Source organism: Diplotaxodon limnothrissa, linkage group LG11 (assembly GCF_057381915.1).
Source record: "Diplotaxodon limnothrissa isolate DT_005_m linkage group LG11, D_limnothrissa_male_GT1.1, whole genome shotgun sequence".
Classification (NCBI taxonomy): domain Eukaryota; kingdom Metazoa; phylum Chordata; class Actinopteri; order Cichliformes; family Cichlidae; genus Diplotaxodon; species Diplotaxodon limnothrissa.
Genome location: NC_140606.1, coordinates 32924462 through 33068640, shown reverse-complemented (window position 1 = coordinate 33068640; position 144179 = coordinate 32924462). Strand labels below are relative to the sequence as shown.

General features: G+C 38.3%; 6 protein-coding genes across 6 annotated transcripts; 3 read left to right on the top strand and 3 right to left on the bottom strand.

Annotated features, from left to right (window-relative positions):
* Window positions 1-36297: 36297 nt before the first annotated feature.
* On the bottom strand, window positions 36298-39277 carry LOC146623298 (uncharacterized). The gene is made up of 6 exons (XM_085365862.1): window positions 38519-39277; window positions 38069-38216; window positions 37577-37720; window positions 37359-37463; window positions 36984-37248; window positions 36298-36629 (listed from the first exon to the last, which is right to left on the bottom strand). Exons 1-6 carry the CDS (start codon window positions 38658-38660, stop codon window positions 36420-36422), a joined length of 1014 nt encoding a protein of 337 aa, XP_085221988.1. The 5' UTR covers window positions 38661-39277; the 3' UTR covers window positions 36298-36419.
* A 19302-nt stretch (window positions 39278-58579) lies between these two features.
* Window positions 58580-73810, top strand: LOC146623297 (soluble guanylate cyclase 88E-like). Its single transcript, XM_085364941.1, is given in 25 exon segments — window positions 58580-58624; window positions 60677-60723; window positions 60725-60825; window positions 61480-61574; window positions 62894-63050; window positions 66257-66316; window positions 66319-66338; window positions 66462-66606; window positions 67093-67120; window positions 67122-67213; window positions 67456-67570; window positions 67866-67983; window positions 68555-68616; window positions 68618-68675; window positions 69098-69231; window positions 69542-69630; window positions 69633-69659; window positions 69662-69685; window positions 70745-70854; window positions 70857-70914; window positions 71822-71931; window positions 72392-72502; window positions 72810-72901; window positions 73470-73652; window positions 73654-73810. Coding segments are annotated over 25 exon segments (2238 nt in total).
* Window positions 73811-76911: 3101 nt separating this feature from the next.
* tnfaip8l2b (tumor necrosis factor, alpha-induced protein 8-like 2b) lies at window positions 76912-82896 on the top strand. The gene is made up of 3 exons (XM_085365861.1): window positions 76912-77079; window positions 81454-81777; window positions 82417-82896. Exons 2-3 carry the CDS (start codon window positions 81460-81462, stop codon window positions 82657-82659), a joined length of 561 nt encoding a protein of 186 aa, XP_085221987.1. The 5' UTR covers window positions 76912-77079; window positions 81454-81459; the 3' UTR covers window positions 82660-82896.
* A 789-nt stretch (window positions 82897-83685) lies between these two features.
* Window positions 83686-86235, bottom strand: lysmd1 (LysM, putative peptidoglycan-binding, domain containing 1). Its single transcript, XM_085365860.1, has 3 exons — window positions 85659-86235; window positions 84933-85231; window positions 83686-84278 (listed from the first exon to the last, which is right to left on the bottom strand). Exons 1-3 carry the CDS (start codon window positions 85887-85889, stop codon window positions 84104-84106), a joined length of 705 nt encoding a protein of 234 aa, XP_085221986.1. The 5' UTR covers window positions 85890-86235; the 3' UTR covers window positions 83686-84103.
* Window positions 86236-86519: 284 nt separating this feature from the next.
* On the top strand, window positions 86520-90535 carry scnm1 (sodium channel modifier 1). Its single transcript, XM_085365859.1, has 8 exons — window positions 86520-86647; window positions 86825-86895; window positions 86987-87075; window positions 88439-88533; window positions 88870-88970; window positions 89061-89185; window positions 89272-89392; window positions 89527-90535. Exons 1-8 carry the CDS (start codon window positions 86597-86599, stop codon window positions 89636-89638), a joined length of 765 nt encoding a protein of 254 aa, XP_085221985.1. The 5' UTR covers window positions 86520-86596; the 3' UTR covers window positions 89639-90535.
* Window positions 90536-93008: 2473 nt separating this feature from the next.
* On the bottom strand, window positions 93009-107898 carry tmod4 (tropomodulin 4 (muscle)). The gene is made up of 10 exons (XM_085366648.1): window positions 107814-107898; window positions 101598-101774; window positions 100739-100895; window positions 100096-100215; window positions 96003-96095; window positions 95718-95848; window positions 95344-95451; window positions 94723-94866; window positions 93866-94010; window positions 93009-93741 (listed from the first exon to the last, which is right to left on the bottom strand). The coding sequence occupies exons 2-10, from the start codon at window positions 101697-101699 to the stop codon at window positions 93719-93721; spliced, it is 1023 nt and encodes a 340-aa protein (XP_085222774.1). The 5' UTR covers window positions 101700-101774; window positions 107814-107898; the 3' UTR covers window positions 93009-93718.
* Window positions 107899-144179: the final 36281 nt, after the last annotated feature.

Genomic DNA, 144179 nt, shown 5'->3' with positions numbered 1-144179 from the left:
GCATTTCTTAATGCCCGCCAGCTTCTCTCACCGTACCGTTAAACTGCCATTTCTCCTTGTACTAATTGAACGCTCCCCCCGTTCTCTACCCACACCATCATGTATTGCTCATCTATCATTGTTTGTTGGGAGCCAGTGTGGTTGTCCTTTCCACTGACTTTGAGAGAGCACTTCATCTTATTTGTTTGTTCCCTGACATGGGCATGATGCACTCGACCAGGCTGGCCATTTAAAAGCTGGGAACCATTCAAGAACAGCCTCCTTTACCACATTGTGTTACTCAGTGCATTGGCTTTGTGAAGGGCCTCTAAACTGAGATCGTTTGTCATTGGTAAAACTATTTACCACTGACATCTAATTTACTTAATAGATATGCTGCACAAACAGAGCTCAGAGTGGCACAGAGCTGCAATACATAAAGGACTAGAAATAGCTGCATTTCTCTCCAGTGATTTGTATTTTTGGGACGCTAAGAACATAGACTAATTCATCTACAGGAGATGTCAGTGAAAGCTTTCTTAGTTAAAAGTGAATCAGATGACTGATGGAAGGTGGCATTTAAAGGTTATTTCACCTTGATAGTAATCCAATCAGTTGTTTTGTATGTTCCCCTTAAGTACAATAAGTATATTAATAATGTGAGTCATAGCCACACTACAACTAATAGGAGAAAAAAGTTTAAAATTATATTTAGAGATATTTTTTACGTGCTTTACAGGATAGATAAAAAAGAGGGATGATCACAGAAGTCCAAAGACAAAGATAAGTGTTGAAGGCTATGCTGCAAAATAAAGCATTTAAATCTATCCCACAAATCCTTGTCAGGACCCGAGTAGACACAGGCAATTAGCTTTAGCATAGCAGTTTACTTAACGGCCACAGAAACATTTTGTTTAGGTTATTTCTGAATACTGTGAACTCGGATTTGTTTTTGTCAGCATTTAGCCAAGACCACAGTGTTTCCCAACTTTAAACCAGCAATGTATACATGCTCACAGACAACACTTTTTTCATGCTGAAGGCCCCAATGACCTCATTTTTAGAGAACTTCTCTTAAGTGCTTGTTGTTGCTAGGTTACAAAAAACATCTACATTGATATTAGAGTGTGAATAATTGTCTTGTAATTGACATCTAGGATCACTTTCATGTCAATAGGTCCACCTTCTTCTTGATTTTCAGTTGTCAAGACAAATGACACTAACGAGTGCATTGGTCTAAAACTCTGAGATGAGTGCATTTTTTTAAGGACTCAAATGTGGTGAGAGCTGTACTCCATGGGACTGGTGTAGACAATACAGTTGTAGTCAGAATTATATTATACACTCATCATGGAAATGAATTTCATGGCAATTTGACTTTTAATTACTTATTTAAATTGTTCTTTTTCCAGGGTGGCATGATTATACAGCATGCATCTTTAATGACTTTGGAAATGAGAATTGGGTGGAAGTTTGAAACTATTTTGGATTTTCTCAAATACGCTGACCTAAGTCCTTTAATAAGTAGAGCATAATGTTCTACAATGCTTTTTAACTTGACAAGGGCAAGGCTCTGGTTTCTCTTTGCTAGCATAAAAAGGATTTCTTTGACAACAATTATTGGATTACTCAGAACAATCACAAAATACAAGGAACTCAGTGAAGCTCTAAGAAAGAGAACTTTAGATTTACACAAGTATGAAAGGTTTCTTTATACCATCTCTAAAGAACTCCAGGTTCCAAACTCATCATTTCAAACAATGTTACTGTTTCAGGTCATCAAGGGGACTCAAAAGCAAGACACTGGAAATGATTTCAGAAGATTTAATGAATAGAATCATGAATCTTTTGCCACAATAATCCAGCTAAGACAGGTAGAAACGGTACAGATGAAACACTCAAAACTGATTTTCGTCTAGAACTTCATCAGTCAGGGAGTGAAGGTAAGTTACTCAATCCATCCTCATATGTAAATGAGTCTTTTCCAAGGTTCTTTGAGGAATTAATTCAATAATAGTGTGTATTTGTTACATGGTCAGGGGTGTGTGCGTTTTTTCAGGTTTCTGCTTCTGCTTGCCCTCATTTTCCTAGGAACTCCTCAAAGTCTCTAAACCTCTACAGAAGTCTAATTTCCATTTATACTTCTGGGTAAGAGAGGGAGGCAGGCAGTTGTGCGGATCTTACAAAAGGCCCAACTGGATTCACTGAGGGGACAGAAAGATAGGTTAGTAGCTCTTGTAATTCTAGGAAACAACCAAACAAACGGAACTAGAGGCTGAATCACAAGTGGCCTCTACCACATAAAGTAGGTAACAATATAGCCACAAGTGGTGATAGCCTGGTTTGAGTATTTGCCACAGATTGCAGGATGTAAGACAGGTAAGGCTACTGAGACCTCGGTGAACCATGCCCACTCCTGAAAGGGCTTAGTTCCACCCATACACACACTGCCACGGATATAGGAGAGAAAGAGAGAGCAGAAGAAGGAGAGACAAAGAGAGGCAGTCCGCACATGAGGATGACATGACATCTACAAAAGTACAGTTATTATAAGTTATTCTGATGACTTAGAAGACCCAAATTGTCATGCTCAGATGCGAGGAAATAGCTTAGGATGTTCAAGCCTGCCATGAACAGGTAGCTGCAGGAACACTATTTTACAGTGAAGTTTATTTGGCATTGTCATGGACTGAAAGGGTGCCAAAAAAGAAGGAAGCGCCTGATCTAAAATTGAGACCTTCAAATTTACCTAAAACTTGCAGCCACCTAAAAAACAAAATGCTGTCTGGAGAGAAAAAAGACAAAGATTGAGCTATTTTTCACAATGACAAAAGGCATGTTTGGACAGCTAAAGGCTTTCAAACCTAAGAACTGTTAATCATGGCGATGGTAGCATCATGCTCTGGGGCTGTTTTCCTGCCAGTATACTGGTACATTACACTAAGTGGATGGCTTAATAAAGTAGTAGGACTATCTCCAAAACTTCAGTTTCACCTCCATTCAACAGCTAGATGGTTGAAACTTCAACACAATTAGGTATTCCAACATTTCAGTCATATTAAAACTGATGTTGGAATCGATAGAACAAGCTAACGTTAAGCTTCCAGATTGGGCTTCCCAAAGCACCAAACATTGATGTAAAAGATTTCGAGCCTGTGTGGACTAGAGAAAATTCAAAATGAATTCAAACTTATGCACCCAATGTAACCCAATTCTTGTTTTTTCGATAAAGTCATTAAAGCTGTACAATCATTTCACCCTGAAAAAAACACAACAGTTAAATCATTAAAAGCCTACCATGACATTCATGTTCATGGTGAGTGTATTTAAACTTCTGATCACAACTGTAGATACTCACAAAAAATCATTTCCTTTGTCACAAAGAAAGAAGGTCTTTTACTTCCTTTTTACTGAAAAATCTGATTGCGTGGCTGTTACACACTAAGTGCCTATTTGTTATTTGGTGCTAATAAGACAGTATATAGTGAGCGTGCAGACTTTTTATTGTTGTTTTTTGTTTTTTTGCTGAAAGCCACAGCCGAACAAAACTATCAGTTCAGTTGGAATATATCAGAAAGTAGAGTTACAGGACGGACAGCTAAATGATAAACCGTTGTTGTTAAGAAGGCTGCAACAATGTATATATAACTATTCTGTGGTTTCATTGCTCTGACAGATTATTTGTCACTGGACATTGTCATTATAAAAACACTATTTATATTAATTTTAAACAATCACTTTTAGTTGCTTAACCTCCTAGGACCTGGCATCCACATATGTGGACATCACATTTTGTTTCGTTTCAAATATCTTTTATTAGGAGCAAGTATCATGGTTGTTACAAATTGATAGAACTTATGCCCCTTTTTTCTCTAAGCTACATCACATTTTGGGTTGTCTAGACTAAAATACTTAATTTTGCTCTAAAAGGGCCTGATATCCACTTACGAGGACATTATACTGCCTCTGTTTTATCAACATTAAAACCGAATATCCTCATTTTTTTTAGGAACAAAAATCAGGTAAAAAAAAAATAAAAAAATTAATCTGGTGATTCTTTGTTTTTACATTCATCGGGTCCCAATATGCCCAAATATCAATGAGAAATTAAAAATGCATGCTATGGAAGAGTTCGAGTCTTAGGAGGTTAAGAATGGTTATGTTGCCATGGGTATAGTGATTATAAACATTTGAGACTGTCATCCACCAAAATGTTACCCTATATATATTTTGCACAAGCTGCTATTTGTGACAAAGTAGCATATATATATATATATATATATATATATATATATATATATATATAACACAATTTAATAAATGTCGCTGTTTTTGTTGCACTCTTTATGCCCCCCTCACAACGCTACACAGCTAAAAATAAAACTTCATGAAACTATCAAACAGATCTAACAAATGAAACATAGAACGAAAAAAGTGCACGTGAAATGGCATAAATAAAAAGAAATCATATCTCAGTGTAGTTTACAAGCCAATGAAAAAACTGGATTAAACTGGCTTAAAAGTGTCTAATGTGACACAGTCCCTGATGTGAAGAGGCGGTTTATTCCACAGTTTACAAGTAGTTACAAAGACTCTATGTATTGATCTGGACCTTGGAACGGTTAGGAACATTGGCTTTGCAAACCTCATTAAGGGTGCAAGGTGCCATGCAATGACAATCAATGGGATCTTAAAATGAATTCTAAAACTGACTGGTAGCCAATGTAAGGAAGCCAATAAGGGTGATACATCATCTCACTTGCCATGCCAGTAGTTTTAACCAACTGCAGTTGCCCAAGCAGTGACTGACCCTTGAATGAAGTCTATTGAAGATGTCATATTTAGCTGAAATGAGTACTAGGATAATCTTGGCCAACAGCATAGAAATGGTGTTGGCCAACATATTGGAGCCAACATTTGCCTTCTTCTTTCTGATTTAAAAGTAACAAACTATTAAGATTTCAAATCGTTTTTTAGACTCAAACCAAAAAATATTGCAAGGCACCAAGTGAAGATTATTACCTCTACAAACTGCAATTTGCTTGTTTTTCTTTTCTTTTTCTTTTTTTTTTTTAGCTGGCACCAGAACATGGCATTTGGAACTAGACCCGCAGCTTCAAATCTGCCCACCAGTGTCTACATATGAAGACCACTATTCTGATCGGTGATGGTTTCAAGGTTGCAGTGCAGAGAAAATTGAGTTGAGTTTATGTGTGATATTCACCGTTGTCCCTGTTGGAGAACTATGCTTTGTGCTGACAGTTTGCGCTCTTCCCTACAGGAAACATTATGGAGGAGGAGCCAGCACTAATCAAAACTGCAGGGCAGTGCTTCATAGGATCCAATGGTTTCTCTGAGGAACAGAAGCTTGGGATGGAGGTGAGGTGACCTCAGATAAAACTAGCTCAATCTCCAGCCACTGAGAGTTGCTCAGGGCAATGAAGACAGGCTGAGACAGTATGAAGGGAAAAGAAATTAATTTCAAGGACAACACAGATAAAGTAAAGACAGTTGAAAGGAATATTGTTGCAGGATTAAGCCTACACGTGGTCAAGTGTAATAGGCCTGTTGTTAAATATGTTTCATTTATGATTACTTTTTAATATCAGTGTTCTGTATTGAGTTAGAACAGGTTTTAACAAGTACTGGCTGTTATATCAACATAACATATGTGCAAACATGACACTGACATCCAGTGTGTAAACAACTGAATTTAGATAAAGCTGCCCTTTTTAAGTGTGGAAGTTTTAAGCTTGTAAGCCTATTTAAAGGTGGTCAAAGTCATCAGCATTTCCATTCTGCAGGAAGCTTTTTCCTGGAAAACATTTCCTTCATGATCCCCACATTCAATTTTCTTTTTAATACCAAAATGCTTCTGTGAGATTAAATAGTATAATTACTATGTGTGTTTCACAATGAGAAAATGCAATGTGAACAGTGACAGAAAGGAACAGTTGCACTGAAGTAATGCAGGTATTTACAGTGTTGAAGTTAAGGTCTTATTTGGATTAAGGTGTTTAAGATTTGGTAGCTCTGTTCCCATACAGTATGAGCACAGTATGGCAAACTATTCCAGTGTAGTATACACTGAGGATTGTCTTCAGACAAGAGTCTGATAGTAAAGCATTAGGAAACCAAGAGATAAGACATTTATAGAACAGTTAATAGCAGCAGTCACCTTAAAGTGCTTTGTATTGTAGGGAAATATCCTATAAAATTAGAAAGATAACCCTAACAATCAAATGACCCCTTATGAGGGAATGAAAATACTCACTTTTAACAGGAAGAAACGTCTTGCAAAGCCAGGCTCAGGGAAGCACAGCAATTTAAGAGGAGAAGGAGAAAATATATACTATACATTATCACTGGGGATGATTGTAGGTCAGGAGGTGAATGAATGTTTCTGACTGTTTAGATAAAGCACTTAAATGTGCTGAGTCAGAAGTAGAAAATCAGAGTTCATTAAATGGTCTTTAAGGCCTTCCTTTAGTTTAACTCATGTGTGTCATTTGAGATTCATAAAGCTGGGTGTCATTTGCATGACAGTTAAAATCTATGTGGAGTTTTCTAATAATATTGCCTAGGGGAAGCATGTATAATCTCAACTATGGATGTGCTTGACTAGTTGATTAGTCGACTAATCGTTGTTATTGTCACTAGTAGGTACAAGATGTACTGGTTGTTTAATGTAATTGTTTTACGTTTTAATTGATACCCAATGCCTGTAAATAGTTGTGTCCTAATGTTATGCAGCCATCTGCCACCAGATGGGGCATGTTTGGTGAGAAACACCATAAATCTGTTAATCTCACCCTAATCTTTTATTAACACATTATTGGTAGTTCTTTTAAAGGTGAAAAATGCAATAGCAAATACAAGCGGATGTAAATTACCTATCTTCCAAAGGTAGATGGGCTCTTTCTTAACCTGGGCATACACTATGAGATTTTTTCAGTCGCGTTATTCAGCTTCTCAAACTGCACGATTGACTCGCAGGGGTTAGAAGTTCGTCATGATGCAGGTTTTCACACTATATGGCCCGATGCTCTGACGCGACCTCAGTGCTCACACTGTGCATCCATAACATGAAGGTTATAACAGAAAATCTGTCACTCGCTCTCCCTCTCTGTTTTTCACTCACACAGACATGCACACCACCATCAGCTTTGCTAAATTGCTAAAGAAAACATTGATCGGGCAGCTGTGATTGAGCAGCAATGTCCATGCAAGTCTTTTCACGGTTGTTGCGGTCGTGATAATTTTGTAAGGCCACATGACAAGGCTCAGATGAGCTTGCCAAAGTTCTACAAATTGTGCCTCCATCGCTTGTGTTGCACGCTGCACTGCCGTACTGCCCTGTCTTTTCATGTTCATTTATGTTTTTGCGCGGTAAAACCCTCATGACGGCCGACAGGATTTCAAACAGGTTTGATTTTCTTACGATTTTCTTACGACCAAGCAATTGATGATCGGGAGCTGGTCTTGAGGTGTTAATCACTTCTCGTTACCCCACGTATACTACACGATGCACGACACACGATCACCAAAACGGTCGCACGACTGAAAAATCTGTTCAAAAATGAGACAAAAATCGCCCAATGTATGCCCAGCATTAGTTAGAGGATGAGGAGTTTAGTCATTTGGGAGGGGCTCAGAGTAGAGCTGCTGCTCCTCCACATCAAAAGGAGGCAGCTGAGGTGCACGCCTCATGTTCTACCAGGAAGAGGCACCTCAACAATTTCCCTGGATAAGCTGGGTGAGGTAGCTGGCAAGAGGGAGGCCTGGGATTCCCTGCTTAGGTTGCTGCGTCCACAACACAAGTTCAGAGACGCAGAAGAAAATGGATGGATGTTTTGTTTTGTTTTTTTTGTCATTTTAGATTTTCACTTGTATTGAATTGGATGTCATGAATTTTCAAACAGCATGTATCATTCATTATGCTCGGCACAATGCCTCACACTTTTCAGTCGCAATGTATTCATTTTTCAGATGGTAATTTATCACATTGTTATAAGATTGTAATTGTGAACATTTCATGTAGATAACATGTTTTCATATCATATTTAACATCGGTTTATGTGTTTTTCTTCTTCGTTACCTGGAGTATAACATGCAGCGTAGATGATGCACAATACGAGGTGCAGGACAGTTAAGTGGCATGATTCATTATTGTAGAATGTGATTAATGGTTTAAAAAGCCTTGGTTTACTGAGTTTGACATCAGACACTTCTTAAATTTAGCTTGACGTCTTTGTTTTTTAGTTTTAGAGTTGGCTTTTTTTCTAGGAAATTAGTCAACAGGAACATCCTTAATGTAAACAGTAGTGGTCTCAGCACAGAACCCTGTGTATGAAGAGGACTCCCCATTTACATTCACCATTTGAAATCTATACGCTAGATAGATTCCAATACCTGAATAGCAATAAATATTCAAAAACATTTTAACCAGATCACAAATTAAAAACTAAAAAGCAGGGGAGAAATGCACATGTATGTGTGATTCATGTCAAAATATAGTAAAATCAAACTCTCCCGAAAGAAAGAAATCATGTATGTTTACAAACAACCTGAACTAACCTTTTGCTTGCAGGGAGAAAACACTTAGAATAGTAATATAAAAATGTTTTCTCTCTTTTGTCGAGGTCTCATTAAATGTGCAAGTAGATTTCTCAGCAGGGGCTTAGTTTTAAATCAGAGCCATACACTGTCAAGTGCCTTGTCTCTGCACCACAGTAATATTAACATAAGAATTTGTGCAGCTGCACAGAGTATAAGAGGGTCTGTGCCTCCATGCAGATTCTTTTAAAATTATACTGTGCTCTACACTATATAATGCCAACATTATATGCTTCATAGCCCACCATTTGAGAGTGGCATCTCTGAAAACTGGAGTTGTATGATACTGTCAGGCTATAATATCACATGAAATGGTGCTTAATGTCTAATGTCAACATTCCAGTCCCTCAGGCACAAGGACACAACTCTCGTGGACTCCATGGAATCTGGTGACATTTCAATGGGTTGTTTATCCCAGAAATGCCTTTCCCATTGCAGGAAATAAGTGAGATGGGTCAACAGAATCTAGTGGGTGGGAAGTGTGATAAAGCTTGGTTTTTCATGGTGCGTTTGGTTGCTGTGAAAGAATAAGACAAATGGAGTGCAAAGCAAAAAAAGAATTATATATCAGACTCTGTTCGAGCCATGGGGGGTTGTCTCAGGAACATATTAACATATGAATCAGTATGGTATGAATGAGTCACCCCTGAATGAAATATGCGATGAACCATATGAAGTCTGCTAATGAGGTGGAAAGTTTGGAAAGAAGAAAACATGGCAGTACTGAAGAAACTATCCACAGCAACATAATTACATAAAGTACTTCCATCATTGTGTTTTCTTACATATGTTTCGCTTTACATTATATTGTACCAGTGGCTGCACTGCCAGAAAACAAAGAAACAAAGAAACAAAATAAGCTTAAAAACTCTTTAAACTTTATAGCAACAAGACGCTGCAATAATTAGATATCTGCTTCAATAAAGGGTATACGTTTGGATTTGTCACTAAGATAATGTGTAGAAGTACATATCCATTACAGCAGAGTAAATTAAAATGCATGCAAGAGAAGAAATCATCCTATACGACAGCCTATTTCCCCAAATCATTAATTTCATTATTCATTTTGCTCCCCGTTAATAGTTACTCGCCTCTTGCATTGAGCACTGCTTAGGGAAGTGTTCAGCCTCTTGTCATTAGTGTGATTATCAACAGGTGTGCAGATTCCAATTAGTGTTTACTGTGTCAGAACATACAAAGAAATAGTTTCCAGTTTGTCAACACAAATAAATAAGAATACGCTCTTGTGTTTTAGCACACAAATCAAAAATTACATCACACCTATGAAGTGATAATTTTTTTTCAGTTCTTCTTTTGAGCCATACTGTGTGTGTGTGTGTGGTGTCCTGGCTCAGAACTTTTCAAAAGTTATAAAACAAGCTAAAATGCTACCGGCAAGTGCCCACAGAAGGTCTCCAGGGGCCACTCAGTAAACTTTCTAGGAAACAAATGTTTTCTTCATCCTTTTTTAAAAATATACCTTCAGAAAACACCATCCCTTTGGGGAATTCAACATTATATATATAAAATAAGAAAACGTTTCTTTTGAGTGAGTGAAAGTGCTGCAGTGGAAGCATAAAAATCTTTGTGAAATTGACTTTTAAAATCTGAAAGGCTAAACATATGACTGATTCCATCAATTAAAATATTAATGATGCTGTTCTGAGTAACAACAGTACTGGTCACCCAAATGAAATCCATTGAGTCATGTCATTTATCCATGCATCCATCCACTCATCCTTTTCAGGGAGGTGTGGGTCTATGTCTATGCCAACACATAGACACAAACCATTCGCACTCACATTCACACCCATGGGCAATTTAGAGTTTGCAATTAACCTATCCCCACTAAGTGCATGTCTTTGGACTGTGGGAGGAAGCCGGAGCACCCGCAGAGAATCCATGCAAACACGGGGAGGACATGCAAACTCCACACAGAAAGACACCGTCCCACAGTGCTAACCATCATGCCACCAGGCCATCAAGCCAATTTCTCAAGTTTCCAATTGAAATATTAGATGTTTGGTCAAGAAAGACAATTGTAGAAAAGCATTCTGGTAGAGCTCTTTCAAAATCAATACCATATTCTAGAGTTGAGTTTACTGGAGTTTAATATACAGGGTGGGCCATTTATATGGATACACCGTAATAAAATGGGAATAGTTGGTGATATTAAAATCCTGTTTGTGGCACATTAGTATATGTGAGGGGGCAAACTCCTCAACTTTGACAGCATTGACAATCCAACACAATGGGCAGCACATTGAACACCTTTTATAAGTGGTCAGAAACTTGTAAATAACTCATGAAAGAATAAAGTTACGTTGAAACCAAGCACACCATTATTTTTTTGTGACATTACCAATAAGTTTGATGTGTCACATGGCCCTCTTCCTATTGAAAAAACAAAAGTTGTATCCAAGATGGCCGACTTCTAAATGGCCACCATGGTCACCACCCATCTTGAGGAGTTTGGCCCCTCACATATACTAATGTGCCACAAACAGGATTTTAATATCACCAACCATTCCCATTTTATTATGGTGTATCCATATAAATGGCCCACCCTGTACATTATGCAATAACACTTATTTAAATATAGATATTAATGCCACATCATTCTAAATATTTAGTTTGAAAACACACAGAGAGATAAGATAGATGTGCTGATCCTCTGATGGACTGTGTACCCCCCTGTAACACACATGGTTTATGCTCCAGACCCCCCTGCAGTGGATAAATGATCAAGAATGTTACTGGACTGATGGAAAAGACCAGCAAAGGATGATTAAATACTTGACATGTATTTTGTCAGCAACAGGGATCCAGTGCAGCAGAATCATACTCTTTTTTTCTTCTGCCAGTTGAGCAAAGCAAACCAGTGACGTCAAACTTACGGCAGTGGAGCGTTTGCATTGTTGAGTCACATAAAACCTTTTTTTAAACCCTTGCTTCCACACTGTGTTCAAACACTGACATGATAAAGGTTGAAACTGTAAACCTGCATCAGTGCAACCTTTTTTAGCCCCTTTTCCCCTCAGCTGAACACGAATCTGTTGAAATGGTAAAGAATCCGACTTCTTAGCAGAATAGATAACGGCACTAATATTGATAAAATGCATTGTTATTGATGACGTTTGCCAAAAAAGAAATCATATATTTGAGTATGTCCATTTCCTTTGAAGTTACTACAAGGGCAGCTAAAAGTATTCATTATTACACACAAATATTTATTCTAAGTTGCTACAGCTATGTATTTCATATACAAAACAGGTAGTAAGCTTGAATTGAATATATTAGGATATTACTATAGTTTTCACTGTTTTCCCCTCTGGGATATTTAGAATAGAATAGAATAGAATAGAATAGAATAGAATAGAATAGAATTCAACTTTATTGTCATTGCACATGCACAGGTACAGGGCAACGAAATGCAGTTTGCATCCATCCAGAAGTGCTTTAGTGATATAGATATATTACAATATATATTAGCAATAATATAGATATGTGAGTATATTACAGAAATGGGTCTATTATGGTATGTTATAATGTACACGGTATGAAGTATGTTGTGAATATTCTATAACTATAAGTATGTACAGGCTGTAGTGAGTACAAGCTATGTACAGGATATGAACAGGATATAAATATGAAAAACTATACAGAATATGAAATAAATAACTTTACAGAATCTGGGATATACAGCTATACAGAAATGGGAACTATGCAAGTTGTAAACAGTTGTAGGATTAAAAATTATTGAATGTACAGAATGATTATTTACACAGAGCTATACAGTAGTGCAGTTAAGATAAGTGAGGGTGTAGATAGTTTCTACAGAGGCTATATAAAGTGCTAGTGGTTGTGAGTGGTGGTTCAGTCCATGTTATTATTGTGTTTGAGGGTACAGTTGTCCATTGTGGGTGTGTGTATGTTCAGTCCATGAGTTTAACGTGGGTCAGATGTCAGGAGGCAGAGTTCAGGAGTCTGACAGCTGTGGGGAAGAAGCTGTTCCGGTACCTGGTGGTCTTAGTCCGGAGGCTCCTGTGGCGCCTCCCAGAGGGCAGGAGGGTGAAGAGTCCATGTGATGGGTGACTGGGGTCTTTGATGATTTTCCCAGCCCTTTTCAGACACCGCTTCCTGTAGATGTCTTTTATGGCAGGAAGTGGTGCTCCGGCGATGCGCTGGGCAGTTTTCACAACCCTCTGCAACGCCTTCCGGTCCGAGGCAGAGCAGTTCCCGTACCAGACTGTTATACAGTTGGTCAGGATGCTCTCGATGGTGCAGCGATAGAAGTTCACCAGGATGTCTGAGGACAGGTGGTTCTTCCTCAGAGTCCTTTCACCCTCAAACAGCTCTGTTTGTGTGTGTGTGTAGGTGTACTGTGCCTAAGTGAGCCACGCTAGTACACTGCGTGCAGCTGCTGAAGCTTATGAGAGAAAAACAGAATTTGCACATTGCATTAAAGTGTTACTTTTCCAGTCAAAATCAAATGTGCAAGACACTTTGGTTTGAAGTTAGTTGTTAAATATATGACAGCAGAGTAGATACTCCAGAGGGGGCAGGAAAACTACAACTTCTACAGACGGTAACACAACACAGACTTTTCATGAGACTAGTTCCTTTTCCTGACATCCTAATTAAGGTTGTGTTTGCAGGCATCTTGAGTTCCTGAGGACAATTTGCATGACAAAGGCGGATATTCTTAACAACGTTTATTTAAAAAAAAAAAAGAAGTAAAAAAACAATAAAACAATGTTTAAGTGGTTTGGGCTTTAGTATCTTGGATTGCTAAATAATATCTGGTCTGTATGTGCCGGCATCTAAGTTAGATTTTAAAACAAATATTGCAGAAAGACAGAATTACACAGAATTAATAAAACAACCTGCTTGGGATTTCTTAGGCTAATGATATATGTCATCATGTTACAAATGAGTTCTATACAAGAACTTTACTTCAGTTGTAATTGTTAAGAAGAAGATGTTGATCATTTTGAGGTATATTCGTATTATCAAGTCTACATTTTTACATCACCAGTGAATGATTCTGAAAGGTATGTTTGCTGGTTGGTGCTGTACTTGGACCAGATTATTAAGATACTGGGTATGATCAGCGATGATGTTAACATCCCTTTTTTTCCCCCAAGGTGTTGCCGCAGCGGAAGGATCTAAATATTTGATTTCACACAGATTTTATGGCGATGCCTATTCTGATGAAACCCATTAATGCAAGCTTCTGAGAAGCGTTAGGAGTAAACTAGTTTCTTACTCTCTGTATCTCCCTTCATTGTCAAATCAAGGATCTTTCATGTTTAAGACAACTGTGTTAACAGATGAATTAATTATCAAAACTAAAATTATGACAACTATTATTGCTGTTAAAAAACAGTCAAATGTGTCCCATATTTTTGTGAACCTGTGAGTGGTCACTGTTGTTGTTATGCTAGCGACTGGCAGCTGTTCCAACTGTTACTCTGAAGAATGAAAGCACTTACAAATGGTATGATTCTTTTTGATCTAATCAAATCAAATCACTTTTATTGTCACACCACATGACTGGTACATTGGTGCAGCACATGTGAGTGAAATTCTTGTGTGCCAGCTTCACAAGCATGTGTGTGTATATATATATATATATATATATATATATATATATATATATATATATATATATATATATATATATATATATATATATATATATATATATACAGAAGTCAGCAGATGAATATTGTGCAAAAATGGCATTTATGTACAATATGGAGTGCATATGTGTCGGAGTTTAGATAAGTGACAGCGAAGTGTCTATAAAGTGTTACAATGAAGTGATGCACCCTACACATTAACAAGTCAAAAGTAAAATCCTCTTTTTTCAAATATAATAATATTATTTGTGGAAAACAGGAATGATTTCATATGAAGCGCCTTGAGGCGACTTTTGTTGTGATTTGGCGCTATATAAATAAAATTGAATTGAATTGAAAAATATTTAAAAACTGTAATTATTGTTCTCAATCTGGAAAAATTGGTACTAAATAAATTTCAAACAGTATAATAATTAATATATATTAATTAACTGAATATGACAGACAGACATTATTTCAAATATTTAAACAGAAATTCTATTATTTTTTTTAAAAAATCTGTTTTTTTCCCCTTTACTTTGAAGACTGCAACACATTTCAAAATTGTTGAGAAAGGGTAAAGTTTGCTACTTTTTGTATCACCTTTTTTCAATACTTTAAAACATTTAGGAAGTAGGAAAGCCAGTTATAGTTCTGAAAGCAAACTTTTTGGCTTGATGTACTGTTTCAGCTGCTCCTCGGTTCAGGCCTTCTTTTGTCTTTGGCCTTCTCCCACTTGTACAGAGATATCACTGGATTCTAACAGTCTTCTTGTTATATACTTTTAGATGCTAAAATTCAAAATCTTCTAAAATTTCCATATTTCAAAATACATACACACATATACACACATGTCTAATCTCCTGTTGTTCTCGTCTCATTTCAAATGTGTTGTTGAAATAAAATTGAGAATTTAAGACTACTTTCAGCTGCTACACTATTAAAATGGGATCACCCCCGCAAGTAGTGTCACATATTTTTTTATGCTGGATGCCCTCCCTAATGTCATCCCAAAGGGATTTGAAGGATTTGTGTTTCCTCCTGAGATCTTTCCCCTGCTGGTCTAATATGTAAATCATTGCACTATCCGGTCGTTACGTCTGACGTCACTAGCCGTGTCTGGGCCTAGACTCCACTCTTAAAGACCGGATACAGCCACTCAAACTGATCATATAGCTTTTGAAAAAAAATATTAGATTTAACACTGATATATTGTCTTTATATGATTTTTAATTCAGTGTTTGTTTGTTTTTCATGTTTATTTTAGTCAAAACTTTTAAGGTAACAGGATTGCATCACTCACTTATCATGTCTCCCATGATTCTGACAGCCTGGCCCTACAGCCATTTTCTCTTTCAGAGTAAGAAACCTCAGTAAGGAAACAAGTAGTGACAGGTGAAAGCCTCCCATTCACAACCTGCCATTCTCTCTCTATTTGCAGATGGGCAGCAGGGTGACCTTGACAACAAAGGCAAGCCATCGAGTTAGGGGGGAGAAGGGAAGGGACTAAGGAACTGACGGCAGTGCTCCACTGTGGTCTGTCAGACTGTTATCAATGCTGCTGAGCTGCATTTGTGGGCGCGACGGGGAGGGCATGACGGAAGGCAAAGATGGTGACAGAACAACCACAGAGAAGAGAAGAAGAAAGAACGGAAAGAGAAGGTAGGGGGAGTTGAGGATGGATGGCAGCAGGAAAGGTGTCTGCAGGACATGGCGAACATGCAGGGTCGAAGGATGCAGTTTGTTCCCCTTGCTGCCTGGCTGTCAGCCCAACAGTAATGAAGTTAAATGAGGGCACACACTCGACAAAGAGCATTCGGGAAATGGGTGATCACCTGTGGCCAGAGCAAAAAAGAGAAACAAAGAAAAAGGTCCACACGTGATTGACAGAGTGCAGGAGACGCAGCGCTGGCTCGGTCAATCAATAACTCTTTCCTCTTGGGCCAAAACCACCTCACCAGCCTCATCAGCGGCTCCCATCTCCGACCTGACAGGGGTCTCTTTCCATGTGTCATCACACTGAAAGGAAAAGTCACCTTCTTCCACAGTTTAATGGGATTCCTTAATAACAAGTGGATGTGGAAGCAACAAAAGAGACCTGCCTTTTCATTCTTTAATGGAGCTGCTTCTGGTTGATGTCACACAGCCGCCAAGACCTGGAGATCAGTGCTTTCATCTTTCATACTTTTCTCCAGCCTTGGGACAAGGTGATGGGGTGGAAAGGAAGTTATTACAAATTGTATTTTGTCCATCCAAATATTGAAAAAGAATACTAAATCAGTCGGGTTTGTCATGGTCAGTTCATAAAATAGAACAGTACTATATGCAGCCAACTTTCAGGGCATAAATATTACAGGATTAGCAAGCAATTACAGTGATTTCCTTTTATAAAATGAGCTTTCCAAATCTTATTCAGGCATGGGTATTATGTCAAGCAAATATGTGTCTGATGAATGACTTATCATTTACCAAGAATACAATTAAAACTTCCTCACAGGAGAATCTCAATTTGCATTGATTCTGCAATTTGAGGCTCCAAAAAGTAAAAGTAAGCCACAGTATAATCAACCAAGTAAGATTTGCACAATAGAAAATATTTTGTATTTTCACTCAAGTACAGCGATACTCATCATACCAAAGAAAGTCCGTTTTAGCTAATCACACGAGTGACGGAGTAAAAAAACTATCCATTAGGAACATGTCATTCAAACACAATCATACAGAAAAAAAGTTGTTAACATTAGCACTTTAGCATTTAGAGTGTGCACTGCACCCTACTAGACATCAAATTATGGATAAAGTGCCTTCTAATGATACAGTTCTTCTTAAAGTTTTGTTCTGTGCCCTTCCTAAATATTTGTTCTAAGATATCTTCTATGGACTTAAGTGCTTTGAATCAGATATTTCTTTTTCTTTTGTTTTTCATGTGGTCAGCGTCTTTGCTTCAGGGATATACCTGGACAGTTAAAATGGTACTTGCTCAAAGCCTTTGACTGAACTTCAGTCAGTTTGAAGCCAACATCAAAAACAGTTCCTTCTTCCTGAATTCCCAGCTTGGTCTCAGAAGTCAGAAGATCCACTGTTACTTGCTGTCTTTCCCTTTAATTGGTGTTATACAATATGAACTTGCAGTGGGGAAAACACTGTTGCTACCAAGGCTGTTTCCATAGATCAAAAACTCAGTCAACCTGATTTCATATAGTTGAAAATCCATATAGTTGGGACTGCACTAAAGATTAATTTTTGAAGATATGAATATACTTTTAAACAACTTGCATGCATGAAATTTAAGGTTTTTGCAATATTTTAATGGTAAACTCGGACAAATTTCTGACCAACTGCTAAAGTCATCCAGAAAATTAGAAATTAACGATGAAGACGGATCTTTGATATTTAATGTCATGATTCAACTATTTTTTGGGGAAGAACTTCTCTTAAATGAGATGAAAATCACTGTGCACATCACAAAAACAATCAAACCATGATTTCTGAGAGAATTCCAGACTGCACACCCTGCCTGAATTTTTTTTAATTACCTGTAAGCAAAGTAAGTTCAGTTGAGCCTGTCAAAATATACAACTCTTTCCATTAGCACTCTAATTACAATTTAATTGATAACAAGGTGTAATTTGCGCTAACAGCAAGGCAAAAAGGTTCTCTTAAGAAATTCCAGTGGCAGTTTGACAATGTACAGTACTGTTATGCATCAATGTACAGCCCATAGATTTTCTTCCAAGAACCTTAATAAGTTTCAGGACCCATTTTCTCAAGTCTGCCTTCTTTGTTTGTTCCCTTTATTATCCTTAATTTGCCATCCATCCAGTGGTGATGAGGAGTCTCACTTCAGTTGTTTCATTAACTTTATTGCTAATAATATATTTCATTATGGCCTGTTATTGGAAAGAATATTGCAATCTGCTCATGACAGCTCACGTCCAAAATTGTTAATTAAGTAAATTAATGGTGAGGCCAGATAAATAAATAAAGAACACAAATTTGCATACTGTAATTGAATGTCACTCTTGGTTATTCTGCTCTTTGAACTGATGGATAGGTACCATCCAAACCACTGACAATAATGAACAAAAAAATCCACAAAAACACAACAGACAGTCACACGGTGGTTATCTCCATGCATTAATCTACAATATTGACAAAAGCACTCAACATAGCAAATGGAATCTCCAGTCAAAAAGCTTGTATCTGTTGTGTTCTACATCCACTATCAGTCGTATCTCAACTGGACGCTGTGCTGCCAATCAATAAAACCTATGAACGATTTATTTGACAAGCCCAACGGTCACATAATAAGAGAAGAAACAAAGTAAAATAAAGCATAATCTGCTGTGTGTTTTCATCTTGACGTTTCACTTTTGATCATCAGTCAGTCTTTTATCTGGGTTATTTTAAGTGTAACTAGAAACCCTTATAACCAAAACTGTCATAGTTAAACAGGCAAGGAAGAATTTGGGAAACCAATTTTCTGCTTAGTATCAGAATGTGCCACAGTGGCAATGTGAACTTAAAATATCGTTCAAGACACTAATGTCATCTTAAATAGTTTACATTTTTAAACTGAAATCATTACAAAGGTTACTAAAATCATTTCATTGCCTGAAGCCTAAAGCTAGAATTTGCTGCCAGAGAGTTTTAAAAAACTTAAAAGAAGCTAAAGAAGAAGTTTTTATTAACGTGTTTGGAAACTTTGTGACTTTGTATCTTTTGGCTCTTTTTTGGTCTCCACCACATTAGTGGATAACTTTATTTTAACATCTATTATCTGTTTTTGATGGGATCTAAACACATAAGATAAGATAAGATAAGATAAGATAAGATAACCTTTATTAGTCCCACATGTGGGAATTTTTTTTGTCACAGCAGAAAGTGGACAGTGCAAAGTTATATAGCAAAAATTAGAGAACACTGGAATACAATAAGAATAAGATACTGTACACAACTGTACAGAATAAAATAAAATACTATATACAATAGGATAAAAATAGAATACAAATGCTATATACAAATACAACTTATACAACATATTTCCTCTTCAGCAGATAAAGCAATCTACACATCTTCATCTCATCTTCATCGACCCTTTCCTTTTTAAATTGCTAACAACAACCACATTTGCATAGGAATACAGTTTGAGAGGACACATCTAAAGCTGTGGCAGGTCAACCTTGCTACCCATTTTAACTAAAAAAATTGGAATTGACCTTCTAGGACATTTTTTTAAGTAACTAAAAAATAATAGCACTTAAATACAAAGAATCAGAATGGAAAACCATACTTATCTTATAGTAGAGTACAAATCCACAAGAAAAAGTGTCACACATCACAATTATTAGGCTGACTGGGTAGCAGAAACTCAATTCCGTGTCCTACATAATGCAACTTAAACATGATAAACGCCTCAATATTTCACCTTTTTTATGTTGCCAAACTCTTCTGTATCCAGATGGCTATGAGTACATAATGGCTAGACTAAATACTGACATTTTGAAATGAGAAAAGAATAACTAACCCTGCAGAATTTATAGGCATGTAAGAAACTGAAATGGGCTTTAAAATGGGAAATGATGCCTTGATTAGTAGCCATTTGTGCTGAAATTAAGTTGGCTCTGACTATGAATACCAAGCTGCAGGATTTGTGAGCACATTCATTTCTCCTCTTTTTTGCTAAAGTACTGTTTCAGTGCATCAGTATCGCCAGAGAAGATCATACCCTGTATGGCATTGAGCTCTATCATGACTCCCGCTGCCTGGCCTAGAGACAGATTTAAGAGACAAAGGCAGGCGGGTATGGCCGCAAGAAGGAGTTCTTTGCTAGCACCTAATGAGGATAAGAAAAAATATGAAGTCTTTTCTTTTCATTCTTAACTCCTTGAGATGCCTGTGCTGGGGTGATAAAAAGAAAAAATAGAGTTCATTTTACAGGGCTCACTGAGACAGAGACACAGGATTTGCTGTCGCCTGCACTGATGGACTGTCACGGTCTGGCTGGCAGATCGTGGGGAGATGGGGAAATAGGACCCAAACGCTGGACTTAATGGAATGAACAGTGGGTTTATTTACAGTGAGGTAATTGTACACCACACATTGAATCTCCAAAAGTGCTCCCTCGACTCCCGTGACGTGTCTTCTCCCAAGTGCTGGTATCCCGTGCTCTCTGCCCCTGTGCCTTCACACACCCCGTGTGTCTTGCAGTCCTGTGTTCCGCTGTCCTCCTGGGGAAAAAACACAGACACAGCCGTTATGGCACCAACTCCGGCAGGCATACACTTTAACAACACTAGAAACACTGACATGGAGTCTAACTCAACGATCCTGCGCCGGAGGAAGCTCCATCGCTCTGTTAAGTAGCTCCCCCGACGATCCTGATCAGAAGCAGGTGTGTGGTAAGCTAGGCGTGACCAGCAGCTGGCAGGGCCACACCCATCAGGCCTGCAGGTGGCTGTCCTTCATCCTCCAGCCTCACACACATACACACACCAGCATTGAACACAAGAACACAGTGCAGCAAACATACATCCAATACACTAATAACAATAAAGGTCCACACTGTTCACGAACCCCGAGTCCCCGGAACCGGGTCCGTGACATGGACACATGTGGTGAGACAGCCTTCAGCAGCTGTTCTGATGTTGCTGATTATGAACAATCTATTCTCCAAACTCATATTCGCCATCTTCCCTGTTCTTTCAAACCTGACTAAAGGTAAATCAACAGTGCAGGAATTCAACAAGCAAATATTTTACATTTAGAAGACATTTATTAAGATGATAAGTAGACGTAAAAAACAGCACTGATTGGATTTGATGCCTGCTGTTTGGGTTGAACATCACAAAGCTCTTACTCTTGCATACATAACTTATAAATGTGCTTGATATTACAGGTCTGAAACACCTACATTGATCCAAAAGTCTTGTTGGGACTGAGGTGTCATCAAACTGCATACCCATAGACACAGGTTTGTGCCATGTGTAACGTCAAGTACTGTGCAAATGTCTTGAGCCACCCCTGCTAGGAAGATGGGAAATGGGTGGAAAGACTTATTAAAAACATTAGGCAAAAACTGATATTTTTATACTTTTAACAAGAACGAAAATCACTATTTGGTGCAACGATGTTTTTTCTTATCACAAGACATGAAAATAATAAACATAGTTCTCACTTTCATAAACATCAGAAGCCAGAATAAGCCTGGATGTGGGGTATATTTTATACAGTACTGTGCAGTCTCAAGACCCATCCAACCCACATTTCTTTAAATTTGCTAGAAAATTCTAACAAGCTTGAAAGTCAATATTTGGCACAACTACCATTATTCATCAACACATTATGAACTCTCAAAGTCAAGTTCTCTAGTAATTTCTTTAAGTAATCTTAAGGAATAGTTCTCTGGATTTCTTAAAAAACATGGGAAGCTTTTCTTTGCTTGCTGCTTGCTTCATTTTGTTCTGTTCTCTGTCGAGATGATCCCACACTGGTTCAATAATGCTGTGGTCTGTGCTCTGGAGAGGTCAGTCCATGACTGATAGTGCTTCAGTGTGTTTTTCTGCCCAGGTTATGATTTTACTGCCATGGCAGTGCATATGAGATCATTGTCATGCTGAAAAATGAAGCCATAGCCAATTAGATGCTTTCCAGATGGCATTGCATGATAGATCAAAATCTGGTACTTTTCTGTGGAGCTGAAAGATAGCCCCAAATCATGACAGTCTCCACTGTGTCTTACAGACCTTTCTCCTGACCTCCTCCGTGCACACTGACCATAATTTGAACCAAAAATGTCAAATTTAGTTTCGTCACTCCATAAGACTTCTTGTCACTTATTTTAAATCCATTTCTTGTGTAATTTGGCATACATCAGCCTTTTCTCTCTGTTTTGATTCTTTAAGAATGACCTCTTGACAGCCATCTTTCCACCTGATAAGGCTTCAGTGAACAGTAGATGGATAAACTGAAGGGCCAGATGTGTCTCACACTTCCTGTGTCAGGTCTTTGATGGGTTTTTTTCCTATTTCTGAAAGACATGACAGTTCAGCTACCATTCATCTGCTGTAGATAGTTTTTAGGTCTGACATTGGTTCTTTTGTCTTCCACTTGTCCAATTTTGGCATGCTCACTATGCCAAGATATGCCAATTTCTCAGGTAATAGCTCATTGGGAATCACCTTGTTGGTCTAGAAATACTATGTTATGCCTTTAAAAACTGCGTTAGCTTTGACATTTTGTATAGAGTCTTCTAAAGAAATGTTACAAATGGTGTGGTTTTGTGACAAGCTGCTGGTAGCAAAGTGCTTTAAGATACAATTTAAAATTGGTTAATTGCTAAAGTGATCCATCTCTTGAGTTAGGTGCCTTTTTATGTTTGAACGACTCATAGGTCAAAAAACATTCCACAGATATAAAACAGGGACTGCTAAACCTAAAATCATAGAATAAGCAGCCACTCACCAAAGAGAAACTTAACAAACTTTAACATAATGTTAATGGAGCAACAAAACGGACCAGTGCAATATGGAGTACATTATTTGCAGTATTAATGTACAGTATTTTTATTTTTCATGACTATCTTAACCAAACCTTCAGTCATAAATAATACATTATATGCAATTTTGGGGTACACTCTGCAATGATTATCTCTATATATGTAACAAATTACAGTAGGACAGAGATAGATGAGAGACTTTTAGCTGCTATATTCTGAACTTCTGAGGTTCATTAATATCAACAGGAATAAAACAGCATGATAATTTAAACTATTCCTTTATTGCTCCACCTAAGGGATTCCATAAATCACCTCAGTGACGGGTGCAACAATATGTGTGCAAAACAACTATTGAAAAGGTGTCCAGCAGATTATTTCAAGTTCTCTTTTCCTACAGTCACCGCCTTACAGTTTCCTGGTAAATACTGTGGTGAGTAAGATACAGGTGCTGTCCTGTCACTTCCAATTAGATGCCAGCTATTCAAATGTAAAGCTCTGCTAACCAAGTGTCAGGACATCATTAGCGACGGGTCAAACTGCATTATGCTCACACATACAGGTCGTTATGGCCAAGGCATGGAGAAAACAAGTGTCAGTGGAAGGTAAACGAGACTTCATTCATATACAAAAGCCATTTTCTGAAGACCTACCTCTCAGTACTTTCTCCACAGACAACAGCTTTAATGCCCAGCTTCAACTACAGCAGCAAATGTTAAGCATATGTTCTGAAATATGTTTGATATCCTGCCAAAACTCAAGGATGTAAGGAGTGCTTCGCCAGCCTTATGAGTCTGTAAATGTTTACAGGTAAACCTTAAAATGTGGGCTCACTTAAACCCAGAGAAGCCAGTTGAACCAACAATATAAGTCAGAATGTATATATGCAGTGTAAGTTAATTACCGCATGGCTGTCAGACCAACAACAAGTAAACACCAAACACTAGATATGACAGACATATCTGACAAAGCAGTTCTTTATTTTTCAGCTGTTCCTAAACTCTCTAAAGTAACTCAATGTCAAAGAGATAAAAGAGAAGCACTTAACTATACTATTATTATCATAGAGACTAAGTAGTCTCCTTCTGAACTATTGTGAATATATTAATGGAAACAAAGCCAAGAGCACAGTGATGGCAAGAGTGCTGAGATTTTGTTTAGCAACATCAGTGCTATCAGTGCATGCAGTGCAGTGTAACGAATCGAAATGTCAGCATGTTACTATGCTCACAATGAAAAGATAATCAGATTATGAATTCTAAATTTACACGAACTGACATTTTATTGGCAAGGAGATCACCAATGCTATTAGGATTCATTCTAATATGAAGTGTTCCTGTAGGACCGGATGAAAAGCCATGACAGTCTGTTGTTGCTCTTCCTTAGTTTGGACAAGAGAAGTAGACTGATCATCCATGCTTTTAGACGTATTGCCAGTTTAGCAAAATTGGAGTGGAGGTGTCCTGATTTCAAAATAGTGAACATGTGTTTTTCAACTAGCTTCAATAAATAGTCAATGCCTCCAATCTAATAACTTTTGGTCATGTAAACAGTTTCCATCATTAATTTTGTGTCCCCTATCAAATACTTTCATCAGTCAGGGCTCATATGTATTGATGCATGTCTGTTTACACCAAATTGAACTTGAACTTGAGTCATCACAGCTTTTCATAGGAATACAGTTTAAGAAGACAAATCTATCAGTTTCATAACAGTTAACTTTGGTAACTGTTATGTTTAGAAAAGTTCGGATTAAAATAAAAGGTTTACAAACAGCTCTGCCACAACGTTAAGATGGTAGTGAGCATTTGCAATCATCGATTGTGCTAGCGGTTCAGGCTGTTTAGTGATGGTGATGTAATGGTGTTTCTTGGCACACTTTGGGCCACTTAGTCCCACCTGAGCACCATTTAAACTCCACGGCCTACCCGAGTATTGTTGCTGACCATGTCCTTTCCTTTGCGACCACAGTGTACCCATTTTCTAATGACTTCTTTCAGCACAATAACACGTCCAAAAGTTCAAAATATATCACACTGGCTTCTTGAACATGAGTTCAGTGTACTCAAACATTCTCCAGAGTTACCAAGAGCTTTTGGGATGTGGTGGAACAGGAAATTGATGCTACGGATTTGCAGCTGAAAAATCTGCAGCAATTGCATGATGCTGCAGATTTGTCATGTGACATTCACACAACCAAAAATTTTTTATGATTGTCACATTTTGCTATGAGAACAGGTTAAATATTTGCATGCAGGAATAGAACAAATTACCCAGAGCACACGTAAAAGAAAAAATGGTCATTTTACATTCACATGTGTATTTCTGTGTACAGATTAATAGACATTGGTCGTTATTTCCAGACGGTCAAGTTTCACTGATTTGTTAAAATATTACTTATGTTGTGTTCAGTACATCAAACCATATTTCCTTAATTTTGAATGTATTAAGTTCAATTCAGTGCAATTTTATTTACACACCGCCAAATCACAACAGCAGTCGCCTCATGGTGCTTTATATTGTAAAGTAAAGAATCAACAATAACATAGATGAATGGAATTAGACCATTATCCAAGATTTGCTGAACAGCTGACACTTTCTTCTAGATGCTGAAAATGACAACACAAAGACAGACTCATTCGACTGGATGATTCATTTTCAAATGTTATAAATAACCCAGAGTTTATACAGGGCAGGCTGGCTGACTTCAATCTTCTGGACATCAGCATCATTTTGATATTGTCTCTGCTGATGCTTTCAATCAGCTGTCTAGTCATAGAGTCCTCATCTGGACTGTCATCTCGTTGACTTTCCTCTGACTTTAGTTTAATTAGAAACGGTTACATCAGATTCCATGTGCTAGAAAGTGGCACACACCTATAATGACATACAATAATCTCAAAGCAGCTATCAGTCACAAAATTCATTAGTAACATCCCTTGATGTTAAGTGATCTGATGTTTTGCCTTCAGGCACTTTCCATTAACCTTCAGCTCTTTTTAAAACACATCAATTAATGATAAAATTCCCTCAATGCAACCCCCTATAACAAATCTATTAGTGCCCAATCCTGTATATTTCTTCAGGCACACCCTGAGAAAAATGGTTTTCAGAGTTACCATCTCTCATTACAGTGGTAAACATTTGAAACAGGATGACCTGTTAACTCAAAACCCCTCTAAACCGCTGTAGGGCTATATAATTCTCTGTATTAAATCTTCTACCAGTATAAAGCTGCAGTCAGAGAAAAGCTTGCAGCTTATAACAAGATTTCCCGGAACCCCATTCCCTTTGACCGATAACCATGCATTTCTTAAAAGTTCATCAGGAGTTTTGATTGTGTTCTATAAAACTAATGACAGCTCGCATTCTAGGAAAAATAAAAAAGAGTTATGGGGCAGGTGGGAGTAGTTTAGTCCCATTCTTCCGTGGAACGCCTGCACAGGAGAAATCGAGCAGAGCAAAGCGAAAAGCAACGGGATGTTTTGAAATGGATTAATGCTCCCACTGTTTGAGGTTAACAGCCTGTCGCTGGGTTTCCTTATCAGATGGCCAAGATCAATGGCACAAACACATCTGCTCCCAGAACAATCTGCCAGGGTATTGCTGGACACTGCACTAGGAATGAAATAAAATCATTATCCAGGAGCTCCTAGAGCTATTTTAAACCTATTCGTCCTCTGAATCCAACACAGCGTAAGGACAACATCCATTGACCTGTTTGGGAAGACTCATGTAGGAAGACAGTTTCAAAACTGTCTCAGACTAAACTAGAACATGTTTTTTTCTTCAGATACACAATGGAATTGTCTGTGATTAGATACCTGGGCTTTTTTTTTTTTACATTAGGTAGTGTAATCTTCCATGTAGTAAATTACATGTGTTATCATACATTGAAGTTTTACCTGAAAACAAGCGTGTTGGTTTCTCTGTAATAACCAGAATTCGGGGCTGATACCACACATTTCCAAGTAATCATCACACTCCTAATAATAAATCCTAGTTATTTGTAACAACCACAGGTGTTTCCAGGTAATAAAGCACAACATGATATTTACATTGCTACCTACAAACAAATAAGAATGCTGGAAACATAAGGCAGGATTCATTTCAGCATTACATAACGGCAATAAAATCCTAATGTTAAAGTATCAAACAATTACTTTATTATTATGAAGTTACTACCACAAATCAGTGTGTAAGAAATACGCAGATATGGCATTTTATTGCTAGCAGGTTATTATCTTGTTACCAAAATATTACTATATGATTACTAATTGGTTTTTCCTCATAGGTCTCCACTTAGTTTCCATGCGATTTCTGGCCTGTTATTACCCAGTTACATAACTTTTAATGTAGTTTTGCTCATCTATAACTACTATTAATAGAAGAAAATTAGACGTTACTTGAATATTACTTTGGTAATAAAGAGGCATGCTATTTCCACATATTACATTCTTGTCTCCGCCTTATTATCCGGCTACTACAAAATTATTTCAAATAGAAAGTCACAGTTACTGTAACTTTCTAATAAATCTAAAACAAAAAAATCTCAATTTGATAAGATATGTTTTCTATTAAAGACAAAGCAAACTGAGGTCACCAACGCCAAATTCCAGTTTTCTTATCCATAAGATTTATTTTATATAATCTGGACACGTAAAATAATTATAGGGATTTTGAATTGCACGGTGGTTTCTACAATTCCCTCCTACATTTTATATTTGCATTTTATTAGGCAGCTACTTCAATGATAAGACAGTTCAATGACAACATCTCTACTCAAATTTCACTATATTTATTAAACTGGTTTAATTTGTTTTGTCAGAATTAGTTGACATCAGTTAATACACCCAAGTGGTTGTGTGTGTCATGCTATCTGTTTTTGAATTGAGCTGAATGCCCACCATCCATTTTCATCCTTCTACATAATATTAAAAAAAACCCAGTGTGGCCCATTTAAATAGTCTCACTTAGCCATAGGCACAGTAACAGAATAATCATATATTCTGCAAGAAAAAAAATGAGGCAATTATTTGTGCATTTTGTGCATTAAAAACGAATCATAGATGGAACACCTTTTTGTGTTAAAATAATGTAAAATAAGAAAAATATATATTTTGAAAGAATTAGGACATTCAAATATGTTCAGCATTTAGTTTTTCGGCCCCGTGGCTAGTTTTGCAAGTTAATTTGCTTTTGGAAATAAATCAAATTATAAGTTTTAGTATTCAACTTACCATTTGTATGTACACATACTGTTCAAGATGACATGTGTTAACAGCCTTGATGATCTCCCTTAATAACAGCACATGTCTAAGTTTTTCATTGCAGATCTGGCTGCAATGTTATGATGCAGCTGGACTTAAAAGAGGTGTATGTTATCTAATTATTGATGTATGCAGTTAAAATTGAAGAAGTTTTTTTCCTCAATATAAAGATTTATTTTTAAATGTTGTATATATACCAGCTTTAATGCATCAGTTTGAAATGAAAGGCTTTTGAGAAATGCTAACAAGTCATGTAAGTGCTGTGATCATGTGTTTGTTTCATTTTTTTTACCCATTTGTCTTGAAGCAATTGCACTCACATGAGTTGGAATGGTGCTGAATGCCTGTTGGGAAATCAAACAGGAGCTCAGTTGAAGCGAAGAGTGCTATTTTGTTAAAATGGAAATTGTATTGAACATTTCTAACATACAGTACCACTTCAAAGTAACTTTCAACACTAAGCCTTCACATTTAACCATTATCAATTTTTGCTGTTACACTTCACTAGTACCTATTTGATAAGACTTTGAGTTATCCATACTTTTTATTTGTTATGCAAAGTTACACCTCAGCTTCAAAAAAATTGTGATTTCAAATCAAATCAAATCAAAAACAAATTTCTATAGCACATTTTAAAAACAACAGTGTTGACCAAAGTGCTTTACAATCAGCCAAAAGGAGAATAAGTAGTTAAAAACAAAACATTAACAAACAAGACAGACCAACAAACAACACAAGTGACAAACATAAAAAGCAAGCCGGATGATAGTCAAACTAGTTTGATTCAAAAGCCAAAGTAAAAAAGTGATTTTTAAGACGTGATTAGACTCGGAAGTACTAATGTCAACAGGAAGGTTATTCCAGAGTCTAGGAGCTGCAGTTGGAAAGGCATGATCCCCTCTGGGCTTCTGCCAAGACCTTGGTTGTAAGAACATCTGCCTAGAAGATCTTATCGCTCTTTTGGGGTTATACAAGTAGAGGAGCTGCAGATAATGCAAATAAAAACAGACTTCAATAATATTAAGCTTATATGTAATCACATTTTTAAATGTTGAAAGTGTTGAAAAGCAATATAAAAGTATATTATAAGTAAAACTATATTTATTTTCATTTCCAGCTATTTTGCAAAAGGCATGTGGTTTCATTGGCTTAAATGTGATGAAAGACTGTCAGATTAGGGTTACTGTGAAAACAGAATGAAGTAAGAAGGCAATACCTACCAGTAACATTTAAAGACCCATTTAAAACCTACTTAAAAAATCAGCTCGGCAATTATTATTTATTTTGTAGCTTAGAAATAAAATTTCATTTCATTATGCTGAAAATGTTCGACAGTCTTCTTACTGAATAAAGCAAATAAAAAGTTCTCTCATGCATTACTTGTTCAGCCAGCATCAGGACAAGTTACAGTAGCTACTGAAGGAGGGGGAGTCCAGCTAAAAAGAAAAGGTCACCTGGGAGTGTATAGCAGTGGGATGCCTTAAAGGTTAGCTCCATCGAGCTCTATCAAATATTAATGGCATCAGAGCCCCCGACAGGACCCCCCCGGCAGACAAACAAGTCATTTTAGTAAAGGGGGTGTTTTAAGAAGCCGTGAGGATTGTGATGCAACACTTTGTTGCCGCTCTGCTTCATCCCAATTCTTTCTGTTAGATTTTCACTTTGTGCTCTATCTGCAGAGGTCCAGCAAATCCTTGGCAATCCTATGCTGCAGTTTATGTGGCAGCATGAGGTGTTTTCCAATGTGCCATTCCTGTATTTCTCTTAAAAGGTCACGGGCTGGTGGATTGTGACTTCTTGCCCTTATATTTCCAGTATTTTGTATTACCTTATTGATCCAGTAATGTCAACAAGAGGGGCATAAAGGTTGCTGTGGAGTGCGCTATCTCTGCACCTATGCCTTATTAACTATGCACCTGCCTGGAGACATTAGGCTTGGTAGTAAAAAGAGCCAAAATTAATATTTAACAGAGAAAATCTGTCCGAAAACAAACTCTTGTCCTTTCTATAATGGAATATTGGCAGTGCTCTGAAATAATCTGGAAGGGTGCAACCATTTCTCTGATTGATTCCAAAAAAAGATATTTTACCTCAGTGGGGCAAGTTTCATTAAACACCGCTATAAAAGAGCAAAATGTGAGTTTATATTTTTCTTGGCAAGTCTCAAAACAGGGCAATTTTGTTTACTTCTTTGCAAAGTTTCTCTTGACTTACTGTAACCCGATATGAAGAATTTTCTCCGCAGATTAATACAATATAGAGATGCAGCAAAAGACAGCAGGTGTTGGCCAGATGTTCGCAAGGAATGCTGTGGGATGCATACAGTTTCTCTGCTGTATATTTGCCATTGATGTCATTGTTTTTGGCAACCACAATCTGCCTTTTTTAAGCATGCAGGTGCCCAAGGGAAGCATTCAAAACAAAAAGTGAATTTGTATACAGGGCGAGCCAACAGAATTACAGTAGTGGTTTATTTTTTCTGACAGTAGCTCTGTGCATAACGAACAAAAGAAGTGCTCTGTCTTTCCAAGCAATATCAAAGTACTCATGCAGTCAAACCAATGAAAAACTACCTTTTTACATGTTTCACCTTCTATCTTACCGCATAACTTACTAAATCCCATTTCATTGCAATTGCTCGAACGTGATTTATGGAACTCCAAAGTGTTCAAAATTAAATAAATAAATAAGTCATGATGAAATAAATAACTATGTGAATAAATAAGACACAGATATGTAATGTGAGAATGATATTGTGAAATAATTGAACACATTTTGAAATAAATGCTCATTATTGTGAAATATATTCCATTCTGCTATATAAATTTACTTATTATTGTGAAATATTATTTCATGGTCTTTATTTTTCACAATGACAGAGATTATTCCTGAGGCATTTTATTTATTTCCAGCCGTTTTTATTCCAAAATGTCCTTTTTTTCAAAGTCAGTCTTTATTTCAAAATCCCGTTTTTCCCGATGGCCTATTTATTTCATAATGCGACTTTTCAGCAGAATGACTTTGTCTGTCAATCAAGAGAGACAGGGCGGAGCCACTCGTGTGATTGGTTGCTCCTTTACTCAGACATAAGTAATAGCACATGAATTGTCGATTTAGGTTTAATGGAGCAATGCGTCTCCTATGCAGCTGGCGGCAGTATGCAGCTCAAGATAAACTTAAGGCACCGACAAATGCAAAACACTGGGCGCGAATAACGTTACAGGTGTATCAATTCTTGTGAAGGGCATGGCTGCAGGAAATAAGTCCGTTTCTGAGTTACTCAGAGAAGTTGCTTACCGCTTAGATTGTACGTCTTCACCTCAGTCTGAGAGAGTGTTGCAGCAGCATACTGGAGATGAAGCGGTCCCTGGTCCAAGTTCTCATCAAAACATCACAATGTTAACGTTAGCAAACGCTAACGCTATCACAGCTAGCTCCACTCCACGAAACGCTGTTCAGGGTAAGTAACGATGTTATTACTGCTTGGTTAGTCTGTCTGCCAAAAATGAGCTTTTTAATCAGTTCAGTCACAAATTTTTTATACTGTTTTTATCATAGCAAAGAACTTAATAAATTAGGTAAGAGAAGATAATCGTCTTCTGGGTTAATGTCTGTATCACTGTTTACATTGTTGTAGGTAATAGTTAAATCATGTCGTTTTAAAGTGTCTTATTTTCTCTGCTAATATGGAAGTCAAGTAATCTATGTGAATGAAAATAAAGCAATTCTAGTTCAATGTAGTGATTTTGTAAGCAGGTATAATACTTGCAAATTAAGTAGCAATTAATCTAAGCTTTTAGAATGTTTTCTATAATATTGTTTTTCCCTTTTTAAAGCTGAAGTCGCAAGACTGTTTGCCCCTTACAGAGTGAGGCCTTCCTCAGCGCCACTTTCATCTCTGACCTCGCATTCTTCCAAGAAAGCATGCCGCTCCATTTACACACACACCTTCTTCTGTTTACATGATCATATGTCAGACACAGTGCCAGCTAAAGCAGTCAAATTTGACCTAGCAGCAGCTGGACTTGGAGAGAAACGGATTTCATTCCAAGGTGATGCTACATGTCATTTGTTAATATTTCAAGATTCAGTTTAACTACATTTTTACTGTTATATGTACCATTTTTGTAGTAATGTACAGCAAGTAATGTGTTTTATAGGAAGGGATGATGACCCAGAAGTGGTCAAGGCAAAGATTGAGGATACCTTCCCTCAGCTTAAAGACACAGGAGGGTTTGAACTGCTGAGAATCTCTGGTACAACACGAAGCCGTAACCTGTGCACAATCCCAAGCCCAGACACTGGATATACAGTGCGATATCTCCGCAGTCCATTGAGTGGAATTGGACAAGCTTTGATCTATATAAGGCCACTGCAGAAAAGTATTGATTTGGAAGACGTGAGTAATGACTAGGGTCAGAATATGTTATTTGCATGTATTAATAAACTAGTTCAAATGGCTAGCTAAGCTCAACTATGTGTCAAATCACTTTAGCTGTCAGCTGGTTAGAAACATGACTGCATATGAGTAATAATGGTTCTGAATGTGTATGTAAGCAATTCTTAGAAAAGGTTTAGAAGGAGATATGTAATTTTGTGTTTACAATTTGTTTCTGCTTCTCACGTTGGCAAATGCGATTGCAGAACTGTCAAAACATTTTTTATCACAGTATGCACCAAATGTATATATATATTTTTATCTCCATATTCTCTGTAGAGCCTGACAACCCTCCAGCAACACGGACCCCCCACAAAATGCCTGAATTGTGACATTAACATTCCTTTAAATAAAATGAAAAACCACATCACTAAATGCACAAGGTAAGGAACATCTTTGATTTTCTATATATTTTAGTATATAGTGTGGAAACTAAGTAAGTCCACTTTGTATATATTGGTGATGGATGCTGAAATCTCTGCCAATCCCTCTCACAGTTCATTGAGTGGTGCTGAACCTCAGTCTGTTACTGAAAGTCAGGCTAGGCAGACTCGTAGTACAACAGCAAGGTCAGAGGTCCCATCCTGTAGCAACAGTGATGCCTGAAATCTGTCCTGCGGGGTAGAGGAACCAGATAGTATCATCTTGGAATCCACCATAACCTCAGCAAGAGCAGAGCAATCGTCAGGTGATATGGTGGTAGTGCAGGAAGATGCATCTCATCAAGATGAGGAAAAGTCACTTCTAGGGGAAAAACCAGGTAGTGACAGGAATTAAGTTAGGAAGATACCAGACAAATGGCAAAAAATACATATATTTTATTTCTTTTGATTCATGTGATCCATACAAATGTGTACCTTTCAGAGTGGAAATGTGAACAAGATGCAACCAGAGCAGCCTGGCTCTACAAGTCCGAGTTACTTTCAAAGTATGAGACAAGAAAGGCAGTAGTCCTGCAAATGGACTTGCGGGAAAGTATTGTGGATCAACAGAGATCACTTATCTCCCTCTACAAAGCTCCAAAGGTAGAGTGGGCGGGCCCTGTCAGCTGCAAACTGGAAGGTATTTTTTCTGTATTGTGAAAACATTAGAAATCCAGTGACTGACTAATCCGAAACTTCACAAGTTTTTTTTTTTCCTTCTTCCTTTTAGGGGATGTTGCTGTTGGAGAAGGGGTGAAGAGATTCTTCTTCTCAAAGGCAGTTTCTCTAGTACAGTCTGGTTTGCATTTGAATTTTGGTATGTATGAAACTAGACTGGGCACATGTATAGTGGATTAAATAAGAGAATATTTATTCATGTAAAGAAAATGTATTTGTTATGTAAATGAGTTAATTGTGTTAAAATTACTGCCTGGATTTCTCATACTCACCATAACCTAGATGTACTCTTTTCAGGGAACACAGATCTTACAAGACTGTTTGACGGTGAGCCAGAACACTTGACTCCATCCACTTCTCAGACCTTGCTTGAGAGTGACATGTTTTTGGTGGCAGGTAAGAAAGTTATGTACAGAAATAAGAGGAATAGTAATTTAAAATAATACATGTGCAGCACTAAAGGAAAAAGCATTACTTGTGTTACATTATCCTAACTGTAACCATAAAGATGAAAACTAGATTGAATACAGTTACAAAACTGTTTGTCTTTACCCCCATGCAATGTTAGGCTAAGTGAATTTATTATGTTTGATCTTAGGAAGAATAATGGGACATTCATTCATTCATGGTGGACCGTATGTGTCTGGTATAAGTCCTGCAATCATCCATGTCCTTTTTGGTGGCTCACCTGAAACAGCTACAGTTCAGATTGAGGATTGCCCTGATATTGATATCCGCAGCACTATTCAGCTGGTTTGCATTTTTGTACCATTATTTTAAAGAATTACTATTTCACTAAATATTAAATTTAGAGACAAGATTGAATAGCCATCAGTACCTACTACTGACTAATTTTTTTCCCTCTGTCCTAGCTTGATGGCACTGCTGAATTAACAGAACTGGAACGAAGAAATGTTCTCGAGCTAGCCCTGGCTTGGGACCTGCCAGGTGTCACACAAACCAATAGAAAGTGGCTGTATGAACGTCTGCTATTCCACGCTGTGAGTACGGACTTACTCTCCCCAATAAATGTAAATTTTAAATAGAAAAGCAAATCAAACCTTTGGATGTGAATAAGTACATTTTTCATATACATTAAAAAAATCTCTTTGGAGGCCATTTGAAATGCTTTATCAGTACAGTGGATGTTCTTTAAGTATTTAACATTTAAAGTGTGTTTTACTTTACGGACTCACACTTCAGTTTTGGTTTGGTCTCACTGTTGTAGGTCATAACACGAACAAGCCGTCAAGTCAAGCAGCTGAGGAAAGGGCTTAAGGAGACCATGGTATGGCCGCTTCTGACAGAAAGATCAGACATCATTCCTCTTTTCTTACCAAGGGAATCAGAGACTGCTCCCTGTTGTGAGGTAAAGTCAGGTCACATCTTTTAACATCTGAATAGTAAAGGTATTTGGTTAATTTATGAAGGATGAACATTAATTGTTGACACAAAACATCAATATACTATTTTGTATGCTTGGGCTAGTCGAACAGCTGGGTTACATTTAATAAAAATACACCTAATGTTGCTGATGCTCTTAAGACTACAAGATAAGTAAAGATATAAAATGACAAATTAAGCTTATTTTATCTTGTAGCATTTAAGAGAAAAAATTAACCAAGGTGAACTATTTTATGCAGTCTATTCTAGAAAGGATAGTGTGGCCTGCCACAGAAGATGAAGATGAGGAGGAAGAGGAATGCTCTCTTGAGGATAAATGCAGAGTGGCAGGCTACCTTCGGTCCTTCATTGAAAATGGTAAGTCTGCTGCGATAGGTATTTTGCTATTGGTTTTCTCTGATTATACTTTGGTAAATTACATACAGTCCAGTGATCTCGGGTCATTAACAAAGTACACTATAGTATAATTTTGTTTTCTTATTTGCTCCATACTGCCTCCATGCAATACATAAAAAACAGAGTGGTGGCATTATCAGTTGCATTATAATTGTATGTAACTACTTTTAGCTTTGTTACCATAAAAATATCTATGACAGCTACAACAGCAATTTGAGTGGGGCAAAAATGTCTTGTGCTCTTTATGTAATTGTTCATCTTTTAAGGTATTTCTCCATAAAAGACTCAAAATAATGAATATAGGATGTCATTATAGCTCAAAACAATGTTCCATTGCAGCGTCTTGTGCACAACGAAAAGCCCTCATCAAGTTTTGGACAGGATGGGAAGTCTTGCCGAGAGAAATGACTGTGGAAGTGGTCAACAGCAGTCTTCCAAAGTCTTCCACCTGTTTTGAAGTACTACGTCTTCCTGCACACTACTGTACCTATGAATCATTTCTGATGGACATTGAGGTGTGTCTCAACTGTACTGACTCAGGTTTTGGTCTGGTTTAGGATTGATTCCATAACCACATGGTAAGATTAGACCATTTTTCTTTCTTGCATCACATTACTGTATTCAGTGTTCAAAGAAACGGACAATCTAGTGAGTTCTAGTTCCTTTAATACACTTGACAGTGTAAAATACACAGTACAGGTGAGCATTTATTGCTTTTTGTCAGTTTAAAAAGAGTTCAGAAAACAAAATCAGTTGTTCACTGTACATTATAAATTACACATTATGTTTATTTTATTCTCGCTACTGGAAAATTTATTTGCATTAAGATTTTATACTACTGTACCGTGTGCATTGTATTAAATCTGCTCAGAGTTGACATGTACCGGTACTGTACATCCAAGAAATGAATATCAAATCAAATCACTTATTTTTATTAAAGTGACAGCTGTGTAAAACAAATCCTGTTTTATAGCCACTCACTGTTTTGTTGAAAATGAAATTGGTTATGCTGTTTTGAGTCAGTATTAGCTACAAAGCCATAGATGTAGAAACTTAAAAAAGGGGTGTGAACATATTGCACCTGCTTACTTTGAAGACTTACGGTGTGGTATCACACATAAGTTTGAGTGACTGAACAGTTTCACAGTAGGTATCCAAAGCTTGACTGAGTGAAACGTTGTTGTTTGGTAGCACAGCAAGCTCTCGTTCACTCAGTGCACGTGGGAGCTGAATCTCAGGAATGGTGATCTCATTTGATGGGCGGTGATTATGTGGTCCTGTCCAGTCCACACCATAATCCTCATCAACCTGAAAGAGCATGCACATGTTTTAAATCTAAACTGAAGAGGTGTTTCCTGCAGCTGTTCCTAGATGGACTTATTGAGTCTGTCAGGGCCTATGTGAGTTTCTTAGGCATAATTATTCATTCACCCATTCTAGGTCAGGATTGGTTCTCTTCAGGTATAACAAATTTAACTTTGTTTAAAGTATTGCCATCTATACCTGACAGATGGAATAAAAGGAGAGAATGGCTTGAGAGACATTTTCACTTACAGGAGAAATATTCGGTACACCAACTCGAACAGTAGAAATAAACTCACCTCAACTACAGATAGTAGAGTTTTACATAGAAGAACAAATACGGATCAAATAGTCATGTACCTGTGACAAATCTTGTCCCTCCTTTCTGTGCAGCAACCAGAGTTGCAGAGGTGAATGGTTGTTTGCTGTTCTGAGTCCGTGCTGATTCCATGCTTCCTGGAATGACTGAAGATGATGTTGAATGTGATGCAAAAAGCATCTGTGCAGTGCAAACAAGTCAATTTCTTCACCAGGGTTGAGCAGTCCTTGAATCTCCAGCTGGGTGAAGATTGTGTAGAAAAGGTCAAGGACGTTTTCATATACATCCCTCCACAGGCGCTCAATGCTATAAGACACAGTGAAAACCAGTCAATTATGCTCAGAAACCATTTGTTTTATTACAATTGCATGTGTGAAAAAAAATGTAAGACAGGCCATCAATTTACTTGTCCTTACCGCTGGTTGTGAACACTTCTGCCTGTAATGTGAGAGTTCCTGTTCTCCCCCATTGTCTGCACCATGAAATGTGCAACCTTCACATTTTCCCCTCCTTTGTCTGACCTGGAAAAAAAGTAGAGAAGTTTTGATCCGAGTCAGTGAGAGTAACAATCTGAATATAACTACTGTCCAATACAGAGTTTTTTGACATACTGTATTTGTTAAACACCTCTTACCGGACTCTTGACGGTATGCCATATTGTCTGATTGCTGACAAGAAACCATCAAAAACTGTTGTAGCTTTGTTGTTGGTGGCAGCTTTAAGGTAGACAATTAACCTAGAAAAACCATCTATCCCACCATGGACAACAAATCTCCATCTGACAAGGCAGAATTAAAAAAAAACAAAACAAGAAAAAACATTGTCATGTCCCCAGTTACATACAAGCAAGACCAATATTTCAGTTCCATATAAAGTGACAACATGTTATAACAGGAATGTAAAAGAAATAATAGAAGGGAAACTTAAACACTTTACAGAAAGATCTGTAGTGCAAGGAATCACATGCATAATGTAAAGCCTCAGACATGACTATAGCAAATCCTGTAAATGGCCTTATATGACAGCATTTAAGATGACATTTACAAACTCAAGGCTTCATTTTACAATTTTATACATGCATTCTGTTACTTCAATGGAATAGGGAAAAGGTGATGCAAGTACTGACCGAATTAGTTTATGATTTCCATCGATATGCCAAAGGTGATTTGGTGCTGGTACACTGTACTGACGACGCCTTGCAGTCTGAATAGATAACCGTCGCATCATGACCCCTTCTGGATTGACTCGTCTCATTGAATCCATCAGTCGAAATCCTGATTAACAAACAGATCATGTCTTAGTAGTACCAACTACAAAAAGACTGTATTGTAAACACTGTAATGCTTATGAGACAGATCTTCATTGCTTCAGGTAAGTATCCAGGTGCTGTACAGATTTACTAGGGACAGAGAATCATGTACAAACTGGTTCAAACAGGAACATAACTGCATAACAGTGATGCGAACATGCCTAGTCATTTTTGATGCCTACATTATAATATCACATCATGGCTACACTGACACATGCTTTCTGGGCCAGAAACTGGTGTTTGGATATTCAAACAATATCAGCTTACTTTGAATGTGTATGCCTCTGGATCGTAGATGTCCCATCATCATTCTGCAGCCGGCATTTGGGTGATGACGCTGAATGTCCAGCACTTTTGCATCCAAGTCCTCATTCCCAATAGAAGAATACCTATCAGATTTTCTGCACATAATTTTTTTTTTTTAGTATAACAGCAAGTCTCAACAAAACGTTTTCCTGAAAGAACCAAGGACGTAAATGTATTCTTGTTTTAGCTTTACTGAAGACACCAGAGAAAGTATGATATTTAAAACGCTGCTGTAATAGACAAAACCATTTCAATAAACTTGCTATTTAACATCAACTTTGTTATGTGTTATCAGAGAACAATTAGCTGCAAACAGCAATGAAACATTCAACTATGTACTATTTAAAGCACTAATGACCCTGCTGTCTACCAAGATGTGATAAGTAAGTAGACTGTGGAAAGCTGGTGGGTTTACTCTGTGTAAAAGGTTCCTACAGGTTCCACTGCCGCCAAGTCTCCGAGTTAACACACTCTAACAGCTAACACTGCGCCAGCTAAACGTGTCTCAACAACAAGATGGCGCCGATAGCATTAGCCGTAGCTGCCACGCTTATTTTAGACATTCACAATAAAAAAAGTAAGCGATAATATTTCAATATCAAACGTCATAATTAAGGTCAACATCTAAATAATGCTGTGTACAGACTCACACAGGTGTTAAATTACAGCATAAACTTACCTTAGACCTTCCTCCGTCATTCTCCTCCTAATTGTGCTCGGAGACACAGAAAACATATCGGCAATTACCCCGATGGTTATCCCGGACAGCACTAAAGTCCTGAGTGCTGCAGCCGGGATTTCAAGACGTGGACGACCAACATTTGAAGACTGTTCTTCCTCGGCGTATTCCAAACGAACACGGTGCTGAATTGATCTTAAACTTTCGACAATGGTGTCATCGATGCTAACATCTTGAAGAGCAATTATCATCCCAAGCATTTCAGAAACATCATCTAAACGACTCAAAACAGTATCTACAGGTAAATGATCCCTCTCTATCTGATCTGCTAAAATGAGCAGAATTGACTGAAGTTCACACCAGTCCGCCATCCTCCGTGACTTTTGACCTAGCACGTTTTTGCTACCTGTAGCAGCCGTCCGCGGAGCAGGTATCCAGGAAAACTAGTCGATAGTAAACGATCAGCCAATCCGGTTGTTCAGTCAGACGTCACGGATGACGTTGCAGGTATTTCCGGGTCTAAGTGCTCCTCAAGAAACAACGATGGCGGAGCCAGTGACTTTGTTCACGATTACCTCCTTCTTTAGCGAAGTACCAATTAGGGTTAAAAAGGGTCTTAATTCCTTCAACTCTAGTAAAGTGGTCAGTGTAACCGTTCTCCCAGGCGGAATTATAAAGGGAAGTGTCCAGGCATCCATGAAAAAGAAGATTTACAATGTTGAGGTGAGCTAGGAGTAAGCTAGCTAGCCGACGATTAAACATGAGATATTCTGTATTCTGATGTATTTCATAAAGCACACACACGTACAGCAATGCTATAACAGTGGAAGTAAACGAAGATGAAAATCTACATAACATGGAGGTTTTGGAGAGTTAGTAATGTTAGCCTAGTACCAGTTATATTAGCCTAGTTAACCTGGTACCAGTACACAGAGCAGCGCTGCAAGTGTTTGTTAGAATGTTTAGAATCAGAATCAGAAAGGGTTTTATTGCCAAATGTTGAGCAGGTTTACAACATCAGGAAGGAAGGAACATCATTAGGGTAAGCATTAACTTTCTTTCAATGTAGGTGCATGTTGAGGGTCAGTCAGTCAGGTTCAGCTCCTGTGAGTGCCCGATTGGCAATGATAAGTGCCATCATATGGCGGCATTGTTGATTTGGGTGGAGAAGAATGTGTCTCGCACTGACGTGGAATGTGTGTGGAAGAGGGTAAAATCATGCAAAGCAGAAGAAATTACTGCCAAGAGAGTGTCTGTGATGACACCCTCAACAACACAAGGTCAGTTATTTATTTAAAATTTGCCCTTTGAATTAATTATAATAATTATTTTCTTAACTTTTTAAAAAGCATTGTGTTTTATATGCTAAAATTATTATTTATTCAGATTACTAAAAGCTTTTTTTTTTTCAGCTGGAATCGAAAGACCTGTCTCCCAGGAGGACAAGGAATGGGCAGTGGCATCCCTATCGAAATTGCAACGTTTTACTGGGATGGGTTGGATTTTGAGTCCTGAATGCTCTCAGGTACTTTGATATTTACTTTAACATGTGGTATAAATTGTACATGTATGTAAACTCTTGTAAACTACATACAGCAGACTGTTTGCTTCCACTGTCCCCACTTTATTTTTTACATGTATTTTATATACTCTGTACCTGACTTTGTCTATTCTGTGGTCAAAATTTCTTGGTTCCATTAAAACCTTTAAAATCCTTTTGCTTTAAATCTAGGCTAAACCAGCCAAGACATTTGATGAAGTGCTGAGGAACCTGGGATTTCCCCAAGCAGAAGACAAGGCTCGTTATCTCTTGGCATCACTGGCTGTGTCTGACGAAGAGAAGAAACAGATTGAGGAAGCAACAGTTGGGCAAACGAAGAATGCATTGTGGTAAGAAAGTGCTTTGAAATTAATTCTGTTAAGTGTTAAGTAGGAAATTTTAGTTAACTGTGTCTCTTAATTTGTGTTTCTTTATAAAAGGTCAGCATATCGCAAGAAGAGAATCACAGCCAGCAACTTCGGTTTGGTCCTGAGTGCAGTCCAGCGGCGCTCATACCCCCCTTCCTTATTTAAGACTCTGCTTGGACAGTACAACCTGACAGAAGGATCTAAAGTAAGTTGTTAGTAAAAAGGGTCTGTGCATCTAAGAATTCCTTTATGACTAAGTTGTATTTTCATCCCCAAAGGCATGTGATTGGGGGATCCTTCATGAGCCAAAGGCCAAGCAGTTGTACACTGACTGTACTGGCGCAAAGGTCCAGCCCACTCACACTGATTGACAGACAAAGTCATTCTGCTGAAAAGTCGCATTATGAAATAAATAGGCCATTGGGAAAAACGGGATTTTGAAATAAAGACTGACTTTGAAAAAAAGGACATTTTGGATTAAAAACGGCTGGAAATAAATAAAATGCCTCAGGAATAATCTCTGTTATTGTGAAAAATAATGATCATGAAATAATATTTCACAATAACAAGTAAATTTTTATAGCAGAATGCAATATATTTCACAATAATGAGCTTTTTTTCAAAATGTGTTCAATTATTTCACAATATCATTCTCACATTACATATCTGTGTCTTATTTATTCACATAGTTATTTATTTCATCATGACTTATTTATTTATTTAATTTTGAACACTTTGGAGTTCCATAATATTGTAATGGTTTGTGATCGTTTTGATAGTTTGAGTTGGCATTCATGAAAATGGATTTTTAACCCAGTAAAGAGAAAACTGAAAATAACTTTCTCTGAGCCAGTTGAGTCACTCTCTTTCAAGAATGTTAAAAGGATGGAAAACTTGCACCTTTCCCCCAACAACTAAAAATCAATATCAAATTGACATAACTCATGATTTGTATGATATAAAATGAAACAATTCCTCCTTCCTGGCTTTTATAATCTCATTACCGCCAACCCATTGAGTCCACCCCAATAGTCCTGCAGATGCCCATCTTCATACAGCTTTCATCTGCTCCTTAATAATAGATTGTGGTCAGCTAGTCAAGTCTTCCTCCTGCTTCGGGGAGCCTCCGAGGCCTTTGGTTACAAGACTACAGTACTGCACTTCTTTACACAGCACATGAACAGGGAAAACCAGCTTCCCTGCTTGCAGCTCTTTGCTCTGCTTTCCTGTTTCTAATGTTTTGTGCGTCGGCTTGGCAAGCTAGGCAAAGGTTCACGGAGCCACAGTGAGTGGAGGAATTCTGCAGTTCATTTCCATGTGCTGAAAATGAACCGAGAAAAATAACCACAAGGAATTGCTTTATGTAATCTTTTATGTCTGAGTCTGCATCCTCAATTTATGAAGCTGTAAACAGTATGCACATATTTCATCACTCCGAGGCGAGAGAGTGTGCGTGTGCGGTGTTTGTGGGTATGTGTGCACGTGGTGGAGAGAGGAGGAGTAGGGAGGATTTGTAATATCACCACAATATTAGAATGTGAATAATGCATATAATCCACCTTAGAGCGCGAAATAAGGCCGGGCCATTAAAAAAAGCTCTAAACTGAAATTGATGATAAGCATCACAACTGCAGAGCAATCTACTATAACCGAGAAACAGCAGCACGAGTGGTTTCTGAGTTAGATGAAGCTGCTTGGCTGCAAATGAACATGCAATGAGTGATTTACAGGTTAGCAGTTTATCTGGGACAGTTGCAGCCTAAGTGGAGTGTGGGAAGATAAATCAGTCTTGTGAAAATCTGGGATATAAATTTGACTTTTTAAAGGAAAAAATGTGCACCAGGGAAAGTCAAACCTTTCATTATCATCCAAAGCATGAAAGAAATGAAAGTGTTCAGGTGTCTGTTTTGAAATGGGAAGTTAGTGTACTTCGTTAGATACTAAGAATATACGCAAGCTGAAAAAGGGGGCTGAAAACAAGCAAAAAAAAAGAAAAAAAGAGCTCCAAACGGCTTGCACACTGCAGGGCTCCAGTTTTTACATATTTATTTTATAAAAGAGTGTTTTGAGCTGAATAGAACATCATCCTGTTGCGCGGTAAGTCTTTGTATTATTCTTTTCATTGTTGTCTTTCGTTGTTTGTTAGAAACAAATGAGGATTAGAGAAGCATGCGTATCTGTTGATGCTATTGTAGTGTTCTATGATTTAGTTAACATATTTATGCCCTGTATTTTATGCTATTGCATAGATATATCTACATAGATGTCACATGGGATCCACTGTTTATTGGAATAATGCATCAGTGCGGCAGCCTTACTGCGTAGCTGGAGCTGGGCCTCCACCTATCCTCATAAATATCTGAATTTTTTGAGGAGTTTTCAATTGTTTTGGTTTGTTACAAAATGGCAGTGAAATGTCATGTAAATGTAAAAACTGAAGTGATTACTGGCAACATTTATGAGTTCTCTAATTGTTGTGGTCCATCAGTGTTTCTAACTTTATTCTTTATTGATTTATTTGATCAACACTGTGAATAATTATTAACTGTGTTTTTACTTAGTAAACATACCTGAAGATGCCTAAAACCTGAAGATTTATGCAGATTTAAGTCTTTAATTTCGGTGTTTAAGGACTACTGTACTACTACTACAACTATCTTTTTATGCCATAAATGAATATTGGTTAAAATAGTCCTTTTCAGTCAATGACCTTTTCAGAGTATTGCTGCCACAGAAAGGAACAAAGGAGATTCTCGGGCCAGTTACGCATCAGTTTTGAACACGAATACTCATTTTTGTGTTGTCATCAGTATATGGTATATATATCAGTATCTTTTTTTTTGAGTGTGCATTGAAGCCTGAGAAAAGAACATTACTCTACTGATGTATGAGTTAAGGTGAGGTTGCAGCATAGCAAACAAGCACCACATCCTGTTTACATGTAAATCAATACTGTTACATGTCTAAATGGTGAGAAACATCCAGGTCACACTTGCATAGAGGAATACTGGATGAGGCTCCGTGTAGCTTGGAAAAAGAGATGTCTCAGATATTTGTGAGCACCTAGTGTTATATACAGTATATACTCATAAAAAGATATGGCTTCAAAAAGTCAGAACATTGTGTGTTTTCCCACCCTGAACACAATGATGTGATATAAGATAACTTTAAAGACATAAAACAAGAGCTGGAGCTGGATGACAGAGCATAGTGTCTGGAGAGGTAAATTATTACAGTATACAAAGGCTTGCTAGAAAGCTTTATTCTAATAAAACACATCAACATTTTATCACTAGGTTCCAGCGGCAGCATCAACTTCTCTAATTAAGTGCCAAAAACATCAACAACAACCTCTGCAAATGGTTCAATAACTCTAAGTAACAGAGACTTTACAGCGTGCTTTCATCCAGGGAGAAAACTATGAAGTTGTCACGTTTATATTCTGTGAAACAATGATTTACTGAGCATAAATGAATTTTCGCAGGTATGCTAGAATTACGCAATAACGACAGCAACTTTGAGGCCTTATTTCTCTAAACCCAGTATGTTTGAGTGAAATTTTCTTTAAAATTAAGAAATATGACAATGGTGGAGGTGGAGAAGCCACTCTTCGGATATATTCCTGTTTGAGATTCATCAAGTGTTGTGCACACATGAGCCTATGCATGGTTTTTACTGTTGGTCAATGAGACATTAATTCTGAACAGCTTATGGAGCTTAGGAGACTTGCTATACCTTCTACGCTCTACCAAAAGAAACTGTCAAAGACTACACAATAACGGTGAAAGCCAAGTACTTAAATTTATCTGTGGGCACACACACATCCATAAAAACAACAGTTGAGAGCACTCCAGAAGTCTCTCCTTACATGTTTGTAACTCTGTCCCCACCATAGACCAAAACATTGGGCTCCATGTCAGATTTGCTACTCGCTCATACTGGAGCTAAAAGTGCTGCTCACTAAAATTCTGAGTGCTTTTGATTTCCTTTCAACAGTAATAGAGGATGTGACAGACACAGAAATTCGTTAACCAACCTTCCATCCATCATGCATTTTCCTAACCACTTATCCAATTGAGGGTTCTTGGGGGTGCTGAAGCCTATCCCAGCTGACATCAGACAAGATGTGGGAACCACCACAGACGCATTACTAATCCATGACAGGGCTTACAGAAACAGACAATTTAGAATCACCAGTTAACCTAACAAGCATGTCGTTAGACTGCGGCAGGAATCTAGAGTAACCAGAAGGAATGCATTTTGCAAACCCCACAGAGAGAGGCCTCAGCTGGCCAGCAGATTCAAACCCAGAAAAGTTTTCCTGTGAGGTGACACTGCTAACCCGTCCACCATCATAAGTAATAAATTATATGGGTAAAAAAAAAATTCCAAGTCTTTAAACATGTCTACAAACTGTGACAAAACACTTTTGGACTCTATAGCTAATTTCCTTCACACAAACTGTAAGTAATGCTTAAAGTTAGGCCACCAACTATCTAATAGGCTTCACCTCTAATATAACTTACAATACTTAACTGTTTAACAGAGATTCAAATTAAGTCTCTGATCCAGTTTTGGAGAAAGTTTGGTGGAACTTGTTTTTTTTTTTTGTTGTTGTTGTTGTTTTTACAAATTTGCAGATATTTGTGTTTGCACACATGCAGTTTATGAACTGCTACTTTAGCTTAACACACCATTTCCTGTCTAAATATGGTTACTTTTTACTTCTGGGGGGGAAAATTCACTACAGTTGTACTGTACGTTCAAAAAAACAATTCTTCTGCCTCAACAGTGAATAAGATGTACTTAAATGTATACCAGTCAAGGAAATTTGTATTTTACGATTTTACCCTATGCTTGTAAAAAAAGAAAAAGAAAAGAAAATTCATGGAAAATTTACATGGTCCAGTCATCTTAAATGTACATGTGAATAATATCCATCCATCCATTCGCTTCCGCTTATCCTTTGCAGGGTTGCTTGGGGCACTGGAGCCTATCCCAGCTGTCATAGGGCGAGACGCAGGGTGCACCCTGGATAGGTCGCCAGTCTGTCGCAGGGCTAACACACAGAGACAGCATCGCAATCACATTCACTCCCGCATTTACACCTATAGGCAATTTAGATTGTCTTTGGACTGTGGGAGGAAGCCGGCGTACCCGGGGAGAACCCACGCAAACACAAGGAGAACATGCAAACACCACACAGAAAGACTCTGGACCTTCTTGCTGTGCAGCAACAGTGCTAACCACCATGCTGCCCATAACACATATGAATAATAATCCTGGACAATCTACAGAAACTGATTACTTAACAGACACACCAATGCTTAGTGAAAAGGAAGACATTTACACACAGATTTTTAAAGTGAATTAAAGGCTTATATATAAAATAATGTAAAAGGTCAGTTTTTATAACACGAGTATTTACATCCCCCTTTCTTAATAAAATGAAACAACTGACAGCGTATGCCCTGAGAATATTTAGTTACTGTATATCCTCTCTGGCTAATGTCAAATTAGTTCGAAATATGCATGATTCTGATCCCTACATCAGCATGGATTAGCACTCTCATCACTTGTGTGTTTTCCGAAAGAACGAGCTGGGATGGCACCACAGCATCAATTAGTCATGTAAATGTCATCATCATTATTTAGACTGGGTTTTGATGCCTTTATCCTGAGAAGCCGGTTTTAAATGAAAGCTTAAAATGAAACAAGAATGGGGAAATCTCCGCTGATGATATCCACACAGCTGTAGATAAAATATTAAACACAGACCTCCAGGGCATGAAGGCTATCTGATTGGCAATAAAAACGGCTTGAACAATTTTAAACAACGCTAATTGGGATGGGAAAGACAATGAGATACGGCAGCAGAGGAAACACAATGAGAAAGTTCAGAGATAGCATGTGATCACAGATCAGTTTGCATTATGTTCCCCTTTATTACCTAAGATTTAATTGTACACGAAAACAATATGCTCTATCCTCCCGCCTGTTTCATACGCCTCACCATCTGTTGTTTTTCTTACTCAACTGTTCTCTTATGTTGCACTTCGCTCTAACAGTGGCCAAGATTGTCTAACTGTACCTCAATTTCCACAGAGATGAAAAAATGAAATGAACAAAAGGCCTCTTTCGACACACGTATATTTTCTCTCAGTCCAGAATAGAATGATTCTATCTGCGGCCATCACAGAAAATCTAATCATACAAGAAAAAAGAAAGAAGAAGAAGAAGAACGTGGCCACCTTTGGCTCCTCGTGATGTCAAACTCAGGATAAAGGTAGACAGATAGAGCTGCATACCTCCTAAAACTCTGAGTACTGTCAGTGCACAGCATCAACAAAGTACTTTTCTCGGTGCTTCCTCTCAGGCCTTTGATAAGCTTTAATAAATGTTAATAGAATACAGACTGCTTGGGGTAGAGTTTAGGAATTACAAATTGCTGAGCTCATTCTCAGGCATCCTCAAGGGACTTCTTGGACTGCAACACCTTGACACATTCCCTCGAGGGCACAAACGGAAAGGAATGAGAACTGTGCAAGAATGTGAATTTGACTACAGGGAGATGCTGCCAAGCAAGCGCGCAGATGGCTGTGTCAAGCTGGCAGAGAACGACGGAGAGAGGAGGGGTGGGTGGCACGTGGCCGTCTTTGGCACACCACAAGCATCTGGCACAAGAGGAACGTGCATTCCACCAACATCACTGCCACCCTCATTGCTGATGACAGCCCCGCCTCCCCCCTCTATATTCGGTTTATCGCACCACCCAGCATCTATGAAGACAATGGGACAGTGAAATTCTAGCGTGTCTGTGTCCCCTCGTTGCTGGAGCATTTCTCTTTGTGATATGAATGTGCATGGCTCAAGGTTTATGATAATCTCATCCCAGGGCTGATGGTGTCATGCAGGACTGGGTGGTCGCAGGGAAGTGAAGCATAGAGAAAATTTGCAGCTGTTGTGAATGAGAGGTTTTGTTATAAAGGTGGGAGCCTTACTGCAATGGCACAACCTTCTTTGCAATGAACTGATGAAGTTGTACACATTGAGCTCCCAAGCGGTACCCTCTTACACACCGCATGGCCGTTTTGTAAGGTTTGTCTTGGTCTTGCACACATTTATGGGTCTAATGGCTATAATAGGGGATCTTTTCCCCTGGTGCTCAGTTCAAAAAAGGCTCAAACACAGAAAAGGCGGAAACATTTCAGAAGTTTTTCAACATTATATGAACCCAAGTAGTTTGCATCTTCTTTAGTCTTTAGTTGTCCATAATTACATCTTTTTGTAACTGTCATCTCTAGGCTAACAAATTTCACGATACCATGTGCATTTAACATTTATCACATTTTCTTACAGAACCAGTACTTTACACAGATATGCATCCTGGCACTTTAGCATGCATCTCGTTAATGAGTTTAAACATATGAGATCAACAATCTGGTATCCATTTACCGCCTGTGAGGAGATTCCTGCTAAGACCCAATCACTTGGCAGAGACCTGGCCTCACAGCATCCAAAATGAGCTGCACAGCGATACATTGAACACACTGGCAAAACACACAGCAGTGTCTTATCTACACTGGCATGCAAACAAGCCAACACATTACAAGGGCAAAACATTATGGCAAAACACATTCATTTTCAACAATGTCTCACACAGTTTAATGAGTTTTACAACAAAACAATGTACGCCATTGCACTATATTAGTATCACTGCTATGCCTTTATAGTACTTCTCTTTTAGCCAAACCCTTAAGATTCACATTTATATGACGAGTAAATGCTTTAGATATATGACATAGATTTGTTGAGCATCAAATGTATTATATATATATTTGTAATCTTTAATCTATACCAAAATAGAAACTAATAGGCCACCTGATTTCCAAAACATGGAGATACAATAATGAACAACAGTAGCGTATGATTTAAATCAAATTTTGTGACATTCAAATCTGGAGAATTCATTTTTTCTTTATGTTTGTCTCTTTTTGTTTTAATACATTTTATGTATTTGTGTAACATTATTGCAGTGCACATGCTGTAGTCTCATAGCATTGTATTATAAAGCTCAATGTTACACCACTGTATATGATGGTGATGTTTCCTGGTGTGCTAAAAGCATTTTTGCCCAAAATCAAAAGGTAAAAAATGTAGATCTCTGACTTGGTGACAATTGTAAGAAGTAAATAAAATACAATTTTGTTTGTCTTTTACTCTTTAGTGTGAACAGACTGGCCTAAAACATCAAACATCTTAGATAAGAATGACATTGCTGCAAAGATGACAGCAGACACTGATGCACACAGCCATGAATGATAAAAGGACCTCCCACTGCACGGGGACAGCGAGGGTCAAGTTCAAATTTTTTGTATCATCTGCACTCCAGAAGAATCTATAGAGAAATAAAAAGGATTATAGATCTACTCCCAACCCATGCTGCAGGGCTTCATCATCAGCCCCTGTGCTGGGAAGGGGAGCGTGCAGAGGGCTTTGACAGACTCACACCATTTCAGTGTCGAGACAAAAGCACCATGCTGCTTTATCCAGCAGGAGGTGTTTAACCAGCTTCAGAGGGCTACTGGGACTCGCTGCCTGCCAGATGACCTGTTTACTGCTGCGTGCTGCCAAGATTTTATTTTAAGGACAATTCACATTTTAGACTGTTTTTTCTTTGTTATGTTGTGTTTTCTGGATATTCTATGGCCAAGTATTGTGATATACATGTTTGTAGACCTTTTTTTAATCTTTACTCTGACATTTGTTTCTTACTTTTCTAGAATTGATTTTCCAACACTGAAAAATAAACTGTGCAGTTATTTTTATTAGTTTTGGGTAGAAAAGGATATATAATACATCATATATAATACATCAAAAGACAAACCATGCTATTGCTGCATTGTAAACTTTTCATTTTCGCTAACTGGATTGTAAAAATAGTTTTTATGACTTTCTTTGAACATATCGCTGTATCAAAGCTGAACATTACCTATAGGGAAATTATGTCTACTCATTTTTCATCATTTTGAATAACAATAAAAATATCACTATTGATGTTTTTTTAATTATATTAAGTAACACTCACCATGCAGGTTTACTTTACTTTACTATTGACATGAGAGGTGCAGTGGCACCAGCATCTTTGACAAAACTGTTATATTTACTAAACTTTACTACAGTAAAAAGAGTTGACCAGTCAAGTATTATTCAATTATTATTGAATAATATAGTATTATCTCTGAAATAATAACAGAGTGGCTGGGTAGTAAGCATGACCCATTATTACCCACAAAGCATTTCATTACCATTATCATCGACCTGCAAGTAAGAATTCTTAGGTTTCAGGCTGTGCTAAATGACAGTTAGTGACGAATGTGGTTAAAACTGAGATTGAAGTTCACCCATTATTTCAGTGTAAACAATACTTCAGCCGTGATCTCCAAGCCTCTGCCGCATTGTTGTGTGAATGATTTACGACACGCACTGCTGACTGAACCGCTACACCACTGGAAGCCCGTGTGTACATGTAACAAAATACAGGGAGTGCAGAATTATTAGGCAAGTTGTATTTTTGAGGAATAATTTTATTATTGAACAACAACCATGTTCTCAATGAACCCAAAAAACTCATTAATATCAAAGCTGAATGTTTTTGGAAGTAGTTTTTAGTTTGTTTTTAGTTTTAGCTATTTTAGGGGGATATCTGTGTGTGCAGGTGACTATTACTGTGCATAATTATTAGGCAACTTAACAAAAAACAAATATATACCCATTTCAATTATTTATTTTTACCAGTGAAACCAATATAACATCTCCACGTTCACAAATATACATTTCTGACATTCAAAAACAAAACAAAAACAAATCAGCGACCAATATAGCCACCTTTCTTTGCAAGGACACTCAAAAGCCTGCCATCCATGGATTCTGTCAGTGTTTTGATCTGTTCACCATCAACATTGCGTGCAGCAGCAACCACAGCCTCCCAGACACTGTTCAGAGAGGTGTACTGTTTTCCCTCCTTGTAAATCTCACATTTGATGATGGACCACAGGTTCTCAATGGGGTTCAGATCAGGTGAACAAGGTGGCCATGTCATTAGTTTTTCTTCTTTTATACCCTTTCTTGCCAGCCACGCTGTGGAGTACTTGGACGCGTGTGATGGAGCATTGTCCTGCATGGAAATCGTGTTTTTCTTGAAGGATGCAGACTTCTTCCTGTACCACTGCTTGAAGATGGTGTCTTCCAGAAACTGGCAGTAGGACTGGGAGTTGAGCTTGACTCCATCCTCAACCTGAAAAGGCCCCACAAGCTCATCTTTGATGATACCAGCCCAAACCAGTACTCCACCTCCACCTTGCTGGCGTCTGAGTCGGACTGGAGCTCTCTGCCCTTTACCAATCCAGCCACGGGCCCATCCATCTGGCCCATCAAGATTCACTCTCATTTCATCAGTCCGAAAAACCAGTCTTGAGATATTTCTTGGCCCAGTCTTGACGTTTCAGCTTGTGTGTCTTGTTCAGTGGTGGTCGTCTTTCAGCCTTTCTTACCTTGGCCATGTCTCTGAGTATTGCACACCTTGTGCTTTTGGGCACTCCAGTGATGTTGCAGCTCTGAAATATGGCCAAACTGGTGGCAAGTGGCATCTTGGCAGCTGCACGCTTGACTTTTCTCAGTTCATGGGCAGTTATTTTGCGCCTTGGTTTTTCCACACGCTTCTTGCGACCCTGTTGACTATTTTGAATGAAACGCTTGATTGTTCGATGATCACGCTTCAGAAGCTTTGCAATTTTGAGACTGCTGCATCCCTCTGCAAGATATCTCACTATTTTTGACTTTTCTGAGCCTGTCAAGTCCTTCTTTTGACCCATTTTGCCAAAGGAAAGGACGTTGCCTAATAATTATGCACACCTGATATAGGGTGTTGATGTTATTAGACCACACCCCTTCTCATTACAGAGATGCACATCACCTAATATGCTTAATTGGTAGTAGGCTTTCGAGCCTATACAGCTTGGAGTAAGACAACATGCATGAAGAGGATGATGTGGACAAAATACTCATTTGCCTAATAATTCTGCACTCCCTGTACAACATGACTGCACATGCACAAACGTAAAGGGGCCTACAGCAGCCGGGCTATGACCCTGTTTTAAATTACTTCTTTGTGATGCAATTACCTCTCTTGCTGGAAACTAATGTTGGCTTTTTGTCTCACCATCTTTTGTTTTGTCAGTGTATCCTCTGGGGACCATCTTCACAAACACTCTGTGACCTTGCCTCCTATTTAGACACCAATACCCAGCCACGCAAAAAAATAAATGTGCTACTCTTAGAGACGTTCGGGATGATGACAACTGTCAAAGGACTCTCAGTGGAAACATGGGGGATAGGAATAGGAAATGGGATGCTCAATGGTGTGTGGAAAGTGTGTGTGTGTGTGTGTGTGTGTGTGTGTGTGTGTGTGTGTGTGTGTGTGTGTGTGTGTGTGTGTGTGTGTGTGTGTGTGTGTGTGTGTGTGTGTGCCACTGTGTATGTGCATTGATGTGGCAACAATAAACTACAAAAGGAGATGAAGGAAAGCACTGAAGGTTTATCATCTTTAAGTTGTTGTCTCCTGTTTCCTGTGCTGTGTGGTCAATGCAACAATACCAGGTAAGAGAAGAACTGCTGTCTTCAGCACTTGTTCAAGTTACCAAAATAAAATGCAAAACTTTTGTTTACCTCACAACCACTCTCTCAGTGCGTACTCTTTGCCTGCCACTTCACAGGGGCAGAAAAACTTCCACGACTGGAACTTTCTGTTTCCACTTTTGAAGCCTGCAAAACAAGAATACACAAATCATAATTGTGAACTGATCTGTACGAATAATATAAAATGCAATGTGCCAAATGGTTGTCATTTATGAAATTGCATGTGAAGTCACTACCTATTTTTAGCATAAAATCAAAACAGAATTGATGCCAGCATTACTTACAATGTGCTCAATTATCTGCTTTTCGGTGTCATTCATTCCAGTGTGGGCTGTTTGGACCATAAAAATCAATGTGGGCAGATGGCTGAGCAGTAAATTACATATAAAAGTCAGTTAATGCAGAAACCCACAGACAGAAAACAGATAAATGGAGCAAATGCATAAAGTACTGATAGTCATAATCTGAATTAAATACCATGCCGCCACCCTCCCCAGTCAGTGTCCTTACTTCACCCACTCTGTGCATGCAATGTCTCCTGCCTACTAATAATACAATCTAGGTGTGAAATCAACACGGAGCTGTAGCATCTGTTTGCAAACTGAAGTTACTCCAGTAACAATTGAATTTCTTGTCTGGAAGAAAATGCTTTAACTCTGGTGAAATGCTGCCTTTGCACACAGACTTGACTAAATTTACCAAATACAGATCACTGGCTTATGGAAGAAATATAGTATCATCAGAATTCAAGTATTTTTAGACATTGAATTTATGACACTGAAGGAAAAATCCAATCCAGCAATATCCTTGTTATAAACCATATTACACATGCCAGCTTAAGTAAATATGATACAAAAAATACATTCTGACAGAGTAACTATGATTTCAGAACTGCTGTTAACTTGTCTTAAGTTAAGAAATATTCAATATGATTCTTTGTATAGAAATACTAAACTTTCCTTCCCATTCCCACATATTCCTGCTTCATGAAGTTTACCATCCTTCATTCAAGGCTTAGCAGCTCAAGAACAATGTCATACTACTTAAAGCCACATCTCTGATGAAGAAAAGTCATAACTCACTGATGATATGACAGCCACTGGAGGTCCCTCAATCTTGGGTTGCCAGAAATCTGGACATAAGAGCAATAAAAGGTTGAGGCCTACAAAATTGTGAAGTGATGCAATATATTCTTGAGGTAAAAAACAAAAATGCAGCCTTGTGTTTGTGTGTTAAAAGATCTACAGATTTCAATTAACAGTTCACAACCCAATTTTGAGTTTCTATTGAGCAGTAATATTTTTACCAGACCTTTAAAGAACATTTTTGGTGTCGTGCTGCATTTCTTACCGAGTTTGTTGTATGGGAGTGCAATTTTCTCATTTCCAGCAACTATAATGGAATTTCTATACCATCGGTTAATGTCAGCCATTGGTGTCAGTCACTCTGAATCAAAGAGCCATGGACTTATTCCTAATCTCACAATTCTGCACCAAGATTCAATAATCAAAGAGGGAGAAATCCATCATGGAAGGCGCACAGAGACTAATTTCTCTACCAGCAGTATCCCCAAGAGGCTGATGCAATACAGCCATGTTTCGTGCTGAGAGTAAAAGAAAGACTAACACAATGTCTAAATCTGCTTCAGAAGTCTAGTCATGTTAATTTAACAAAATTGGAGTGTATTTTTACAGTTAATGAATTCTTAGTAATATGGCAGAATGTGATTGGAAAGTAAAGCAAACACTCAACTCTGGAATTATATTACTGCCACAATACAATACTATAGCATTTTGTCATTTACTTAGATATTGCTCAAGCTTTCAGCAGCAAGTGAACCTTGAGTTTTGCTCTATCACAGTAATATAGTGGGGTTTAAAGGATCAGTTCTTCCAATATTGAATGAAGCCTGTGCATTATTAAGAGAAACTAAGTAACAGTTTTTGGAAAGGCATGTTATTGTGGAGATTTTTGTTTCTTGAAATTATTTTTGATTAAGGAAGCTTTTTGATTTGTAGTCTCGAAGCAGGTAAAGGCTTCTAGCAGGTAAAAACGTTCGCGTGGATAGCATTCATCAAATCTCAAAACCATCGACCAGTGTCTGATGATGATGATTTACCCTTCTTACTGTTTTTATGAGTGGGTGGGAAAAGAAAAATTGGCCCGGACAGCTACTACTGTAGCTGCCTTTAGAATGGGTTTCCAGTCTCATTTTGGTAAGTCTTGCTGATAGATACATTAGAACCTGAGCAAAGATTCCCTTCATACTGTGTTACTAGTCGTGTTTTGAACGTCATACAAATGTGTGTGAGATTTTGTGCGTATGCATTGTAAAGTGCACACCTGGACATATATGTATCCCTCAGCGTGTGCATTGTGTAGATACTGTATGTGACCTTTCAAAGTGTGCATGAACCACTTATGTGTTTATGTGGGTGCATAAGGCGGGTGGAATCGGTACACCAAACCACGTTAGAGCTGTCACAAGCAGAGCTGAAATTGGATTAGTGTCACCCGTGATAAGGAGAAGGGGCGAAAGAGGGAAGAAGAGAAAATTGGAAGAAAGGAAGCGGCTATTTCACCACCAATACTTCCCTCTCTACCTCCACAATAATTTCATTTCAAATTCTAGGCTCTGAATACAAAACCGCAGAGCCATACCGTTATGGAGCCAGCTGAAGTTAATAGAATATTTATATGCAGACTGCGGAACCCTGAATTCTCTTTCTTTCCGAATAGCACCCCCCCTACGCACTTCCCTTTCTCCTATCTCTAGTTTTAGAATTGCCTTTGTTAGGATTTGACACTATTTTTACACCTCCAAGAGCACTGTATTTCCATTGGTTGCAGTTGAAAGGGCCTGTAGAGAGACTGAGTGAATATGAGCAGCGTTTGGTCAGGTGCTGTTACCTTCACCTCGCAATGGCACACAGAAATAGGCGTAAAAACATCCTCACACCACATGCTTTTAAATGTCAAAGGAAGATTCAGTTAAATTAATGCAGAGTAACGCAGACGGGGGGTTACTAGATATGTTAAACCAAGAAAACACTTAAATAGAGTCTGTCTGATAAATTAAAGTTGGTTAAATGATTTCCAAAAGCAACACATCATACCACAATCTAAAGAAGCAACTGAGAGACAAAGTCATTAACCTCCTTCTAGGTTGGAAGCAGTTAAAAAGCCATTTCTAAGGTTCTGGGACTCCAGCAATCTGCGGTTAGAGCCATTATCGACAAGTGCAGAACAACTGGAACATTGATGAAACTTCCCAGGAATGGCCAGCCTACCAAAATTACTTCAAGAGAGCGTCAACAATTTATCAGTGAAGTCATAAAAGAACCCAGAATGACATCTAAAGAACTTCAGGCCTCACTTGCATCAATTAAAGTCAGTGTTCATGATTATACAATAAGAAAGAGACTGAGGAAAAATGGCATCAATGAGAGATTTCAAAGGAAAAAACCACTGCTGATCAAAAACAGCGCGAAACCCCAAAACATCCTGATAACCTGAAGACATTTGAGAGAATATTCTATGGATTGACAAGACAATCTGTTAACTTTTTAGAGTTCCGTTACACCTGGCATAAAAGCAACATAACATTTCATAAAAAGATCATCATACCAACAGTCAAACATGGTGGTGTTAGAGTGATATTCTTAGGCTGCTTTAGGGACCAAAACAAATCCGCAATTCCGCTCTCTAAAAGAAAACCATGAAGGACCCAAGTGTGCTGAAGTTCAAGCACACTTGGGTTATGTAGTAGGACAAACATCTGAAACACACTAGCAAGTCCACCTCTGAATGGCTAAGAAAAACACAAAATAAAGCTTCTGGAGTTACCTAATCAAAGTCTGGACTTAAATCGGACCTTTCATGCTTGAAAACCCTCAAATGTGGTTGAATTAAAATAATTCTGCAGAGAAGACTGGGACAAAAATCACTCACAGTTATATGGAAAAAAAAAAACATTGCCAGTAAAAGCAAATTCTTGATTGTAGTTCTTTGTGCCAAGGGTGAAACAGGTTTGGTGATCTTTTTTTCCTTTAATAAATGAAATCATCTCTTATGAAAGGAAAAAAAGCTACACTTTCCAACCCAACTACATTTCGGATTTCCTTTGGTTATTTTTGTCTAATATTAACATTTGTATGATGATCTGAAGTGTGACAAATGTGCAAAAAACTAAGGAATCAAGGAGATGGAAAACACGTTTTCACGGCTCCTTATTTGATGAATCATAGCAATAATCTGGAAACGCTGCCTTAAATGATGGTGGAAAGCTGGAGACAGCTGGTGTTGGAAGAGACTGAGAGTTGGTCTTTGTAGAAATAGTAAAAAAAGAGAGAGAGAGGGAAAAGTATCAGGTGAAGTAAAGAGTACGGGGAAAGATAGAGATGCTGACAGGTGAAACTGAAAAGAGAGGGAGGGAAGACAGGGGGAAGAACTCACAGAGGAGCTATAAATACAGCAAAAGTGAGGACCTTGGTTGCTGCATAAAGTCACAATAAGATGCTTCGACATTGTTAGCATTCAGCTAGCGTCGCTTTATGGAGCAGCTCCTGCTGTGTCTACAGTAAAACCAATAAGAGTGTGGTATCATGGGATTGTGCAGGATAAATATGGAATATTCGTTTGCAGTGGGAGGTGTGTGTGCACGCGCGTGTGTGTGTGCATGCGGGGGAGAAAGGGGTAGGTGTGGGGGGCATGGTTCAGTGGATTGAGAGATAGGACGGCTGGGATACAGATAGACTCCCATTAAGTATTCCACCACAGGGTCACAGCAGTTACAGCTCCTCCACAGAGGCAGAGATTTCCATTTTGTCACATCGCAGAATTCATACCTGCAGCTTTAGTGCAGTCACAGCCCTGCTACAGCAAAGGGATGTGTAATTTTATCTTGAAGGGCTGCTGGTTATAAAATATAAGCAGCAGTTTATGGTGCGAGTTTGTCACCCGATAACTCCATCGCCCGAGTCTGCTGAAATGCTCCAATAACCTGATTGTGCTTTGTGCTGATGCTTTAATCAATGTCTCTTATTTGAATGGTGAAGTCGTTTCGTGCTTCGATGATATAAAACTTATATAAACCGCTATCTTTTTGCCGTAGCTGAATAAGCCCAACTATGCATGGCTTCCTCCAGTGACCCCGATTCTCTCCAAAGATTGGATCCCCGCTCTGTTAGGGGAGTTATCAGCGTCAGCCAGCCCAGATAACCAGCAAGGACAGAAAAGAAACATATATGAGTAAGAGTGAAAAAGATACGGCCAGTGCATGCGGTGGAGTAATAGGAAAAACAGGGCTGGGTGCCCATTTGTGTAAGTGTGTTGCTGTGTGTGTTTCTGTTGTTCATATCAAACAATAGGAGGGAGGTGTTCCTTGGCTCCCTGTTAGCGTTTGAAAAATGGTATGAATGGACACCTTTTGAAACAGCGGCACTTCTGTCTTTGTGAGAACGGAAGGAAGGCGGGGTGTAATATTGGTGAAGCAAAAGAAGATGAGTCATGTCATCTTTAATGAAAGCTCTCACAGTATCTGTGTGGAGTTGTGGTTGGCACCATCAGCACATTGTTATCTCCCTCTGTTCCCAGGCTAAGAGGCAGCAGCAGACCTCCCAGACCAGAGTGTGGTAAAAGCTGCACTAGAGGCCATTAAAGACAGAAGGCAGCATGTAGAATATAGGGGACAGCTTGGAAGAAAGAGGCAGGGAACGGGGCAGGAAGCCATACAATAAATGGAACAGAGAGTGCCTCATTATCGCTCAGAGCAGGTATTACAGGTTAGCTGTCATCACCCTTTTGGTTGCCTGGTGGAGAGTAGGTGCGGTGGAAAGCGGTGGCTAGATGGCTCAAAGTGTTTTCTTAATTAGACCTCCACATGATAGGAGTAAGTCTCTCAACCTTCCAGGTCAAGATTTAAATATTAAAAAAGTTAAAGTAAAAAACGTATTTCTCTTTGTTCATGACTTAAACCAGTCTTTTCATGGAGTAAAAGGATATTTTGAACTAGGTCTGTATATTTTGCAACAGGCCAAATATAAAAGGCCACAAATGTCAGAAAATGACAGAATGCTTGATCTTCGCTGTCTGGCCTTACCAAAAGGCCACAGCCACACATTTTTTAGTTTTTAATTTCTGCCAGTGGAAGCAGAAGAAGAGCCAGTAATAAATAAAAGATGTTGTAACAGTGCCCCCTTGTGGATATGTTTAAATATTTACCTCATCTTAGAAACTGAGTAAGCCCCAATAGCTGACAGGTTTTTTTTGTTTTCTTTTGTTTTTGTTATTTTAAATAAAGCTTCACTTATCATATGTGCCTGTTCCAGTATGACAAAATACTCTTTTCAAATGCAAAAGTACTTTCTGGTGGTCAAAACAGTCATGATATGAGTCAAAACACAAATGTTTGTCAAATTTTAACCTTCACTGATCAAGGGGTAGATAATAGTAGCCTTAACAGGAGGCCCGAATGTTTTGAATGGATCCATTTAGCTACACTTCACAAAGCAACAAAACCTTTCAAATGCTAATCTCAACACAATGCCTGTCAGTTTAATGTGCACCTGACTGTAATTATGCAAATTTAAAGTAATTAGTCAAACAACCTGTAGCCCTAATGAGTTTTTGCAAAAGAGTACAAGCTAATTTCGGATAATGAGCCTGACACTGTGAACTAACATGGAAACTGAGCTTCTTTTTAAGGGATTCCCATAACCAGTCACAACCAGCCACAGACCTCTTTCTTAACAAATGCCTCACAAATTAAACTTTCTTATTTTTTTATTACCTGCCACAAACATGCCTTGGTGTTACTATGTTGGATGAGGTCATCTATTGACCTGGCATCCAAGAGTCAGGGGAGAGCACACGTCAGCTGCAGGTGGAAACTCTCAGCACTGGGTAATGCTGGCAGGCACAGTCGGAGAGCCTTGGGTAATACAGCACTAAGTGAATGTAGGTAAGGGGCCTTGTCTTTGCACTTTTTCATGCTTTGCAGAGTTTTTTGTCTTCATTTTATGGATTTTATTGTCGATAACTGATGGGTTACAAGCATTACACACTGGTTGATTACCTAGCGATGCATCTTCAGTGCCTTGTATTTTCTATAACAATAAAATTTTACAGTATGTGTAAAACAAAGCAGCAGTGGGTGTGCACAGCTATAGCAGTTTTTTGTTTAATACTTTCCCTGACATTCTTTCCTAGATGTAGCTGGAGTCTGGAGAAGCTGCCCGAGTTTCCATGACTGTTGTGTGTGTCACAGGTAAAAAGGATATTATCTTGTTCTAATCAATGAATACATGTGGACTCAATATGAACTGTATGCCCTGTTTTTTTTATTTTATGGAGACTGAGAGCTGACCCAATCTCAAGTTTCTGAGACATCAGATGTATAAATCTGTTTTTGTTTTTCATGCCACAGTATATTGTGATGATTGCTTGGTTTAGGAACAATCTTCACAATATCTTGGATTTCTGTACTTAAACAGAAATAATCAAATTCTGAACAGAAACTAATGATGCTGCACAAAAGAGAGAATACCCAAAAAAGGGTATTCTCTCTTTTATACAGTGACAACTTGTTCCTGCAAGGTAATATAGGGGGGGGGGGAAACCTGTATATAAGTACCTTATATAGCAATAGTGGGGTTGAATTGTGATCTTCAACCCCAATGAGGAGTGTGTAGAAACAGCACAGAGTAGGAACAGATTACAAACTACTAAGTTTTGTGGCAACATGAAAAAAAAACCTTTACATTAAATGTTATTTAAATTATACAAACAACATTTTGTTTTACTGCTTATGAATAACCGTGGGACCATTTTTTTAGGTTTTGGGGAGAAATGTGCATGATTTCATCAATAAGTTTGGCAACTTGCTTCCCCAAGCTGCAGCCACCAAGTTTCTGTGTGGAGGAGGACTGTGAGACGAGCCTCATGCTGCACTACCGCAGCACCCGCAAGGGCTTCAACCCTGTTTGTCAAAGGTAACAAGAAACATGATGGGGTAAACAGCGGGTGTGCAAAATGGTTTACCAGAGCAACAGGAAATTGGTTTGACCCCAAACCCTAGACCTATCTGTAATGCAATGCTTACATCTCTCCTGTGTTTGTGTGACTTTCTTTTTTATTGCATGCTGGGAAAGAGTCTAGTCTAACAGGTCTAAGTGTGATCAAGTAAGAAAAAGTTCTTTAACAATAAAAGTTGCTTTGAAGTATTTTGGCCAATTTGTGCCAAAAACACAAAATGAGTGTTTTTTAACACTCTACACTAGCTATAGTATACATACAAAGTGTGTACATGTGTATGTACTGTATACTATAGCTGCTGTAGTATATTAACAAAGCTCTGCTTTTAATCTGGCCAAACTACTTCAAAGAGTATATGTATATGTATATGTATATGTATTTTAAGGAAATGGAGAGAAAAACCTTTTGTCAACAAATGAATGAGCACAGTTGTTGAAACGGAAAGGTTTAACCTATTCAGTCCTTCATTTAAAATAAAACTAAATATAAACCTACTACAGACAGCTCATAAATTAAGGTTACGCAAGCCGATTGTAACTTAATTTCCTGTGCACGAAGTTGACCTCTACACATTCATGAGCAGCATGCGCTTGTCTGATTGCAGCAGGGTAGCTCTCCTAAGTGGGACGACAATTCTACAACACAGATATTGAAGTAGAAATCCTATCTTAGGAGGAAACTGAGAAAATGACATATGTGGTAGGTACTCAGACTTTGAACTATCAGTCCAGCTACTGTATGCCTGATCTTGACCCTATGTCAGTTTGTTGAGCATGCAAAAGATATCATCCTCTTCAGTGAGGCACCAGGCAGCGTTTGTGTTTTCACTTGGAGAGCAAGTGGTTACTGCATCTAGATAAGTGTTTATTGGGATGGGACTCTGGGTAAAGACAGGATTCACAACGGAACAAATATGAATTATGCAACCTAGTGAAACCTGCATGATTCTGTCAGTATTGTCTGCAGTTACTTGTACACATTTCTTTTCTTCTATATTTACTTGTGATTTCAGATTGGCTTACATGAAATGGGACTCGCTCTGGTATTTACATGCACAGATGCAATTAAATTGAAACAATGTAACAAGTTTTGAATATGTCATGCATGTTTCTTCCAGAGCGAATAGCTTATTTCATGTGTTTGATTAGCTTCCTGAAGATAAATATCTATCTCCTAGATCTTGTTATTATGTTGCTCTTAATTCGTTAAGAGTCTTAACTCTCTGCAGAGGATCATTTCCTTCTTTTCTTCCCTTTTGGATCACTTTGACACCACACTTAGAATTGGAGTGAGTCAAAGGAACTGGCAGTCTACAGATATTCTTAAACAATACATGAGTGATTTGGTCTTTGCGATGCTTGGCGCTCATATCAACATCACCCCACTCTCAGGGATTACACCTTTTCACCAGTACACCACTCACTGTCTCACTTACACTAGATTTTGGTTAGCAGTGTCATTTTGAGGGATATCACAGACACTCAGATTCATCCTATCACTATCAACAATCATGCACCGATATCTATCTCTCTGACAGAGAAAAGAGTCACACCACCAATAATGAGCTGGAGATTTAATACATCATTATTGGAAGAACAAGATTTCATTAATTTATTTCAAAAAGGAATGGGCAATGCATTTAAATAATAATGACCTGCCAGGAATATCACCGTGTGTTTTATGGGGAGCAGGAAAAGTAGTAATGGCAGGCAAAATATTATCTTACTGTTCATATAAGAAAAAGAAGGGGAAAAATGCTGGTATTAGAACTAGAACAAAAAATTTAATCACTAGAATCTGCCTATGCTGCCTCACCACAAGAACATGTAATTAATAACCTGAGAAAACTAAAAGTAGTATTAAATGAAATAATTAACAGAAGAACAAACCTTCTGATGCACAGTTTGCTTTGGGAGAACTTTGGAGATGGTAGTAGGTAGTTGGAAAACATTACTCATGATCCACAACAAAGAAACAAATCTTTTAAAGAATTTTATGATGCTTTATACTCATCACAGATTAATCCCTCCAACGCTGATGTCGCAGAATTTCTTAACAATATAAATCTAGCAAAACTAAATGACAAACAGATTGTGGCTCTGGATTCACCTCTTTCAATCTCTGAAATCCATGAAACCCTACAGTATCTCCCAAACAATGAAGCCCCAGATCCAGGTGTTTTTTCAGCAGAGTTTTACAAAGATTTATGGCCTATTAGTCTACTTCTTAAACCAAGCAAGAATCCTGCTTCCCCATCCAGCCCAGTATCTCTTATAAACATAGACCTTAAAATATTTTGCAAAGTCCTTGAGAGAAAATTAGAAAAACAATCACTCCATTCATAACACAACCTGATCAAACAGGTTTGATTAAAGGCAGACACTCATCGAATAATACACAGACTAATATATATAATAGGCTATTGTTCCATCAAGAAATCTGAAACCACAGTTGTCTCCCCAGATGCAGAGGAAGCATTTGACTGGGTAAACTGGAAAACATACATTTGGATTTAGTTCATTCTTCATATACAGGATTAAAACACTGTACAGCACTCCAAATGCTTGTGTTAGAACAAATGATCTTACTTCACAAAGCTTCAACCTACAGAGGGGCACCAGACACTTTCACCTCCCTCTTTGTTATTTTTATCAAACCATTAGCAGCAGTAATCTAAGAAAGTGTAGATATCAAAGAACTGAAAATACCGACCATAAGATAAGCCTATATGCTGATGATGTATTACATTTACTCGGGAACTCACAAACCTCGCTTATAAAGACAATCACTACTCGATCAACTGGAGTAAGTCAATAGTTTTACCTTTGAATTGTAATTTTCAAAACACCACCACTTCACTACAGTCAGGTAACATTAGATATCTAGGTATTAACTTTTCCACCAAGGTCTCAGACCTGGTACAGTTAAATCATATTCCTTTATTAAAAACAGTGGAGGATGATCTCACACGTTGGAGAACTTTACCTATATCACTCATGGGAAGAGCTGAGACCATGAAAATGATGATTCTGCTGAAAATAAACTACTTATTTTCACTGATCCCTAATAAACCCTCTCTTATTTGGTTTAGATCACTAGATTCAAACATTTGGAACTTTTTATGGAAAATCAAACCATCACAGATAAGCCTAAAACCAAAACACAATGGTGGTGTAGAACTACCAAATTTTTATCACCACTTCCTATCCAATAGATTGCTATATCTTTCAAAGTGTTTTAAACCAAGCGTATTCGACAGCTCTTGGCTGGGCCTAGAACAAGCATTCTGTGGAAATGTAAAACTGCCTTTCATTAGCCCCACTATTAAACATTTCTCTGACAGCCTGGTGGGAATTCTAAAAAAAAAAAATAAATATGTATCACTTATCCATGTAAACTAACACCCATTTGGAACAATCTAGATATTTATCAGAAGAAGAATATAATAAGTTTTTCATTGTGGCAAGAGAAAAGGTTAAAAAAAATCTGGAACATGTTGTACAAGATGGAAAGTTTATGTCATTTGAAGAATTTGTATCAAAATCTAGAATCAGCAAAGGTAAATTTCTTGAATTTCGGCAACTGAAATCCATACTGGGAAAAATAAATCCCTATTATTGTGGCTTCCCACCCTCATTACTCATTACAAGTACATTTGTGACAAAGACACATACACAGGCACTCTGCCTCTCTCACACACACAAACACTCACACTACAAGAAGACTGTTAATTTACATATGAGTGCATTTTCAAATTTTTGTGTTCCAGGTATTGTATGTTTGTTTTTTCGTGAAGGTGAAGCAGTTGGTGATACATTATGCATTCTCCCTAAATCCCCACCCCCTCTTCCTTTTACCCCCCTGCCTTTTCTGCTTTGGACATTGTCATACTATAACATATAATAAATGAAATTACCCAAATAGAAATTACAAAATAAACAGATAAATGATTCACATGAACAAGAGGAGGCTATAAAGATTTTATATAGCTGTTCTTGGAAAAGAAAAATGTGTTTGGCACCACAGTGCATTCAGATCACAACTCTGATTGCAAAAGCTGCCAGACAGAACAGGATTTTTTTTAAACTCTCTGCAGAGGATCATTTCAGTCTAAAGGCCAGCATTTTTGGAAAGAGCAAAAATGGACCCACACATTTACAGCAAAGATGGATGGTTGAATCATTGGCATTATAAATTTTTTTTCCACTGATCAATTTCCAGAAATAGTTAACTGGGGCCCCTGAAACTAACTGAAATGTCAATCCATTTGAGGCCATTAATCCTGACAAGGACTTTTTTTGAGAATGTTTATTCTGTTTTAGCTTTTACAACCATAGAACATATAACATGTGAATTGGGATATTATGTTATTTTTATAGCACTGTTCATGATAAATATGACAAAGTGCTTTATAACAAAACATTATCTGAAACCATAAAGATAAAAACTAACCATAAGCAAGTTTAATAAAATGAGTTTTTAGCTGCTTTAAAAAAAAACAACTGATTACCAAGTCCACAGATTTCAGTCTCAGTAGGAGAGCGTTCCAGATTATGGGGGCCACTGTTGCACAAACTCTGTCTCCTTTAGTTCTCAGGCCTGTATACTGCACACCCAGCAGGCCCTGATCACATGACCTTGGGGACCCGCTGGGGATGAATGGATGTAAAAGTTTACTGATGTACACTGGTGTTTGCCCATGCAGAGCTCTAAAAGTCAAAACCAGAATCTTACAGCGGACTCTGAAGTTAATGGTCAGCCACCACAACAATAGTGCAATGCAACAGTGAAATGTGAGTAGTTAGAGGCCTCGCAGCAGACGTTCCAACACAAGCGAACACTGAATTACAATAATCCAGATGTGGTGAAATAAAGGCATGAATAATAATTTTGTATTCAGACCGTGACACAGTAGAGCTTAACCTGGCAACATTTCTTGAGTGACAACAAAGAGCAAACCACAGATTTCATGTGAGTATCCAAAGTGAAGGCTGAGTCAAAAGTCCCAGGTTCCTGATAGAAGATTTAGCAACAGTGACAAAGGAATATAAAGTTTCCATTACCTTAGGCACAAATCTGTCAGGGCCACAAACAAGGACTCCTGTTTTCTCAGTTGAAGAAAATTGTCCACCAACTTTTAATAGAGTCTAAGTGCCTATGCAATATCCATTTAGACACATCTTGGGAGTTAAAAGAGGTATATAAGTGAATGTCATATTAGGCTTCACATGGACATTGTCATCCTTATTATTCTAGAACTGTTCCTCGAGCTAATGTTTCTGAAACAGTAAACCAGCACTTTATCCAAATTATTTGCTCACTACTTGGTGTACTGGGAAGAAACAAAATCTTAATATGACCAACATGTACTGGCTTCAAAGAGATCTTCGCCAACCCCCAAGGCAAGAAAGTCAATGAAGAGTTCACTCTGGTCAGACCAATGTGGAGTTCAGCTGGAATAATGTGAGTTTGGCAGGAGTTATTTGTCATAATTCAAATTTAGTTTAAAGTCCCACCTTCCTGTTTTATCGTCACTATTGAATATACTTAACAAAAATGTATCTTCTTACTTGTTTCTACTTGTTGATCTACGCCCATTTGAACAGTGTGTTTGAGCTTTTGTCGAAATCTGTGGTGGAAAGCAAGCAGAAGATAAATATCCTGAAACTCAGTACGGAGGAAGACGAGGAAAGGAAGGAGTTTGACGAAGCAAAAAGAGGAGAAGAAAGGGGTACTGGTCTTGCCATGTCATTTTTTTATTTGTTTTTTGCTTGTCGTTTCAATGTCAAATTCATGGTGTATTAAAAACATTTTTAATACGGTAAATGGGATCACAACTTGATGGAAATAAAAGTCCCCATCAAGTTTAAAAATGTAGAAAGAAATAGATAAACTTTCAGTACATAAGAGACCCTTATGCAAACCTTGTAGACCCAGTACAGACTGAGTAATATGTCTCAAATATTCATCACTAGAATAAAAGGGGATTAGAGGAAATGAAATAAGGAAATTAATCTGAAGCACAATACTGTGTATAATTATTTCGAGAGGATATCCCCTTTATTTTATCCTCTTGCCGGCCAGCGTTATTCGGCTATTGCCCAACTGTGTGATTTGGATTTGCATCTTGACACATTGTTAATTTTGCATAGTTAACTTTTCCTGGTTCATTCGGCCACCTATCCTCTCACAATTTCCATTTCTCACCCTCCATCAGAGCCAAAGGCAGTGGAGGAAATGAAGGGTAGAAGAGTGCAGCAGTTTTCTCACTCAGTAGAACAGCTCTGCCAACTCCGTAGGCGAGGACATCAAATTGTTGGCATTCCACACTGTAACTGGTCAGAACATTTTACCCTTTTCAAACAGCCTTTGTCTTGAAAAGACAAAAACACAGCATATCTTACTTTCCCTGTGCTTATCAGTAGGATTGTAAATAAATAGCTGTTTTAGGAAAACCAATCTATCACTGTCCCTCCTTAATTATCTTAATGAAAATATTTTTAATTAATTTTATTAAAAAAAAAAAAAAACCTCTGTAATTAAAATGCAATTTAAAAAAACTCTCTTAAATGATATTCAGGCAAATGTAGCGAGACCATCTCTGAAGACATGTGGGAGCCTCCTAAGAAGCCTCTACACCTGAAGAGCCAGATTAAGTCCCCTAGTGGGATTCTCATCTTCCTAGGAACACCCATGTAAGACCAAGGCATACTGTGACAATAGTGACTGATGATACTGATTCAGGACTAGACATCTAGGCACATCCTTAATAATAGAGACCTAACACAAGCTGCAAGAAAGACTGGGTATATTCAGTCTAATCATGTCTGACTGGCCATATAGAGGGTCAATCAGACAGTCGTGTTAGTCTGTAGCTTATTGCGCCTAACACCAATATGGATCCACCTACATCATGTTTAATCATTATAGTCGATTTTTTTGTCTTCTAAGTATTAAAAACACATAAATTGAGGCTCTCTTTACCTGAAGGATCACACAGCATCATCAACAAATCAAGACCAGAAATAGAAGATTAGAATGTAGACTTCATACTATGAGATATCCCCGAGTGCTCGAAGAGACTTATCAAAGTGAGGGCGAGTACAAAGTATATTAGCCCTGCTCACAACCACTCCACAAATTAAGGCACAACATAGCAGAGCAACCTCAACAGGACAAGACTCTACTGTACACCTGCACTTCAAAGAGAAAGGATACTCTTTTGAAGAACCCAGCGTTCACATTTTTGACTATCTTACAGATCTTTCACATCTTGGCATCTTGGTGATAGGCCCAAGCAGACTCTCAGTCAGTTTTAGATCCTATGAAGTCTCTTAGATAAGAGGTCAAATGTCTTTTCAAGCTCTCTTAATATCAAATTTACATTCTGATTTCCTCCTATTTGTGGTCTTAATTTGCTGTTGACACTGTTTAACTGTTTAAGATAATTCAAGACAGCATATTCCTTTGATTTCCTTACAGTGAAATGGTTTTATTAATATCAGCTTATTAGAAAAAAGTAATAACATCCAGAACAGAACAGAAAATGGGCTATTTCTGTTGTGCAACAGTGGAAAAAACAGAACTTCCACATTTTAGCCTAATGTGCTGACATTTGATACTAAATTGTGTGCTTCCCAATCACTGCCTCATTTTCTTTCTTTATTCTTGTAGTATAGACTGCGGAGGACATGCTGAAAATGGGTGTTTATGTGAACGATCTGAACCTGCATGATTCTAGCACAGCAGATTTTGGCCTGAACACAGCGATCAGCAGAGCTGCAGCTGGCCCTGGATCAGGTGAAGAAAATACCCAGAATGCCCATTCCTTCGAGAGAGGGAGAGAGAGCACATTATGCCAACAGAGCTGACTTTTCTTCAACAGTGAGAACCGAACAATGCTGCATTTTAAAGGGAGTTTGAGGTAGCTCACATAACCTTATAAAAAGTAAAAGGCTTGTATGGCTTAAAGCATCAGTGATTTTGTAGAATGATACACTAAGTGCACAAAATAATGCCAGCTCTCCATAAAGCAACCTGACCAAGTGAACCCAGGTGAAAAGCTTTGCTACCCTATTGATTTCACCCATTAAATCCACTTCAGTCATGCAGGAAAGATGTGGATTAAGAGGATTAGAAAATGCAAAGAGGGATTTTTGAGCTTTAAAAGAGGTGAGACTGTAACTATAGACTCTTGTGTCCCATTTCTCATCCTGTAAAAGCAACAAAAATTTACTCAGCTTTAGGAAATTCTCAAGGAGCTGGACAAAGAGAAGAAGAGACGCGATTTTGGGCTGTACCGTAAAGTCGTTGCTGACCGCCTCAGAAAGGGAATCACTGCTCTGGAGACATGCCAGGTAGAAAAAAATGCTTGGTCTGAACTACATATAAAAACATTATGCTATTTAAAAAATGGTCAAGAGGGAAATTGAGGTCATAGACTTTTCTTGTTATTTGAAAGTCCTGCTGTTCTAGTTATTAAGAAATGATCACCAAAGCACCCAAGTCATGCACAGGGAAAGCACATCTTGCATCTAAAGTAACTTTTATTCATTCACAAAAGAACTCAGGTGTCAGAAGAACACTTTATGAATTAAATGCACTTTTTCCTGGCAAGTGCAACAGTGCAGGTTTGTCATCATTTGAAATACACGTCTTGTGTCCCGGGTCTTCCAAGATGTGATTGTCCTGTCCATGGACAAAGTTAAGTTTAGCGAGATCTGTATCCCCATTACACCCATACAGGTGGTAGACATGTTAATGAGATCTACATTGTCTTTGACATTTTAAACACAATGTCTACAAAGTCAGTCCAAGAAAGCAACACAAACAATTGTATTTGTATATTACTCTGAACCAAATTATCTGACATATGCAGTTTTTAGGGTCTGTCTGAAGCCTATTTTCATATTTCAGAATATGACAAATATATTTTAGCACATTTACTTGATAAGAAAAACAAATAGGAAAGGGAGGGAAACACATCTCAGGTTGCAAACAGAGAAATATATTTATTTGCAGAACATATAAATATTTATTGCGAGTTGAACAGTGTGTAGGAGTCTGGTTGTTATTTCTGGAAAATAAAAGAAAAACTGATGATTGTTACATTTGGCCTTTTCCCTGTTCAGCATGCAATTCTGTGGAAACAGATCCATCCATGTATGCCTATCCCAGCTGACATGGGGCAAAGGTGGAAACACTTCATTTGATAAAGGAAAAGGAAAATATCACTTATGTGAATAAATACATGATTTAAAAAATGATACATTTCTGAGTTATTAAATGAAATTAATATTTAATGAATTAGAAATACTTTAAAATACCTACTGACTTTATTTATACACTGAGTTTTGTTTGTTTGTTTGTTTGTTTGTTTGTTTGTTTGTTTGTTTTATTCTGTCTTTCCTCCCCACTGCTGTCAGACTCCATAATAAAGACTTTAACTGATCAAGCACACACATCCATACATATGCAATAATACTAAGTGCAATAATCCTTTCTGTCATCGTTGTATTTTTACTCAGTTGTATATAGTATTTGTATTCTATTTTTATCTTATTGTATATTTATTTTATTTTATTCTACTGTATATAGTATTTTATTTTATTCTATTCTGTACAGTTGTGTACTGTATTTATTCTTATTGTATTCTAATTTTTGCCTCATAACTTTTGCACTGTCCACTTCCTGCTGTGACAAAACAAATTTCCCACGTGTGGGACTAATAAAGGTTATCTTATCTTATCTTATCTTATCTTATCTTATCTTATATTTTAGTTTTAAAATAAAGCATAAAACACATTCTGGCATTTGTTGGCCAAGAGAAAGAATTATATTTTCACTTTGAATTTCCACTTTCTGTCCAGGTGGAAACAATAATGATGCTTACATGGTGGTTGCAGGTGCACCTAACAAGAGCACCTTCCATGCTCACCATATCTGTGATATGGTGAGCATGGAGCTACATCGCATAAATGGAGCTACATTGACCATATTAAAGATCATTCCGCCGGGAATAACATCCAAATCAGAGTTGGTGAAACAGTAAAACTGTCTGGAGCTTTGGTGGCTTCAAAGTCATAAGGCACCAAGATTATTTGGATGTTTGTGGTTTAAATATTGCTGTTCATATGTTGGTGATGGTATACAATTAACTATACTTCTTGAAAGGATTCAGCGGATTGATCCTTGCACTTCAAACAGTCTTGGTTTTGGCATTTTATCTACTCAGCTATTCAGCAATGTTCAAGCAACCGTTCAAAAACAGAAATTTTGAGAGACAGAAGTTTAACAGATGCATCTTTTTTCAAATACACAGATCACAAAGGGTCTCTATTTTGATTTTGTCCCTGACATCATTAGAGCAAACGGGGGAAATCTAAATGCTTCGATTTAAAGGAACATTAAACAATGCATGACTAATGTACTATACTACGCAACAGAACAGCTGTTTTATGTGTTTTCCTACCATCTGTAACAAAATGAAAAGTCGTAATGTTGCACTGGGGTGTGACATATACACAAAGCTAAGTTAAAATATCACTGTACTAAACTGTACATCTACTCTGTAAACAGCTTATTCTGATCAGCTTCTCGTGAAGCCTATCCTAGCATGTACTGAGATAGATTATTGTAGATCATTATTGGCTCAATTTTAATATTCTAGATTTTAAACATCTGAAGGAAGCACTGCTATACAGAAAACTTTGTTTTTCAACTGGCAGAAAATTTGCAGGTTGGAGACACTTATTAATTGTGATTAAACATGTATCATGGCTATGTTAACAATAGCAAACATTTAAAATTACTGCACCTTCAAAGAAAGAATGGGTGAGTTTTTTATTAATGTGAATTAGTTCTGAATTAATTGCTTAAACTATGGGTGGAAGCTAGAGAAATAAATGTAAACCTCTTCTCATATGTCAGCAATAACTACACTAAAGGTATTCATTCGAGTATGGGGGTGGCTGGCGTTGCGGGTCTGAAGAAGCCTTGCTACTGTCTGCGTGGTGACACTGTTAACGCAGCCTCAAGGATGAAAAGCAGTGGAGTGGTGACAACAATAACTTTGTTAATAACCAACTGTCCTGCAAAATGTTCCAAATAAGCAACAGCAAAAATATAAAAAAAAACGGTAATAATATTCATGACTTCATGCAGTCAAATTTCATATAGTTTAGAATAGAAAACCATTTTCCGTGTAATGATGCCACTATGCGTGTTACTCTTTGGTTGATGCAACATGCTATTCACTTCATTTCCTTTCAATTACTTACAATAATAGAAGTTGATGTCATGTTGTGTATGAAATCTGCTCTTGATGAAAAGAAAAGGAAAAAAAGGAAGCTGCTTGTGCAGACATAATTTCCTCGCTATACATTCCCACAAGGCAAGTAAAAGAACTGTCATTTACGAGTTCAGTAAACTGCACAAAAAAAGATATTTCAGAACAAATAGGCCTTATATCTCAATAGCCAGCTTTAGCTTAGTTTTGTGTTTGTGTGACTGAGCAGGGCATGCAGATCCACATACATTAGACCACCAAAGACCACTTGGAGCATGAGCCCTATATAACTGAGGCCAAGGGCAAAATTGTTGTAAAAGCGAGTAGAAGCCAAGCATACATATCTTTTTGCTGTCGGTCATGCTTCGGACAAAAAAAGCATTCTTATCCTCCCAGAAAGCATTGAGATGAACATTTTGATTACAACTTTACACACTTTCTGTTGTTGTTGTAACTGCAGTTGTAAGCAATTTAATTTACGATGAGATGCAAAATTCAGGGGAACATTGCTGTTATGTATTCCTAAAAAATGCCCCCTATCTTAAGCCACTCTCTGAGATATTGCATGAAATATTCATTCCAAAATGTACACAAGAATTTCTTTTTTTAATCAAATAATATATCTTCCACATTTTTCCAGGGTAAACATGAAAAACTACTGGCTTAAAGGAAAGAAAGATCTATCATTCAAGCCCCCAGCAGAGCTGCACTACAGCAGTGAACAGAAAGACTCTGATGAGCTCTAATGGGTGAGTAGAGAAAAGCAGAGCAGTCAGCACCAAAGAATCACTTATCTTTTTCACACAGTGTGGACTCAGGATGCCCCCTGTTGATTTAGTCAGAGTTGTGCTCATTGCCCCCTGCAGTATGAGACAGAAAGCAAACTGGAAGGCACTTAAGGTGTGTTTGTCTATTGGAAGGAGCAATACTGCCTACAAAGAACACAACTTAGCCTCACATTGGGCCTGAAACAATGAAAAAAGAAGGGGAAAGATTCATTAACTTTAGCAACATAACTGCACTTTTTACTCAGTGATGTTTCCCTTATTTCCCGAGGTTTATCTTAAAAATAAGCAACAATTTGTTGAAAGAGTGGATTAGAAATGCACACATTTTATTTTTGAGGGAAAATATTCCATTTAATGGAATAGTATTACTTGAAGGAGAGATGCTGTAAGAAAATAAGACTTTTTTTCCCAAACTATTGCCCGTGTGATCAGATGTACCAAAGCCTGCTTTAAGCCGTAGAATTTCTGAACATTTTCTATGTTGTATCTGTGAATTCAACTAATGTATAACTGCACTAGCACCAATCCTAAGCACATGTCCTGTAGTCTGCACATTAATGGCAATGAGGCATATTCAGAAGGTAAACCAAGCCCAAGTGACCTTCCCTGCAACACCTTGCCTACACGAAAAGCTGCTAATGAGCCCCCCACCACTTCAGCAAAACTTCAAGCGAAGGAGGAAGCCAAAAAGGCGAAGAACAAGTGACGAAAGCTCAATAATGTCAGAATCCTCTTCCCTTGCTGATAGGCTGGAGAACCCTGGTCCTTTACTCAATAACAAGAGAAACAGCTTCAAACAGGACTACGCCAAACTGCCCGCCAACCCACTTCTGTTCAGTTTTGCCTGCTGCATCCTATAAGCAGTGTTGTAGTGCGATTAAAACAAATAAAAAAATTATATCTTTTCACGTCAATTAGGGACAAGATAAAAAATTCTTACTAATGAACAGAATTGTAATGACATTGTCTTGTTTTATAGGTTTGTTACTATTCTAAATAATGAGACTGTGCAGGTTTTACAACATGCCTGCCTTATGGGTTGGTTTTTTGTTTTGTTTTTTTTCTCAAAAAAGAGGAAGTCCAATTTCCTCTACATGCGAGAACAGCAGGCATATACAGAAGCAGAGAACCTAAAACTTGTACTACAGGTAGTGACCAGCATGGGAATTGTTCGTGTGCTATTTGCTGCATTTTATATCAGTAAAACATTTATGAAGTCACTGCAAATAGTACAGTGATATTACTTTCCACTTTTCTTAAAAGAGGTGCGGGATTATACAGAAATGGAAGCCTGATTAATCAAGAATAGATACAATCAGAAGTCAACTTGTTTATCCTGTTTTGTCCAAGTATATGAAAAATCTATGATAGACTTTCTTCTTCCTGTTTGTGATTACAATTTTCTTTTGCTGACTGTGTTGTTTTTTTAAACAACTGCATTTACAACCTCAAATAATTCTGTTTTGGAAACGACAGTGACACGGCAGTGACACCTAAGTGATGATTTGATAAAATACTGACCTACAGAAATACACATCTAATGTGTTCTTGACTTGGAATGTTTGTGAACTCTCAATCCTGATTTCTAAGTATGATAATGAGGTGACCTCAATTTACACAGGCATAAATTCCTAAAAATTAGGCAATTTCTTATATCACTTGATAACATTTATATAAAAAAAGAAGAATTTCATTGAAATAAGCAAATATTCATTTATGAATGTTTCATTATAACTATAATGGTCAATCTCTATTAGACAAAGTCTATACTGTGGACAACTAAAAGTTTATCTGAATTACAAAAATACAGCTTAAGTGGTGATAATAAGCTGCTGTTGTAGTTTCCCAAAACTTAGGAGATTCTTGAAATTGTAAGGACATTAAAAAGGTGTGTCTAAAAAAGCACGAGATTGCAAAAGGATGATGATAAACAACTACTGTTCAGGTGTTATCTGTAAACAGATGGCATTAATTTTAACAACCACTAGGAGGTGATGCACTAGACACACAGCAACAAATAAATGAATTAGAGACCATGACCTAGTTATTTTTTGGATCATTGAGGTTCTTCACAGCTAAAAAAAAAAAAGCTGAGCTGTAAGGGTTTAAAAACTGATTCTCTGTTACCTTCAGAAAGACCATATCACGCCTCTAGCCTCACCTGAAACAGCATTTGTTCACCGTATAACACAAAGCCAGCATGAGTGCAGAAAGCACCTAAGCTCACCAAATCCTCCATCCAATTCAGACTCCAAATCTTCAGGTCCAATTTTCTGACCTCAGTGGTTATTCTTGTCTTAGTCATCTGGTGATAACACACTGCCATTATGTGAGTGCCTGTATGTGTGTGTGTGTGCAAAGTTGGAGGCTTTGAAGGTTCCTGTGATCTTTTAATGAAACATAACAGGCATAATTTAAGATGCTCACATTATCTCATGACCAAAAGAGGAGCATGCGTCAGATGTGTACAGTATGAAGGTGAGAGAGTTAAGAACTCAATTTCACCGCGTGCACGTTCCTTCACAAAAACACACTCACTCATATGCACAAACATAGGCAAGGGTGTAAACTCTCACTCACAGATATACAGCTGAGTACTCCCTGCTGATGTTTCCTTGTGAGATGTCATTACATGATAAAGAGGAAGCCATCAGGAAACCGCTTAAGCACTACTTCCTGTCTGTTGCCAAGGCGACAGACCTCATTCTGCAATTGCAGAAAAGTTTACCACGACTTTACTCATGTTAATTTCTTGCAGAAGGGCAGGGTAGGTGGCAAAACAAAGAGGCAGGTGTGCTCGATCGGATACTGGTGGGCTGTATCCTGTCCAGGCACTCCTCTTAGTCCAGCTGGGTCTCAGTGCGACTTGTAACCTCAACATCTGACAACAATTACCATTTGCAAATGCTTAGTGGATATGTCTTTTTGAATGGCACAGGCCTCGGCCAAAAGTCTTTCAGCACAGCTGGTTGTCATTCAGAAAAAAAATATATATAGATAAACACACAGCTCAAGAGGCAGGGGACACTTCCTGATTCTAAATGAATCGTTGAATCGCAGACATTTGCTGTAACTGCTGAGACTTATTGAGACCTTTATGTGTATTTGCATGCCTCCGATTCAGATAAGACTTTATGAGTTTTATGGCCACTGATTGAACAATAGTTCATTCAGGGGAGCAACACTTTTGGACTTTAGTTTTTATTGTAATCTGATAACAACAGAAACATTTCAGCGACAATGCGCTAAGTTAGCTTGTAATTAAAATGTTAGTGTAAAGATTTAAAAAAAATTTAAAATGGACAACTTACTACAACATTATTAAACAACTAAAGAAAAGAACTAATATAAAGCTTTAACTTTGTTAATTATCACATTGGTGCTGTGTTTCTACACAATCTTTAAACATAAAAAAAAAGCTGTAGAACAGTTAGTGATCTCTGACTGTTTGTGTACGTCAGACACACTCCTGGCTACTCATTGTTTTGATTCTACCTTCAAAAAGAGACATGCGGGGAGGGACATGGCGCGCAGCAGAACTGACAGGAGCCACATTCCAGCGAAGGTGAACAGCAGTAAAAAAAAGAGTTAAGCCTCTCCCCTTTCAATGGGCTGCATCACTGGATTATTCGTAAATTCTTTCTGGGTTTTTCACTAGTCAGAACAAGCAGAGGCACAGCGTCAGCAATACAGAGAAGAGCAGGGAAAGAGACAAGCCGATTCAGAGTGCCAAATTGTGAAGAGCGAGGCTAAGAAAGAAATACAGTGGTTTGGAAGAGTTTGAATTTGAATTTCAGAGGGAAACACATGATAGCGTATAGAGAGAGAAAAAGCAAGAGAGAGAGAGGAAGAGAGAGCGAGGGAGAGAGAGACATACACACACACTAAGGGGTGTGTCACAGCAATTTAGTTCCTCAAGGAAGTACAACTCAACATTATCTTAAGAAAAGGGTGGCAAGCACTGACAGAAGCGCTGCAGGAGGGCTCTTTTTAGGTTTTGGTTCTGTTCGTAGTTAAGATGAAGGGATCCCGTTAAATTGACCAGCCTGTGCTGTCAACTTGATACACAGAGCAGAGGCAGACATCTGACACAGACAAGGAGGGAGGGGGACTCAGCACGCACACACAGGTAAGAAACTTCTGCTGTGTTCATATGCCAGTAAAAAAAACAACCTCTGGGACTAGATATCTGTGGTCTCTCCATTTCTTTAATCTCCTAAAAATTAAGAGTATTAATTAAGGGTTTCCAACAGAGGTTAGCTAAGAAGAGGGATGACTGGAAACTGTGTGACTTTGCTTCACTTCCCCATCTTGAACACGAGTTGGAAGATATGCATGTATGCTCACAGTCATGCTGGGACAAGTACAGTGACAGGCACAGATGTAGAGCTCTCATTTTTTTGTTTGCACAGGCTGAGAGTTGCTCAACTCAGATCTCAAGGCAGTGAACTTTAGTTCTTCTTTGGCCTACTTTGATTTGAAGCATGTTAAGCCCAAGCCAAAGACAGTGAAAGCTTGCAACATAGCTCTCATGGCCGCACACATTCAAGGGACAAATACAACGCTGAGGGCCTTTGGTAATGACTCCTCGCCAGTGCGCCAACGGCTCTGTTTCGCTTCCCTTTTGAGGCAGTACAGATGTGTGGCAGGCTTGAACAACTCTGCTAAGTTGTGCAATGTTGAAAGAGAAACTGCAATATCTGCTTTAAGAGGATTTCAAAACGCTTCCTCGTTTAACCTAAACCTATAAAGCAGTCATCTTTACTGAAACAAAAGTATTACTTGGTTAATAACAATAACATAAAGCAAAATTAATTCTTAGAAACCTGTATAAAACACTTTATATACTTATATATTTATATAATTGAAAAACAGGATCACAAACTACAACAATTACCCACAGTTCAAAACATACAACGGAAGTGACATTTTATTCAGCAAGATACTGATCTATTACAAAAACCTGCTGAGTAAGGACACAGAAACTTCTCCTATTTTTTATGCTGTTATTGTCTCAGGTTGTCCAGAATATCATCAGGTACTAATGCAACTACCGCCAATCAATGATGACCTTTCTAAAAATGGCATGACAGACTCGTGTCTCTGAGCTGTTCCCAGAATATTCTCAGTGTTCAGTATGAAAAAAGGCAACTAAAGGGAACATACATTCCTTTAGGTCCCAGAAGCTACAATCCAGTATAGAAATCTCAGGGCTGGTATGAGAAACAGTGAGGATTTCATAGATAATGCTCAGCTGCACTCTAGGAACATTACAAAGAATATTTAGATTGGCTCAGTCAAAGGGGGCGTGCGAGCAGATCTATTTTCATAACACAAAAACAGTAGAATAAACAAAGATGCAAGCACGTAAGTACACACGAAACATCAAACAAATCTTTTATTGCTAAAAAGTTGCAGACAAAAACTGCAGGAAAATGACTTTTGCTTGGCCATACACTCTGTCATCCTTGCAACTAAAAACATGTAGAAACACGAACAAACACAAAAACACTCAGGCTTAATGCTTGAGTCATCTGAGGAATGCTAAATATTTACCTCTCCTGCCTGCCTGGATGACTCCACCAATAAGGACAACTCTCTTTGACTGTCCATTAACCTACCATTTAAAGATTCTGCACTGCCTGGATGTTACAGCAGCTCTGAAACTGATTAAGGCCATCTCTGCTCTGATAGTTCTACTTCTGCATTTTTGTGCTTTTCCTTCCAGCATTAGATTTCACACAGCATGCAGTTTCAGGCATTTGGGAGGGAAACAAACACTTGAACATATAATGGAGTCACTCCCTGTGGATGTCAACAACAAACTGATAAATGCTCAAAGGCCCTCTTCTATCCATTTGTACCAGAAAATTGCTGCTCAACATTGAGCGCATCCTCGACATGATCGACTGAATGATGTCCATTACAAAACACTGGTTTTATGGCAATATGCTGCTGTAGCATCGAAATGTTCCGGTGTTACCCAAACAGCCTCAACCCCCTGACAGCGCTGCATAAAATAAACAATGCTGATGCACAAAAGGCCAAACAGCGACCTGTCTCGTGCTGTGGGAGTTTCACTGTGTGGAATACTGGCTGATGACTGCGCACAGTGCACATCCTTCCGATCCCAGTAGTCTTTTTAGCAAATAAATGAGACTGAAGTATGAAACTGAAATAGCTGTCACACTGCTCTACTTTCATTATCACTGTTAAGGGAAATTAATCTTATGAATGTTTTTGAATTCCCCACAGGGACCCCAAAGCTTTTGTAACAAAGGGAGCTATTAGAAATGTGACACTTGTTTGAAATTAATGGTTGTGCATGTAAAATAAACCCTACTAGAGATATGCTATAAAAGTGACTGTTTGCTTATAATGAATTTTGGAGCTGGGAGTGGGATGCATAACAGTGATGGGGAGAATCACAGCGAGTGCTACTTATTTGCATGATATGATCGTTAATGTGACTCGATCACTTTTTCATTCATGAGTGAATGGTGGAGTCATTTGCTCACACTGCTGACTGTGCATTGCTGGCACTGGGCGACTTGAACATCATATTTTAAATGATGTTGCTAATAACAATAAACAGGGAGGAAAGAAATGCATCACAGGAGTTACAGTTGTTGATAGCTGACAGCTTACAGAAAATATGCGCTTAATAAATAGTGTTTACATCCTGTTTCGACGTTCCACTCAAAGGTAGACCCAGTTAGAAAAATTGAGGTAGCGTGTGGATTCAGGGTGCTCACTTCCTGTTCTTGTTCTAGCACTGATGCAATGTGAAAAAAGCAGGCGCGGACATGCTTGAGCTATGCAGCCTCCCTGCACCCCTCATATACTTGTCCATACAGGCCACAAGTCAGGTTTAGTGCAGAAAATGACTCAGAAAGAGGTTCAGAAACAGTCTTATTAACTGGAGACCTGTTTAGACTTTGAGATTCTGCACATGTGACAATACTAAGTGACACAGGAAGTAGGAGAGAATGCACAGCTGCCTCGGTGGCACTGATGTTTGCTAAAGATACTGCATATCTGTTGATTCTGTGTTACTCATAAAACATGGATTAATATGAAGCAGAAGCTAAGCATTTAGGCTCATGCTTAAGCTGCCGTGTTTCTGGAACTGGAGATATAAGGCTAGAGCTTATCTATTTAGCATTAATATTCTACAAACACACTTGTTTGCTTCATCCATTGTAAGAGTCTTATTGCTGTGATACTTTCAATCTTTGTTCTTTTGGTGATGTGGGAATTAAATCTTATTTTGCTTGCCCACTCTTTGCAACACTCTAACAAGAACATCAGAGAAATCAAATTCAAATGTAGTTTTCCTCTGAGAGTGATCCACTTCATATCTGCTTGCTTCCATGTTAGAGATTAGAGGGAAATTAGATGGAATTAAAAAAGAATTAATTCAAACTGTGTTGACAATCAAAGATAAAACTGTGGATTTTGTAGTTCTGTCATAGTGTGCTGTATGCATGCTGATGACTTCCCGAGGGGGGGGGTTCTGTGATGGATGTTAGGTGTGGTTAGAATCCCAGGAGTGAAAATTAAGTGCCTCTGTGGAGGCTCCTCCATGGTAGTTTTCCCTTTTGGCAATGTAAGTACATGTCAGATATCAAAACAAACACTGTAACTAACATAAGATGAAGGCATTGCTTCAGAATTTAACACACTACATGTTCAGTGTTTGTGTCGATGTATGTTTCTAATTTAAAGATGACAAATAAAAGGCTTGAACTGTTACTAATATTGACACTAAGATGGAGTTTTATGATGTGTAAGAAGGGTCAGTGGATGATAATCTGAAAGTTAAAAAGTAATGAGGGAAGACTCGCCACTTTGCTGTAAAACATGTTTCTCCTCCCTTTCCAACAGTTAAACCTTGTAGTCAGCAATCATTCTCCAACTACTCAACTGGAACTGCTGTTTTAAATCGAGGGCAGAAAGAAAAACTGTTTTCTTTTAAGAGTGTACTTGTGTGTCTTCTCCTTTCAGGTTTAAACAGGACCTCTTTAGCACTTCCATGCTAATTCATTCAGCCAAAAAAAGTTGTGCAATCTAGTCTTTACTTGCCTACCAACAGGATTTGCTGTCGATTTACTGTGATGGGTATGGGTAGTGACAGGAAATCTGCCTGAAGAGACAAATTCAAACTTTCAAACTGAAAATGGTTACCAATCAGTTTAATCACAGGAAGCTGAAACTGTAAATGTTGAACATTCTGCCTCTATAGCTGAGAGAACTACACACTGTGTAATGATATCCTGTTGGGCTATTTATGAGCATAAAGTATGAATATTTTATTTCTTTTCACTGCTTTCTTTCTGCAGGTATAATTATGAAATTTTTTTGTCTATACACAAATTTAATTGCGCTCAAACTGAGCTGTAAAATGTTTATGTGGATATTAAAACAGTTGAATAGTTGTATAATAACTTTATCAGGACAGACATTAAAATGAAATATTAAATTAATTGTCTTCATAATTCAGGCAACAATGGATGCGTTCAATGCCAAGGACATGGCCATGAAGGCACAGAAGAAAATCCTCAGCAGCATGGCCACAAAAAGCTCTGTACAAATGTTCATTGATGACACCACCAGTGAGATCCTAGATGAACTGTACCGGGTCTCCAGAGACTACTTGGGAAATAAATCAGAGGCTCAGAAAGTCATCAAAGACCTCATCAAGATTGCAGTCAAGATTGGCGTCCTTTTCAGGAACAACCGCTTCAGCACAGAAGAGCTGGCAGTGGCCCAAGACTTTAAGAAGAAGCTCCACCAGGGAGCAATGACAGCTATCAGTTTCTATGAGGTACACTTCCCAACTTTAATTTTTTAATCCATGATGTATGAGTAAGCATACATCACCTGAAAGAAATTTGTGCCAATGCACTTGTTTTCTAGCTCCAATTGCAAAAGAATGCCAATTACTCTCAAATGGGGAAAATGTTTTGTGCGCAGCATGAACTTCAAGGCTGGAAAATCAGGCAACTTCAAGAGGTTTCTGACCTTAATTTTTCCACAATAAATGCAATTTGCAGTTGTGTTAATATTTCCAATTAAAACAGATAAATAAATATATTAATCACATGGCATCAAAACGTCCAGGTTAATTCACTGTTGAATAGGATTCTCTTATGCATCAACGCGTGGCTCAGACGTTGCTTTAAAGGGTCGCTTGTTTTATTTCAGTTCCACATAATCAAGTGCTTGTTTCTCTGCTTTGGTAATGTGAGAGAACAATACGTTGATATTGAAACTTCTGTATTGGGATTAAAACTGAATATGCAGGAAGATTAATGATGCAAAATAACAAAAATATGCAATCTCTAAGAAGTCTTTAAACCTGGTAGAATATTCATACATCATATCCTGCTACTTCACATTAAGATATTATACAATTTGACTTGTATGAAATACGTAACATGAATGCATGTCTTGTCTGACGCAGGTGGACTTTACCTTTGAAAAAACAGTGATGGCAGACATCCTGACCAGCTGCAGGGATCTGCTGCTGAAACTGGTCAACACCCACCTCACCACTAAATCTCATGGTCGCATCAACCATGTCTTCAACCATTACTCCGACCCACAGCTCCTGACCCAACTGTACAACCCTGATGGGCCCTTCAGACCCAACCTCACCAAGATCTGTAAAGGACTGAATAAACTAGTGGAGGATGGGACAATATGACATCAGAACTAAATTTCAAACAGACACTGGGAGATCAACAGACAGACTCAACTAGGACTCCGAACTGCTTGTTTTTCTGTTACTGAGGACTGGCAACATAAAACAAGTCATTTGAGAACCAACCTGCTTTCCCATAGTTCTCAAAGAACATGAGGGATACAAAAAAAGCTTTGTGGAGTCATTCAAGTTTTTGATATTTTGGGGCCATAAATATATATTATGTAAGTGATGCTAATCTTCTATTCAGACAGTGTCCAGAGAAAACAAACTTGAAATTAAACAGATATATTCTGCATTGATTATTTTACTAGGACACAAAGTATCATCTAATATTTGTGACTTTGAACTGTATTATTCAGAACTACTGATATTATGCATTATAATCACTGATATGAATCAGGTGGACCGATGCATAAGCAAGTTAGGCCTGGGAACAATACCACTATAGTACAGCACTGCCATCTGGTGGTTAAGATGATGCTTCTGCAGCAACAAACTGTATTTACTGAGGTGTCCAGACAACAATCAAGCCAAAAATAAAGATAATGACCCCAGAGTGCACAATTACTGCGACCATGACTGTATTTTAAAAACATGTTTAGCTCAACAAAAAGACAGACTCTTTACTCATGACTGCTTGGACATCCAATCTATAATTCATGATTTTTGGATCGCAGTAGGGCTTAAAAAATGTTTAAATTCATTGGCCTACTGACTATTCGTTGGTCTTATATGGCAGTTAAAACAGATAAAAATCAACTCCAATTGGACATTAAATCTCCCAAAACAGCTAAATCTACGTGTTATACTAAAAGAAATATTTGTTAGCAGTAATGTGAACAAATGTCATTTAACATGGGATAAAAATATGTATTTTAAAACAAACAATACAAAATTGAAAAGACATTAGAAATATAACCTTAACAATACAATCATTGCTATCAAATATTCTAAAGCCTACAACATTTTTTCTTGCATTTTCAGCATTAATAGAAAAACCATCATTCTAACCAGTTCATTGTCATCATCATTATTACAGTAAACACGACTTGTGTTTTAGATTCCATTTCCTAACGTTACAAGTCTGAAAATATGAGGCAGTTACACACAAACCCTTTTTGTGTTGACCATATGATCATCTGACTATAAATATGATTGATTTTTAATTCTTCAAATTTCAAGTTTCCAACTTCCCAGATGTGAATAGTCATATGAAGCTTTTCACAACCTACAGCATGTCTCACCAAATAAATAACAAGTCTACAATTGTGCAATATAAATTTTTAAATGGAAGTGTGAAAACACTTTTATACTTTAAGCAGCAGCGGGATCACCGGGGATTCCTTTTCATTCCTTTATCCGTAACGCTCCATTATTCTGGAGATCAAACAGCGCATCACGGCTCCCTGGGAAAGCTCCATTAATGTTCTGAGTGACAGACATGTCACAGTTCAAAGATCTCATCTTCCTTGTCTCTCAGTTTCCTGGTCAGTTTGGTGACAGTGAGCGGTACTGTCCCCTGTACTGCCATCCTGGAAGATGAAATGACACTCTGTGACCTCGTAAGCGGCCGGCAATCTGATGTCCTGTTGTTGCAAGTTGCTTCTAGTGCAGCAAACCTGGCAAATAAAATAAATATATAACAGAGCAAGTCGTTCAGAGTGTACTGACTTTAGGCTAAATTGATTGGTATTCTTAAAAAAAATATCGCTGTTGCACTGGTACTATCACCAGGCCATTAGAAACTGCATTTAAAGCAGCTATTAAGCATTGGGAATCTTTTGAACAGCCACATTGTGAGTGGCTGATGAAATATTAAGAAGGCCAGAAAGGTGGATGACTATACTTGACATGACAATCTAGGCTAATCTGACTATCAGATACTATCCATGCATATCTATGCTTAGCATCAAAATGCATTATATTTGACCATGACCTCAACATTACTTACACATCAGTGAAGGTACAATATTTGCAAATTACACTGCCACTGACCATTTCTCATGCAGTAATATGTTCCAATATTAACCTGGAGGAAAAAATGTTAATCTGAGTAACATAATATTTCCACTGAACTGTGTTTAGGAATACGAATGGCATGAGTATAATGGCCCAGGGATTATGACTAAAAACATATGCATAAGCAGGACCAACTGATCTAACTATTAGTGACTTAAATACGAAGAGAGTAAGTCTCTGTAATGCTACAAATGACCCTGACTGGACAACAACTGTGCAAAGAAAAGAGCAACCAGCGACAGGCACAGTTATACCTTTTCTCTGCTTCCTGGCATCCTTTGACTGCAGCCTGCTTGGACTGGCTTATCAAGTCATCCAACCTTTTCAAAAAATCCCCTGGAGTGAGATCTTTTCTGTCTTCTTGCTTTTTCTCAGAGGAACTCCCTATGTGTCCATTGTGAAGTGAAGCAGAGTTACCACTGCCATCCTCCTCCGCCACATCCAACCCATTACTGCAGTCATCCAGGTCTGATATCACAGGGATTGTCAAAGACTTCTTCAGGAATATTGAGTCATTGGTGTAAAGCCTGTTTGCTCTTTTGATTTGCTCCATCTGAAAGAGAAGATGTCCTTGTGAACCTTTTGTTAATTAGTATTAGACTTGGCTAAATCAAGTCTCACTTTTACCGAGATCAGTAGGCAGACAGGAAACCAAATAAATACATGCCATTTTAAGGCAAACACTTTTTCATAGTATGCCCTAACAGCTGAATAAACAACTTAATTATGTAGTTGAACGTTTTGTTGAACCACTGAGATAACCTACCTCAATAAATATGAAAATAAAACAACGACTATAAGAAAAGTGAATATTCACCCACATTTACATTTCAGTATTGGCAAATCAAGTATTCAGTTAGAAGACATCATATCGCAACAAGTAAATTTCAATATAAGCTTAATATGAACTGTTAAAGGCGCAAAAAATGAATACTTGAACTAATTCAGTCTCAGAGTCAAATCAACACAGTCATACTCACAGACACTCCATACTTCAGCGCCAGGCCTTGCAGTGTCTCTCCCGGCTGAATTATATGTTCAATGCGTCTCTGGTGCACCGGGGACAGCGGAGATCGGATCAAACTGCCGTAAGATCTTGTGCGGTTCCCTTGGAGTAGGTCGTCCCCTCCGGCTGGTAGTGGAGCTCGCTCCCCTGACATTGTCGTAAAACACTTATATTGTTCTTTTTTCGTGTGGTGGTAAACAACCATGTGGGCCTAAAATGCGCTTACCAGCGAACTTCACTGCTGATAACATCTTTACAATAATGGCTTCCGCTTTAGCCCATAACTATCAAACTAGCAGCTTAGTTAGCCTGCTAGCTAAGGCTATCAACTTAATTAATGTCGTCGCGCGTTATTTTTCCAAGCGTTCAATATTTTCTCCAAATGACAGCCGTTTAAACTCTATAGAAAATTTCTTGGATTACAAATATAACGTACCTTATCTGTCAAATACACACCTAAAAGTCGCTGAAAAACTTGTTTTCAAAACTCTTGCAGTCAGCTGTCTACAACCATATGTTGCCATGGCTGCCGTGTTCACTGACTAGTCCGATGATTCGCCACAACGTGTTGCATTAAAGACTGTAGGGGAAAATTGTGCGTTTTATATTAAGTTGACAGAGTTTGGGGTTTTTTTCCGCAAATTTAGTAAATATGAACTATAGCCACAAATCGAGCTTTCAAATGACTATGCGGACTTTATGTTATAAAAACAAGCAGATATCGTTGTAGTTCCGATAGCCGGAACAATTATCCACCTCAAAGCTGAGCACATAGGAGGGGGGGGGGAGTTGTCTATATTTCCCATCTTCCGTTTGTCCATGAATGCAGCATTGCTATTAGCTTATATATTATAGCCAAGAAGCTATACGCTGCTATTCAGATTAGTTTTTAGATTATCGATCATAACAGTTATGTCTTTTAAAAGAGAAGGTGATGATAAAAGCCAGCTGAATCTCCTTAAGGTATGGATCAATTTGCAGCATTTTATGTTGGCTTAATAACAGAGACTTCAGCTAAGAGCACACATGCGGCTAGTGTTAGCATCTTTAAGCTAACAACATATTGTAGTTATTTCTTTGGAGAATAAAATAAGTAGTAATACTTACATACTATCTAACGTTATTCACTTCGTTTTACAGAAACGTCGTGTGGCAGACCTTTTGTCTAATTTTATTCCAGAAGATGAGGCTGCTCTTATGAAAAACGGAAGGTGAAGTGAACTTCAAAACATTGATATGTTTGGGAAAGAAAAACTTGTGTAGCTAATGGCATTAAATGTAATTTATCCCCTTATCTTATAGGTACACTTGCCTTGTGTGTTCCTACCGTCCTGTGTTTGATACAGTCGACATGTTGGCAGTCCACAGAAAAGGAAAGAGGCATCTAGACGGTGAGCACCTTGAACCTGTAAAGTTATTTAAAGCAATTTGGGGACCCAGGGGACCTGAAGTTTCGCTCCCAGTCTTATTAAGAAGCACTGTATCAAGGGTTAACCATCTGCACAGCATTTCTATCCCTTGTCTTTCGCCCTATTAATTGAGACAGTGCCCCATATTTTAAATGGCTCTGCATTTCAAAGTCAATGCTGCAGGAGGGGCACTTGTATGAGGTCGTGCTATCATCTGAGGTGCTGTGAAGTGCAGGTTAATATGCCATCCTTGCTACATATGCTACACAAAATCAGAGGAATACAGATACATAAACTATGCATATTTAATACAATCTGCTCAAAAATAAAATACAACACTGAAGACTGAAAAGCTACTTGTGAGAGGGAGAAGCTACATAACTAACTGAGGATCAAAGAAAGAGATGTGCTGGTCAGTAGTTGTGTCCTCAGTAAAATGCCAATGTAGTCATCAGGCAAAACAACAGTCAAAACAAGACCTGTATTGTAATTTGATGCAGCAGTTGAGAACCCAACAGAGTAAATGAATACACTCAATAAAACTCAAAAGCAGCAGCCAGGGGGAAATTTTGTATTGGATTTGTAGATAATCAAGATAACAAAGAGTTGAAATATTGGAAAGTTCAGTAGTTTTTGGATTGCGTCATTGGTAAGCTGTTTTTGTGTGTCTTTTCTAATGCTGCGTCACAGAGAGTAGTTTTTCTTTTCAAATTATCTGGATTTGATATCCCCTCATTATTTGGAAGAATTAAAAACCCAAACAATTATACATTGTCGCACTTTTTTACGCTAAAACTGTATATTTACAAGTACATAGGGATAAGTAAAAATTCCATGCTTTTGAATTTATGTTAGTTTTTCCATCACTTTAAATGGCTGTCAAACAAATTGTACTCTTTAAGTATCAGAGTCTTGTACAACTATCTAATTTTTCTTCACCTCATTTTTTTTTTTTTTTTTTTAAATATCCAACTTTTCTCATTCGGAAAAGCAAAACTCTGTCTGTTGTCTCTTACACAAACAGTCAAAGACAAGCATGTGTACCCTGGAGGTTTTCTTTATTTTCTGATGAAAAAATGCCGGAAAGTGTATTTTGAATAAGGGTATCACCGTATAACATGTATGTTAGATAAATTACAGCATATAAAAAATGTTGTTTTTACCTACATTTCGATACGAGTTTAATTTCTACAGTATGAAGGTAAAGTTTTGCACGTCTTCATGATATCTACCAAACTTGCTGTACTTCAAAGGGAAACGAGTATGACTTTTTTTTTTTTCAGGTTTGGTTCATTTTACATTGACTTTTTAGTAAACCCAATTGTTTGTTGTGTGTTCTACTCAGGGCTAAAAGCATTTTATGGCAAGAAAGCACGGCTGAAGACTGAAATAACAAAACGGCAACATGAAAACTATGTCCAGGCTGAAGAAAAAAGGCAGGTCAGTAACTGTTAATCATGCGTTCTCTGTCAAGGTTACAAGTCTCTCATAGCCAACAGAAAAAAGCTGTGTTTAACAAAGCAACAACAGATGAGAACCAGCTGGGTCATTCTGCCAGCAGACGGTCAATGAATCATCACAGGAAAAACATCACAAGCTCGACAGATGTAATCTTTCATTACTGCATGACATTGTTATTCCATGCTGTCTCCTGTTAAATTACTTATGTGGTGCCCGTGTGACTACCATATGACCCTAACAAATTACACCTTACTAAACAATTCAGTGTAGTTGTGTAATGGTGGAAAATATGAGCTACTCTTGTTGTGATTTCAGGAGCCCTCCAGTTCAGCCCCATTACTAGCACAAACACGGAAGCTCACCCATCATGCTTTGCTGAAAACGGTACCATATAACAGCTGCCATAGAAAAACCAGGTGAGTGATTACTTGGTATGAGAGTTGTTGTCTGTATTTAAAGCCATACAATAAAAAACACAATTTCAATTATTTGTCATTCTTTTTAAGTACAAAATCTGAAAAAGTGACAGCAAGCACCAGCTCAAACCCCAGTGACAACATGACATCTGCATGCTGGGAGTCTGGCATTTCAGTGAACACGTCACAAAGCAACTCTACTGTCTGTTCAACAGGTAAGATCTGCTAGAGAAAATGTTTTATTGTCAGCTTTTATTTTGAGCAAACCTCGGTCATGATTTTGCTTCAACTCCTTTTGTAGCCAATAACGAGCCACATCCATCAAAAGATACTGCCGAATGTCAGGCTGCAGAGAGACAGGAGGCTGAACCCATTACTGCTCAGAGGAAGAGGGAGCTGGAGCACTATCTCAAACTGAAAAGGTGCCTAAATGTTGTGGGACTTTCACTTTCTAATGTTCTACATTTTCACTACTTTTATCACATCTGCATGTAGGTCACTATTAGATTTTCAGTGCATTTCATCTATTTTTTTTGTTGTTGTTGTTTTATCATAGTGACGGGTGGCTGCAAGACCACAGCGGCAAGTGGGTTAAAGACGAGAATGTCGAGTTTGATTCAGATGAGGAAGAGCCGCTCACGCTTGCCCCAGCGCCTGCAAATAAATGAGAGCACCAGAATGGTGTGGACACACAGATAAAACCTGTACCACAGTGGTACGTTCACGAGGCACAGTGCTGCATAAAACAGACAGCTCAATGTGAAAACAAAAATTTAACAGATTTATTCTGTTCATCAGCCTTTTTATGTTTTGTTTTTGTTTTTTTTGTTGTTTTTTTGTTTGTTTGTTTGTTTTTTAAAGCTACTGAGTGTTCAGCGTCGAACTATTTCTTCCATCCAGGATGTGATCAATAGAGGTTGCTACAGAGTCAGTCTTTATTCAAGTGACAACTTTTCATATCCAGTTATATTTTATGCTTAAGGCTGAACCTTTGTTGGCTTATCATAGTCCACCCTGAAAAGCATTGAGTTGCAGGAAAGTGACAAGAATTAACCAATGGTCTCTGAATTTGAGTACTTATATTCTCTAACAGCTTACTTATCAGGGAGGAAATCCCTCTACACCCATAAAGAGTCCTGAATGGAAGAGTCTGAAATCGTTTACACCTGTGACAGAGACAAACCACTCAGTTACCGGCACTTTTCCTTAAAATGTTCTGTGAATATTTTTTGTTACATTAAAATCCAACACCGCTCCTCCAATCTGTTGAAAAGATTTGTGTAATGTGACCTCTGCTTGTGACCCTCCCCCCCGACAGGTTGTGCTTCTTCATGCGGGAAGAGCAAGTTTGTCCCAAAGATGTGTTAAGATTTGGCTCTTTTGTCTGCTGCATGTTTGATTCCCTACTTGCACAAGCAGATTAAGGTAACATCAGAATTCTGGGAAAGGTGATTTTGGAAATATTCATATTCAATACGACTGACCAAACTCTTCATGTTATTAAGAAGTTGGAAAATACTCAAATTGGCATTTGCCTGATTATCTGGCAGAAATTCAGAACATTTTTAAAATCTGTATAGAATTTATACATTAAAACATCTGCCTTAGCTTTAAAGACATAAAGATTAAGACTGAAAAAGTCATCCTGGACTGTTGAACAACTTTCTTCTTTTGTGGTGGATCACTCACAAAACATTGTCCCAACATATGTGATAGCTCTGTTTTTTAAAACTTGTTATTGTGATGTAGTTGGGGGTTTGTGTTCATTAAATGAAATTAGTTTTATAAGAAAATCATTCTCATTCTTGATCACCAGGATGTTCTTTTGCCAAAACATCCCGCCTGAACATGAAACATCTTAGAAGTCTGGAAAGACTGGATAAACTGTGCCATCCTCAGTGACATTAGCCTTACATCTTTTTCATGGCTCCTCTAGAATGAAAGAAGCAGGTTTAAAAGCTCGGGCAACAATTTTCAGCTGAACTTCTGACCTTTATAATTATTGTGACTATTTTCATTACCCTTTTCTTGTTCATCGTGTCCTTTCCATTTGAGTTCAGTGAGCTCTGTCTGATACGATCAATTCTCAGCCAGCTTTCCTATAAATCAGCAGCAGATTGGCTGTATTGGTGCTAATCTGTGCGTTCGTTTAAAGCTCCTCTCAGCACAGTTGGTATAAATTGGATAACATCAGGGTCAGTGGAAGGGGGCAAAGGGACTTAACATGGGTTAGTTTCTGATGACATGGCTAATATGTTTCAGAAGCTCACTCACTTCATTAGTTTGGAGTTAAGAGCGTCACCACGGTCTTAAAACGTCTTTGTAGGGATTTGGAAGTATGTTAGAGCGTTTTAAGACAAATTCAAATCTGATATTTCAGTATTACTGTTTACGAAACAGTAGAAGCATAAATACAATGTGGTGAATACATTTGTGACAGGGTTACAGTCCAAAAATACATCCGTGTTTTACTGGAAACTAAGAAGTGGAAGAGAAACTCTCAGAATAGATGTGGTAAGGCAACACTGACTTGAAAGTTTTACACAAAGCCAAATGTCAGTGAAGCTTGCAGTTTTAAAATGTGACCTTTGAGAAATCTAAAAAGCATATGTGGTCTTGTCAAACTTGACATTAGGTGAGAAGTCTTTCAAGAAATGGATTAATGAAACGAGAGGTGGAAGGCAGGGATGCAAGCAATGCTGTGAAAATCCTGAGAGGTTAGCAGCTGTTTCTGCTCATAAATTTCTGTGGGTGCATTAGGGTGCAACCCTCTTAAAGTTAGTTCTTATATTTGGAACAAGGTAACTCAAGCTCAGTGGGCTAGGATCCGTTTCACATTTGCGTTGGGCCGGGTGGGATGTAAAAATAGCTCAGGTGCCTGGAGGAAGTCTAAAGATCAGAAGAAACTGTAAGCGATTAAAGGGCTGTGATTTATTAAATCAAGGGGTTTTTTTGAGGGGGGGGTTACCTAAAATGCTGAATGTGTTAGTTTTAGGAAATAATTTCATATAATATTTACCACAGAAAATGAGATTATGATTATAACAGTTCTGATTATGTATAGTGCTGTGAAAAACTATTTGCACCCCTTCTGATTTCTTAAATGTTTCAGATCATCAAGTAAATTTTAATATTAGACGAAGATAACCTGTAGAATGCAGTTTTTAAAAATCATTTCATTTATTAAGGGGAAAAGAGTTATCCAAACCTACTTGCCCCCTAAACCTTATAACTGGTTGTGCCACCCATGACGGCAAAAACTGCAACCAAGCTTTTGTAAGGAATTTTGAATTGAAGGGATGAAGAATTTTGGTCTGCTGTTCTTTGCAGAATAGTTTTCATGCAGTCACACTGGAGAGTTTTCCTGCATGAACCTGTTTAACGACTCAGTTTTGCCGCCTAAGTGGGCTTGATGCTTCAGGTCATGAAATGATGGCCGGACATTCTGATATTCTGATTCACGGTTCCATCAGTTACCGATCCTGAAGCACTAAAGTGCAAGCCCCAAACCATCACACTGCCACCACCAGGTTTGACTGTTGGTTTGCTGTTGTTTTTTATGAAATGCTGTTAGCTTTGTGCCAGATTTACCCCACTCAAGCCTTCCAGAAAGTTCAGCTTTGTCTCATCAGTCCCCCAACATTTTCACCAAAGTCTTGGAGATCATCAAGATGTTTTTTGGGGGGAAATATGAGATGAGCCTTTGTGTTCTTTTTGGTCAGCTGTGATTTCTCTCTTTGGAACTCTCCAATGGATACCATTTTTGCCCACTCTCTTTGTTATTGTTCAATCATAAGGGAGGCTTTTGGTTCTTTAGATGTTATGCTGGGTTCCTTCGTGACCTCCAGGATGAGTTCTTGATGTCCTCTTGGAGTCATTTTGGTAGGTTGGCAATTTCTGGTACGGTTCACCATTGTTCTAAGTTTGGTCCATTTGGGGATAATGGCTCTCACCGTGGTTCGTTGGAGTCCCAAAGCCTTCCCATATAGATGTCAAGGACTTTGTTTTTCTTCTGTTCTTGAGTCTAAATCTTTTAGCCGACTTCACTTTGTCAGTCAGGTTTTATTTAAGTAATTTCTTGATTCAGGTTTACAAGATGGCAATTATTTGATGGACACAATTTTGAAAAGAAAATGCTGTCACTTTTGTAAATAGCAGTTTATCCAGTATCAGTGGCTCAAATACAGATTACTCACAACCTGTAGATAGTCTGCTTAAATGTGCCAAAGTATGATTTTTTTTTCTTGGTGCATTTAAAACAATATTTGTTGAGTATAATATTTATGTGTGCAATAAGAATTAGAAACAATAAAATTAAACTTACCAAACAATTACAAAAAATAATCGAATATATATTTTTATTTAAAGTATTTACAGATTTTTTCCCCCCTCTCCCACATATGATATAGCACCACATTGAGTTAGTGAATGAAAATAGTTAACTATTTGTTTGGGTTGATGTTGGTGACGCATAAACTAAAAGCACAAAAAAGACACTTCAGGTTGTGCTTGTGATCTCTACATGCCTTTATGAGAAATTCAGCAACCTACAAAACTCTTGCTGCAGTAAATGAAATGAATGGTTGAACATGGATGTTAGACATGGTTTCCCCCAGGCACAGTGACCAGAATTAATTTGGAAGAATTCATTCAGCTCTGCTGCACCACAGTGAGCTGGCACAAGAGTCATCCGTTTTTGCAGGCTTCGAGGGGCTAATGGTTGCTCTTCTGCTCACTCCTTGTTGTGTTCATCTTAATCTTTGCTGACGAACTATGTAAAAGAGAGAAGATGCCGATTTCATATTCTGTTGCACAATCCAATAACACTTTAAATGATTCCTTGTATTATACATGAATATTTCAAGACTATCTGACCATGGATTCAGGTTTCTTACTCATGTCATTGTTTCGTGTGATGGCCATGGCGGCTCTGGCTCGGGGACCCTGCTGGGTGAAGTGGTAGCCAAATCTCAGGATACTGGAGTTGTTCTCCAACATGGAGGCAATCTCCATCTCAACCGAGTCTCCAAGTTTTTGTCGCTATATGATACATGAAAGGATAACACAATCAAGCACTGAGTCCTTTTTTCCATTGTGAATTAAATTTGAAAGCAGTAAGAAAAGCATGTCATTGGGTATGAGTATTAACTCAGTTATTTCATACTTGGACAATAAAAATTAGGATGTCTTGTTTTGGTTGCTGTGCATAAGTCTTTTTTTATATGTTACCATGAAAATGGGAAATGCATGCATTGATGGAAATGGCAAAGTCTGCACAGTTCTAATGAGCTTGAAAATTAATAGTTGGTGTTACCACCATTTTTCTTCTTTTAGGCAGACTTATAATTTTTTTTTAAATAGTCTTCAGGAACAGTTCTCCAGGCTTCTTGAAGGACATTTAAAGCTTCTCTGCCAAGACGATCCCACACTGCTTCAGTAATGTTCAGGTCCAGCCTCTGGGGAGGTCATTCCATGTTTCATTGTGTTTTTCAATTTAATTTCTTTCTTTTTTTTAGATTACACTGCACATCATGCTGAAATATGCCAAGTCTTCGGTTAATAGCTCTTTTGGAATCACTTTGTTGGTACAAAATTACAATTTAATGTCTGTAAAACTGTAGATGTTGGCATTGTTTTGCACACAAATGGTACGTTTGTGTGCCAGGCTTAAATTATTCTACAGGTGAGTATCAAAGTGGCTTGCAAATTATCAGCTGTAGATGCACAGCATGTCCAATAATTTGTTTCTAACCTGGTTGTCAATCTTGAGCTCCATCAGTGTGGCGTTATTAGCCATTGCTTTGATGATCGCCATCATGCCGTCTGCAGTGATGAAGTTAGACTCGATGTTAAGACTCTGTAAGCTGGTGTTCTCCTGCAGCATCTCAGCGCATGCCTAGAAACACAGACAGAAACGCACATTGAAACTATATTTTTCTTCCACATTTTAAAAGCTCTTAAGGACTTAAAAATATTTTTTATAGTCAGGTGGCAGACACATTCGGATATAAACTATAGTTTACCACAGTGCATCTGAAGAGCAGGTGACAAAGAAAAGGAGATCTTTATAGAATCTGAAGGAAAACTTCAGTCATTGCAATTAATCTCTTTTTATGTGAAACAATATTACACAGTAGAGGTACAACAGTACCTTAAGTTGATATTTTACACTACAAATAAATATCCTCTAATACCCTCAATCAAGAGTCATTCAGTAAACAAACAGATCTGTAGCTAGAACGAGATATAAACTGTAAGACATTTCTAAGATTTTTATATCAAAGAAATAAATACCATAAAAATTGATTTAAACTTTGAGGAAATTTGCTGTCATTGGCAAGCAGTTGATAATTACAGTGGGTAATTTACTCACATATGCCACAGGGTCGTTGCTTCGGGTTGCAGCGATGCTCAGAAACTCCACGTGAGAGTTTCCTTTCATCGCTTCAAAGATCTCTTTTAGTGTTGGGATGGGAATGTCCTGCAAGGAAAATACGGAGATGTTCAGTTCGCAAACAAGGAATACTTGATAAGCTTGCAGATCCGGGTTTTGCAGCCAAGGATCAGTATAGCATATGACATGAGCTGGTTCACTGAAACGATTGTGTAATATTTGTTGTCATATGGGAAATTAATCTTGTTTGGGCGTTTAAGGACTCTGAGTCCAGCTTCAAGCTCCCTTTGACAAACATTTTTTTTTTATCTGTGCATAATTTTTTCATAATTGTGACGTTCCAATGAGCTGACCTTGATGTTGTTAAGGTTGACTTCAGTCAGACTGCTATCATTGTTGTGAATTCTCTCCAGGGTTTCCTCCACATTGGTGGGGTTTGGAGGTTCTTCAGGGAAGACCTTGAAAGGATCTGGTTTCACAACGCCTGAAGGAGATAAATGATCACAACTTTGGCTACAGTGTAAACGGTACACAATAAAACATACAGTACTGTCACATGTCTGTCTGCATTTCATTTTAACGTCTGTCTGTGTGAGTATAAGCAATAGCTCATAAATGTCTTTGGCTTTCAGACATACTGTTGATGCCCTCGGTGTTGGCGATGGTGCCTGTGGTGCCCAGAGCATCGTAGTACTGCTTGTTACTCATCAGCGTGTACATTCCAAGGATAGCTGTAAATACAGGAAAACAATCACCATGAATACATTCAGATAAAAATATCTATACTATTTGAATAAAATCAGAGAGTTGTGCCCCTGTTATACTTATTTTTTTTAGCTAGTTTTAATGGTGTGTCCTGTGTCCCTGTACTGATATACCAAAGGCAAGTTTGTTAATATTGCTTTGCTAGGAAAAAATGTTTCTGTGGCGAGGACAAAACCTAAAGTGCCACAGTTAGTTTTTCCTTTTCCTTCATCTCCTGTGTGTGTCTATGTGTGTGTGCACAGGTGTTTGATGAGATAAGGAAACTGTTGTCTGAGTTCAGTGGGGACTTCTAATCTTACACTTTCGAGGGGCCCCCAAGGAAGTAAAGATACCTTGCACAATACACAACTTTCAGGGTCAAGCTGCGGGCCTCTAGAATTCTTAGTGTTATTATAGCTGACATTGAGACAGTGTTAATTTGTGACAACACAAAGTTAAAAGAAGAAAAGACTCTGTTTAGGGGCACCTAAAGTATTTGTCAGGTCAAACTAATCCTAAAAATACATCAATAGCAAGTATTTAGAAAAGGTGAAGGAAGTACTGCTTTTCTTAAGTAACACTAACTATATCTTTGCATCATTCCTGTTGCATTAAGTTGAAGTTATAGTTCAGTGTTCACTGGCTTTTTTGTTTTCCTGTTTTTAGGTTTGTTATGGAGGTTGCCAGTGGTCACAATCAGCAATACGCTGACCCATGTCTGTCAGCTGTTTGATGTGGTAGTGCAGGACGGGCGTATCGCATTTAGATTTTCTTAAACAGCTGACACCTCAGCAAAACAAAAACAATAACACTGCAGGACAATAAAACCAAGACATTCACGTGATGCACAATAATTGTGTTCAGCGTTAGATGTTAAAAATAATTATTTATACCTTTTTTGTTTTACAGTAACTGCTAACATATGCTAAAATTGTGATGTAAAAAGATATTCTCCTGCTTTTACATGTTATACCTCTAAGCTTAACTGTATAGCAATATGAGCTGATCATAAATGCTATAAAGACCATTTCAAAATACAAAGTATACCTGTCATATTAGAGTAGTAATGTCAAAGTAGCATTTACTGCTGAAATGTAGCAAAGAGGAACCCAAACTGGAAATAATAAAATATTAAATAAGAACCTCACAATCTGCATATTAGTGCAGGAGTTAGTATTGTGTTATTTTATTGTGTTTAATATGCACTGTAATATTATAGTATCATAATATTCACGGTAGTTTTAGTAGTTTGAAGATTAGGTGACAATATACTGTGATAATTTTTTTCCCAATTTCTGCAGTTTATCATTGGATAAAATTACTGTTGTCTTCATTATTATATTCATGTGAACTAGAAAAAAAATAGAACTCACGCAAAAAAATAGAACTTACACTTATATAAAATATTTACTAATGAATACCTTCTACAGCTGTTGAATCGGGGCTTCTTTTTCTATTGCTGTTACTCTTTACAACCAGGAGGAGGCAGACTTCAAGTTGTTTTGTGTTTTTTTTTTTGCTCTTGTCGAAACCTGCCAGGTCCAAAGTCTCTGACAAACCAACTGCTGTGACAGCAACACCTCCCTGCATAGCACCTTCCCACCAACCTCCTCATTCAACGTCGGAGTATTTCTAACCATGGGAAGGTCCTTGTGTGTGTGTGTGTGTGTGTGTGTGTGTGTGTGTGTGTGTGTGTGTGTGTGTGTGTGTGTGTGTGTGTGTGTGTGTGTGTGTGTGTGTGTGTGGCGGTTAAGGGGAGTATTTGCCATGGACACCCATGCCATCCTAAAGTGGCTAAATACACTAACAGCAACCTAAAAAAAAATTAATGCTGGAATTCTTTTAAATAAACTGAGATAAATCTAAATAAATCAAGACAAGATCAATTTAAACCAATTCAAATAAACTGCTATTGTCTTATATAAATCAAAATCCTTAAGTGATTTGTTGGACATGCCAGCCAGGCTATTCACTCCCTTCAGTCTGTTTGCCAGAAAGCCCCAACAATAGACTGACAGAGGCTAACCGAGGTTTAATCCCCATCTGGACTCTATCCAAGCTTAAAACGGCGGTCTCTCTGTCAGACTCATGGTGCTGGACAAACATGTTCCCCTACTATGCCTTTCCGGATGCCTGCCTGCCTGTTTGGCACATCAGGGGAGTCTAACCGCCTGTTCAGGGTTTCACACTCAATAAAGCATGTTTTATGCTTCAGTTTGACTTTGCCTAAAATACCATCCGGCATTTAGGATTAATGGTGTGTAGAGGATTTTAGAAAATCTAAGGTTTTCCGTTTTCATTTTTTCTGCATTTGTAAAATAGCTCCCCCAAATAGGTCTTGTCCAATTACTGATGAGCAACGTAACTCACTGAGGAAGGCTGTAAGGGTTTTGATTTCTCTCTAACATTTAAGAAACCCAGAAAGGGCATTGCACAGGATACTGTTAACTTTGACAAAGCTGCAGTTGTCATACTGTCACTACATTTTCTTTAGTTTGGCTGTTTACCATTACTACTAACCTAAGATGCATTAGTACATTAAAAAATGTCAAAATCACCTCTTAAATGATTTTATTATTCAAGAACAAAGCAATCCAACAAGTGTGAACTTTTTTTTTAATTTCAAGTTTCTGGAAACATGGAAAACTGAGGCTTTATCTGCAAACACAGTATGTTTTAAACAGATACAATATCTTTGCCTCCACCATCCCCATGTCCACTCCACCCTTCCTTCGGTGGCCTGGAGCCAGACCTATTTATTTTTGTGTTGCTGAGCGTGGGGAATTGGACCCCGTCACATGTTTGGCCATGTCATTAACCGAGCTGTCTCAGTGTTGAGGGAAACAATATAAAGCTAGCAGTAGAAAGAGAATGGATCTGTATAATAGAACTATGTGGGTCAAAGCCGCTGTGATGAAAACACTGAGGTCACAGTATGCTGTGTATGTCATTGTTGGTTAATAAGCACCGACTGGTGGGAAATTGCATGAGGACAAACAGATGACATCACACATAAAAAAGATGTAATTACAGACATTTTTACATGTCATAGGTGAGTCGGGGTCTTGGTGTTATGAATGCCGGCTCATTAGTACGGCTTACTGGGACAGAACCGTTGCTAATATTCGCATTTAACACTTTATTTTACCCATTTCATCCCTCACAAAAGTACAAGAGGGCAATGGCTCTGGTTTCAAAAAGATGTTTGGTTATGTAGAAGTCTATGAGAAAATGACCCTCCAGCTCCTTTGCCTGTGATCTCAGTAAACATTTCCCTAACAAGTTTACGGTCTCGGTCTCTAGTTCCAAATCTTATCAAATAAAAACAATGTTCATTTTATAAATTATGGTCCTCATTACAGTTGGAATGAATGATAACGCAGCGTATGCTTTACTTCACAAGTTGCTGAGCATGCACTGTTCCTTGATTTCTCAGTCAGATCTGTTCACTGGAAACGATGAGCAGATCTGACTGAGAAATCTGTCTCCTATTGTATGTATGTGATTCATGAAGGCAACACTGGTTCCCCTCATTACAGTATTAGGGAGAGAACAAACTAAAGGACTATTCCTTAAATATGAGATTGCTGTTATGTTTTGTCTTTTGTGCATCCTGGGATAAACTGCCACCCTGTCCAGTATGCACCCAACCTCTCCAACTTCCCTGCAAGCCTCCACTGGATAAGGGGATGGATGGATGGATGGATACATAGTTTTTTTTTTCTAAGAACTTGTGGTCAGAGTAGTAGTTGCAGTTCCCTTTTACCTGTGATTACCTGTAGGATCGTTAGATGTTTAGCTCCTGAAATACAGACTAAATATAGATTTTGGAATTATCTGCAGCCTGATAAAGCCTGTCATAAAAGCGCCCTGTTTACTAAGTTGCACTTGTAAAAAACCAATGTGTATATAGTATATATACTACATAAGTATAGTGCTGCCAAACAATTAGTAGTAATAGTAAACAGTAGCAATAGTAAATCTTACCTGCAATATCGCACATCTCTGCATCAGTGGCATTTTTCAAGGCCTCCTCTAGCTCTGGTTCCAGGATCACCTGCTCATGCAGGGGGATCTCTGGTGCTTTCTTGGCCACAAAAGGCTTTCCTAGATACAGAAAGAAAAAGATGATAAATAAGAAGACAAAGGCAGGCAAAAGGGTAGCAAAGGCCAAAAAAGGTAGTTAAAAAAAACTACAAAATATCTGATGTTTGTTTATATATATATTTCTTAATGAAGTTATCTATCTAATAATTTCACTTCTCATGAAAGCTTTATTTGTATGATTTTTCCCAAAACATATCACAAATGGAGCTTTAATAAACTCAGGTTTCACTTAATCCTACACGGTGCTTTCTCAGCTCTTTTTTGTGCTCATTTATCTTCACAATTTCAGTGGTGAATCCCAAGAACATCTGCTTTTCGCATCACTAGTTTCCATTTATTGCAAATTCCATTGTTGATATTAGTGACTAACTATTCCCAATTGAAAGGGGAGATATTGAAAGTGCTTAGATAGATTTTTACTGTATGTTCAAACTTTAGCCTGAAAACAAAATTAAATGACTTGCTGCATATTATGTAACAGGACACCTACATAAATCCTCAGACAAAGAATCTGCTTTCCCACCTTTCTTTTCACCGGTGAAGGGCACCAGGTCCTCCCTGTCCTCGTGCTCCATGGCCTGCTTCTCCAGGTGCTTCATCAGGGCGTCACGGTCAAATGGCCCCGTCGGGGTCTTCTTTGTCTGATCTCGTTGCCGAAAGCCAGCCGGCAGCATGGCATTCTGGGAGAACATCGGATCATATTATGTTGATGGGAAAATAAGACTAAATTAGTAGAAAGTTTTAGGTATATCAAATGATCTGAACAGAGAAGCAGCAGAATTTATTACCCAAAGGATAGCTGAGAAGGTTCCTTGTTGTCTTCCTTCCTTGTTATCTTACTTTCCTTCTAAGAATTATATAAAACGTATAGACTCACTCTTCTTGCAGGTAATGTTCTACCCTGCACTGAAAGTGCATCAAATGAACATTTTCTGCAAATGGATGCTATTTTTTTTTTTTACATCTAATGTGAAAAGTGAGAGACCCATTAAAAAAATTTTCTTTTATGAAAGAAGTCACTAAAATGAAATGTAATTTGTAACCCATGCACTTTCTGCATTGTAGAACCATGTTATTTTATCTTTATAATTGGGTAATGTTTGATATGGCAACACTACAGTTTACTGACTGAGAGGTATGCTTTAAAACTTCATCATTTGCTTTTACTCTCCTACTAGTAAAAAATTTACAAGTAACAAAGGGTACAAAAAATGTAGTTCTTGCTTTAGATGTCACATACTTCCCACATGTCTGATGGTTAACAAGCTACTCCTGATGTCGGGTAGATTTTCGGCACAAAGGTAAGACTTGTGAATGTCAGGAACCAGCTATTAAAGCCCCATGACACTGGAAAAGCAGGTTTTAGGTCAAATCATCCATACCTCAGGGTCCATCTCCTGCAGCTCATACTCCAGCTGATCCAGCTCCGCGGCACTAAGGCCTTTGAGGATGGCATCCTCATCAATGTCCCTGGGGTCTGACATGGTTCCTGAGGCTGTGACTCACATATACACACACACACTCATACACACTGCTGCGCACCCCTGGGTAAGAGGGCACTGCCAGTAAAAAAGGGGGGAAAAGAAGAGAGGACAATCAATCTTTATACTCTTTTATCTAAAATCTTTTTTCTGTCATACCTTGGCTTCTTTTACTGTGTCCTATTTCCAACCCTCTTTTACTTATCTTGTGCTGTCACTTATTATGTTAGAAACTCTTACAATAATATCAGTTTCATTGTAAAAAGCTTAGCTTTGACTGTTAATCATGCAAGACAAAGGAGTGACTGAGTACTGTTTTAGCATTACTATAGCCTACATTAAACATGTTGCAGTGTAAACACAGGCTTTTGAAATCCTCAGCCAGATGCTAACAGAGGATGTTACAGCTCATGGTCAGAAAGCTTAATCCGCAGATCTACTGACTATATAAGTAAATGATAAACCACCCAGCTCTTATTTTATCTGGGATCCTCTTGGAAACCTGTCAAGGACCACAAGGGGTCCCCTTCTTTGTATTTTGTCAACCACTGTCCTTGGCAAGTAGCATCATGATCTCCTATCAGCTGCCCTATCCAGAGTGCTTCAATAATGCTATTATGATAATAATAGATGCGCTTCCAATAATACATCTGCAATACTCAGGAAAGCAGTGTCTGTGGAAATATGCTACAGCAGCCCCCAGATCACATTCTTGCATAGTCTTTATTTTCACCTTAAAGCAAACTGCAGCAGAAGAGCCCACTGATGCTTTGCAGTTTTAACAGAAGAGAGTCAGTGACACGAAGAAGTGTAAGCAACGAAAGACTGAGAGCGAGAATGAGGTCTTTGTAACTTTAAACCCTCAGCTTACCACACAGTGACTAAGAATAGTCAAATGGAGAGAAGAGAGGAGTGGAAAGTGCAATCCCTTATTTATCATTGACAGACACTCGCTGATACAGTTGTGGACCCACCCGAAACATATCTGCACCCAGGGATGAAAACTCAGTGACACAGTTATGCTTTTGACACATTAAAACGTTGCAGTTAATTCACACCAGCCTCAAATAACAAAGAGTGTGGTCTACATACAACACCACAGGGCTCCCCAAACATGAAAATACCACAGTGACAGAACATGTATACATCTGGGTCAAAGTATGAGTAATGCAGCTATCAGGTTAAAGGGCCAGTGTTTTCATTTTTACTCCAAATTTTTTCCCAACTTGGTAACAGAGCGAAAACCATTGCAGATCAGGTCATACAATATTGTATCTTGCAGGCAGTCTGCTAGCGTGATGTCAGAAACCACTCACATCTATAACTCCGAGTGTTTTATAGCAGGCAGTTCTTTTGCATGACAACATAATCACGTGCTCAAGGATGGATTAGGACAGCATAATTCAGAGTAACTTTCCACTATCCAAAGTGATCTGAAAAGTGTACTTTTCCAGCACTCAAATAACTCTATTGTGGTTGCGGGGTTTTGTGTTTCAGGGAGCCCTTGCTCTTTATTTTCATTTATACTGAAACAAAGTTTGTCGAAACACATTCAAGATGGTCCAAATTAGTGACTGCATATGTGCAGCAGATGTCAAGTTTCTCATTTCCATTTTTAAATGAATTGAAAATAAAAGCTGTGTATCAAGATATAAATTATTTATAACAATGGTTTACAACATACAAATGAGCCACATCCCCTTTTAGGATTTTCACTTGTTTTCTTGATCATTGTTTTTTCAAAACAAAAGCACAAACACATGAAAAAGCTGAAACATTTAACACACAAAATTTCTGATATGAAAAGTTGAATAAGGACATCGGCCTGAGGTGGAAAGGCACACCTTGTGTTTGTTTGTAAGGCCCTGTGAGTTTGTTGTGTCACCAGAGTTTCTCTAGAAAATCAGTAAAAAATAATGTCGTGATACAACACAACCAAATGAGTTGGTTTCCCTGACGACGCCATGGGAACTTGGTTACCATGGAAATAGAACTGAACTGCACTGTTCTGCATTATTCCAGAAGCTCTAAATAACTTTGCGATTAATGGGCATTCTATTCTATTCTATTCTATTCTAATCTGTTCTATTCCATTCTATTCTATTCTGTTCTGTTCTGTTCTGTTCTATTCTATTCTATTCTACTCTATTCTATTCTATTCTGTTCTGTTCTATTCTATTCTATTCTATTCTATTCTTCATAAAACGTCTGAGACTGAAAGCTTGTTTGTGTTCTTAGAGTCACCGATCAGGTTACATTTTATTAGAAAGGGCAGACAGACACACACAAACACACAAATACGCATACACATACAGGACAAAACAATGACATACATCAATTTCACAGACCTAACCTAACCAAAAGCCATGTTTCTACCCATAAAATTTCAAATCTTTATTGTGGGGATTTCTTTTCATGCCCACAGTAAAGTCTAGTCCCCACACATAATGTGACTGTGTAATACTGAGTACTGTGTATACACATATGTGTGAAAACTCTGAATTCAGAGTTTTTTAAACAAAATATAGGCCATTAAATTATATTGTACCCCACAAAATAACATGTACTAAAGTATATCTTTATTTTCATCAACACTGCGTGCCTCTAATGTGTAAAGCCAGGGACGCAAACACTGGATCGCATAAACCAGTGTTGAGGAAGATAGAGGAGATTTAAAAGATGCAGCTTACAGGTCAAGGTGAGGCATCAATCTACTTAGACTCACTTTTTACCACGGATGAAAGGTTTTACCAGTCTCTTGACAGTAAAGCTCCCCCAGCTCTTTAAAGTAGACTCATAGCTATAAAAAAAAACCCCACTAAATATCAGTCAGCTACAGAGTCATTCATCTTTTGCTGGACCATCATGTCACAGATGCAGACAAAAATGCTTTAATGTGACTTCAGATCAATAAAAGTCATTACAGTGAACTCCTTTTTTAAAATGCCTTTTTTTTCACAGAACACTATCTGGTAATCTGTCAAATCAAATCAATAAATTGGTAAATTTAAAGATGCATTGTGGGGCTTTTTTCTATGATCAAAAGAAAACTAATGATGTAATCTGCAATGCCTGATAAATGTCATTTTTTACCTATTCATATATATTTATGTTAGTCTGACTCATGCATTTGAAGCAGACAGTGTAATAAATCCAAAACATTGTGACATGAAAAAAAATGAGGCTAACTAGATCATTCATTTTTCCCTTTTTTTTAAAGTGGTTTCTGGCCAAACTCAGCTCATGTGATTTGCCTGCTGTCAAGCCTTTGAGCCTTACTTATTGATGAGCTAAATACATGGCTGTTCTGACGAGCTGAGAGTGAGGGCTCAGACAACTGGATACCAACAGCCTGCCAGCGCCGAAGAACATATTTTCTTAACTTATAGAGGCTTGAAGGGTCACATAATCACAAAGGGAAGATAGATTAGGGGGAAAATGACAAATCAGAAAGCTAACCTTCAAAGTATCAAAAGGCAAAACTACCACTGAGACATGAAAACTACAAAACAGAGTCAAAACTTTACAATTTTGAGGGAATTGCTTGCTGTCAGCTTTGGTAGACTATAGAAAATAGCACTCTGGTAAACTAACAGTCTGATCAAATGATGTGTTTTGACACATTCCAGGAAGCCCCTGTCCACATTGGAAACAGATGGTGTATTTGTGCATGTGCATCTGTCTCCAGCAGTCCCAGCAGGGTTTCTGCATGATAGAAAGCAAAGTGGGTGTGGAGCAGTGCAACGACCGTCACCTGCCGCTGCCAGCTGGCTCTGGACCGTTCTTTTTCCAGTTAAAATCTCAACCACGTCCTGCACCTGCAGCTGCTCTAGTTATAGGAGTCGTGATCTCAGCTAAGCCTGACTATAAATGTACAGCTACATGTTATTGATGTTTCATTGAAATACAGTTTTGTTTTTAACCTTTAGTGAGATCACAAAAGTCCAATGGGTCATATTTTTTCTGTTTTGATCTGAAAAAGTTTGTTTTTTTTCAAATTCAGATAAATTTGATTCTTTGTTTCAGATAAGACTGTGTCATTTTACGTAAACCTTAAACCGTCTCTTGAGATAAGTACTGCTTTTGTAAGCAGCATTCAATCCAGGTCCCTTTTAACCCATTGCTTTGACTCATTTGTATAAACTGTTTTGCATCAAGTAATTCTACCTCCTAAAAATTAAAACTAGAAACTAAATGTTATTTTAGCTGTAAATCAAAGACTGTCGCTATTGACGTATCCCCCACTCTCCTTTGATTAGATCACACCTATGCAGGCCAACTTCATATAACTTGCTCAAAGGGAGCAAAAGTCCAGTCAGTCAGAATAACTGAGCTCACAGGGCAAATTTCAGCTAAGACTGATAAGCACACGGAGTTTTCCTCAACAGGAACAGACGCCTGGTCTCCACTCCCCTTGATGACTGCACCTATTAAACCAGTGTTAAGCCAGTGTTACAGTTTCTGCATCTACAACTATGCCCGCTTGGGTCCAAGTGACATAAATTTGTTTTGATCACACAAACTTGTTTTAGCAGACACTACACTACACTGTGCACTGCTCAGGCACAATGTAGTGTCTCCAGGCATATGCCAAGAAGGCCTGAAAAAAGTGGAATAAGAACAACTGCTCATCCATGGTGTCTGCAGCTGTCAGTGTGTGTGTCTGCAACAGTTAAAATCCTGCCCTTACAAACCTTCCATCTCAAGCCATCTATTGAGTTTCTACAAGCATTTTCACAACTATGTTGTCTACAGCAGCTCCAGTATTGAGAGATTTCAATGCTTGAACTTCTGTGAAGTTATTTGAAGAAAAAAATGGGTGCAGCTTCATTTTGGAGCAACGATTGTTAGAGGTCTGAAGGATAGAAGCACTTATTGTGAATGCATTAAAACCATGACTCACTATAAGGTAACTTTTATCATCGTATAACTTTTATCATATTTAATTTAAATGCAAGGAGTTCTAATGAATACATGTCAAAGTACTGCATTTAAGCAGGCAGCAGGGATGAGTTACAGTGCATTTTACAAGTAAAAGACCATTACAAGCGTCTAGATTTCATAGTGACAAAGGTTACGCACTCATAAATGCTCCAAGATGATTTACACTCTGCTTCTGTGTCAGTGCATTATCTTTCCTGGAACATAAATAAACTTTAAAGGGATTCCAAATACTGTACTGCACTGTTTCCCTTGCTCTTTTGGTAGATCCAATTTTCTGTAACGTTAGCAGAAAAAGTTTTTTTTTCTTTTTGCTCGTGAGCAGGCTAAGGCCTCGTTCTGCCACCGAGAGCTCAGAAGATTTGTCACCAACAGCGAGCCATCTTCTCCACGTCTTACCGACCAAGTGTAACATTCCAAATCACCCTTCAGCTTAATTTTAGCTTCACAAGTCAGCTACTTACAGCTGTGTGAATCCTCCCCAGCTTGGGTTGCTCCGTGAGACCAAGTCAGAGCACCATTTTGAGCACCCTAAGAACCACTTTGCTGGGGGGTTCCATTGAAGAAATTCATTTTTAAGACATACTGTGGCTTTCACTAACATTGTACCTGAGCCAAAAAACCCAAAAGGTCCCATCTACATAAAATGAAAGGTCCCTGCTTTTAATATAATTACACCATTCAATCCCAAAAAGACAATCTGACCTGGTGATAATAGTAAAACATCAGGCACTAATGGATGTTAAATGGAGAGGACGAGCAGGCCACGTGTAAACTTTAGCCTTTTCTGGTTTCCAAACTTTGCAGACTCCTGAGACAACATCTCCAAATCCCCGGTGACAAATTACTTACACAGTGATGGGCAGCCTACAAATACCATACTGATAGATTCATTTAAGTGAATGTCTTTTAGATGCTATATCTGGGAGAAAAACCCCCAAAAAACTCATTTCTGATTTATAGTTAAATCAACCACAAAAGCACAGAACTTTACAGAAACACCATATTTTTGGACAATACCATTTGTCTAGCACCTTTCTCCTATTTTACAAACACCTCATAGTGACACAACAGAGTGTGGATGAAGGAAAGCCCCACAAAGAGGCAAAGAGATGCCATTAAAACATGCCAGTAAAAACTCACTGAAACAGACACAGAGAGCAGCCTCACACCTACCTTCACAGAAGTGCAGTGCTGAAGCCCCTGGGCAAGGCAGAGCCTGCTGTCAGAGAAACTTGTTTCTCTTTTTTCCCTCCTCTCACTCTCTCGACCCCCTATTTCTCTCCCCACCCCCCACCCCTCTCTCCTGTGTGTCAAGCTTCAGGGCTGCTATGCTGAGACCGGCATACTGACAGCACTTTGAGAAGTCAGCATTTTATTATTTTGGCTGTGTGACGGAGATGGTAGAGAGTCGTGTAGAAAGGGGGGCGAGAGAGAGAAAGAGAGAGACTGAAGTGGGGAATCAACCACATTCATCCTTCAATTAAAACTTAGCGGCGGGCAGAAGGAGGATGGCTGACATCTAGTGGTCAGAGCTGAGATGTACATCAAAACGGTAAAACTTCAAACCTTTTTTATTTCAGTAGGTGTTTTGGTTTTGTTTGATTATATTTTATTGTTTTTTACTTCATTTGGCAATTCATGTTCTTGAAGTTAAGTTTGCTTTTAATGAAATGTGGTATATAAATAAAACTGCCATTTCAATCAGAAATGAGATGACACACTCACATTAACAGCACCTTTATCACACTTTTGTCTGTTTTATCATTGCTTCATTGTAAATTTTTTGCTTTGATAAAGTGAAGAATTGTACTTCAGAAAGCATCATGTTGGCATCATTTGAGATCATTTTTTGTTTCAGCAATAGATGCTTCTCACATTTGTGCCATGAATTGGTTTTAGATGGTGTTGCTAACAAGTGGTAATGACGCTGAATGTGTTAGTGTTTTAGTGCAAACATTATATACATCATTTTATTTCTATTCATTTATTGCAATGACTTCAAATTGAACAAATAATAAAAGATTTGTACATAAGAAATGTTTTTAAAATAGTCAAAGTGTCACAAAATACACTTTTACACTACAATCAGATAGACCTTGAAAGTAGCAGGACCCTCTTTTGTCTACGGAAGTGCTTTAATTCTTCATAGCACAGATTCAACAGGTTGCTGTCTAAATCTATGACCTTGGTTCATATATACATATTGACATAATATAAAACATTTTTTCATGTTTTATTTTAATGTTTCACCAAATTCTGAATGTCACAGCAGAAATGTTCAGTTTTGTGTTCTTTATTAACAGGAGTGGTATCCTGTATTATTACTATTTATTATTATAATATATTGCTGCTGCAGTCCATTTGTTTTAAGGTACAGTTTGTGTGTTCAGATTTGCTCCTTACCTTAACTGTAACCAGTGGTTGTCTGAGTCACTGTTGAGCACTGTCCTGTTGACTTGAAGCAGTGTGGTCGTTCTCAGGTTGTCTTGACCATATCTACATGCATTGAGCTGTTTCCGTATGACTGTTTAGATTAACTGCATTTCCCAATAACTGTGTAACAGTGACCTTTGACTGCAGAATGGATTAAAGTGTTTTTTACTTTAGAATCAGTAGATGTGACGTATATATCTTTCGACCATTTAAGGGTTTTATCTTACACAGTTTTTGTTGTTGTTGTTGCTGTTGTTGTTGTTTTTATGTACAGCTAATATGTTCCATAAAAGCACAATGACTATGACGAGACTGTTGTTTGGTTACTTTTTAATCCAGTTTATGTTTTTTTTTCATTGTCTTGTCAATATGAAAAATGAATAATTATTGAAATAAAATGAAAATAATAATAATTCTTGGGACTGTCAAAAGAGTTTTTACTCCAGTGGCCCACAAATGTAATGCAACTTAAGAGAACAGCAGCCAATGTTCAGATTAAAGGGCTCCAGAAGGGCCTGCCTGGCGACACTGTCCCAGGCAGAGTAAATTGGACCCTTGATTTTTTACTAATAGGAGCTGCCAAATTTGCTCTTGGTCTGGCCTCTCACCCAGGATCAATTAGACTTGAGAGACCCTACCAGGGGTGAATTGCCCCCAACAACATACATTATATTGCCAAAAGTATTCACTGATCTAGCACCTTGGCATGCAAAATGCTTCCACAAACATTTGTGAAAGATTGAGTCACTCTCAGGAGCTCAGTGAATTCCAGTGTGGTACCATGATAGGATGCTTCCTGTCTAACAAATATAATCATAAAATGTCCTCACTACTAAATATTCCACAGTGAGCTGGTTTGTAACAAAGTATTATAACAAAATGGAAGTGATAAGGGAACAACGGAAAGTTCGCCATGAAATGGTATTACCATGTAAAATTACAGAGTGGGATCAGCAGATGCTCAAGTGAACTTTCTGAAGCATCTGTCACTACAGACCTCCAACTTCATGTGACCTTCAGATTAGCTCAAGAATAGAGTGTAGAAAGCTTCATGAAAAAAGGTTTCCATGGCTCAAAAGCTGCATCCTAGTCTTGTATCACCAATCAAAATGCAAAGTGTCAGATGCAGTGGTGTAAAACACGATGTCACTGGACTCTAAAGCAGTGGAGACACGTTCTCTAGAGTGATGAATCAGACTTTTCCATCTGGCAATCTGATAGACAAGTCTGGGTTTGTCGGTTGCAGGAGAGCGGTACTTGTCTGACTGCATTGTGCCAAGTGAAACATTTCGTGGAAGGGAGATTATAGTATGGAGTTGTTTGTCAGGAGTTAGACTGGGCCCCTTAGTGTCAGTGGAAGGAACCCCTAATGCCATTTCATACAAAGGCATTTTGAATAATTTCATGCTCCCAGCTTTGTGCGAACAGCTTGGGGATGGCTCCTTCCTCTTCCAACATGACTGCGCACCAGTGCACAAAGCAAGGTCCATAAAGACGTGGCTGAGGGAGTCTGGTGTGGAAGAACTTGACTGGTCAGCACAGAGTCCTGACCTCAACCTAGTAGAAAAGCTATGAGATGAATTAGAGCGGAGACTGCGAACCAGGCCTTTTCACCCAACATCAGTGTCTGACCTCACAAATGCACTTCTGGAAGAATGGTAAAAGAAAAAAAAAATCCCATAAACACACTTTGGCAATATAGCGTAGCTCCTCAGATCACTGGAACACACAAATCCCTGAAACACAACAAGGCTTGGAACTTTATAAAAGAATAGAATGGAGTAAACAATGGATTCAATTCCAGTTTCATTTCAATAGTATTAATATAGCACCAAATCAAAAGTTGCCTCAAGGTGCTTTATATTGTAAGGTAAAGACCCTCCAATAATACACAGAACACAGATAAAACACTGGCAATCATATAAACTCCGCTGAGCAACTGCTTTGGTCACAGTTGGAAAGAAAAACCTCCAGTAGAACCAGGCTCAGGGCAGCCATCTGACGAAACCTGTTGGGGTGAAGGGAGGAAGACAGGCTAAAGAGCCAGAGATTAATAATAATAATAAACAAATGTGTGGGAAAAAAGTGACATCATGGGAATCCCCAAAGCAGGGGGTGATACGGTAACAGTACTATGACGTAATTAAGATAACTAAGACCCGATTGCTGCACATCATAACATCATTATTTACAATAATGCTTTGGATTTGTCATTTATGTAAAAACAACATGATAAAAACTCTCCCCTGGAGGGGAAATCACCAAAACCACTGTGATCTCCCTGTTTTCCCTGAAAAAACAAAACAAAAAAACCCTTTGGGAATTCCATTAAAAGAAGCTCGTGGTTTCACTCCTTTACTATTTTTTTCTTAGTATTTTTGCTTTAATTTAGAGTCCATCATCTTACATCTGCAAGCTACAGATGTAAATTGTGCTCTTCACTGTAGATACATTTCACACCCCTTCTCTTTCACCACTAGATGGCATTGCAAATACAGCCCAGCACCTTTCGAGGGCTTGTGAAAAAGTCTTTAACACTTTTTTGTGTTTCTCTCTGTGATGCCTGCCAGGACTCGGCTTTTGGTGTTTAGGCAATAGCCTGTAATATGTGTCGATATATGAGAACAAACACTGTTTTAAAAAATGTCACGCAAAGAGCAGTTGTGAAGATACATGACTTTGTTATAAAGTTCTGCATTATGGTCAAGTACTTTGCAAAGTCATGATGATAACTTTTTTCTGCACATCCATGCAGAGTCATCCCTATGACCAATCCTTAGTCGTTATAAAAGGAGTAACTCCAAGTTCTCTGTATTCCAAAGATGTCAGAAATTCCAACTGACTGCATTGCGCTCGCTTTAAAGATACCAAACATAGCAACAACAAGCACAGCATTAACTCAGCATCATCTATGACTGCAAACAAAAAAACACCTGAGTTCTCAAACTGTTTGTGTTCTGTTTTTTACCTTCAGTGTGCAGGTGTCTGTTTGATCTCGTGGTGTGATCTATTGCACCTGCAGCCTGTGTAAGCAAATAAAATGTGCTTGTGTCAAAAGGGTAAATTCACTCAAAACACAAAACTAGATGGGCTCCAGGTTACACTCAAAATATTATCCCTGGTTATTATTCTGACATGCCCTTTCAGGTTGTCTTGGTGTATAGCACAGGTTTGGACTTAACTGCATCAACACCAAACCAACACCAGTGGATGTGTTGCACTGGTCTGCTGTCCCAAACCTGATACTGGGCTTTTCTTTTTCATCTCATCCTTTTTATAGGGACTACATTCTGCAAAGAAATAGTCCCTTTGACCTGCCAACAATCATGAACAGGGATTATCCACACTAACCACAACAAGGAATAACAAGAAGACATATTTTTGTGTTCCCCTTGTTAGCATACAGTGTGTGTGTGTGTGTGTGTGTGTGTGTGTGTGTGTGTGTGTGTGTGTGTGTGTGTGTGTGTGTGTGTGTGTGTGTGTGTGTGTGTGTGTTTTACTTGGCTAAATACCAACCTGACCTGACTTATCGGTTTCGCATTAGATTTCCACTGAAGTCTGATGAAACACCACAACAACATTATCTTTAGCTTGTTGCAACATTTGACTGCAGTTCAATGATAAATGATCAAACATTAGCATTCACATTCACGTGGCGCTGAAAATGTTTTGAGCTTTATAGTCCATACACACAGTAGTAATCAACAATGTTTTACTGCTGCAGTATAATCAAAGTGTTATACGTTCTTCCCCCTCAAGGTCTGCTTCCTTCTTGTTGTCATTTTCAACTTGACACTTTTTTTTAAATGTTATGCGCTCTCTGGTTTATAGATGCCCCCTCGCCCACACAATCAAAACAACGCATCGCTTCTGAAAATTTCCTTCCAGATGTTTAGGTCAGTGGAATTCTTTCAAACAAAAGGTTTTTCTTCTGTGTGTGTCATACGTGTGGTGTGGGGGTGTTTCCAGTTAATGGCACTTGGTTGCAACCACAAGAAAAGAGGAAGTGCATACTAACTTAGAAAACTATTTTTTTTTAAAAAAAGAAAGAAAGAAAGAAAAAAAGCCAGCCTGAACGAGATCCCCCGGAGATGGCCCAATCACATTTTGGCAGAAGTCAAAAATTTACCATCTGGGGTTTTGCTAGTGCAATAATCCTTTCTGTCATCGTTGTATTTTTACTCAGTTGTATATAGTATTTGTATTTGTATTCTATTTTTATCTTATTGTATATTTATTTTATTTTATTCTACTGTATATAGTATTTTATTTTATTCTATTCTGTACAGTTGTGTACTGTATTTATTCTTATTGTATTCTAATTTTTGCCTCATAACTTTTGCACTGTCCACTTCCTGCTGTGACAAAACAAATTTCCCACGTGTGGGACTAATAAAGCTTATCTTATCTTATCTTATCTTTACCAGGAAAAGTGAAATTAGGTGTGAGACGCTGGAATTTGACTGGGCTCTGAGTAACAGGAAGTGCAGCTCACGTGGATTAGCCAAATCAACCTTGGTGTTGTTTGTTCTTCCAAAATCAAACATGACTCATTTCGTGACACCTCAGTTCAAGTTTGTGTGAAATTTTGATATTACCCCACTTTAAGGTTTATGCTCTCAGTTAATAATACTAAGCTTTACGTGTGCCAACAAATGCAGTGATGCTTGCTGCTACTTTGAGCTAAAAATGTTTCTATATTTTGGGAAATAAGCTTTTTATGCTTCTAAAATACTTTAACCTTGTCCTTTAAGTGAATGTGCGCCTTTTACTTCACAATAAATGACACGAGTGAGACACTTCTTCATGAATTATACATTTTACATAGACTTTTTGAAGCCTGCTATTGATACACTGTATTTGCATCCTGTCACTAAATCTGAATTTAATTTGAATTTCTCGGAGATGTGAAAGAGGCGGGGATTGCCCCGCGTTGACAGGAAGAGGCGGGGGCTCCCCCTTGACAGTCACTTTCAACAACAAAGGGGTTTTTTCTTTCATTTTTACTTTCTTCCTTCTTTCTGCCACAGCTCCCAACTCTTGCAAATATCCGTCGCTCTGTTATTTCCCTGTGTGTGCGCTCTGCTCTCAATCACACGTCTAAATGATTTCTTCTCATAGCCAACCGGGTAGTGGAAACAGGACGAGAACTACAGTATGCCTCGTTCCTCTTTTACTTAAAAGAGGATACGCGTACCTCAGATTCCTGCAAATACAGTGTTTTTCACCACTAGATGGCGTAATGACACGTGTGCAGTGAAACAAAGAGGCTCTTCTGTGTTGTCGCCCCGCCTCCAGTCTCTCTTGTGTGTGTGCTACGTGCAGAGCATGCTCACAAGAGCTGTTAAGGTACATTGGCTGTTGACAACAATGTTGCATGCTTTTCACGTAGGCAACGCCAAACTGCACGAGGATCTCTAGAACATCTACCAAGACTGATTCAATCTCAGCCATACCAGACCTGCTGTTTTGTTGTGCAGAAAAAAAAAATTGTTATGCAATAGTATCTGTGCATCTGCTTAAAAGCTACCTAAATAATGTAAAAGAGTTAATGGTTAAACTCTATTATAATATAAGTTGGAAAAAGATTAGATAAAGCATTTGGGTGAGGCCGAGCACTGCACATGACTGAAAGGGACTCAGGATTGTATAGTAATTATGTGGAATGTGAAAGCCTAGCCCACACTGGGTTGTTTAACTTTAGTTTTCTTTTTGTCTTTAGCTCTTCTCAGCTTTTAAATGCTTTTCAAATGTACTTTTGGTTCTCTTCTTATTTCCAAAACATCCCATCTTCGCCTTCGTTATCCCTTTTACAGCAATATACAATATATACACAGTATAGGAGCTATATGTAGACCTGTAGTCATCATGTTTGTACTGTTGCTGTTTGAGTTTCAGAGTAGACTATATCTACCAGCTTTATGATCAGTAATGTTCTGTATTGATCACTCTATTGTCTAATCTACAATAATCTACAAAGAGATTGTAGATTATTGCATCTCGTTACAAAATTTATTTATACATCAACTGTTGGGAACAAGTTGAAATTTCCGGAACTTCCAAATAAGGGCAAGGAAACTGATAAGGAAAACTGACCAGAGCCGGAAATGCCTCTTCTACAATAGCGTGAACTCGGGAAGTCTTTGAATAATTTGGTCCTTTTTTTTTCTTTTCTTTTTTTCACTTTGACTCAAGGCAAACATTTGCTGTTAGTGTTTTTTATATTGGCTTTTATCATTGTTCTTTTTAAAAGCAAAACAGGAACTTTCTGTCATGCATGACATGACTTTTACGAAAGTACACCATTAATAAATGTTACTCAGACTAGGCCATCTCTTAATATTTGGTATCCCAAGTGTCTGTTTTCCAAGAATCGTCATACAGTTGAGGAGCTGTTACTGATTAAGTTTGGGTATTTTCTTTCAGTTACATTTGGGTCCGGAGAAACAACACAGACTTAAGGGGTTAAACAGAGAACATGCTGTTATTACACCTACCACCCACAAGGTGTGTTCAGACTGTGTCATTTGAGGTGTGGCAGTTATGACCCACAGGGTTCAAAGGATGCAGTCCGGATGTTCTTTATCACACTTTGCGTAAATACAGGTGACATATTAAGCAAACATAAAGATTGTTCAAGCGCCGCTGACACAACAAAATACACACATAGGTGTTGAGTTTTTCAGATCCCTATACAATTTTCGGTCTTAGTCGACTTTTCAGTAAAAGGTTCACCACTGTGGAAATAGTTACCATAAAAGCGAAATAGATTTAATGTTTTTGCAGTCGTTTCTAATAAACTCACATCATTGCATGTCATGAATCCTTTCCATTCCTGATGGTACTTGCTCTTTGCAACAGTTTATGAGTCAGATTTTTCTTCATTTTTAAATGAAATGCAATTATTTATATTGTCGTTTTGCAAATGCAGTTGCTCACCAGCACTTTATTATGTGCTGTTTTGGAAAGAATGATCTGCAGGAGAGCACACCAAACTAACATCCAGACATTAGACAAGGAGGAACAAATTCCTGTATTACTCAAGCACCTGTGAACATGTTAACAATACCTCAGGTAAGGGCGTGAGCCTGTACTCTAAAGGTAAAGTGGCTTTTAAGAATGCAGTCAGCTGGATGACATGTCATACAAGACATGCTGAAACAAATGAAGTTCTGATGTTTGACTTTGTCATACCCCCCACCCATAAGCCGATACTGATCTTAACTGAAGCCAAGGTATCTGTATTAGAACAAAACTAGAAAAGCTGGACTGATTACGACATGTATGTGTTAATACAAAATCATAAGAACATTTAGCAGGGAATGCTGTAGTTGTTGAATTGAGAGACTACAGCATGAAAAGCTGAAAATCTTTAGCAGAAAGCATTGAGTAGATTTATGAATATGGATGAAAGTAAATTGTTATGAAATGTGTAGCAGTGCTTACACACTTGTAGTTTTCTTTTGTGGTAGTTGTAAGTAATTATTGTTCAAGTTTACTAACACGTGCTTAAAAACATGAAAAAAGACATGCTTTAATCATGCCAACCTGAAACAAATAATTAAACATAAACTTCAATTTTATGTAACGAGGCTTGCTTTCCCCCCTCCCCCAAAAAAGGGTGGGAAGCCCCCACGGTGTCAGTGTAAACAAATATGCTTCTACATGAGTAACAATGAAAGCAAAAGTAGTAGCCACATCAAACAAAAGAACCTCACAAGATATAAAAAAAAGAGGCACCCAAGCTCTCGCTAAAAAACCAACAAAAAAACAAAACAAAAGAAAGAAACATGCAAACCACAACATTACTCTAAAGGTTAATTTAGTTTGTTCCAAATGCTCGCTGTGGTGGTGGGGCCTGATAAAGTTGAATGAGTGAAAAGCTGAATGGAGCCAGACTGGGGGAGGCATGCATGGCGTTCACAGTCACATGGCAGATCGCGTTTCCTTTGTCTCCAAACCCCATGGCCTGCTTTGTTGAAAGAGGGGATCCGATTTCCCGAGGCTTTGATGTCTCCTCCTCCCAAGCTTCCACCCTCCTTTCTGTTGAGGCACCCACTTGTTCACCCACACACATGAACATGAACACACACTCACTCACTCACATGCTTGTGCCTTATGCTTGTGTGAAACCCGACACAAGGCTGCATCTGGTGGGCGAAGCTGGCCGTGAGCCCGAAAACCTCATCGAATGACTTCATGTATGAAGCAGTCGAGATGAAATATAGCAGACAGGAAACTTGAAACTGACGACGCCATTGGCTTTGAGTCCAGAAATAAATAACAGAACTGAAAGCATTCTGCGCCCGATTACAGAATGCTTTTACATTTCCTGTCCTCATATAAAACATTATGTGTGCTGAAAACCGTGTACTGAAAAAACTTTGGCACAATAAACCGATTCTTTTTTTAAACATGACTTTGTTTTTCATACAGTTTGGTTCTGGAGTTAATATGTCATTCTCAGTGTACTGTGGAACAAAATAACCATTATCCAAACTAAACCCATCTGAGCCATTTTGTGAGCTCATGGAAAATACCTCGAGTAAATCTAAATCCTTCCATTTTCCAGAGTATACTGGCTCTAGGAAATAACTACCACAAACTGGTATGAGCAGGTTCGAGGGGGGAGTGTAATTTGATCACTAAATGTCTCTGGACAGGAAGACACAAACGCCTTTTAATGTTTTACCTGAGCCTGTGTTTTTATGTGCTCAGCTATAAACGGCTGATCCGGTGTTGTCGTCACAAGGCTGGGCAGGTGGACATGCATGATTATGAATGTGATCATTTGAGAATGAGGTGATGTAGGATTTTGAAACTGATACCGTAGTAGGGCTGCCACAAACGATTATTTTGATAGTCGACTAGTCACCGATTATTTTTGCGATTAGTCGACTAATCAGATCGCGCATCCATTGGATGTAAAACGTACAGCTTATTGCACCAGCAGCATCTGCTCTTATATAACTATCATTAGCTTACAGCTGTAAGTGTTTAAGGTATGTGCTAACTAAAAATAAAGACAAGATCATAGTTTATTAAATTTTAATGAAATTTGCAGATTGTTTCGGGGAAGTTTAATAAACTCCTTGCTATCTAAAATATAACAGCACACCGGAGTATATTCTCGAGCATCTCACACTTCTGATAATCAGTTGTCTGCTTGACGTTTATTCAGCTGTGTAAAAACTATAACTTTAATCTCAGCCAAACCGATTTACTCAGGAACAAATAAAATACTGAAAAAAGCCAAACAATAACAAGACAAGAGACAGAGAGAAGTAAATACCGGAAGGATAGGTCAAAATGACTGTTTAATTAAATAATGGTCATTCAACAAATCTTATGCTAAAGTAATCTCGCATTTCTGTAAATACATTCCAAATAAAAGCTTAAACTCCATCAAGTAATGCAGAAATACAAAAAAATACTCCTTTGGTGAAAAAGGGGACAAAGAGCATCATTCTTTGTCTCCTCTGAAGAGGCCTCTAGCAGCTAACTCGAGTTTAAATCAGCCAATGAGATGCTAACAACCCCACAGGTGAAGATCATTCATTGGATACACAAAAAAGGGGCAGGATTACGAGGAGAAGAACAACAGCTGAGAAAACAAACTGATATATTACAGTATGCATGCATATTTGTTGACATTAAAAGAAACTCAGACACTGATAGAGTGGCAATAGTATCTACCCAAGAAAACTATTGCCAAAACTACCAAAAACTAAAACACAAAAAAAGCCACGAGTTTTCAGTTAGTTTGATATTTCATTTTAGTGAAGCATAATATTTACATTCAGCATGTGTCCTAAATTTCCATATGGCAGTCTAAGGGGGGATAATCCATCTTAACGATCACTGGCTACCCATCTAACTTCTGCTGCAAAACAACATGTGGTATGTAAAGCATCCCTTTGATTGCATTGTTGTGGGGGCTTTGGCTGGGATGGTAGGGGCCTCCACCAAACCAGGGTACGCTAGCCAGACTGCAGAGGTCAAGGGGGCCTCTTCCCGCACACAGTCATTTCAGCGTCCTTCCTGGAACTGGGCTGATGTCAGGGCTGAGGAATGTGAAAAACAGAACACACAGGGGGCCCTTGTTCCTGTGCTCTGTATAGGCCTTGGGCAGGAATCCAAAACACATGCCACACACGCTGCCTGAGTCGGACTGAGGGGGCAGGGAGGCCTGAGACACATGGCTGTGGATAACACAGTGAAAACATACTGGCGACATGAGAGCAGTCTGAGGTAGTACAGACGTACTTTGCCTGATGGTCTGAGGAGATATGTCTGAAATATATACGAGATGATCTGTCATGTTTCGAAAAGAAACAGCTGTAAAAAATCACGTGTAAATGGATATCATTTTAATTAAATATTTTTATATTTTTTTCAAATTCAAATTTTGAGACAAAAAGTACACTCTTTGGAAGTTCAGTTTTTTTTAAATATTCAAAGCAGAGTCATCCAAATTAATAGTTTTACACATTTTCACATTAAATAAAAGTAAAAATATGTGAAAAGTTTATTTTATGTTTGATTCACAATGAAAATGAAATGAAAAAAATGTGCTTGCTAATTGAAGACTGCAAGAGCTTTGACTAATTATGAAGAACAGCCTGCTTACACAGTTCCCAATTTTTGGGCGTTCCACAGGGCTCATGACTTGATCCCATTCTTTTCCTCATATATGTACATCCATTAAGAAGTCATACTTTTGAAAACTACATTTTTAAGCTTTATTAATATGGTGATGGGACTGACATTTATTTATACTTTTAACAGACCCAAGTTTTTGTTTTTTAAAAAAAACTGTACTTTAATCTTAATAACTGTACAGTACTCTGTTTTTGTTACTATTGTCCAAGATGTAAATATTTTTTTTCGGTAAAGATTGTGTGTGATTGTGTCTGCTCTGTGTCCTGTTCTGTTTGTATATGTGCTTTTCTTCTGCTGCTGTGACAACCAAATTTCCTCTTGTGGGACAATTAAAGGATTATTCTATTCTATTCTATTCTATTCTATTCTTACTGATTCTAGCATAATAAGCTGTATTCCTAACAATTCTTTCACAGTAAATGAATAACTTACGTTCCATTCGTTAAACACCTCTTTTACTATAGGAATGTACTCTTCATGACATTTTTGCATATGTCATGAAAGTACTGATGGGTGTGGCTAGTGATGCAATAGAGCACACGAGGTCACTGATAAGAAGTGCTGGACGTGAAACTAAATTGATACATGATATGAATCACCATCCAACTACTGTGGAGGCCATTTCAATGGAGTGAGCTAACGGTTTTGTTCAAGAAATCAGTTTGAGATAGTTTAAGCTTTTGTGACGTGGTTCATAATCCTGCCGGAAGCAGCCATCACACGAGGGTTTCTTATGTACTGAAATATTTTCAGCCACTTTCAAAACACAGATACCTGCTTACATATGAAAAAATCCATCAAGACAATTGACAAGTGGTTAATAATGAAATCACCAAAATGTTGATCAAATGAACTATCAGAAAAATAACAAAGATTAAACATCCAAAATAAGACACTTTTTTTTTAAGTTAGATGTAGCAATCATGATTACAGACAGATTAAATTAACAGACTGACTGAAAACGAAACAGAATGCAAAAATAAAAGCAAAAGAACCACAAAGGACAGACTTGTTTAAAAGCCTTTGGCAAAACCCAGCCATAACACAGCTGAGAAACCTGTTCTTGAATCATGCAAATATCAGAACATGCCCAGGAAAGCCCTGCACCTTGAATTACAACAACCAGATGAAGTTGGATTTTAAGTTTTTTTTTATTTTTGCAAACAACATTCTTTTTATAAAAATAAAAGCAAATGCAGATCAAGATTTTGCACAGATATGTATCAAAGCGAACATTAAAAAATGTGAGTGAACTTTAAAGAACTCAGCAAGTAGGAACACGATGACATCATAACACACAAGAACAATGACATACACTTACTGGCAAAAGCCTGGGAGGGATTTATTTTGGTGACACCTAACAACCACAGTTATCTAAATAAAAGAATGTTCCCACAGTCTCAGTGCGTAACCTATATGCCTGAAGCTGTTGTCATCTACCCAACATTGTCTGTGTAGGACACAATGTTCTATTTTTTCACACTGATGAGCGTCCTCACCCAGTTTGATGCAGTTGTCGCATTCTTGTCGTGACTGCTGTGAAACGGTACTGGACCCCTTTCTGGTTTCTTAATGTTTTCCATATTTGTCATACTTAAATGTTTCAGATCATTAAAAAAATGTAAATATTAGACAAAGATAGCCTGAATAATCCAAAATGTAGTTCTTAAATACTGATTTCATTTATTGAATGAAAAACCTACCCAAACCTACCCAACCTTACATGAAAAAGTAATTTTCCACTAAGCCTAATTATTGGTTGTGCTACTCTTGGTAGCAAGAGCTGCAATCAAGTGTTTGCAGTAATTGTCAGTTATTCACATTGCTGTGGAGGAATTCTTGTTAACTCTTGTTAAATCATGAATTAACTGTGATTAACTTGAATTTATGAAACGCTGAGCTTAGTTTCACTAAATTACTGCAATCCTTTTGGATTTAAGATATTAAATTGAACCTGGCAAAGTAAAGTTAAGATTTGAAAAAATTGGAGAAAAGATGGGAAAAAAAGATGGATGAAGATTTTCCATTTCTTTTTTCAATAGCCTTAAAACACACATGGTAGAAGAAGTAGTTCATATGTTTCTAATCTAACTGAGTGCTTTATACCAGGGGTCCCCAACCTTTTTTGCGCCACAGACCGGTTTATGTCCGACAATATTTTCACGGACCGGCCTTTAAGGTGTCGTGAATAAATACAACTAAATAAAACCAGCACCGGTGCCCAGAAAAAGAAAAATTGATTCGTAACACACAGGAAAAGACTCAGTGAAACCGAAATAACGATAAAAACAGTTTAAAATATATCAATAAAAACCCTGAAAACCATAAATTTCACACCCGAGCCTCAACTCTCATGGCCCAGTACCAAACAACTCACAGACTGGTACCGGTCCTTGACCCGTTGGGGACCGCTGCTTTATACAACATGGCTCATTTATCTTAGCACTTTTTTCTGCATCCAAGTGTTTTAATCTAACATGCACACTCTGCAAAACTCATCTTGCCCAAGAATACTTTGGCATTTGGACTAAAGCATCCAGGGATCTAAACATCACTCTTCTGATTGGTCAACGATCTCCTCTACCTAAACAGAACAGATTTGTGTGTGCAGGTGAAACTATTACAATGGCTCACCCTTAAAGGGATGAAACAACACACAAGAATCCCAGCTGTGAACCTTCCCCCAGAAGTGATGCTTATATACATCTGAACTGAAACAGCAAATATGTTTTAAATACAAATTGCAATTACTCTATTCACTCACAGGGCCTGTTTTTACCGCACACAAAGAGAAAATCAGTACTGTTTTGACCCACAGTGCTTGTTTTTAACCAAACAAAAGGGGAATGGGGAAAGGGGAAGAGGGTTTAGTTCTGTTTTCCTAAAGAAATACTGAAAATAAGTGTAATAAAAAAGTTGTTTCTGTTGAGAGCTTTTTTTTTTTTTTTAAAAGGTGAGGATACTGAGATAATAGCACTTTAAAATATTCCAGGATATAACTGTGGTAGTGTATGAGAAAGTTGGGGGTGGCAGAGAAGTATGTGAGGGTGATGCAGGACATGTGTGTGGACAGTGATGAGGTGTGTGGTAGGAGTGACAGATGAGTTCAAGGTGGTGGTGGGATTACATTAGGGGTTGGCTCTGAGCCCCTTCTTGTTTACACCGGCCAGGTTGAAAGATAAGGTTAGGCAGAAGTCTCAGTGGACTATGATGTTACAGACATTGTGACCTGTAGTGAGAGCAGGATGCAGGTGGCAGAAAGGTAGGTATGCTCTGCATAAAAAAGAGGAATGATAGTCAGTAGAAGCTCTAGAAATGAGCAGAGAGAATGACAGCTTAAGTCCAGTGTGATAATATCTAAATATGGAAGAAAAATGACGGATATGGGTAAAGCCTGGTTGGGGACTTATTTTGATGACACCTAACAACCACGAGGATCTAAATAACAGCATGCCACCTCTTACGTCTTAGTATTTAACATACATGCCTGAAGCTCCTGTCATCTACCGAAACTACCCTACACTGTCTGTTTAGCACAGAATGTTTTATGCTTTCACATTCATAACCTAGTAAATCCTCACCCAGCTTGACACAACTGATTTTGGAGACAAAGTTAGAGAGGCCAAGAGGGTGAAATGGTTTGGGCTTTTGTAGAGGAGGAAGCTGCCAGTCAAGAGGAAATAGAGAATATTCATGGATGTAGTAAAAGAGGACATGCAGAGGGTTGCTGTGACAGAAGAGGATGCTAGGGATGTGTGATGGAGGCACTCGGGAATTTTAAATGTAATATGAAAAAATTATACTGACACTATCAACATGCCTGAATCTGAACTGAGCTGAACATCTAAGATACACAGTTGGGCTAAGCATTTCTAATGATGCTGTTTGGCTGACACAGAGTGTTTCAAATGAAAATGCCCTGCAGCGTGTCTTCAGATCTTCTTGCCCTGTTCTTGCTGCGGTGTGTCATCAGTCAAGCTTCAAATTGTGAATGCCTGACTTCTTGTACCTCCCTTGTTATTGTAAGGCCAAGTCACATCTGATGAGATTACACTGACCTGTTATGTAAGGCATACATGTCCAGGCATGTGTTTCTGAGCAGTTATTTCAGTTTCTAGCAGGAATCTGTCTCACCACTGCACTTCAGAACACAATGTTCTCAACTACTGATGCAGCATGCACGTGGAATGTCAGGCAACCACATAAACAAACTGCAGATGAGCACATCTTCTCCCAGGAGTTATTCAGTTATCACTGAAAACAGGATAGGATGTAGTCAGTATAGCTCCTAAGAGTGCTCAGCCCAGTCTCGCAGCAAAATGTGAGTCACAAGACAGTCTGTTTGTGTATATGGACTGCAGTTGTCATGTTTTTTGGGTTTTTGTGACAGTCAGCACAACTGTTAAACCGATGTTATGTAGGTAAGCATATTTAGTACCTGCAGAACACATGTTGTCTAGACTCTTCATTGGGGACACGTCACTCCTTTGATACCCCTAACAAAGTAGTTTTATTGCATAAACTTACAAAGTAATTTGTAATTCCTAAATTTAAACAAATCTTTACTTTGACCCTCCAGATGTGCACTTCTTTCCCCCATTAAAAGTGAAAAAGACTCATCGCAAAAGTCAACACATGTGAGATATGACAAATAGTGTGCAGGAAAATGGAAAAAAAGGGGAAATTTGTGTCCGGAAACATGAATCAATACATCCTACTATTTGACAAACCTCCATGACACTTTTCCCACCTGTGCCACCATGAAGTCTATGCAGAAGTCTACATAACTGGACTTCATGGTGGCTTCAAGGATGCATTGTTCTTGTGAGTGAGGTCAACTTAATACTATCTTAATATCAGCTTTTGTGGTTGTAAGGCTTCAATATATATATATTTTCACTGTATAGATGGGTTTTGTTTTGTGTTTTTTACCTCCTCTGCTTTTTAAATATAACCATGTTTTACATAGATGTCATTTTGTCACTTTGTCCTTTATTTCTATCTGAAAGTCTTATCACGTATTTGTCAGCTGGTGTCACTGGGTTAGTGTAAATGTCATCATAGACAATAGATCCCGATGAAGTTTTGTAATGCTATTCATTTAGATAACAAAGTAGGCCAATGCTGTTCTAAAAGGTTTATATACTCACAGCCGTTCTGGTTCCACTGATGCAATACTCTATTATACACGGCTTACAGTCTGAGATGTCTGCTGTTAAAAATGCATGTAAACAGCACTTAAGGGTATGTCATGTCTGCAGGCTTTGTGATTGGTTGATGCAACAGGCGAGCTCTTTAGTGTTTTAAAAAACAGTTGTCTTTGTTTTACAGAAATCCTTCCATAATCCAGCAGACTCCCCAGAGACATCCAACAACTGTACTGTAAAGAGACGGGGGAAGAAATACATGCCCGCCCACAGGTATTTGGTTCCATTGAATGATTTATGCCTGCAGAAAAAGAGCTTTTGGGTAACGTTTCGGATTCTAAAAAATCATAGCTTAAGGATGTAGGGAGGGATTTAAAGGAGGTGAACATTTTACAAAAGTGCACAACATGGCAGTACAACCTCATTTGCATTTGTATAGAAACATGCACAAAAACAAATCATTGCAGAGTTTTAATCTAGAATGACACACACACCCACACAACCCTCTGGGTTTGTTCAAAATCACAATCCTATCAGTTTGTTCATGGCCAAAAGTGCCAACCAACAGATTAGGTCTGTTGGTTGGTTATTTGTATGTTTTTTTGCTATTTTTTCTGCATAAATTTTTTTACTAATATCAGTTCTTTTCAGAAATATAAAATAGACATGACTTTTTACTTGTTTAACCCTTAAAACACCAGTTTGTTTGTACAATGCACTTGTTGGAAGACAACCTCAAAAATGACCATTTCATAAATTCGCAGTGCTACTGGATTTTCTTGTATTATTAATAGTCGAGTCTGGGACATGTAATTGATTAACATCAACATTGATTATTATGCATTGTTATTGTTGTGCATGGAAAGCAAAATAGATAAAACTCCCACTCAGCTTGTTCATGGCCAAATACATCAATAATTAATAGTATCAATGATTATATATGCATCATTACTTCTTTGTGCAGTGACAGAAAAACAGAAAAGCTCCCACTTAGCATGTTCATGGACAAAAGTGGCCACCTCCTGCTTAAGGTCACAAAATGCTATAAAATGAATATATATTAAACAATTTCAACTTGATTTTTCAAATTGGCATCAGTCCTTGAGGTGAAAACCTAAATTTTCTTCAAATTAAGATTTTTTTTACCCTTTAAATGTCAGTTAGGTTATATATTACCAGTAACTTTTCAGAAAAAAGGGGAATAATGTTCAATTTTTTTCTCAATATAATTGATTTTTTTTGCCTGTTCCGTTCGGCACTGTAGCAATCAGAATTACTGTCTGAAGGCCAAGAAAGATGCCCAACGGATTTACTTTTCCAAGTGGATCATTATGGCTTTGCCATACTGGTCAACTTGATATTTATTTATTTATTTTATTTTATAATTTCTTTTAAACTTTTAAGTTATTACAAATGGAACAGAAATGACTGGGGGATAGGAAAAGGAGAGACGTAGACAAGATAAGTTTAAAGCAAGGAGGGAGAACTGGGAGAAGAGGCAAACAGAGAAAAGACTAAATCTGCTAGATCACCTGGTGGGGAAAAAAAGAAGAAGAAGAAAGCAAACATAAAGACAACAACACAAAAACCACAGCAACACTCTAGATAAGTATAAGTAACAGTAAATAATAAATATTGAGTGTTACTGAGCAGCACACAAGACCAACAATGCACGGCATGCTTTGAGGCACCTGCCAGGGAAGATTGTGTGTATGTCTATGAACACCCGTGTGTACACCTGTGGTCACACCTGTGTGCCTGAGCGCACTTGTTTTCAAAAGGTTTTTCCATGTAACTATTTGATAGTGGGTGTGGGGAGCCATAGCCCTGCCCCCCAGGACATAAAGCAGGCCCACGGAGCCCACGGAGTACCACCGGAGGGACAGATGCACCACCCTCCCGAAAAGAGCTGAGGAGCTCCCCAGATGGGGGTCACCCAGCAGTGAAGTGCCCGCAGTCTCCGCCAGCAGCCAGTCGCGCCAGAGCGGGCCGAGCCCCAGGCCCTGAGGTTTGAGCCCCCCCCCCATTTCCCAGAAGGGGCCTGACTGAGCCACAGGTGCCAGTTAAATATCAGTTAGATCACATAATTGTAATTATTTAGAAAGAGATAAAAGCTTAAAAAATTTTTTCAAAATAAACATGCAATCTGATTTATTTTCTCATCATGATTGCAGTTGGATGTATATCAATGATTAACAGTATCAGTGATTAAATATGCATCATTACTTTTTTTTGCAGTGACAGAAAAACTCCCACTTAGCATGTTATGGCCATGTTTTTTACCCTTTAAATGTCAGGTTATATATTACCAGTAACTTTTCAGAAAGAAAAGGGAATAAGTTGAATATTTTTTTCAGTCATCAGTGCAGGTCAGTACCAGTAACAGTAACAATGATTTTAACTTTTTTGCATTATTACTTCTATTGATGAATAGCCAAAAAACAAAAAACAAAACCTTGTTCTCATTTTGTTGGCGAGGTGAGGTTAACCATCTAGTTCACACTACTGTATGTTCGGATCAATGGCAGAAGCGGCTGAGCATCAGGAACAAGGCCGTCTTGCAATTGTTGAGATCATCAGCATGTGCCCCAGCTCTTCGAGGATCACTCTTCATTTGTAGGTTTTAGACAACTCCCACTCCTATGAAGTGGTTTCCAAGGGACAAATGCATTGTATTCCAAGACATCCAGGAGATAGTAGGGCAGAGGACTTCTTCCTATCCTTGCTCCCTGATCACATCATATGGTCAGGGAGCTTGAAGCAGTTATGACCTTCTTGCCATCTTGTCAGAAGAAAATTATCTGGAAGCTGTTGGGCTTACTTATAGCAGCAGCACTAACTGAACCTGCATAAACTGCAGGACAGATTTACAAACAGTGTTTGTTGTTGTTTGCGCTGCAGCTGCAGCTGTGAACTCTGCAAAATGTCCTGTGACACACACACACACACATATATACATACATATACATATATACATATACATATATATAAATTTTTTGAAAGTTAATATTTTGGGTATGGTATTTTCTATGAAAAGTACAAGAATAAAAGTGCTTTGAAGCTAAGTTTGCCTGGGAAACTCAAAGATCAATAGCCTGCATCTACAGAAACTCACTGCAGCCTATGTAATATTTGATGTGTTGTAATTTATTCCACTCTATCTTGCAGATACATATTTGTGCTGCAATGTCATGCACAAACACAAGCTATTACATCCTTAAGATCAAACCTATGGCAACATAGCGTCATTCTTTTGGTCCATTGGAGTGCAGTAAGCCACCGTACGCCCTTATACAAAACTAAGAATATTACATGAAATTGCTTGTTTGGCCAAAAATGGGTAAATGATGTCAGGGCTCGCAAAATTTCAAAACCCCTGGTAGCCCTTCGGGTAGGGACTCTTCAGTTTTTGGTAGCCCAAAATAAATTTAAGTAGCCCGAAAAAAAAGAGAGCAATTTTTTGATTGATGTTTTGTAACAAACAAAACATTAATCAAAAAATTGTTGAAACACAAATTACAACATTGTATAAAAATTACAATCATCAACTCAAATACTTGGTTCTAATTGAACAGAAATTTCTATGAACTTGTAAGAACTGTGTAGGACATGAATCAGTCTGTGTCAGATCCTGAATTTGAAATTTCCACTGAAGTCACGGGTAAGAGACAAGTGGAACCAAGATCTAGGCCATTTGCTTTTTGAAGTTTGCAAAGACTGCTAAATTTTGCCAGTGGTAGTTCACTCTTTGCAACATAGTACGCTGTTTCTAAACAGATTTTTCAGGTTTATTTTTAGTATGTTATTTGCAATTGGTGTTTGTTCCAGGAAAGATATTGACTTGGCAATATCTGAGCAATAATGCATTTCTTGCATTTCTCATGGGTTCTAATGGGGGGCTTTCTTAAAATTACTGGTCCCAGTAACAAAGGCGCTTGTCAATTCAGAAATCGAGGGAAAACCAACAACACACCCGACAGAACATTATGTTATTTACACGGGTGCACATAAGTGGTCCGCAGGTGCGCATTAGCTGTCAAAATAAAAGACGCGCACCAGATAAGAAGTTGCAACGCGCGTTTGCGTCCATATAAAAGGCACTGTTTTTGTCCGCTAGAGTGGGATTTTCACGGCACATTCCGCACCACATCTCTGTGCGTTCATCATTTGTTTGAAGCCAGCTCACCTCCTGCAACCACTTTTCTGAGAATACGCGCTTCTTTTGTGGTTCGGAGTCCTTCTGACATTTCTTTGGAGGTGGAGGAACACCAAAGTAATTGCTTAAAAGAGCTTCTTCGACATCTTTAAGAGTTCTACACAAATGTCTGTCCTCCTCCAGAAAATCTTATGTACGCAAACACGCGTTGCAACTTCATATCTTGTGCGCGTTTTTTATTTTGACAGCGAATGCGCACCTGCGGACCACTTATGTGCAGCCCTGGTTATTATTTAGCTCGTCATTTTGCAGCCACAGAAATTCTTTTGTCCATGAAACCATAGCGCTGGACTTTCTTTTTGCCTTATAGTCTGATTTGTCATAACTTTTCCGTTTTGTGGTAAGCTTTTCTTTGGCTGTCACTTCTTCACCCTGACCTGTCTTATTTGGCTCAGCAGAACTAAAATATATATCCTGCTGCTTTTACACACGGACTCACGTAACACTCAACGATTCTCTGCGCGATCAACCTCTCACATGTTTAAGCTTGCTGCGGGAGATTTCACTTGTCATGTTTGCATAGTAAGCTAACGAATTGGTGCGCAAATTATCGTGACTCACCAATCAGTACTGTCGCTCTCTATACACAGTTCGTGCGATTGCAAAGTGAAAGCAAAAAACAAGCGCAAATTCAAACGCGACTTCAATATGTCACATATTGACAGTGGCTCACCGATGCCAATGACATAATTACCCAGATACATTTCCGAAAGAATGCAAAAGCATTGACATATATTTTTCCTTCCTATGATAGCCCGACGGGTAGGGCAGAGATAGATTTTGGTAGCCCGACTGGAAAAAAAATCGCTAGCCGGGCTAGTCACGATTTGGTAAAAACAACAACAACAAACAAACAAACAACAACAAAAAAAACAAAAAAACAACAACAACAACAACAACAACAACAACAATACAATATTCATGTCTTAAGTTTAGAATGAAAGCAATTTTACCTAAACTGCATGATTTATTACTGTCAATAACAAGGAATTAAAAAATGTCATTATAATGGGTTTCAATTGGCCAAAATGTGGCCACGATAAAGCTATAAGGAATAATTGGATGTATAGTGTATATTATTGATATATTCAAGGAGCTGAAGTTGAAAATTTCCATATGCATTAACACTGTAAAAATGATCAAAAAAGAAAAAGTGGTCAGAAATGGCCAGCATAGAGCCCAGAGGGTTCAAAGGACAATACGGCATCCAAATGTTGAAACCTTTCTGATAAGAACCTGCTTTTACTTCCAAAACTATTTAATGTTTATACAATGAAATATAATTTATTTAATTACATTTAAATGTAACTAATAATCCATTAACAATGTTAAGAATAAAAAACTGGAACACTAAATGAGGCATAACAACAATAACAAATTGCACACATAATACATAAAGTATAACCCCCCCCCCAAAAAAAAAAAAAAAAACCCAAACAAACTGCATTTCCATTTCAGTTTATAAATTCTAAAAGCTCATTTTATTCTCTTTCCTAAGAACACAAAGAAGTTCAGTCAAAAACAAATCATGGTTGTCACAATCAATTTTTGACAAAGTAGATCCTCCCGTTAGAAAACATTCTTAATGGATTCTTAATGTTAAGAGCTTCATGTACTGTTTTCAGTATTTTCAGGGCCACAAGACTGACATTTGTTCAGTTTTATTAAATGGACAGACAGAACTAAGAAACATGTAACTCACAACTGAAGCAATTAAAATAAAGGTTCTTCATTCAGTTTAGTTTTATCTATTTATAGAGCGCTAAAATCACAACAACAGTTGCCTCAAGACACTTTATATTATAAGGTAAAGACCCTAGAATAATACAAAGAAAAGAGAAAACCAAGTGCTTTGGCAACAGGGGGAAGGAAAAACTCCCTTTTAACAGGAAGAAACCTCCATCAGAACCAGGCTCAAGGAGGTCATGGTTATAAAATAATAAAATAAAAATAATTAAACCAAACAGATCAGTTAAGTGCCTTCATTTAAATTAATAAATAAATAATAAAAAATAAAGTGCATGTTTGCTGCAAAAACCATGAGTTTTTTAGCTAATAGTTTAACAGCTGGGATAGAGAAGCTAGGCTTTGAGTTTTAAATGTGCAGGATTCCATTATGTTAAGTCGATCTACAATCACAATGTGTAATGTGATAGTGATGAATGGAAGATGCAGAGGATGAGGATGCGACAGAGCTGGATAGAAACGTTGGTGTAGAGTTTATTAAGCTGATGAACTTTCATCTTGGCAACACTGTCGTTCCAGTGGAAGGTCACAATAATGCATCCCAGCAACTGCAAAAGACAGAAAACAGCGGTTATTATACCATTCCTCTTCTGATACATCCATCCATCCATCCTCATCTGCTTTATCCGAGGCCGGGTCGCGGGGGCAGCAGCCTAAGCAAAGAGGCCCAGACCTCCCTCTCCCCAGCCACCTCCTCCAGCTTATCCGGGGGAACACCAAGACGTTCCCAGGCCAGCCGAGAGATATAATCTCTCCAGCGTGTCCTGGGTCTGCCCCGGGGCCTCCTCCCGGTGGGACATGCCTGGAACACCTCACCCAGGAGGCGCCCAGGGGGCATCCTTGTCAGATGCCCGAACCACCTCAGCTGGCTCCTTTCGATGTGGAGCAGCAGCGGCTCTACTCTGAGCCCCTCCCGGATGGCCGAACTTCTCACCCTATCTCTAAGGGAGAGGCCAGCCACCCTTCGGAGGAAGCTCATTTCTGCCGCTTGTATCCGCGATCTCGTTCTTTCAGTCACTACCCACAGCTCGTGGCCATAGGTGAGGGTAGGGACGTAGATCGACCGGTAAATTGAGAGCTTCGCTTTTACACTCAGCTCCCTCTTCACCACGACGGACCGGTGCACTGTATCTTCTGATACAGTCATTTATAATATGCTTTCCTCCTATGTTTCAAACCTTGCTGATATGAGCTGACAGATCACAACTGGCACAAGAGAGCTATGCACAAAGTGGTCTATGGTGTTAGTGTCACGGCGCACTAGCAGCGAGAACAGTCTGCTAGTCAACTACAAAGTCCTCAGTTGAAGGATGGAGTGGTGGTGCTGGAGTAAGTCATGAGTTTGTCAGCCAGAAGACAGCAGTTCCTTTCCCTTTAAGGAGCTTTATGTGCAATTGCAAAAGAACCGTTTTGCTAGCTTTCAAATCTAAAATCTAACTTTGATATATTTCCATATTTTTAAAGCTGTTTTGGTAAGAAGCGAGTTGTGTAACTCCATGTCTTTACAGTTTATTTTTGAAAAACTAAAAAAGAAAATGAGTCATCAACCTTGAGACCAGACTGATAAGATGGGTTTCCTTTTAAAATACTGGAATTTATTTGATATAGCCATGCCAATCAGTTATCAAGCTGCTCAGGCTGTAAACATCCGGGTATGAAGTGTTTACTGTGACAACATTTCGCATGGGACTGCACTTCTGTTTTATCAGCTTCTCTGTATGGCATGGGTGTGCTGCAAATGCATGACTGTGAATCAACATACTGTTGAGTACTTCACTGTTTAATCACTTCTTGTCTGCACAGCCAAGTCGATTGTATGGCAGCCAAATTATACACAGCGTGATCATGTTTTAAATCATCTTCCCGTAATGGGACTATGGTACAAGTGCAGCATTATGGTAAGTATTGATCCAAACAACATGCCTAATAAAACTGATGTACAAAGAATTAAGTCATGGATAAACAGCTGGATTGGACATTTCTAAGCACAAATGCAAACAGATGATTCGACAGTAAATTAAAAACAGCACACATAAAACTACATGAAGGACAGTAGGTAGTTGCCTGTCTTTAAAAAAAAAAAGTGTACAGTGGCTGTATGATGTATGTACAGTGCATCACGTTTTGCATTCCCTGATCTTTGTCATTAAAAACAAACTCATCCCACAAAGTGTCCAAGTGACACTGTGTTTTGGCAAGAAACAGATTGAGTGACTGGGTGATGGCTGACGTAAGTCAACCTGTTAATCACCAATACGGGCTTCGTATGTTACGAGCGCTAGTAGGCTGTATGGGTCACCGCTGCTCTGTAAACATGCATGAGGTAAGGTTGGCTGTCAAAGTACAAGAGGTCACACTGATTTCAGAAATACGAAAATATAATATCTACAGATGATTTCATAGTTTTAAAATGCTGTAACTACATCATGCAAGTTTCACTCAAAACCACGACATGATACAAGAAACCTGACAGCTTAATAAGAGAAACATGACAGATTTTGAGCAACCATAAACCAACATAACCATTGATTATGGCGTTCTAGTGGTCTACAATGGACCTAGTATCTAACACACTTCAAGACATCTCTCATTCTTGGGGAACCAGTGATTTATTTCACTGATGATACCATAAAGTTCACATTTACGGTTTTGTATGTGCACTGGGCAACATTTTTGTTTCTTTCAGACAAACGAAACAGGCAATTGCGGAGTGGCTTACAGCAGACAAACTATGCAACATAAGCACTAATGACATGGTTGAAGGGTGTTTTTTCCATTTGTGTTACTTTTCAATTTTTATACTTTGGCCATTATAAATGATGATGCAGACTGGCTAATACCTATTATCTGCTGATAAAAATATTCAATGGGACTCTAAATGTTACTGTAATTGTGAGCACACTGATGTGGACGTGATACTTAAAATAATCCCCAGTACAGTTAAACCGAGACGCTAGGGTAGCCTGTGCTACATAAATGCACTTCAGATATGACGAACGTGATTTATACTAAGCTATTACCCTAATTTAGTTCATCTGACATTCCCCGTTTCTAATGTGCGCCAGCTTCTACTCAAGTTCCCCAGAACAACATACATGTGACGTGTCTCTAAAACCAGACTGTATTTGCTGTGTGCACAAAGTGTAAGCCAAAAAAAGATATACTCAGCAAAACCCTTAAATATAGTTTAAAGGGCTATGAGGCCACAGGCAATAATTCACTAAAGTGGTCTTTAACTTGTTGTGCAATCCTAATTACAAATGATGTGAGCCTTTTATTTAAAGTGCATGATGTCATCCAGCTTTTTGGAGCCTTGATCCTCTCTCAGCTGTTGGGCTCTTCTGTGGAAACAGCTGCACTGACACACAGTTTAAAGAGAGCCTGCAACAAAGCTAAATATTAATCATGAGTTAGGACTGGAGGACTCATGATTATTCATGTTGACAAGGCTTATGTGTACGTGTCCTTAAAAGAAGATGTAATCGTTTTACGTGAAAATACAAGTTACCAAAAAAAGAAACTCAGATTACATTTCATTTACAGATGTCGTAATGTTTTGTGATGATGTGCCACGTTAAATTACAGTATTAAGACAAAATGCTAAAAACTAAAACAGGACATCCTCACCATTTGATTGACTGAATATTAGTAATATTTGTTTGAAGCTCAAAGCTTCCTTTATCAAAATTTTACATCCTTTTACTTTATTCAAGTAAATTTTGTTAATAAACTAGTTCTAAATTTACATTTTCATAGATTAAGAAAGTGTAGGAAACCGTAAGCGGGTTTGGGACTCTAGTGAATAAGTATGATTGGGGGGCTTGTTAATAAAGGGGGTAAATTTAGTGATACACAGGAAGAAATCAGTTGTGTGAGATAAATTTTTTTCCAGACTTCACTGCCAGTAAGTAAGTTCGAGGAAGTATTGCATGACTTGTTCTAAGATCTTTTGAGAAGTCTGCTTTGGCGTCTCCACAGCAATGAGTACAGGGCAGTAGTGATGGAGACAAAACACATGAAAACAATGATGCTTTTTAAAGCCTTTCATAACTATAATCTGAACTTTTCTAAGCACCCTTTTCCTCTCTTTATTCAATTTATATTGAGTTACAGGAAGAGACACACCTCTTATAATAACAAGCCCTGACACAGCTAAGGCTTTGAGGCCACAGCTGCAGCATTCTCAGTTGCATTCAGTCAAATTTAACAGTGAAACAAGAGCAGAATATGTCAACCATTTTGCACTAGTTGCAGTTTTCTCTTCACAGGTTTCTCTAACTGACGCAAGCATTTAGGTACTTTCCTCTTCACCAAAAAAAAAAAACAAAAAAAAAAACAACAAACAGCTGATCCGGGCCGCTAACCAGCGATGTGCTCCACCCAAGCGTTTTGTGCAGAAACATCTTTAATAGTTCACTAGCCTCAAATAAAGACAATCGTTTCATACTGTAACCATTAGCTTGTCAAGAGTGAGCATGAAGATTTGTTTGTTTTCTTCAAAAGTGCACCATTTTTTGTAATTTGCCAATTTTTCTTTTAAAGGTTGTAATGCTGAACAACCTTCTTGTGACAAGTTGTCTGCTCATGTTCACTGCAACACAAAATTAGCGGTAATGGAAGGTTTAGAACAGGGGTAGCCAACTCCAGGCCTCGAGTGCTGGTGTCCTGCAGATTTTAGATGTATCCTTGATCCAACACAGCTGATTTAAATGGCTAAATTACTTCCTCAACATGTCTTGAAGTTCTCCAGAGGGCTGGTAATGAACTAATCATTTGATTCAGGAGTGTTGACCCAGGGTGACATCTAAAACCTGCAGGATACCGGCCCTTGAGGCTTGGAGTTCCCCACCCCTGGTTTAGAAAGATATTAACTGGGTCCTGTTGGGTCTTTTTTGTATGAGTTAATGATGGATGAAGGTGTCATGCATGAGTGTTCACATGAGCTCCCTCCATAACCCCATGCGTCCACATTCAAATCAGGCAGTTACGCAAATTCTCAGTTGGTGTGGGCCTCAGGCAGGGTTACCCTTGTCACCGGGTTTGATTTTACTTTTTTTATTTGACAAGAATCTCTGCTCAGCCGGAGCCATTATCGTGAACTAAGAGTTGCATCGGTTCTTTTTGCTGATGTTACTCTGTTAACTTCAGTGAACTGTGGCCTTCAGCAAAACTGCAACTGAGCACTTAAAGCACTTTTTACTACAAGCCACACACACTCACAATCTGATTGATACACTGGGGGAAATTTGGGGTTCAGTATCTTGCTCAACCTCCAAGCACACTTTGAGTCAGGGATTAACAAACTGATTAACCTTCAGATTTATAGACAGCTTTTAACATTTTTCAAGAGTCTAATCACTTTATCTACCCTAGAAAAGTAAAAGTACTTAATAGTGTAACAAACTACTTTCTTCGTGGATAAAATAAGTAATTGATGCCTTACATCCTTTCACCCATTTTGCTGTATGACCAAACCTGCCTTAAATGTTGATCAACAGGGAACATTATGAAATGAAAGGTTTCTCTCCTGGGCACAGTTAGACAACAAATAGCAAATAAGTAATTATGTGGCATGTCAGAGTGTTAAGTTACACCTACTGGTATAGGCTGAAGTCAAGACTGAAGATGCAGTTTCCCAAAAGCAGTTATTAAGAGTAGCACACAGCCACGTCAGCAGTGATGTAAATGTTGTCCCCAGCTAAGTTAGAGTGTAGGCGAACAACCCTCCTAGTCTGACACCTTTCATGTCAGTGTTCAGCTGTCAAATTAGGTTGAGATTGGTACACATCACCGACAGTTAGATTTTAACCTCAACAGGGTGGAGGCTGCCATTTAACGCAAAAGCTCGAAATTTCACACACGCTATTCATCTAAAAAAAGCAGATCACTACAGAGGAACATTTATAGAGAACAAACATATTTCCTTTGAGGTTGCTAAAAAGCAAAATACACCTAAATACAGTAAATACTGGCCAGCTAACGAGAAATGACAAATCTCCCACACTAACCACGGCCTGTATATTCAATACATGATAGACATGTCCTCTGGAACTGAAAAGTGTAACAAATGTGTAAGGTAAGAGCTTTAACCCTTGTGTGGTGTTCGTATTTTTGTTACTCAGCCAGTGTTCATGGGTCTGGTGGACCCGCTAGAGTTTTGGCTTTCCAAATTAACACTATCAAACAATTTTATGTTAAATTACTCAACAGATGTTTACTTCATCCCAATTACAAGACATATGAACAGCAAACATGGTTAATTTTTTCCCTTTACCTTTGTTAGATCACATTTATGAATTAATGTGCTTCTCGTTTTTCTTTTATATAAAATGTTATAAATAAATCAGTTATAATCAAGTGGAGTGAGTGGAAAGACACAACACATTTACACGTGAAAAAATAATTGTTTAATTTTTCTTTTGAAAAAAACTGAACACGGGTCTCACAGACCCGAACACCATACAAGGGTTAAACCTGAACCAACAGGGGGGTGACTCCTCACAAAAATCATTTCTATACAAGATTAAAATTCTCATAATCTTCTTTTCAACTGCCATATGACCTCTGTGTGTCTTTTTCTAATAATGTTACGATTTCAGTTACTCGTTTAAAGTCTTGCTGAATACAGCATGCTGTTCATTTTGTAAATTATGATCACATTAAAGGTCTTTACACAACAAGTGCATTGCTAAAAAAAGAAAAGTGCTTCATATGCACTTCAGGATGTTAGAGGGACAGTTTGAACTCTTTTTGGCAGAGTTGGGACCACATCTGAGATCCGACTGACCTGGAGCAACATCTACCTGTGTGTCTGAGGTAAATTAGTATTATTTTATCTATGTTATGGTTTATAATTAGAGTTGCACGATTTGAGCTACAAGCGTGCTTGTTGTGAAATGTGCAGGTCTGATTGGTCAGAATTGTTATTCACATACAAAAAAAATCTGAACAGTGGTTAGCACTGTTGCCTCACACCAAGAAGGTCCTGGCCAGGATCTTTCTGTGTAGGTTCTCTTCAGGTACTCTGGCTTCCTTCCACAGTTAGTGGGGTTAGGTTATTTGGTAATTCTAAATTGCTCATAGGTGTGAATGTGAGTGCGAATAGTTGCTTATGTGTTAGCCCTGTAACAGCCTGGTGACCTGTCCGGGATGTACCCTGCCTCTCGCTCTATGGTAGCCTAGATAGGCTCCAGCTCCCTCGTGACCCTGACAAGGATAAGTGGAAGAGAATGGATGGATGGATGGTGTGTAAAGGCCTTAGTAAAACTGATAAGATTGTAGCAACCAGCTAACTAATGAGAATGCAGTGCCTAGGGTTGCTAAATCCACTCATCCTTTGTGATGTTTGCATAGAAATTACCAGCTTAACAGCTGTACTCAAGGCATAGTCTACAAAGTAATGGATGACATAACACTGATCAAGTCTATTGTTTTATGCCTAACTTTTTTTATATTAACACAAAAGAAATGTGTCATGGGTCACAATATGAGTCGGTTGCACCCAGATTGCCCCAAAATAGAGTGAAATAGATCAAAGCTCATTTCAACATGGCACTATCCCCGTCCCTGTTTCTATAATAAATCATTTTATTATAGAAGCCCACTGCATTTTTCCTCATAAACAAGGAACAGCCCTTCTTAACTGTCAAAATAGAAGCTAGACATAGACATACTGCCTGAAACACTGTGGTGTTTTATTTGCACTGGGTGTTTGCCATCTCCAAGCTGCTGTTTGCCTTCAGTCAGCTGAGATTGTTTATACCAAAAGTGATGACTTGCTTCTTGCCTATAAGTTTCCTGAACCAGGGAACTGCGTGGGAATACTATTAACTATAGCCCTGAAGTAAACCATCTGTTACCGACACACACACCCACACTGTCCTGTGTACCCAAAACAAAAGGAAAACTGGAAAAACTGAATCAGGACAGCAGGTTGGTTCTTGACTTGAGAGACAGCAACTGCAATTGGACTAGCAGCTGTGTTATGAGCCGCTTTCATTTTTCTTTTTTCAGGGCAGTGCTTTAAAGTCTACCTTGCTATTCAAAGCAGAGACAAAGGCCAGCCCTCAAAAGCTTTAGTGAGTCGTGGCAAAAATAAAAGCTCTTGATATTCCTGTTTAACCATCCACAGTTCAAATAACCTTCAAACTAGCACCTGGAAATTCAGTCATCACTAGTTCCATGTTACACACCCTCATGCACACAGGTTGTATTAGTACACCATGTTCCCAGAAATTTGTATCCCTCTTACTCTGGAGTAACGCCACGATATGGGCTGATCGTCATTCCTTTCATTCCTCACACTTATCCCACAAACAGCAACAAACTTCGCAGCAGATTTAGTGTTCAGGAAATGTTAAAATACAACAACGAAGGGACACGGAGCAATAAAACTGTACAGTAAAAAGATGAAAGAGAAAGAATGAAAGGGTGACTTGAAAGGCATTTACAGTTATAGGTCTTTGCCAAAGACAAGCCTGTTCTTGTGAGTTGGCTTTCCAGTGAGTAAATTTGCTTTAGGAGGAAGCAAACAAAAGAAAAAACCCTCAGAGCTAGACTAAATAGCCACTTTGGAAGACAGCCTCGTTAAAGACTTGCATACTGTACATGACATGCTGGTTTTAACCGTTTATAGATGACATAAAAGAGAACGTGGAATAATGATGTCAGCACTTAAACTGGGTTCAAAGTTTACAGTACCAAGCACTTAGAAAGTCAGCTGATCAGTCAGCTGAACAGGAAGCAAGTAATTCCACAGTAATATTAACAATTAACAATAACAGGAAGTTCCATTCATTTGTTTCAGAGTCCAATGAGGACAAAGTGAAGTGGAACAAGGAAGACCATCTGTGAGATAAGTTAAATTCCAGTTTGTGTAGTCCGTGGTTAGGAAAACAGAAACTAAAGACGCAAAGCCTCAGAAAAAGCAGAAATGTGGCGTTTGCGACCATTATAACTGAGAAATGAGCTCATCTGTTTCCTGTGTAGACTGGATCTGAATGGCTGATGTGGATGAGTTCACATTGCACAGAAAGGAAAGAAATTCTGGGCAAAGTTCACGGACACTGGCATTAAACTAACCCAGGTAAATTAACCAGAAGAAGGTTGGGCGCAGTTCAAATGAACCACCTGACTCATTCAAAATCAGTTAAGACAAAGACAAAACATACTATTCATAATCCTCTTAAAGATGGCTGTGGTTTCAGTTAGAACAGGGACTATGCTCAGATCCAAATTCAGTTAAAATGATTTTCAATTCATTTTCATGTTCTTACAGTCTAAAACTCAAAAGAAGGGCAAGTTCTAACTCTTCATTATTCAGCTAAGAAAACTGGCAAGACAAATGATGTCAAGTTCACATAATCAACTGTGAACCATTTTGTAATTCTTATAGAAATCACTTCTTGCTCTTCAGCCCTTCAGTTCAATTAAATTTTATAGCGCCAAATCACAACAGCAGACGCTTCAAGGTAGAGACCGTACGATAATACAGAGAAAACACAGCAAACAAGCAACCAACTTTGAGCAAGTATTTGGCAACAGTAGGAAGAAAACTCCAGCAAAACCAGTTTGAGGCAGCTTACTCACTGGCTGCCTTCTGACTGACTTTTGTCAGGAATTAGTTTCTACGAGTGACCTGAGTTTCACATATCTGACATATTCTAATTGCCAAAAATATCTTAACTGCTATAAGGTGGTTTGGTGTAGAGGTTTGTAGGACACGTGCCAGCCACCATCCACCAGTATACTGAATGGTAATGGTAAATGGCCTGTATTTATATAGCGCTTTTACTAGTCCCTAAGGACCCCAAAGCGCTTTACATATCCAGTCATCCACCCATTCACACACACATTCACACACTGGTGATGGCAGCTACATTGTAGCCACAGCCACCCTGGGGCGCACTGACAGAGGCGAGGCTGCCGGACACTGGCGCCACCGGGCCCTCTGACCACCACCAGTAGGCAACGGGTGAAGTGTCTTGCCCAAGGACACAACGACCGAGACTGTCCAAGCCGGGGCTCAAACCGGCAACCTTCCGATTGCAAGGCGAACTCCCAACTCTTGAGCCACGATCGCCCCGGCGAATGTTTACGTTACTTTCACGTGGCCTCGATTGTGCATTACACATATCCCACAAGGTCACTACTAGTTTTTTTTTTACTGCTGTACAGAGAATCTATGCTATTTTTATATGTAATATGCATAATGTTTGCACAAACTTTCTTGGATCTACTGACATGTGACTAGAATTCCTAAACCAAGTTTCACAAATCTTGTGACTGCTGCGGGAAGCTATGATCACACAAACTTCTGTGACGAAACTAAAACTAAAGTTTCCTTATTTTCCACCGTCTCCAGTATTAAAAGCAATTGATTTGTTGTGGATTTGTGTAGAATCTCTTGTTAACAGCTGCCCTTATCACCAAAGGCAAAAGACTGAAACTTGTGTAGGAGACTCACTTTATACAGCTGCACTGTGAAACTGAATCAGTCTTTGAGCGTGGGCGTGCAGCTCAAAAATGTGGAGAGTGTGCCAAAGCTACCTCACATTTGGTAAACAGACATGTACTTCCCCAGTCCACAGACTCCTGTGTCAGGACCTTTAATTATGTCAGATATGTGAGTGGGATGTAAAAGTCTGCCAGTATTTCACTCAAAACACCGAAGGTGTCAGATAATTTTTTATTTTTTAGGTGGCAGAAGAATTTTTCTGCGTGGGCTGATAAAGCACAGAAAAACATGTCTTTTGGGATATGACATGAAACCATAACCAAGTCTTATGAAAACATAGCACATGGAGACCAAATCTGTTCAGGCAGGCAAGTATAGAAAGGTCTTAAATTGGGTGCATTGCACACCATCAGCCTGAGGTGCATGCCATATGCTTGAGGCTAAGGATGGATTTTTGAAGTGTGCTTCCCATAAAGCCACAAAAAAAAATAAAAAGAACAGCCAAGGCTGGAGGAAAGAAATGTTCCTCCAGACAACAAAGATGAGATTTCTGCACCTATGTTGGTTAACGGTGAAAAAACAAATGCTTTCTATAATTTTAGTAACAGATTTCCTGGTGTTTTAGCAGATTAAAGCCATTTAGTCTACATTTAGGTATGTTCTGTGATTTTATTAAGAGACTAGCTGTGTTTCTGTTCCTTTTACTGCACAACAGACTATCAAATAGCTGTGAACCAGATTCTTCCAGACAAGGCGGGGTGCAAACCTTACACAGGAAAACATAACTGTTCCTCTCTTTCTGTAAACTGAGGAGCCTGTTCGAGGTTCACTGAAGGGCTCTTTGAATTCCTTTGGACTAAGCTCTTGTTTTTCTGGACTAAAAAGGGAATGTCTGGGTGCTCATACTGAAACTGGAAAATGCCTTGGATCACTAAACTAAAGCAACGCAACTCATGTGCACTTCATGCAGTCTGCATATGACTACATTAGCTTCTCGGGGTCTAATTCCAGGGCACACAGACCTGTGATTATTCATCATAGTATGCCAAATAAACTTAATGCAGAGACTTACAAGCTACATCACAATCAAAGGTGAAAAAAGTAGATGGAACAAACTAGCATGGTGCTACAGCATTATGTCAGGATAGCAAACTCCTTTTGACATAACTACCGTACTAATGGTTGATACTCTTTGATAATCTTCATTTAACCATTTAGCACTAACACTGATACTAGCAAAAAAAAAAAAAGCAAAAAAAAAAAGCTATTAGTTGTATAGGTAATCGATTATAGTCAAAAGTACTGGAGGAAAAATGAAATTTTGACCTGGCCCAAATCTGCATTTGAGGTTAACATGCGTCTGGAGACATGTTAACTAGACCACAAACAAAATGCACATGTAGGCACTACAAGATGAAGGATCACAAAGTTGATAAGAGACATAATCTGTTCACGTTAGCATATCAAATATTACGTGTATGCATGATGTATGTTTAATAAAGTTTGTGTATTTTTCTCATGTAACTGGACGTGAGGACAAACATCAAGCGTGTTTCTCCTTGACCTTGCGTACATGTCCTCTCCACGTGCCGTCATTGAGCTTGGGAACACCATTTGTGTTAATCATTGCTCGTTGCACCATGTCTTCCCATGAGACTGTGCACTTCTTCCTTGTCTCACGCCTATCAGGTTTCATTGCCAGAATCTGATGCAGTGTCAGCTAACACCTATTTTCCCCAAGTCCTACAGTAAGCCTAACCTGAATGTTTTTCTTGGATGCTCTGGGACTTTCTCACCTGTTTAATCCCATGAAAGAGAAAAAGAAAATATTCTCCTTTTCCTTCCAGTCAATAATCAACAACAAAAAGCTTACTGAAAACACATTCAGTTGTCCTGGTGTAAACAGTTCCCACACTCAGCTGGTGTTGCTACTACTACAGAAAGAGCTAACGTCACTAAAGGGAACGGCCCTTTTCAACGATAATAGTTGTAGGATTGTTTGGGAAATGTTACGAAATGAAAACACATTACATCACGTTGAGATTTTATCGTTATGTTGATACTATGTGGGTACAGTGTTCTCACGAGAATTATTTTATCTAAAAAAAAAAAAAAAAAAAAAAAGGCATTTTCTCACACGATCCATGTCAGCTATAATGGTCACAAATCCTGACAGAGCAAGTGTGGAATACATTCATAGAAACACAAAAGTCTGCACACAGCACATTTGAGATCAAATGCACTCAGAAGCATACTGTTCTTACAGAAGTCACGCAGCAGAGGTCACACACAGAGGTTATACAGTTTACCCCAGATTTATCAGAGCGATCTGCTTCCAGTCAGCAGGTATGGGATAACTGCACAGTTTTGTGACATGTCTAATGAAAATGTTTGTTCAGGTTGTAACCTGTCCATTTCTGATTAAGAAACAAATGGGGTAAAAAAGGTGAATGAAGGAGGTTCATCACTGTATATTGAAGGTGGTGACGGAGGAGTGATGAATAGGGTCTGTCATCTCTGCTCACATACAGAGATGAGTAGGAGGATGTTGTTTACAACCTATTTCCGACAAGTGCTTTCAAGTAAATCTATTTGGTTTCCTCTGTCACTGTTGTGAACAAGTTTATATTCTGCATAAGACGCTCCAGGCTTTTGAACTCCCTTTTATTAATCAATTTAAATTTTATTTATATAGCACCACATCACAACAACAGTTACCTCAAGGCACTTTATATTGTAAGGTAAATAACCTTCAACAAAATAGAGAAAACTGCAACTATCAGACGACACCCCCCTATGAGCAAGCACTTGGTGATTTGAGTGGAAAGGAAAAACTCCCTTTTAACAGGAAGAAACTTCAGGCAGCACCAAGTTCAGAG

Bases quoted from the DNA above. Each gene is read 5' to 3' on its own strand.
- tmod4 (XM_085366648.1), bottom strand. From the start codon at position 101,699: ATGTCAGACCCCAGGGACATTGATGAGGATGCCATCCTCAAAGGCCTT. The intron at 94,011-94,722 runs GTTAGAAACAAA...TGTATCATATAG, and splicing joins AGCTCAAGATTGACAACCAG to CGACAAAAACTTGGAGACTC. The intron at 93,742-93,865 runs GTAAGAAACCTG...TCTTTTACATAG, and splicing joins CACACGAAACAATGACATGA to TTCGTCAGCAAAGATTAAGA.
- LOC146623298 (XM_085365862.1), bottom strand. From the start codon at position 38,660: ATGTGCAGAAAATCTGATAGGTATTCTTCTATTGGGAATGAGGACTTG. The intron at 38,217-38,518 runs GTAAGCTGATAT...TTTGTTAATCAG, and splicing joins CAGAGGCATACACATTCAAA to GATTTCGACTGATGGATTCA. The intron at 37,249-37,358 runs GTAAGGACAAGT...TGTGTCTTATAG, and splicing joins AGAAGTGTTCACAACCAGCG to CATTGAGCGCCTGTGGAGGG.
- tnfaip8l2b (XM_085365861.1), top strand. From the start codon at position 81,460: ATGGATGCGTTCAATGCCAAGGACATGGCCATGAAGGCACAGAAGAAA. The intron at 81,778-82,416 runs GTACACTTCCCA...TGTCTGACGCAG, and splicing joins CAGCTATCAGTTTCTATGAG to GTGGACTTTACCTTTGAAAA.
- scnm1 (XM_085365859.1), top strand. From the start codon at position 86,597: ATGTCTTTTAAAAGAGAAGGTGATGATAAAAGCCAGCTGAATCTCCTT. The intron at 88,534-88,869 runs GTCAGTAACTGT...TTGTGATTTCAG, and splicing joins AGGCTGAAGAAAAAAGGCAG to GAGCCCTCCAGTTCAGCCCC. The intron at 89,186-89,271 runs GTAAGATCTGCT...CTCCTTTTGTAG, and splicing joins CTCTACTGTCTGTTCAACAG to CCAATAACGAGCCACATCCA.
- lysmd1 (XM_085365860.1), bottom strand. From the start codon at position 85,889: ATGGTTGTTTACCACCACACGAAAAAAGAACAATATAAGTGTTTTACG. The intron at 85,232-85,658 runs GTGAGTATGACT...CTTCTCTTTCAG, and splicing joins CGCTGAAGTATGGAGTGTCT to ATGGAGCAAATCAAAAGAGC. The intron at 84,279-84,932 runs GTATAACTGTGC...TTTATTTGCCAG, and splicing joins TGCCAGGAAGCAGAGAAAAG to GTTTGCTGCACTAGAAGCAA.